This window comes from Aythya fuligula, chromosome Z (assembly GCF_009819795.1).
Source record: "Aythya fuligula isolate bAytFul2 chromosome Z, bAytFul2.pri, whole genome shotgun sequence".
In the NCBI taxonomy this organism is placed as follows: domain Eukaryota; kingdom Metazoa; phylum Chordata; class Aves; order Anseriformes; family Anatidae; genus Aythya; species Aythya fuligula.
In genome coordinates this window covers 38,425,521-38,559,671 of record NC_045593.1, presented here as the reverse complement: position 1 = coordinate 38,559,671, position 134,151 = coordinate 38,425,521, and the positions used below count along the sequence as shown (strand labels likewise).

General features: G+C 38.9%; 2 protein-coding genes across 3 annotated transcripts; both read right to left on the bottom strand.

Annotated features, from left to right (window-relative positions):
- Positions 1 to 33,395: 33,395 nt before the first annotated feature.
- On the bottom strand, positions 33,396 to 117,434 carry TRPM6 (transient receptor potential cation channel subfamily M member 6). Its single transcript, XM_032205646.1, has 39 exons — positions 117,252 to 117,434; positions 102,186 to 102,265; positions 101,183 to 101,221; positions 94,212 to 94,389; positions 93,603 to 93,816; positions 92,610 to 92,734; positions 91,655 to 91,826; positions 90,083 to 90,257; positions 89,342 to 89,465; positions 88,413 to 88,485; positions 88,196 to 88,296; positions 85,041 to 85,175; positions 84,432 to 84,485; positions 82,247 to 82,387; positions 81,506 to 81,616; positions 79,680 to 79,960; positions 78,397 to 78,625; positions 77,641 to 77,796; positions 75,157 to 75,291; positions 74,084 to 74,212; positions 71,636 to 71,887; positions 70,564 to 70,738; positions 68,563 to 68,677; positions 66,833 to 67,032; positions 64,224 to 64,356; positions 60,507 to 61,645; positions 59,663 to 59,775; positions 58,566 to 58,692; positions 57,567 to 57,664; positions 55,174 to 55,229; positions 53,718 to 53,743; positions 51,923 to 51,973; positions 49,657 to 49,722; positions 47,160 to 47,446; positions 46,813 to 46,895; positions 45,792 to 45,997; positions 43,810 to 43,861; positions 35,294 to 35,400; positions 33,396 to 33,517 (listed from the first exon to the last, which is right to left on the bottom strand). The coding sequence occupies exons 1-39, from the start codon at positions 117,432 to 117,434 to the stop codon at positions 33,396 to 33,398; spliced, it is 6,243 nt and encodes a 2,080-aa protein (XP_032061537.1).
- A 10,627-nt stretch (positions 117,435 to 128,061) lies between these two features.
- Positions 128,062 to 132,903, bottom strand: CZH9orf40 (chromosome Z C9orf40 homolog). 2 transcript variants are annotated; one of them, XM_032206619.1, is made up of 2 exons: positions 132,550 to 132,903; positions 128,062 to 129,359 (listed from the first exon to the last, which is right to left on the bottom strand). In XM_032206619.1, the coding sequence occupies exons 1-2, from the start codon at positions 132,901 to 132,903 to the stop codon at positions 129,204 to 129,206; spliced, it is 510 nt and encodes a 169-aa protein (XP_032062510.1). In that variant the 3' UTR covers positions 128,062 to 129,203. The 2 variants fall into 2 exon arrangements, 1 of the variants encoding a protein (XP_032062510.1); XR_004254374.1 differs by having other exon boundaries at positions 129,297 to 129,359; positions 132,556 to 132,595.
- Between the last annotated feature and the right edge of the window lie 1,248 nt (positions 132,904 to 134,151).

Here is a 134,151-nt window from a genome sequence, read left to right as displayed (position 1 = left end):
TATGTTTTTAGATAGTTTAATGCATGTGGAAATTTGTAGCTGTCTTGGAAATTATTGTGCATGTATGAAATACGTATATATATGTATATGTGCTATATACTTATATATATATATATGTATGTATTATATGCATACATGCTGTAGCTTAAAAGTCCCATGCCTACTTTTAAAGGATGCTCAGCCAGGCTGTCATGCATTTCTTGCTCTCCAAGTAATGTATTAGATTTATTTTGGGCAATCACAATTTAATTTGCCAGTCAGAGTTAAATCATCAACTGCCAATGTGTAATGACAGGATCACTCCTGAGACGTGTAATGTAGTGCATGTGTGCAGTCTGTAAATGAAACATCAGGAATGTATCAATGGTGCAAAAGCCTTGTCTGGATGATTTTAGTGGAGAGAAGAAAAGCTTTTTTGGAATTCTCCCTGTCACAGGGATACAGCATATATAAAAGTGAACGCTTTAGGACATGATGTCATTGAAGTGTCTGAAACACTGAATAAAAATCTAGACGGTCCCACCCATACATTTTTCTGATTCCACAAAGGATTTTATTTTATATATACTTCTTTGAAAAGTAATTTCAAGACTTGGCTTGTTTTTTTGCTTACCTCAATGGAAAGACTTAGTGAACTCAGCAAAAACCATAGGAAGCCTAAAATGTAGCTCTGAGGGAGGGAGGAGGAAAGTCAAAGCAAGCAATGGCCATGGTTACAAAGATGAACATAACTATCGCTATTTCTGATGTAGCCTCATCTAGATGAGACTGATGGTTTCCATTCCACATATATGTTACATGCACATGCACTTACGTGTGTATATATATACACATACATAGGGATGATTTTATGCTCTCTTCAGGAGGCAAGCAAAAGATTCAGGCTTTTTGTCTCTCCCTGAATTGATTTTATGTGCATTTATTTGTTTGCAAAACCGAAGGTAAACATAGGAGGGAGTTAAGAAGCATAGACTACTACAGACCTAAAGTTGGGGATTTATTAAATCTAATTGCAGTCATGATTAACATATTTGGAGTCTACCAGGGATAAAAACCATAAACTTTTTGCCTGTGGAAGAACAGGTATTCAATTCCTGTCATGGCTCTGTCTTTAACGTCACTTCTACCTGTTGTGAGCTTTTCCTGAGAAGTCCCTTCAGGGGACACCACCAGAGGGACTAGAACAGAAATAAGAGGATGCAGAAATAAGTGAAAAAGAAATGAAGCAAAGGTAGGGCAAATAAAGAAAAGCAGATGCATTTCTTTATTTCAAATCACATTGAAGGCAAAGCAAGCTGAGGCCTGGTGAGGAGGAGCATGTTGGCAGGCAGGCTGAAAGCCCCACTGTCTGCCAGGTCACTCCCAGAGCAGTGCTCCCGGGACCAATGGGGACACAGCTGTGCCTTATGGTGGGTGCAGAAACTTGGCTTGTGGCAGTGATAAGCTTAAGGCCTCTGGCTTTTCCAGGAGACCACACAGCTCCTGTCTCAGTTCAATGCTCCGTTTTCTGCATCATCTAGTAATTCAATGCCTATTTCAGACAAAATTGATATGGCCAGCCCTACACCAACCAGTTTGCAAGTATACATACACTGTTTTAGCACTCCCAGACCTGATACAAGAGCAGTTATGATCTCACAGCTAATAAATATTTAAGTCCATTCCAACTTATATGTATATAACCTGCACAAGCTAGTTAGTTGTGCTGAGAATAATTTTGTTGTGAACATGACACAATCTTCCAAATTACTAGGTCCTATACGAAATAAATCTCTAAAACACCTTTTTCTTCCACCAAATTCAGAGCATGTTTTCTGATCATTACATTGATATGTCTTCAGTTAACATAGTAAAACATTGCTCTTGATGCTTCTTTACAGCACTTAGTAAACCCTAAGACTGGCATCCTCTTAGAAGGTGATTTATCTGCTTGCAGCAAAGCTGTGAATAGGACTCCAAATTCCACCTCTTTCTAATATCAAAAAAAAAAAAAAAACAAACAAACAAAAAAAAAAAAACTAACCATATTTATGCATGGTCAGCTTGAAGGTACTTGGAAAAAAAAAAAAAAAAGTCAAACTGAATCCCACAAGAGCTCAATTTTAAGTGCAGGGGATTCATGTTTTTCTTCTGTTTTTCAACAAGAACATATCTATCTATCTATCTATCTATCTATCTATCTATCTATCTACTACCTATCTATCTATTCATTTGAAGTCTTTTATAAACTCATTTTCTGTATAAGTAACATATTTAGCTAAGCACCAGCATATGGAATGTGATAAATATTACTGTTCTTATTGTTGATAAATGAAGTTTATTATGTTTAGAAACAATCCACAGTTATGCATTACATCTTGAAAATGTTTTATTCTTTTCAAATAAGCTAATCAGTCTTTAGCTGACATTATGACTTAAGCAGGATGGCAAAATGGACATCACCAGTGAAAATGACATATTATTTAGTAATTATCCATGGGGAATTTCATCCTTAAAGCGCTATTCTTTAATCACTGCAACCTCTTGACCTCTTCAGTAAGATTTGACCAAATCATTAAGGATAACTTACCCTTTTCTAAAGATAAAGAAATGAAGATAAAGAAGTTAAATGACTTACCAGAAACCACAGAGGTAGCAGTGTACAGTCTGGGGTGAGAAATGGATTCTCTCCTTTTGTCATAAAACCATGAAGAATCTGGTATGCAAAAATCCTCATTGTCATTGATAGGCAATAGCCTGTACAAACAATAACAAATATTGCTAAATGAATTATTATCTTAAAACAATAACTATCAATAGCTTGTTCTACTTTTGTTTCTACTTTTACAGAATTTGAGGAAGTAATTCTGTTATTTATTTGAAAAACAGAAAATTATTCTCATACATTATTTATTTGTGCTAATTAGAGCTGATAACATTTATTTAATTTTCTGTGATTTTGGACTGGCCACATAGGTCAAGTAGTACTTCTCCTGCCCTTCGTTGACTGAGTATAGAATAACAAAAAATTACCAGATGCTACAGGCTGGATTTTTGTTGTCATTGTTGATACAAAGTCATTTGTACACAAATTCTCAATATTGGATATTGCATGTTCCAGTTATCCAAGTAAATAACCACATAGACCACTCACAGAATGCATTTCAGACAATATTGAGACAATATTGGTGCAATGGTTTATTTCTTGTTAGCTTTCATTAGTCTGCAATAATATCTGGAGCCCTTTAATCAAATCTCTAGAACTGGAACTTGTCACATCTGCTCCGTGTAGTAATTGGTTATGTTTGTTGATATTTTTAGTGACAAGCTCGTCACACAGGACACAATTTTTAATGATTGATGGATTCTTGGTATTTAACAAACAGATATTTAAAACATATATTGAGTCTTCTAGAATTGCTCTCAGATAATTGAACCACATTGATCTAAATTTTCCTTGGCATCAAGCAGGCAGATATAGACTGTTTGTTATACTACCACAGAGACTTCACTTTGGTGTAAATGTCACTCTAGCCAGCTCTTTGCATAAAGAATTAATTCCAAGAGTCATATTTTCTTCTAATGGAAAGAATGCTTTAGTGATTGCTAGGAAAAATAAATAAATAAAATAAATAAAAAATAAAATAAAATAAAATAAAATAAAATAAAATAAAATAAAATAAAATAAAATAAAATAAAATAAAATAAAATAAAATAAAATAAAATAAAATAAGAAAGGAAAAAGAAATCAACACAAACAAACAAGGTAATAGAAGGCATTCGGTTGAATCAACTAGTTTCCAAAAACAATGTGTATTTTAAGATTGCTTTGTGATAGGCAACATTTAGGAATTGATTTTGCAAGATGTCAAGCTCCCTGAGCTCTAACTAGGTCTGCTAAAAACGGAGGCATCTCAGCATCACACAGAAGGTGCTCAACTCCTCACAAAGTCAGACCTTTGATGTTAAGAGGTCCCCTTTGAGCTTTGTGGAGCACAGTCAGATGTCATCATACTTGCTCTTTAATGCTTTTCCTTCACACTTTCTGCTGTTCATTTTTGCTTCATTTCACAGGGACCAGTTTATTCTCTCAGTAGTGCCTTGAGCACCAATGCTGTCTCAATGTCTGTGCAAGGTTACGGTGCTCCAGTTGAAGCAGCTACTGGATTTGCCTGTGAATATAAGCTTTATTATATGACTGTTCATTTTAATGGTAGCAGCTTGCACAGGTGTACACTTTAACCCTTTGGGTTAATTTTGCTGGTATTTCTCACATACAAACTTCTACACAAAGAGGATGCAAAGCTGTGCAAAGCTCACATGCTGGCCCCTCAGCCTCCCACCACTGGGCTGTAGGAGCTGCTCCAAGGCTGCAGCACTCTGCAAAGCAGTCAGGCAGCACAGCTAGAGAAGTGCAGCTGATTATTACATTCCCCACTGTAAAGCTGTGCTACAAAGCACAGATGAGACACATCCAGGCCCCCTGCATCTTCCTTCCCTCTGACTCTGCATTGATTGTGCCATTTCTAGAAGGACCAAGGTCCAGCCTGGAAGCAGATTATTTTCAGAGCCATTGTCTATTAGACATCATAGGAATACAGCACTGCACAATCGGACCAAACTGAAACATGGCACAATCTTTTTTAAGTACATGTGAAATGGAAACCTGAGATGGCTTTCTTTTCCTGACAATAACAGAGTATACACACCTACCAATCTATCCCAGCACTTTCTGCCTCCATTCTGGAGACTTACTTCTATCTCTGATATCCATTACAAGCAGCATGTTGGAGACCCAGTCCTTTCTTTTTTATGTTTCATGCTTTGTAAATGACAATCACTGCTTGATGCAGATATTGCACTGTATGCCACTCAGGGATGTTTCATTATTAAAACTAGCTATATAAGTATAATGGTGATAATGAGGAAGAGAACACTAGAGGCTTTGAAGGGCACTGGTTGAGCTGCCCAAATGAGCACAACCCAGACAAGGCTTTCAAGCCAGTGAAGTAATATTGTTATAAACTGTTATAAACTGAATTCACTGTCAGAGTTTCCTCAGCTTGGTGCAGGATTCACTTAACCTATTGTTTCACAGTTAGTGGAGCACTAATGACCAGTCAGTTTATGGTGTTAAGTCCTTTTGGAAACAAAAATGCAAGCAAGCTCTCTATGAGTTACTGAATTTAGGCAATTGACAAAAGAAAGTGCTGTTTAAAGGTAATGAGTTTAGGTACCGCTAAAGTGAGCTCATATTCAGAATTGCTGCAGGTGTGTAAGACGAAAGGTTAAGATGTGGAATAAATGATAACATCAACAATGACAGCAACAGTTTTGCTGAGCTACCACATGGAGAAATGCCTATAAAGATTGAATAGTAGAAAATTAAGTGGCTAACAGCTGCCCCTTCCTCTCAGGGATACACAAAGTCACAGCTACCCCCAGGCCTTTGTAGCAATGCTTCTCCATGACATCACCAGTCCTTTTCTCGTCCCAAGGGTAAAAAAAAAAAATAAAATTAAAATTAAAAAATAAATTCAACTTTTAAACTGCATTGGTGAAAAAACTCCTAGTAATTACTAGGAAAATTTCCTAGTAATGAGAGATGATAAATGCATTTCTGCTAATCCCTAGTTTTACTAGCTTTCCACTAAATGTTTTCATAGATCTACCTTTACAAGAACTCATACAAAAAGGTACATTTCAAGGGATTATCTTGCCAGCCATTGATTTAATTTCATTTCTCCAACCAATAGGTTTTCCTCAGCTCACATAATGACCATTGTTGCTATTATTTTAGTGAGTATGTATGAATTTTTACTCTTTCTATCTTCTGAAATCACTACACCTAGAGATGGCTGGGCAACCACATCAGGAGTTGGAAAGAAGAGGCCAATATCCCTATGCATAAAGGCTTTCATAATATTATTCTTTACTGTCCCTGTCCCAAGGCAACTTTAGTTTCAATTTTCAGGTTGCTGGGAGCCATGTCTAAATGGCTAAAATTCTTGCTAGCATGATAACTACCCATTAAAAGAACAATCTTCTGGCCAAAGAACCTTGCCTCTCTTTTCTTCTCCTTTTATTCTTAGTTCATAATGAATGAGGCCTGGAGTGCTGTATGACTCACTTTTGCTCTTTCTCAAAGATGACATTCACCTGCAGTCTGCAAGGAAGGCTGCACCCAGTAGACAGGAAGCAGGTTCCTTCCTCCTCTTCCTCCCAGCCTCCATGTCCTCATTTAGCTGTACCTTCTCTGCCTGTGTTGTCCCCAGAAGTCAGACTTATGGGAATAAACCCTAAATTTACCATCCCAGAAATGGTCTGCAACAGACCACTTAACTAAAAGAGCCAATTGTATATGCAGTCTAAACTGCAGACAAAAACTGTTGTGATGTAAAATTTCTCCAGTGGTAACTCATGGATCAGTAACTCACTTAAAAAGGCAGCCCAAATGTTCAGTGACATAATGGATGTGTCAGTGTCATGTAAACCATCCTTCCATTTTGTGTGTGCTGACAGAATAAAGCAATGCACAAAACGCATGGGGAAAGGAAGGATATTTCCTGGGTGTTACGGCAGGCAGTGAGGGTAATACTGCTCACAGTGAGTTCAGTAACACAATGTACTACATTTGCATAATTCCATCATCCTCATAATTCAAGCACAGTACATGGGGAGAGAAAGAAAACATCATTGGTTATAGCAGCAATAAATAAATTATAAGTGTTTCTTTGTAATTATACATGCAGAAAATGTTTGCTTTGCACGTGATCTTCTGTAGAATAATATAAAGAAGAAATCATCCAATGTAGATATCACAATTTTTTTGCATATTTGTTGGAATTGTTGGGTGGAGCTGCTAATTTGTGATCGAAGATACTGCTGTTGGGAAAAAAATGTATGTGCTTCAAGAAAAGGCTGAGACCCTTGTTTATGGCTATACATTGGCAACAGTAAAGTATGTTCAATATAAAACTCTTCCTGGACAGAATGAAAGAATTGTCTCCTAATTTTCAATATTGTGATCACGTTGGTCCCTTATTATTTGACCAATGAAAAACTGACTGCATGGAAAAACAAGCAGGGCCAGATGGGCAACTGCAAAGAACAGGCTTTACCTTGAAGACTGTTTCAGACAAAACCAGCTTATTTAAAATTAAAAAATAAAAAAATAAAAAAAAAATAAAATAAATAAAATAAAAAAGCACTTATACTTGTCTTGATTAGACACACAGCTTAATAAGTCAAAGTTACTACATTAGGCTGTCAGCTTCTATGGGGATTCAGATTCAGATGCACTACAGTTGTGTTTTTTTAATGTGTCACTTCAATGTCAAAATCAGGCAAAAAAGGTGTTTGGTTGTTAATCAGAAATGTTAATAATATGTTACACTATGAAGTGTGGACTACATATTCTCGTGCAGTAGACAGGGATTTATTCATGGACTTATTCTTAAAATTCACTGAGTATCATAGCAAGTGAACTAGTGGTGGTAGTCTTTGCCTCATGCATGACTGCAATGTGTCCTCTGGTAGGTTACAAGGAGTGAGTGGCTCTGTAATTGTACTTCTGGCCACAAATAAAACACAACAGAATTCTGAGTAAGCACCCAGATAAATCAAACACATGGGGTGTTTTGAGATTTATGCTAATCGCTGTGAGATAATTCCCATGTTAAACTAATTACTCGAGATATAATGAATGGATGGTATAAATATATTAAGAATCAGAATAGCAACAAATCCCTTATTTTACAACTGCACCGTCTGCCTCATCTGATTAACACTAAAGAAAGTTACTTAAAAAATAAACAAACAAAACAAGAGAGAAACCTGAGTATGTATTGTAGAAATGTAGAAGACAAATAAAATATTTTTTCAAATGTAATTACTTTTAATATATGCTTGTGGAAGGTCTAATACTATGTATGCTGTCTCTGTAATTTTTGCTGTATATAACTGGGGACAGTGAATACACTGATTTTTTCTATGTCTCTGTTTAAGCATAAGACTTTGTAATGATTTTTTTTAAAGAGGAAAAACATCAAAGAGCAAATTATGTAATTGCTTCCTATAAGTGTATTGTACTCTTCAGTTTTTATGGAAACTGATTGTAATAGCTAAAGCCTTTTGACCAGCCGTTGATGTTTAGTGTATACTTCTGTTTGTAATGGGGAAAAAAAAAAAAAAAAAAAAAAAAAAAAAGATGGGACTGTCAATCAAACCTGCTCCCTGTGAGTCTGTACAGTATGAATTGTATTAATACCTGCAGACTGCATTTGACTAATATGATTTGAAGAAAGTTTGATTAAGGTTAATAATGTTTCCTTACAGCATATGGCTTTTATGAATTCTTCTGGCATGGATTATATTAGTAGAAACATTTTTTCTTTCCAATGAGCAAAATATTTTTGTATGCTTTTCTTATTCAAATCTGAGGTCAGGTCACTCACTAGCTGTAATCTGAAGCCATAACTGACCTTCACCAAATACTTGTTTTAAAAATCATAATAGAAAATGAAATTATGTCCAATTCATCAGCAGCTATAATAACACAGGCAGGAGCATAAATAACAAAAAATTATTTGGATGCTTTTCCTGCATCCCAATGTGACTTTAATGGCTAGTATTTTCTGATTACCAATTTATAAAAAAAAAAAAAAAAAAAAGAAAGAAAGAAAGAAAAAAAAAAAAAGAAAACATAATTAAAATAGATATTTAGATTTAAATGAAGCTTTCTAATATTTTTGAAATATCCCTGCAAATGCTTCCTTGCTTTTAGGATTATGAGAGAAACTGATTTTTCATGTACTTCCCACTTTCAAATATGTAATTTTTTTATTCTATTTCCCGTTCATTTTGTTAGAGTGAAATGAGATGCTAAGACCCAGATCTCCAAGCCTAAGCTGTTTGGTGCTTGGCTGTAGCTACATTGTTGTAAATCAATTTGATTTGAATTGGAAGGGAGGGGGAGGGTGTGCTACTTGAGAAGTATGCTTACCACTGTTGGTAACGCACAAGAGTTGCATTGTCTGAAAAGACATTTGTTAAAAACAATAACAACAACAACAATAAAATAAAAATAACACTCAAAATGAATCATTCTGAAAAGCTGAATGAAAATTCCTTTCTAAAATCAAATTCCTCATAGAGTCAACAGTGGGTTGTTTTTTTGTTTCATTTTGTTTTGTTTTTTCCTGAAGCTTAATTGTATAATAATTATGATGTATCTTAACTGGCTTGTAGATTGAAAAAGCAAAACCACATATGAGCAATGATATACTGGGTAAAAATCTGGCTTAATTGAAATCAGTGGTAAAACCCCCTTGATTTCTGTGGAACCAGGAGTTCATCCAGCATTTCTACATCTGCAGTTTTCTTCTGATCTTTATCCCTTGTTTAATATAACTGACCTAATTTATGTGTAAGTGAGTAAAACTACAGCCTGATTCATTTAGAAAGTGACCGTTGAGGGTTTTATTTTTTATCACAAATTTCCTAGGACCAGCATCCCTGTCAAATGAAAAGGTTCTATATTACTTTAGAATGTAATAGATTTTGTCTTATTTTATGTCCTGTAAATTATTAGTTCAATACTGTTAGTATTCCATAATAATGCACACATGATTTTTGAATGTTTTCTGTAAATGACAATCAATGTTGAAGTTCCTTTCTTTAATGCTGAAGAAAATTAAAAAAAAAAAAAAAAAGCATAAGAAAAAAAACTGGTTTGTCACTTTTCTCCCCCTTCCTTTGAATCACCTGGATCTGTCAGGAAGAAGTACTGTGTATGCATTTTCAAGACAATAGTAAAAATAAAAACCTAAACATAAAGAGTCTATACTTATTTTCATGATTTCTCTTGACCTATTGAATTAAGTATCACATGTTGCTCTATCAATGCACCAAAAGTGTCTCTGCTTTGCAATTTAAATTATAGCTGCAACTTTTGAATATGCAGATTGTTAGATTTATTCATTTATTTCTCTATTTAATTTAAGGAAAGCCTCACCTAGCAGAAGAGCAAAAGACTTAAAGCTAGAGATGCTTGAATTAAGGTAAACTGCACAATGTAACAGCAGGTTATCTAACTGAAAATAAGGTACTGTATTTAGAAGAAATAACAAATGTATATATATTAATTTTATGTATTTCTAATAGTAATAGCAGAAGATGAAACAGAAAATGCTAGCTGTTAAAGCTAAAGATGATACCTTTCAAATATACTATTATCTCATTTTTAGAAGTCTAAATGTAAAGCAGAAGAAAATTTAGAAGACAATGTCTAAGACCTGATTTTGCACTGTTAAGCATACACTTAAAAGCAGCTACACGTTTAAATGTTCTTTAAATCATGATGCAAGAATGCAAGTTTGGGTTCTGAGATGCAATAAGTGCATCTTAGCATAATTAGATTTTCAAGTCCTAGACATTTAAGACTCATCCAGAGATTTTGTATCCATCTGAAATTATTTCAGATAAATCTAATAATGACTTCACATATAACCATCTATGTTTCAGATATCATGAAGTGTGAACAGTTTTCTAGCCAAATTAAATAATTGGATTATTTTATTTATATGTTCTAAAACACAGAACTCTCTAAGTATGCTGGTATTTTTTTTTATTTGAATAACCACTGTTACAGTGTCACGGGTGTTTATTTTATAATAACCTGTATTTTTTTCAGTTAGAAAATCAGAAATAATGTAGTTTAAATCAGTATTAGCAGATACTGGTGTAGATACTGGTATTTTGTTACTGTTTGGTTGTCTATGATATTTTAGACTATCTTGTCTTTCTAGTGAGCCTAGGAAGAAAAGTTTTAGTAAAATATTTTCTTTTCCTGAGATACAGAAACAAAGGTACTGACTGGCAAATAGTACAGTGAAGGACACTTTGTGAGGAAACAATATTTGTAATTAGAACACTATTTTGAAATGCAGTTATATGAAAGTCTTTCAGGGCATGGCTCACTACTCTGTCATGTCAGTTCAATGTCAGTGCAACTCCATTGTCCAGGCCATGTAACTCCACAAATAGATCTATTCATACATGCATGAACCATTTATTTTATACATTTTGTAAATTTTAGCTTCTGAAACATAGATGATGATACAGATTAATATAAGCTTTCAGGAAAGAAAACAGTGAAGTGCTTTAGATAGTACAACATGAAATAACAATCACTGTCTGTCCCAGAAAGATTATACACTTACAAGTGTTCACTTAATTACATGCTCATGAAAATGTCTGGATCATCAGGTGATAACTTGCCATGTACTTTAAGCACCATCTTCATTACAGGAACTGTCTCATGAAATGTGATAACTCAAAAATAGTCCAACATCTTTACTGGGTAAATCAAAATCTGGTTAAGCTATTTTTCTGCCTCTTTCTCTTCTTCTTATGCCTTCACTCTTCACTTCAATTCCCCACCCTTCCCCAAAGAGAAATCTTAAAAAATAATAAATAATAATAAAAAAAAAAAATCCTTTGAAATCTGGATTGCCAGTGGTTTGGGGAGGACAAAGACTGATTTGTTCTGATATAGGGTCTCTGAACCCAGAAGGCTTTCAATTATATTGAACATGCTGCTCAGGAAGGTTGTGGAGTCTCCTTCCATGGAGATATTCAAGGCCCGTCTGGACACCTACCCGGGCAACATGCTCTAGGGAAACTGCTTTGGCACGGGCTTGGACCCAATGATCTCTTGAGGTCCCTTCCAACCCCTACAATTCTGTGATTCTGTGAACAGGCTAATAATAAATAAATAAATAAATACTTTTCCCTACAGCTATTCATTAAAACTGTTTAGCTATGATTCTCAAAAAGTCAGAGCAAATCTTTAATATGGATGTTCTATCTGTAAGGAATCAATTGAACAGAAGGGTGTGTTGGTCTTGTTTACATTGCTCATGGACCTCCTCCATGGACTTGCTGGACCTCTACATGCTGCTCCTTAAGGTGTCAGGTCTCTCATAGCTCTCCCCAGCACATGGACACTTTGGATAATCTAGAACAACAGCATGAAACTACGTGGTGGTGTTTTAGGTGTTCATAGTGTTCATATAGACAGTTTGGTTGTGTAACATGCATACTTCATACAGAAGCCTAGAATTTTGCATGTATAAAAAAGTAAACAGATTAAGTACCATCTGTGATTTAGAAATAATTGTTGCGATTTCCCTTCAAAATTGCCACAAAAGTAAATGCAGTACTGAGCTTAAGAGATTACTTCCATGAGCAGCAGATTCAGTCCAACCCTAATAAAGCTGGTGTACACACTGCTTCCATTTCAACTAATTAACCAACAGCAATTTTGTGGAAATGCTGAGCTTGTCTGGAATTTCTTCAGATTAAAGAAAACCTTTCTTTATCACAGGGCTTTAGAAACTGTTTCCTCTATCCCCTTCTGTTTTGTTATATTTTGGAATTCAAAAATGTATTCAGTTACTGTGAAAGAGCCATGAAAATTGCAATAGCAGTTGATTGGCTTTGAAACACTCCTCTAAATGACTCAGTAATGGACATAGTCCAGGTTTAGTATATACTTTGCTTCTTTGTGACTGCTGAAGACCAAGCACTGTGAAGTTTTCAGCTGTGAAGTCTTAGTAAATGTATTTTGGAGTTACTCCCTTACCAATAAAAAATTCCTGTCAGGTTAAAAGTCAGATTCCTCATTTACTGGGATTGTAGTTGATCCCTTATGTTTCTCCTGAGGCAATGCAACACACTCAGTATCACTATGATATCAAATGGGAGGTATTGTGTGAAGGTAATGATGTGATGCTTACTCTATCTTCGCCTTCTTTAACTGGCCATGCTGCCCTAATCAACATGCTCACCCTCTCACTACAAAAAAAAATATTTTTTTTTCCAGGTTACAAAATAGTTTTGTGCACAGTGCTTCCTACTAGGTGTCTCTGGAGCCACTCCCAGCAGATGTGCAGGGTAATACAGGATTTCTCACTTTTGTACAGTCTTTGTATTTGCCTGCTACAAATACTGAATAGCTTGCACTGCAGGGCAATTCAAAAAGGGAAGTACATTTCAGGGGCACTCCACTATTTCTGTCCCTTAGAAAGGTTCTTTGCCATTATCCCTTCTCTTCTCTACCCTCCCTGCCTTATAACAGAAGCGAGGTTGAAGGCCATGCTTTTAAGGAGTCCCAGTAGAGTCCAAAGCATTAACTTGTGTGCACCTTTTAAGCTCATACCCTATCCAAAGAAATCAATACCTCTTCCATGTGCTTAAAGCTAGTCATGTGCTTAAGTAACCATCTGAATATAGCTATCCCAGCAGCTTGAGGAAGTGCGGAATATTTTACCAGCCAAAATCTATACAGAACAAAAATGTTATTTTAATGAATTATAATTTTTCTCTTCATGAACTAAATCATAATAATATTATACAGCTAATTGAGAGGCCTACTGAAAAAATTATAACAACAGCAAGTTTAAGCAGCATGTTTTGGGCACACTAGTTGTGATCATTGATTACTGCTATCATTTTAGGCAAGCAGATGACTTGGCATCTGCATATCTGTTTATCTATTTCTTGGCACTTTTGAGGTATATGTACTGTCTTCATCTTTACCATAAGGTTTCCAGATGTTATCACATCAGTCTATATTTTCTTGGCAAAGTCCGCATCTCTTGCTGCCATCTGTGATACTAATGAAATCCACTCTGTTGCTCTCTGAGGTGAGTTATTGTTCCAGTGTCCCAGAGTGACTTGCTATGTGCAAGTCAGTCTGATCTGTAACAAAATTTCAATCTTTAAAAGGAAAATTCTGCAATCCTGTCATATCACTGAAAAAGCACCCTGAGAAGCCGTGGCTGTTTGTAAATCTGGATTTAAAGCTATCACTCTTAACCTTCAATACTGCATGCAAAAAGATATCCAGTTCTACTGAATTCACACCATTTACATTTTCTCCAAAAAGTAGTAAAGCATAGGTATTATGCCTTTTACAAATGACTCAGTGGCCCCTAAACATCACTGAACTAAACCAACAGATTTTAAAATCCTTGCATGGAATTGGAAAGTCAAATTTGTTATTTTCATTTTAGTACAAAAACATTCAGTGAGTGCAATCAAATAAGCTTTGCATTTTCAAAGGTGTCTTCAGCCCCTAGGAAAAGATATTGTCCAGCAAAAGCTGTTTAAGATAATATGTGACAGATGTTAATAAAAACATATAATCAGAAAGAGTGACAAAAGTATTAGGTTTAGTGCTCTTTCAATTAAAAATATATTTTCCTGTAGGCACAGTTTTTCTGTGAGGAATATTGCTATAAAAGGCAACAAAAAAGAAAAGAAAAAAAAATGAAAGAAACATCTTTTCAGTAAATTTAAAAGAAAATGGTGTCTTTATGATATTCTATGGAAAGACTAAGAATTGGAACAAACACCAGAGAAGGCTGATAACAGAAGTTCCACTTAAACTTCCTCAGTCATTTAATGGCTGCACAGAACTCAGTGTGTATTATCAAATGTGACCAAATATGCATCCATCAAGTGCTTGCATCAACAGCACAGGGAATAACACTAATTTTTCTATTTTAAATTTACAGACCACAATTTAGTACCACTTGAACTAATGGCTAGTCTCAAATAGGAGAGTGCAAGGCATTAAAAGCTTATGTCATTATCTATTTATGCTGTTTCCCAAGAGGTTTTCTTTTCAGTGCTGTGTTGAACTTGGACCTCTGCTAGAGCTACTCTAACATTCTTTCCAATGCAAGGCAGTGTTGCAACATAGGGAGTCCTTGACACACTGCCCTCTATTGGAAATATCAAGTATTTGTAAAAGTTGATCCCTGCCTCCAGCAGAGAGGTGCAGGCAGGAGTACTTCACATCTGACTGATCTGTTTTGTTCCATTTGAAATTATATTTTTCCTGTGTTAAGGAGATAAAATACTCTTTCAATCACATGCTTCAAATGCAACCAGCACACTATTGTTAAACAGGTTTTTTTAAATTTAACTATGTACCTAATGGTCAAAAAGATTCCCTTAGAAAATATTTGTAAGAAAAATAGGACCACATGAAACAAGGAAGGTTTTACATATTTCAATGTCAGGAGTGCTCTTTTTATAGATGTTTTAACCCATAGTTACTCTACTGAAACCAGCAGCAGTGGTGGAACTGAAGGCATAAAATCACTGTACAAGCATAAAATGTACTTAAGTAGACATATACATAAACCACATATTTGCAAGTGTAAAGTAAAATAATGACAGACCAGAGATATTTAAAGATGCTACCAAACTCTCAGGATTTCCTACATAAATTCAGTCTGTTTAAGCTAAAAAAACTTCTACAGAAATCAAGATTCCAGGCACCGGCTGCACAAACCCAACTAGTGTACAAAAGAACCCCTTTGTCTTATGAAGGTTGTTAACTGAATTTTGTTTCTTGTCTGCCTTTGGCTAAACAGCTTGCAGATTGGTATGAGGCCAAGCAAACATTCAGAGCAGGTGGGAAAATTTATCTCGCATTATCATTCATCATTACATATTCTGGTCCTTTGTCACCGGTCCTAGTTATTGAGAACTCTAGCTTAAACAGAAATTTCCAGCCCAAAAGTGATAGAATAATAGAATCACAGAATAGCCCAGGTTGTAAGGGACCTTGAAAGATTATCAGGTTCGATATTTCATAGGAAAAGGAAGCCTAGATGGGATTATCTAGCAGCCTGTACTATTGCATCTTAAAAACCTCCACTGATAATGATTCTACCACATCCAGTGATTAACTGTTCTCACTGTACAGAGTTCTTATATCCAGATGCAACCTCCCCTTGTACCTGTTGCCCCTTGCCTTCTCCATGTGGCTCTTCATGAAGAGCACCTCTGTTCACTTTGTAGCCACCTTTTAAATACTGGAATAAGGTCCCCCAATGCTTCTCTTCTCCAAGGTGAAAAGATCCAACTCCTTTAGTCTTTTCTTCACAGGATCACCAACACTTTGATCTTCTTCATGGCTCTCTTTTGGACCTTCTTCAGCCTGCCCATATCTTTCCTGAATAGTGGGGACCAGAACTAGACACAGTACCGTTGGTGCTGCCTGACAAGCACCAAGTAGGGTGAGATGGTCACATCTCTGTCTCTGCTAGTAATGTCACTGCAGATGCAGTCCAGGATCTGATTTTTCTCCCTTGCTTCTCCATTACAATGCAATGCCATTCCAACTCATGTTCAGTTTGCTGTCCAAGAGGACTGCCAGGTCTCTTTCAAGAAGGCTGCTCCTGCCACCACATAGATCATTTTGCCCTTTTTAGGGCAATCATGATGCTAACCAACTGGATATGGCCATAATTAAATGGATTGTATGTTCCTGCAAAATCTTGTGTATGACTGAATTCATTTCTACATGCAGAGTTGTTTGGAGAGCTACTCTGCTGAAATTTGCTGAGGAGAAATAGATAACACAGTGAAAATACCATTTCTAAAAGAAATGTTTGACATAGGGAGGAAGGTCCCTGCAGGACCTCATAGGGTCTCTTTATAACAGGGAGTAGTATTAGAAGAATATGGAAGAGGTGAATCAGAGTGAAGGTGCTGCCAAGCTGTCAAGAGGGAGTAAACGCAGGTGAGTGTTTGAAGAGTTGATCTCCCACTTGTGTTATAAAAAAGTCCTGGAACAAGCATTGCTGATTGATAGGAAACAATAGGCTTTGGGAAGTTGATATTTGTTTATTTCTGAAAAAGAGAGAGGCCTGAGAGGTGAACATTTTCCATTTTTTTTATCCTTCCCAACAAAAGCCAACTAATGATAATGATAAAGGAAATGGCCTTAAAGTAAAAGATAGATTTAGATTAGACATTAGGAGCAAATTCTTCACTGTAAGGGCAGTGACGCACTGGCTCAGGTTGTCCAGAGAAGCTGTGGATGCCCCATCCCAGGACATGTTCAAGGCCAGGCTGGATGGCCTTGGCCAACCTGATCTAGTGGGTGGAATCCCTGACCAAGGTGGGGGGCGTGGAATTAGATGATCTTCCAGCCCAAGCTCTTCTATGATTCTATGATTATTTGATTCTATGATTAAATGATACAGCCCAGTGACACACTCTAACTATGCCACAGTATGATCCCTCTGTAAGACTCCTAAGAAGAGCTAACAGCATTGCTCAGCTTCTGGACTTGCATTCAACTCACAGAGTGAACAGCATTTGTCTCCCTTCCCCTGGTAAGACTCAGCCTTCAAAAATACTCCCCAGAATTGCCCTCCCTCTCACTGGAAAAGATGAACCACATTTTTTGGACCATTTTGTCCCAAAGGGCTTTTCATTGTTCTCTGTAATTGTAACATTATAATTACATCTCTGGTCACAGAATCACAGAATCACAGAATTTCTAGGTTGGAAGAGACCTCAAGATCATCGAGTCCAACCTCTGACCTAATGCTAGCAGTCCCCACTAAACCATATCCCTAAGCTCTACATCTAAACGTCTTTTGAAGACTTCCAGGGATGGTGACTCCACCACTTCCCTGGGCAGCCTGTTCCAATGCCTCACAACCCTTTCAGTAAAGAAGTTCTTCCTAACATCTAACCTAAAACTCCCCTGGCTCAACTTAAGCCCATTCCCCCTCGTCCTGTCACCAGGCACGTGGGAGAATAGACCAACCCCCACCTCGCTACAACCTCCCTTGAGGTACCTATAGAGAGCGATAAGGTCGCCCCTGAGCCTCCTCTTCTCCAGGCTGAACAAGCCCAGCTCCCTCAGCCGCTCCTCGTAGGACTTGTTCTCCAGGCCCCTCACCAGCTTCGTCGCCCTTCTCTGCACCCGCTCAAGCACCTCGATGTCCTTCTTGTAGCGAGGGGCCCAAAACTGAACACAGTACTCGAGGTGCGGCCTCACCAGAGCTGAGTACAGGGGGACGATCACCTCCCTAGCCCTGCTGGTCACACTGTTTCTGATACAAGCCAGGATGCCGTTGGCCTTCTTGGCCACCTGAGCACACTGCTGGCTCATATTCAGCTGACTATCCACCATCACTCCCAGGTCCTTCTCTGCCTGGCAGCTCTCCAACCATTCCTCTCCCAGCCTGTAGCTCTGCTTGGTGTTATTGCACCCCAGGTGCAGGACCCGGCACTTGGCCTTGTTGAACTTCATGCAGTTGACCTCAGCCCATCGGTGCAGCCTATGCAGATCCTCCTGCAGAGCTTTCCTACCCTCAAGCAGATCGACACACGCACCTAACTTGGTGTCATCTGCAAACTTACTGAGGGTGCACTCAATGCCCTCGTCCAGATCATCAATGAAGATATTAAAGAGGACCCGCCCCAGCACCGAGCCCTGGGGGACGCCACTAGTGACTGGCCTCCAACTGGACTTGGCTCCATTCACCACGACTCTTTGGGCCCGGCTATCCAGCCAGTTTCTAACCCAACGAAGCGTGCGCCAGTCCAAGCCAAGAGCAGCCAGTTTCTTGAGGAGAATGCTGTAGGAGACGGTGTCAAAAGCCTTGCTGAAGTCAAGGTAGACCACATCCACAGCCTTTCCCTCATCCACCCAGCGCGTCACTTTGTCATAGAAGGAGATCAGGTTCGTCAAGCAGGATCTGCCTTTCATAAACCCATGCTGACTGGGCCTGATCGCCTGCTTGCCCTGCAAGTGCTGCGTGATGACTCTCAGGAGGATCTGCTCCATGAGCTTCCCTGGCACTGAGGTCAAACTGACAGGCCTGTAGTTTCCCGGGTCTGCCCTCCGGCCCTTCTTGTAGATGGGCATCACATTTGCTAGCCGCCAGTCAACTGGGACCTCCCCCAATAGCCAGGACTGCTGATAAATGATGGACAGTGGCTTGGCCAGCTCCTCTGCCAGTTCTCTCAGTACCCTTGGGTGGATCCCATCCGGCCCCATCGACTTGTGCACATCCAAGTGCCGTAGCAGGTCACCAACCAGTTCTTCATGGATAGTGAGGGCCACATCCTGCTCCCCATCCCCTTCCACCAGCTCAGGGTACTGAGTATCCAGAGAACAACCGGTATTGCCACTAAAGACTGAGGCAAAGAAGGCATTGAGCACCTCCGCCTTTACCTCATCTTTTGTAACTAAGTTTCCCCCCGCATCCAGTAAAGGATGGAGATTCTCCTTAGTCCTCCTTTTTGTGTTGATGTATTTATAAAAACGGTTTTTTGTTATCTTTAACAGCAGTAGCCAGATTGAGCTCCAGATGAGCTTTGGCCTTTCTAATTTTGTCCCTGCACAGCCTCGCTACACCCTTATAGTCCTCCCTAGTGGCCTGCCCACTTTTCCAAAGATTATAAACCCTCTTTTTTCTCCTAAGATCAAGCCACAATTCTCTGTTGAGCCAGGCTAGTCTTCTTCCCCGCCAGCTCATCTTTGGGCACGTGGGGACAGACCGTTCCTGCGCCATTACGATTTCCCTCTTGAAGAGCGCCCAGCCTTCCTGGACCCCTCTGCCCTTCAGAACCGCCTCCCAAGGGACTCCACCAACCAGTGTCCTGAGCAGCAAAAAGTCAGCCCTCCGAAAGTCCAATACAGCGGTTTTACTGGTCCCCTTCCTGGCCTCGCCAAGAATAGTGGACTCCACCATTTCGTGGTCATTCTGCCCAAGACAGCTCCCGACAATCACATCCTCCACCAGTCCCTCTCAGTTTGTGAAGAGGAGGTCTAGCGGGGCACCACCCCTGGTAGGTTCACTAACCAGCTGCATCAGGAAGCTATCTTCCACGCTCTCCAGAAACCTCCTAGACTGCTTTCTCAGGGCTGTGTTGTGCTTCCAGGATATGTCAGGGAAGTTGAAGTCCTCCACGAGTACAAGAGCTGACGATTTCGCAACTTCTGTCAGCTGCCTGTAGAACTCCTCATCCGTCTCCTCATCCTGGTTCGGCGGTCTATAGCAGACCCCGACCAGGACACTAGCCTTGTTGTCCCTGCCGATCCTAACCCAAAGGGACTCAACCTTGTCATTCCCAGCCTCGAGTTCTACAACCTCGAAAGACTCTCTAATATAGAGAGCCACACCACCACCCCTTCTGTGCTGCCTGTCCCTTCTAAAGAGCTTATAGCCAGGCATTGCAGTACTCCAGTCACAAGACTGGTCCCACCACGTCTCCGTGATGGCAACCAAGTCGTAGCCTGCCTGCTGCACGATGGCTTCCAGCTCCTCCTGTTTGTTACCCATGCTGCGAGCATTGGTGTAGATGCACTTCAGCTGGGCCATTGCCTTATCCTCCAGCCTTGCCATTGTTCCCCCCTGCACAGCCCCAACAATCCTAGCTTCAGCCCCATCCCCCTTCCTACCTAGTTTAAAGCCCTCTCAATGAGCCCTGCCAGCTCCTGGCCCAGGATCCTTTTTCCCCTAAAAGATAGGGACCCATCTGTGGCCATCAGGCCAGGTGCTGAGTAAAGTGCCCCATGATCGAAAAACCCAAGATTTCTGCGTTGGCACCAGCCCCGGAGCCACGTGTTTAACAGGTGGGCTTTCCGTGTCCTTGCTTTCTGGTGAAGAAAGCTACAGGGATCTAGAGTTTTACTGATCCCCAGCATCCACTTCACTCCCTTCCTAGGTGTGGAGACAGTGGGAAAGGTGGCAGTGAATGCATGCTGGTCCCTACACCATATGGTTAACAGGTTAATGCATTAACCAAAGCCCCTTTCATCTCTTTCACACTGAGATTAACTAATAAACATCAGTCACAGATTTAATGTGCAAAATGAGGAGAAATTCTCCTAGAGCATATAGACTCTATATGGGCCCCAGTGAGCACACAGATCCCTGCCCAATAACCTGGACTTTTTTGGACAGGAGTGTCTGTTTCATGTGGGTCAGAATAGATGAGTACAACAGCCCGATAGCTTCCTCTGACCACAACATCAGTGACGGAAGTTGATGACTCTGTCAAAAGCCTTCTGACTGAGAAGGGACAAGTTATCATAAAGACTGTTAAACTGCTGTTCAGTATTGTCATCATCTCCTCGCCTAGGTTCTTGTCAAGTCAAGACAGTCAGAAGTAAATAACATGAGAAGGCACAGTAAAATAACTAGGAAATAAAGAAGGCAAGATGTCATATGAAAAGCCAAGGACTCTGTAGTTTGTCCTACCAGATGTAGGCTGGCAATTTTCACTGACCAGATCTTATCACTCTACCTTCCACTGCCAGGAAAAGAAAACTTTCTTCTCACAGAGCCTTCATCAGGGAGGAACAATGGCCTCCATGTTTAATAAAGCCCAAAATCAAACCAACCCACCACTTCTCTGCCTGCAGGCAGGGGGTACAAACTTTTTAGGCTGTTGTTATTGAGTCTTTGGTAGACATTAAAGAATCTCTCTGGGAAAAAATAAATAAATAAATAAATAAAATAAAATAAAATAAAATAAAATAAAATAAAATAAAATAAAATAAAATAAAATAAAATAAAAGAGAGAGAGAGAGAGAAAATAAGGGAAAAAAATAGCTAAGGGCAACCTTGCTTGGTAATGAGTTTACAATTAAAACACAGATAAATACATCTGGACACTTCCCACCTCAAAAACCTTAAAAGAATATAAGCTGCATTCAAAATGGTGTTAATCATGCTCAATCTATTTCCCCTCTCACTGCAAATCAGTGCAGTTTTCAGCTAACAAGAATGGGTGCCCTACTTGAACCGACAAACCCTATTCCCCCTAGTAGGAGAGGCACTTAGCATGGTATTACCATCATTACATCCCAAGGTTAAAGGCAATGAAACTCCAGGAGTGGCAAAGTCAAATCAGTTCAATTGTCTGATTGTTCATACTCATGAAGTAGTGAGGCTGGCAGGGGTCCAGCATAAAACTTAAGGCTTTCCAGAGGAGTTCCTTTAAGGTAATTCATTGCCCTCTACAGTAGCTTAAATCAGAAGGGCTAGAATGGTCACAGTAAATGTGGCTCCTGACACTTCTTAAGAGCAATATTAGCAGATAGCCAGCTGCTAGGCCAGATGTCAAAGGTGCATTAAGTGTACTTGGTTTTGATCTAATCCATTCCTGAGAAGTAGAATGGATTTGGCTTTGAGCAATGTAATAAAAAAGATTGTGATTAATGAAGCAGTACAACTTAGTAACATAAATTGACTCCCGCTTCCTTCTCTACTGCATTTTCACTGTCCACAAAGCAGTTCTTTTGCTTACCAGCAGGGACATGTAAAATGTTAATCATCAATCTGTGGGCCGTTAAAGAAGTTGCTTTTCCTTTCTCAACTTGAAAACCAAAGGGGAAAGATAATAGGTTTGGTTAACAGAGCTGTTCAAATAATGGAGAATTTTAAAGAAAAGCCTTCATAGATTCGGCATGGGAGCTCGGTGCCTTCATCTATCCCTCTTATAAACCTGAGTTCAACACCTAGATAGGGACTAGAATTAGGATTGAGATGGAAGGAAAGAATTTTTTCTCTTTGCTGGGATGTTCCATTTCAGCATGGCCTAGAACAATGAGAATGCCTTATCATTTGAGCAGAGGTGGCATGCTGCCAGCAATATCAAGTTAATGTCTGCATTTTTGGACTTTTTACTAGGTAATCAAGCAGAGTGCATGCAATTGCAAATTCAAGACAGAAAGCTAAATAGAGCACAACATCTAATAAATAGGAGATGTTTATAGGAAGGAGTGAGCATATAGTGCTCGCTCTACTCATTAAACTGTTTTAGAGAGCATCATGCACAGAAAACATTTTTGCATAAGTTTGGGCTTGGAAAATTGGATGGAATGACAATATTTATAACAGACTTTATGTAGATCTATAAGCCATTTTGCAATCTGTCGGTGTAGTCTAGTTCTGCTGTTCCAAGAAGAGGAGAGGAGATAATTATTCCAAATACCAAGAATTACTGGGAGGCAGCTGCTAAGTGATGACAGTCAAAGGACCCTGGAGATGCTAGCAAAATCATGAAGCCTGTCAAAAGCTCAGTCCACATGGGACCTCAAGCTGGATTCAAGCTACAGGTCTGTCTTCACAGGGCATCTAAACTTACCTTAACTACAGTATCTGAAACGTCAGCTTCATGTATGCTCTAAGATGTAGGTCCAAAAAATAGAAAAGGGACTTTTCAATGTACTAGCTGCCCTTTATAAGCAATCTATTTATTTTGTTTATTATTCATTTGGCATCACATTTCAGAGCTTATTATAACCAAAGCAATAAAAACCTGCAGCCCCACCTTGAAAGCTGCTGCAATAAATCAATCTGAAAATGCAACCACTGCTGTAATTGTATCACTACTTCAGAAGACTTACTGCAGCATGGTACTGTGTGCAAATAGCAGGCACATGGAACAACAAAAGTTTGGGTTCAGGTGGGTGTAAAAAACTGCAAGGCTATGCTTTCTTGCACTGTTAGAGTAGGAAAAATAAAATATAATAATTAAGTAATAAATAGTAACAGATAAAATAGCCTTTTCTCTCTTCCTACCATTCACTTTGCTTTCCTGTTTTTTATTACTTTATTTCCATGTATTTTTGTCTTTTCCTGAACTGGATAGTAAACATCAGCTGTGGAGCAAAGACTTTAACTTTTGCAGTGGTTTTTATGCTGGAGGGACGCAGGAAGCAGGTTGCTGGGTTTTGGTTTTTTGTTTCTTTGTTTTGTTTTGTTAAGATACGTGCTTGCTGAAAGAAATGGTAATTCTACAAGACCTGTCAATTTTAATTGGAAAGCTGGCACCAGCACTGTCTGTAATTTCTTCCATGTTGTGGACCCTGCATGTTGCAATTAGATGTCATTGCTGTATCCTTGATTCCAGTTTTCTGTGGAGAAGCAGGGAGTATCTCTTTGGAAGCCAATGTTTTCTTTTCCACAATTGCACTACACACCTAATTCTAAGCCTTGGAGCCACAGACTTGCTGACATGTTCAAGCAGGTAGGTGGGCTGATCTGTGAGGAAAGGATTTGCGACCAAAAGTGAATATTGCAAAACACAGGTTCAGATTTTGCAGTGTATAATCTGATTTCCTAAATCTCCAAAACCCTATGGACAGGATTTTATTGGTTTTGTCTGTTTGTTTGTTTTGGTATGTACCATTGAGACTGGCAGCTACTACCACTACTACTGCTACAACAACTAATAATAATAATAGTTATCAGAGTAACTATTTATGTAACCAGTGTGCTGGATAGATGTAGTGTCAAGGAGCAACTGGATATGAGCATTGAAAAAAGGTAATGAAGGCTTCCCACAGGTCAAGCTCATTCTCATGTAAGCAGCAGCATTGGGAAGCCAAATGCAACTTCTCTGCAAATTATGTGCCTGACCCTAAAAAAACAGAATGAAAGGTCTTAGCACCCCAATAAAAACAAAGCAAATGAAAATATTAACTATTATCAGATAATTGGAGAAGTTTCTGTTTGGGAGGGGGGGGGAGGGGGAGAGAGAAAAAAGAGAAAAAAAGAGTGCTTTTTTTTTTTTCTCTGTACTTTCTTAATAAGCAGTTTGTTGTCTACCCTTAAAGAGCAGCAATATCAATAGAAGACACTTAATATATTCTCTTTGTGCTATTATAAATGCCTGATTGTATGAATTATGTCCCAAAGCATTGAAATGCAATCTGTGGTGAAGAGAGCTTATTTATTCAGTTATTTATGTTTATTATCAGTAATTTTCAGCAGGAAACAAAGAATGCTATGTATTACTCCTGCTTTAAGTGCATGAAGAGACCAACTTAGTCCTTAAGACTCATAACAATTTTAGAGAAGGAAAGAAACAATGATGTGTGACAAACAAGCATGTGTGAGATTCATGAAAAGATTGTTGTACAGGTGTTTCACTGTGTATTGTTACAGCATCAGCTTAAAGCAGGTTTCCCAGGCAGTGCAGTTTACCTTCGTGCCCTGAAAATTTGTGTATGCTGTTTCTTTGAGGTTTAAGGGATCTGACAAGGAGAAGGTTGTAGGCAAACCTACTTGTGGCAAGGGCTATGTTAAAGATATACAGTCCCATGTAGCACATGCAGAACATGCTTGCTGTTTGCCAAACTAATGCATGTATGTGTCCTTTATTATTTTGGTTAAAATGTGTATATTGAATAGAGAGAGAACTTGTGGTAAGTTTTTCATGGTATATTAAATGATTCTCTGTTCTACAGGAGCCAGTGGGTCATTTTGTCACTGTCTCTGAGAGAGAGTTAAAGTCACTGGAAAACAGTGCCACCAGTGAAACATTTAAATATATATACATGTATATATATCACATTGTTCCCCAGAAGGAATTTCAGCCCACGGACATAAATGTAGTAGCTTAGGCTAATGTGAGGGAAGAAAAGAACAAATTTTCATTTACATTTCAACAAATATAGTGTTTGAGCATCAAACACAGGAGCAGTTTGCTCGTGATTGTTGTTTGGGTACATGTTCTTCACAAAGGGGCAAAAATTCTCTCCCGCTGTTCCTCTTTGTGGTCTGCTCAAGCATCGTGACTGAGGCCAAGATAAGATCCAGGACTGGATCCCATAGCAGAGAAGTATTGAGATAGGTAAGAGAATGAAAACTGGTGGGTAGAATTTGAAGAATGAGGCCATAGTTAGCAAGGCATGTAAAAAGAAGAGTGCAATATGGGAAAGATCACTAAAAGGAGGCCTTCAGCTAAACTGTGCTCCAAAAGACCAAGACAAGAATGCATGATAGGAGTGCAGAAGGTGAGGAATGGTAGTGTGTAAAATGAAAACTGTGGGTAAGGGTAATGGTCTGAGGCTGAAGTGAAGGAGACTGACGTTTAATTTTTGTAATTACTAAGGGGGACTATGGGATTAGAGGCTAGAAGAGGCTTGAAAAAATATATCCCTTTAACTAAGAAGTAATGCAAAAGCAAACATTTTATAATAAAGGTGCAAAGGCATAAGAAAACTGAGGTTTTCTGTTGCCCGCCTAATGGCAAACAATGGTAGTAAATAAAAGTCTTCATTGGCTGTCTGTTAATTAAAATTGTGTATCCCTGATGTGTTGGTTTCCAGTTCTTCCTCCCAGCAGTCAAACACAGTTGATGGACAAAAATGTGTAACTTAAAACTCTTCTTGTGTTAGTGCCTTCAGTGCTTCCATGGATCTGGAACAACATTTTTATATTTAAAGGACACAACAAGTACAACAGTTTAATATTTATTCACATAAATAATTGTGGTATATTAATTAAACAGAAGCAAGAATGTAGGTAGGTAAAGTAGTTATCTGAAATCTGCTGGCACATAGAGGGTAAACAGCCAGCTGTCTGACTTCTCTCTTGGGAATCCCAGGGTTTCCAATTAGTGCACAGATTCGTGTAGCGGAAAAAGACAGCAAATCCATTCTGTGCTGGTACTTAGCCTATCCAATTTGTTTCATAATGATCTATTATGTATTTAAAGGATAATAATATAGATGTGTCTACAGAAATTTAATTTAAACATCAGAGCTCTATGTAGCTTTCCAGAAAGTCTATTAATTTTAGATCAATATTCATTCCATGTTAGGATTTCACCAAATGAAGAAAGGAGGCCTGGCATACTTCCAGTCAAACTCCATCACCTTAGCTCTTCCAATCAAGAAAATATCAGCCTTCTGCCACAACTCTTACCACAACATGCCTTCCACATACTGCTACACGCAGTAATACATACATAGTAGGCCCTTCTGCACATGCACATTTACAATGAGAGTATATTTGATCCATGCTTTATGATTGTAATATTTTGGTAGGGATAAAGTACCTCTAAGAGTCAATGTTTGGAAGGAAGCAGATGGGGAGTACAGCAGAAGAAGATATTTTCTAACTTGGGAATGGCGTACTTTTCCAATTTTGACCTTAAGGCTTTTCCAGTGTCTACACATTTGTAGTTTATCAGAGTATGCTTGAATCATCGAGGCAACTAACACAGAATCATCTGCAATTCTGTGATTCTGTAACATGGTTGGTGTCCGTAAGTTAAAAGCAAAGGAAACATTAAGTATCCAAAGAGGCATTAGCCAAGTACATAGTACATAAGAGAGTGTGAGTTTCAAATGGGACTTGAATTAGAAACCATTCTGTCTAGGAGAGCAGAACACACAGTGTAACAGAGCTGACATAGTATTTGGCATATTGTGGAATGGAGGACAAAACAGCATTTCCATTCCTGATACAAAGCAAGGTAATGAATATTAGTTAGCATGGAACTAAAGCTGACATTCATTTAAATATGGAATATTTAATCATTTTCTATGTTGCAATTTACTGTTAATGTCTTTTTAGTTGGTATCATGCATCATAATCATAACTGGAAGGTCAGTTGCTGTTGACAAAAGATGACCACTAGCACCCATGCAGGCTGGATCACAGCAACTACGCACCTGTTGTGTAATTAAAGGACTATGAAGCAGACAGACTTGGTGATCCTGTGAGAAGTATTTGTGTTGCATTCAACTCTGAGGAATCTGCCTGATCGAAAACTATTCAGTGCTCTAAGCAGAAACCACAGAATTTCAGAGCAAATGCTTCAACCCACCTAGAATTCAAATATTAAGCTAATTCCATGTCTGGCTTGATAGAAAACTTGATATGATATTGATATAGTGTGGATTGTGAAGGGTGTGTTAGACACACCTAAAAAAATCTGATGGTCTTACATTGTAGGATGGACAGAGTAAGATATATTGTTTTAATATTAGAGTCTTCACTGGGAAGAATCGACATGATCATAGTTTATTTGGACTATGGATCCAAACAGGTCTTAGAGACAGAAGAAGAGATTCAAAGAAATGGTTAGGTAGACAGATTTTTTACTTGGGCACTGAAAGCCCCACTGAAGTCAATGGCAAAGTTGTGGGTTTCCTTTATGTCATATTTTTACTAAGGACTGTGTAAAAGTGATATCCTTTTAATGGGCAATGTGGAATTATGAATGACATTTCAGAAGTGCTCAGTTCAGAAGACTGAAATGTTGAGTTTGAGGTCGCATTAGGACACCAAAATAGGACAGGGACTCTGCATGCCAGCAGACAGCCCATCACAGGACAGGAACCACAGCAGCCATCTTCAGCTTCTTATCCATGTTCACAGGCAGTCATGTGCAGACTGTATGTCCTAGTCCATAGAAATTTTTTGGCACTCAAACTCTCTTGAGGTACCTGCCAGCCTCTGTTTGTTATTTGGATGTCATCAATGTTAAACATATTTGCCTAATTTAAAAGATAAAATTCAGATAGGAGAGAGATGGCACTGGTTGAGATCATATTCTGCCACCACCTCTTGTAATGGTGTCAAATGAGGTTAACTATGGATGCAGATTGCAGATGGGGCACTGTACTGTTTTACTGCTTACAGCACAATAAGGTCATGTACTTCTCTAATTCAAAAAGTCATCTGAAGTCAATTACTTCCTCAATTAATTATTCAGAAACAATGTGAAATTAAATACCACTCTATGTCCTACATTTGGATTCAGGGATCAGGAGTGCAAAGGTCAATTACTGAACAATTTGCTACTCAGGAAACAATGATAAAAAATAATATTTAAATTGAGTTTAGTGGAAATAAACCAGCACTACAATCTTTACAGTGGCCACATAACATCCCCCAGCTCCATATTTGTTCTCACTAAATCTTCTTTGGTTATTTATGGCCAAAGCTGTGTATTTGGATGTCAATGCCTGCCCTAGTTTACAGCTCAAAGGTCAATGAAGATCAATTGCTTCTTCAATTCACTGTACAACATCCTCCAGATGTTATTGCTACCTAAGAAATATGTGTATTTACAGTTACATTACAGTTGTCCTGTAACAGGGACAACTGTTCACTTATCTTATATTATTCTTATTCACTTATCTAATATTATCTTATATTAATTATATATTATATAATATCTTATATTATTCACTTATCATTATGATATATCCATAGCCCTACAGTTAAACCCACCTGCCCCAAACTTTACAATGGGGTAAACGTAATTTAACTGTAGTTCCATACTGCTGGCCAGATGCATCATACTTATCTACGTACTACATGTGCTGCTCAGGGATTACCTGAGATCAAGTATTGAGCACAATTTGGTACTGGAGGCAGAAGAAGATAAGAAAATGAAATGTTTCATGCTTAAAGTTATTCTCAGATCAAATACTGCCTCAGTCTTCTGCTGAGGAGATTGTTGGAGATGAAATGCATGGAAATAGAAAAAGCTTGTCATTTTCACATCAATTTGTCACTTGAGATGGACTGCAGCCTGGGGTTTATGCCAAGAATGATCTATATCTTTCTGTTCTCCTCCTGAATACACTACAAAGACCTCAAGCAATACATTTGTCAATCAGAGGGTCTGTGCATTTAAGAGCTGCCATATTTTGTTGATCATCTGAAATCAACTGCTGTCCTCATCTGGATGTGCTGTGGTCTTGTGCAGAAAATAAATGAATAAATAAATAAATAAATAAATAAATAAATAAATAAATAATATTTCCATTTGCTACTTTGCAACTTATGTTATTTGAAGGCAGACATAGTTCCATTTTGCCTGGGGTCCACAGATCACAGACTCAACTACATGGCCTTGGCTCACAGTACTGAGAGAATAGGTAAGTTTCATCAAGAGTTTGTCAGCAGACATTTGAAATCGACTTGAGATCCAATTAGAAGGCCCCATGGTGAACTGAACTGTACACAAGATTCAGGTAGCTACCTGGGGTCATTCGAGGTCACCGTGAGAGTGAATTATCTTGAACAGAGTCACTGGAGATCACCACAGCCATTGCTGCCCACTCAGGGGGGGCATTTGAGGTCAATTTGAGGGCTAATCAATCACCATTACATCATTTGAGGTCAACTTAAGTGCCAATTAACCTATCCAGAGGAGCAGTATGACATCATTATCAGATCTATGTATATTTAAGGCATTGTTTGAGGTCAACTAAGTTGTTGCTGTGACCCAGGATCACCTGAGGTCAACATGACATTCGGTTACATGCACAGTGGTCATTTAAGATCAACACTGTTCTCACCTAGGGGAGAGAACAATCATTTAAGGTCAGCTTGAGATCCAATTAAGCTGCCATGCTTCATCTGGGGTTAACCAGAGAGCCCAAGAGTTTATGAGGCCAGGGAAGAATTTTTTTGGTGCCCAAGTGTAGTTTAAGGTAAAGCTGATATCCAATTAATTGCTTGGGTTGTCACTTCAGGTGCTCGTTTGGTGCTCAGGGATCATCAGAGGGCATCCATAGTCCTTGTTTCCTGTCTGGGGTCAACATCATATTCAAATTTTATTGCAGAGCCATCTCAGGTTTTGGCAAGAGGTCAGTTCAGGTAAAATATGAGCTCTAATTACTAGTGGAGGTCACTTGAGGTTAAAATAGCATTTTTTTGATCCTCAAGGCTCATCTGAGGTCAACATGCTAGCATTAGCTAAAAAAGGTCAACTGAGAACAACATGAGATCCACTGAAGGTCAGCTTTACACCCAATAAATTGCCCAGGGTCAACTTTGCCTATGGTATTTATTTCACGAGCTATTTGAAATCAAATTCAGAGCCAATTAACCTGCAAAGGAGTCATGTGAAATCAACTCTAATTCCAGCTACTTTCCCCAAGTGATCATTTGAGGGCAGCCTGGCCTTGTTAGTTGCCCAGGAGTCATCAAAAGTTAATCCAGTCCTCCAAGTCATTTGAGTCCAATTTTAAATCTAGTTAGCAGCATAGGGTGAGCTTGTAGCTAGCTCAAGGTCTCATTTGCTGTTACGGTGTCTTTGAAGACTGCCCTGCTCACCTGGGTCAGTTGCTGTGCAATGGGGTCCTATAGGTTTAGTTCATTAGCCCCCCTCATTCTAGCTCATTCCTTAACTGGATGCATAGCAGGTGTCTGAGACCAGCCTTAGGCCTCTTCCTTCTTCATTATTTTGTGGCCATGTTCTAACTCTTCAATCAGCTAAGTGTTCCTCACAGGTCAACCCCAGCTCTTCTATGCTTCTCATAAAATTTCCTTTAAGATCATATTAAAATGTGAATTTATAACTTTTGTTTTAACTTTTTTTTTTTTTTTTTTTAGAAATTTACCACCTTTCCTATTTGAGCAAAGTAAAGCTTTTCTTTGAACACACCAGAAGTATTTAAAAAAAAAAAATAATCTAAACATGCTTTTTAGCAAAAACAAATATTGAAACTAACAATCAGGAAACCCTACAGTTTGACATGCAGGATTTCCTCTTCCACAGTCTTTGTCAAGCAAAGCAGAGAAAGAACTCTGTCCTGAAAATCTTTCATTCTACATATACCATTTTTTAGTATGGAGCATGTTGCTCCATACACTTTTCTTTCAAATAGGGAGATGTTTTTTAATACAAAAAAATAAAAAGCAAAAATAATCACTGTTTGTATGTGTATGTAGGATACTTTCAGGAACTAATGGCATCTTATCTGAACTTCGTATAGGTGATTACAACAATGTCTTAATTGAAATCATAATCAATACAAAAACTGGGAATGTATAACTGGGAACATACAATTTCTTCAGAAGGCCAATCATATCCTGGGCTGCACCAAAAGAGGTATAGCTAGCAGGTTGAAGGAGGTGATTCTCCCTCTCTACTTTGCTCTTGTGAAGCCCCACCTGGAGTGCTACGTCCAGCTCTGGGGGACCCCAGCATAGGAAAAACATGGACCTTCTAGATAGGTCCAGAGGAGGGCCATGAAGATGATCAGAGGGCTGGAGCACCTCTACTGTGAAGAAAATCTGAGAGAGGTGGGGTAATTTAGCCTAAAGGCTCTGGGAAAACTTTAGAGCAGCCTTCCAGTACTTAAAGGGGGTCTACAGGAAAGATGGTGTGGGACACTTTATCAGGGTGTGGTAAAAGGAAAAGGGATAATGGCTGTAAACTAAGATGGCAAGAGAGTAAATCTTGATATAAGGAAGAAATTCTTCACTCTGAGGGTGGTGAGGCACTGGCACAGCTTACCCGGAGAAGCCGTGGATGCCCCATCCCTGAAGTGTTCAAGGCCATGTTGGGTGGGGCTTTGGGCGACCTGGTCCAGTAGGTGGCATCCCTGTCCATAGAAGGGGATTAGAACTGGATGATCTTTAAGGTCCCTTCCAACCCAAACTATTCTGTGATTCTATGATTCTTATTCCTATGTGTACACAGACATTTTCTAAATATTCCAAATGAATGGTAGATGTAACATGTAGATCTGTTAAGCATTAAATTTTACTATCCAAAGTGATGGAAATGCATGTTGTTTTTTTTTCTTATTCAAGTATAAAGTTTTCCGATGATTTACATTTCAGCATTAAGTATTTCTACTCAATACAAAATTGTGAAGATTCTTTAATGGTAGAAGTGATCTGTAAAACAACATAAGTTATATCAGATATTTGTGCTCTGCAGTTCATTTCAATCCTTATTGTACAAAAATCATATTGCACATAATTGATTTTCATGCTTATCAGATTCTCCTGAAATCAGACAAAATCAATAGAAAAACAGATGAATATGCTGCAAAAGCGTACATGTTACTGCACCATTGGTAACATTGGTAGAAAATAGTCCCACGTATGGCCTGACATTGTCAACATGAAGTTAAATACCAAATGGAACATGTTACTCTTTGTGACCTTTCAAACCTTCTTCAATTGACCACCTTTGACTTAAAAAAAACCCTGAAGCTAACATATTATAAAGAAACACAAATCCTGTTAAAATTTATATCACATTCAAGGTTATTCTTTATGTTTGAACTGAAGATTGTGGATGTATCAGCTTCATCATCTTAAAATGAGTAAGGTTAATGATGCTTATGGGCCCAATAATCTAACACTTAACTGTCTCTCTTGTTCTTGTTATGTGATAAGGACTCAGGATGAAGTTCCCACACAATTCTGCAGTACATCTGCCATACCAATGGCTATTGTTTAAATCAGTAATTTATTACTTGCGTATTCTTATTTTGTCTCCACATCAAAGTCAACAAAAAAGAAAAAATAGTACTTCTACATTGTCTTGGAAGGTATCTTATACATTGGTCAAAAGCAAAAGTAAGGCAGAGCATGGTCTGCATCTGAAAATAAGTGATTTACACGTGTATATATTCAGCTATTTACTAAAGAACAAAAAGACAAATCATATCAAATCATTTCCCTCTGTAAATAATTTTGTCACAGTCATTTGCCTTTAGCCAGCATAGTTTGGAACTACTATCCACATTTCCAAAAAAAAAAAGGCACTGATAGGACAGTTGATCCACCAAAGGGGTGACCTACTGATGGAAATTTACTGAGCAGTACAAACAGACCAGCACAAGGCACAAGAGAAAGGGAGTAAATAATGAGATTTTTTTTTTTTTATGCCTTGCCTGTAGCATCTGTCAAGTGCAGACAGATGTTGCATTCAGACATCTATGTTTTGTTCTTTTGGATTGGCCCATGCCAGTGATAGGGAACAGGTTTTTAAGCATGCATACGTGGGCTCCGCTCACAGCTGCTGCTTCACAACCGTGTGTCATACTCCAGCGGCTCATCTGCATCGTCATTTTCTCTGGCACTTGCCTCTACTTCTCCTTCAAAGGCTGGACGGAGCCTTTCCATTGTGCAGTCGTTTCTTCTCAAATCTATGGCAAGAAGACGACAAGCTTGAGAAGTGGGCTCATGAACCTAATGAGGTTCAACAAGCCCAAATGCAAGGTGCTGCCCCTGGGTCAGGGCAGTCCCAGACAAGAGTACAGACTGGGAGAAAAATTAATTAAAAGTAGTCCTGCAGAAAAGCACTTGGGGGTTCTGGTGCATGAAAAGCTCAATGTGAGCTAGCAGTGCACACTTGCAGCCCTGAAGATCAACTACACTCTGGGCTGCAACAACAGAGAGGTGACCAGCAGGTGGAGGGATGTGATTGTCCCCCTGTGTTCTGCCCTTGTGAGGATCCACTGGAACACTGCATCCAGGTCTGGGGCCCCCAGCACAAGGACATGGACCTGTTAGAGCAGGTCCAGAGGAGGGCCATGAAATTGGACCAGAGGGCTGGAGCATCTCTCCTGCGAAGAAAGGCTAAGAGAGCTTAAAGACATTGAAGGTACGCTGTAAGGCATGCTGAAAGGCAGCAATGTTCAGCCTGAAGAAGAGAAGGTTCCAGGGAGACCTCAATGTAGCTTTTCAGTACCGACAGGAACTTATAAAAAGATGGAGAGCAACTTTTTACATGGGCAGGTAGTGACACAACAGACGTAATGGTTGTATACTAAAACAGGGGAAATTTATATTAGATGTGAGGGGGAAATTCTTCACTGTAAAGGTGGTGAGGCACTGGAACAGGTTGCCCAGAGAGGTTGTGGATGCCCCACCCCTGGAGGTGTTCAAGGCCAGGTTAGATGAGGCCTTGGGCAACCTGATCTAGTGGGTGGCATCCCCACCCATGGCAATGGGTTTAGAACTGGATGATTTTTAAGGTTCCTTCCAACCCAAGCCATTTTATGATTCTATGAAAAAAAATAAATGATTCTGCCAAGTAAATATTTAAAAAGCACATAAAACCTTGGCAGTGTCCAACCCTGCAACTGGTGGCCAGCAGTCTGTTAGCAGCTTTCAGGAGACAGAAAATCTGTTGCAGGGCAAATCAGAGTCAGTGGAAAGAGAGCCCTGAAGGGGCCAAAAATGGTGGGAGCTGATATGAATGAACCGTCCCACACTGTCAGTTCAGCTGATCTTCTCCTTTGTTATCTCTGGCTGCCACAAACACAAATACACAAATAATCCAAAGCAATAACACTGCAGTTCCTGTTTCTGAATCAAACAAATTCTTCCTCCAACCAGGCACTGAAAAGAAGGAACCTTCCTCTGAAAAAAAAAAAAATGTGGGTGGAAAGTCATCCAAAATTGCAATGTATTTTGGCTTTGAGCCGTTTAAATCTGCACCACAATAAACAGAACCCATTCTATAAAACCTGATGCGAATAATCAGTGATCCAGCTAAGCAGGAGGTAAGAGCTGCAGTGTACAGGCCCTATCCAAGGGCCAGGAAAGCTCCAGCAATTTTTTCCCTGGCTAACGCATAGATAATTTTTAGATCATTCTCTGTTCTCATTCTAAAAATTATTGCTGATGCTATCTGTAGTGATCACCCTGGAAAAATGGGTGATGCTATCACCCAAAATGCTATCAGTTTTGCACAGCAAAGGAAATAATTCATTGGGTAGAAGCTTTGAATACTTACATGTTGCTGGGCAAAATAACAATGTAAAAGATCAATATTCTCTTATTTGCCTTTGTTTAAGTGTGCCAGCTATCGTTTCATCTCTGTAGAATTTCTGTTCTTGTTATAGCACACCTAGGCCTTTACTACCTTATACTTAGAAAGTTAGATATAGGTTAAAAATAATCTTCATTTTGAATACCAGGAAGTTTCAGCCTCCTGCAGCAGGAGTTACAACGATGCTTTGTGATGAAGTTTCTTATAGCATCTTCTCCTAGGTTTGCTGGTCCAAATACCATCTTTCCAGATCTAAAAGTAATAATATCAAATAATCAACAAACTCAAAATAAAGCAATTTTAGGGGAGAGAGAGGATGATAATTTCCATTTATTGAGTCATATAAGAATCATATTGAATCAGATAAGTTAGCTCTTTGTATAAAAGACCATAAAAACTAGTGTGCATCTCCAGTTTCTTAGCTCTGAGACAAGAAAACGACTAGTTCTGGTAAGAGATTAACCTATATATACCCCATATCTGCTCTTCCTTTCTGCACCATCTCAGAGATGCAGTGTTGCTGTGGCCTTCTCTAAAGGGAGATGGGACATACCCTGCAGTTACTACTAAAATGCTCAATGAAAATTTGAGCACAATGACATTAAGACGGTGTATGCCAGAGCCTGAATGACTCTGTTGCAGCCACCATTCAGTCTCATCAAGCAAATGGTTTGGTCTGTGTTTTGCTAAGGGGCATCTGGGACCAAACCTGAGTTAGCAAAGACTTACTTTTACCTTATTTAAGAACAGAAAACCAAAAGCAAGTGGAGCCTGAGTCACATCAATATGCAACACAGAAAAAGAACATAGTTCTGCTGTCAGGCAAGGCTTTAAAATTTATTGGCTTCTTTCTATGCTCATTTCCATGTGTCTGCACTCTGGCCAATTCAGCAACATTACTAAGGGATCCATTTGTGGAAGTGTATTGCATATTCTGAATGAAGATGACACGATTACAAATAGAAGCAAGCTATATCCACACATGTATTAGAAGTACCACATAATCATAACAGATCCTTAATATGGTCTGAAAGATCAGTGTTCATTAATTTTAATATTGCTTCACTATTATTCTCAAGAATTTAGTTGACATTACGGACATCACGGAACACAGCACACAAGAAACACTTCCAAAGAAATTTTATGAATGCTAGTATTTTATTTTAATGATATGCAGAGCAGAAACAACACATTTTAGAATCTGAAATCAATTACAGCTCTAAGAAGCTATAGAAAAAGATTTTAACTCTCTCAAATCTATCTGTAATCCACACTAAGAAAATCTATTCTCTCTAAGGAAAGAAGTTATAAAATATGACACTCTCCTCTTTCCTACACGAGAAGAGCAATGAATAACCAAAACTACTAGTATCTGTCTAATTTCTGGCAGGCAGTGAAGATAATCTGTTTCTGGATCATTTGAAGGAATAGTCTATCCAGCTTTTACTGCAAATTAGTACAACAAAACATGTAAGAATTGGAACATTATTTAAGTGCCATCTATACATTTTAGATGACATGATGCTACATAGCCATTTCTGGTTTTTGGTATAATCTCGCAAAATGCTACTGTAAATTGAATATGTTCAAGTATTTGCTTGGGCAAGGTATAGAAAATTGAGAAGACTTCACTAATTCCAAGTCTACAGAACCACAATGATACTTCTCCTGATCTAACTTTTTCCATGCAAAATGTAGCCAATACAATACAAACTAATTTTCTCATGTTGTTATGGGATATATAAACAGGGATACTGTTTAGAGGAAAGAATAATATTTCCTCTCTACCCAGAACTGTTAATGATACAAGACTAAATGACTAATAGCATTTCAATTTGGAAAACTGTTTCAAGAAATATATTGGCAAATTAGGAATATAACAAGAATGGCCAGCAGTCTATAAGTCTTCTTATAGATGGGGATAGCCTAAGAACAAAATAAAAGAATTGAAGAAGATAGTGCCTACATTTGAACTTGCTGATTTTTTTTTTTTTTTTTTTGTCTATGTCAATGGTAGACAGGATCAGAAAGAAGTGTTTCAAGCAAAGAAGCAGGAAAAAATCTTTTAAACTGTAAGGATGGTAAATAATTGAAAACAAACATACTGGCAAGTTGCCTGTACAAGACCTGTAAGGCCTGACACAGGAATGACTTGGTGCAAACGAACCAACTGAACTCTTCTGGTCCTTTCTAACTGTACAAATGTTTTATAAACAAAGTCACTCTACTTCACTCAGAGTTGACCTTATTGCAGTTTTTCAATACTTAAAGGGGTGGCTTATAAAAGATGGCATATAAAAAAGATGGAGAGCAACATTTTGTTTGGGCAGACAGGACAAGGGGTATGGTTTTAAACAGAAAGAGGGAAGATTTAGATTAGAGGTTAGAAGGAAATTCTTCACTCTGAGGGTGGTGAGGCACTGGCACAGACTGCCTGGAGAAGCTGTGGTTGCCCCATCCCTGGAGGTGTTCAAGGCCAGGCTGGATGGGGCTTTGGGCAACCTGGCCTAGTGGAATGTGTCCCTGTCTATGGCGGGGGGGTGGAACCAGGTGATCATTAAGGTCCCTTCCAACCAAAGCCATTCTATGGTTCCTGTTTATTCATGATCTGATTTTGTCTCCAAGGAGAGAAAAATACTGAGTCCAGTTTTCCTATCTGAAACAGGTGCATAAGTATGAGCTAATGGACTTAAAACAAACAAAAACTCTTCCTGCTTTTGTGAAGAACCTTACTTCACAGTTATGCTCCATAAATGCCTACCAGTTCGTACCAGATCAGTCCTGTCTGACAGTTAGGTAACATAGAGACTGTTGTTACAAACAGTGCTAGTCATGGTCAATTTGTAGACAGAGCTACAAATGCTCAGATAAGACGATAAGACATCTATAGACCTTTACTGATGGAAGGTACTGGGGGCTTCACACGAAGCGGCACCTTTCCAGGGAAACATCCATTCCATTTAATCCATATGTTTTTGCAGACTTAAATTCCTATCTACCAGTTTCAACTGTACAGGTGTCTATAGCAGAGATCCAGTCCAGGCAGGTATTTTATCTATTGACAGCAATTCAACTGTAAATTGTTTGGCTGAAATTGCAAAGCTTGGTAAAGATTCAATAGATTTGTTCTTCAAAGTGCATGCCAATGAGTAACTTCAGAGAACATGGTCTCCACTCATACTACAACCTCTAGCCCATCACTACCTGCTTTAGAGTTTTCAAAAGAGAGAGTAAGAGATTGAGCACCTCTGACTCCTCCATTTAATTTGTTTGTAATGAGATTTTTCACCACTAGTGCCCTTTTCCTCACCTCTCAGTAGGCGTAATGCATCTGTTCTTTACAATTTGAAATTCAGCCAGCTATTTTCCTCATCTCTGAATCTGTTCTACAGACATTCTGCACCCAGTGTCTGTGAAAGCTTTACCAGTATAGACTTTGTTACGGGCTTAGCAAGAAGCACACTCTGAAGAGAGCATCTAGAGTACTACTTAGGAGGCAATTCTTCACAACGTTTCAGTGCTACAGGAGTCTGCAGGGACTGCACTATGTCACGACCCTGCTGCTGTGACTTGACTACTTCTGTCTTAAAGGAAATCTTTTTGTGAACATTAAACCTGCACCATTTAATCACCTCATACATCCTATGCAGTGTATGTGGCCAGATCTCTGATGTTCATATCCATGAAGTTACACCAATTTACATGAGCTCAGGATCTGCCTGCTCAGTATCAGACGTACTTTCCAAACTAATCTGCTGGTTTTTATCACAGTACTATACATACATTGAAGATACAACACACTGTCACAGAGCTAGAGGTCATGTTTTGCCATTGAAAAGTCCATTTCAAGACAGCATGAAGGATGCATGAAAGACTCATTGCAAGATAATGACATGAGCCACTAGATCAATGGAATTAAAGAAACAAAACATAAATAATGTAATTATAAGTCATGTTAAAATTTGTATCAGTCCCATCCGTCAGTGAGATGCTATCTATTTTCTCTCAGGCTTCTAACAGAACGTGAGCTCAAAGCAATTTTAGAGGTAGTACACAGGTTTTGATTAAGTATCTTATATACAAATGAAAACTTCAATCAGATCTTGGTACTACCAGAAATGTTCCCCCTGTGAGTAAATGAACATTAAACAAAGACAGTGTTTTTACATCATTATTGTTATTATTTTAGAAAGTGTTTCTTAGAATTGGGTATCTGCTAGCTGCTTATAGAATACATCCATGGTTTCACTGCCTTATTCCTTTACATCCCTGAATCAAAACAATATTGTTTCACAACTTGCTGTACTGAAGATTTCCCAGAGCATAAAAAAATCAAGCTGGTTTTGATTAATTAATCAACACTTGCTCTTTAACTGGGACTTGACTGTTTTGCAGATGACAGAAACAAAACAAAAAAAAAGTTCTGAAAATAAAATCTTAGTAACCATGAGAAAATAATTTAATGACAAAAAAGATGGATACTAGCAGATGGATACTAACAAGCACATGCTTCAACATAATGCAGGTAAATATTATTCCTGTTTTAAAGAGGATATGCTAAGTTGACATATGCAGTACTGTGGACTAATGACTGGTCACAGTTTTCACTAATAACTATCAGTCTGTTGAGATTCAACATTTCACAGAATCATAGAATCATTAAGTTTGGAAAAGACCTTCAAGACCATCTGGCCCAACCAGCCCCCTAACACCAGTGTCACCCACTAAACTAACTACATTCCTACGCACCACATCCAACCTTTCCTTAAACACCCCCAGGGACAGTGACTCCACCACCTCCATGGGGAATCCCTTCCAATGCCTGACTGCACATTCTGAGAAGAAATGTCTCCTCACTTCCAACCTGAACCTCCCCTAGTGCAACTTGAGGTCATTCCCTCTAGTCCTATCATTAGTTACCTGTGAGAAGAGGCTGATCCCCAGCTCCCCACACCTTCCTTTCAGGTAGCAGTAGAGAGCAATAAGGTCTCCCCCGAGCCTCCTCTTCCACAGACTAAACACCCCCAGTTCCCTCAGCCACTCCTCACAGGACTTGTGTTCCAGACCTTAACCAGTTTTGTAGCCCTTTTCTGGACACACTCCAGGGCCTCAATGTCCTTCTTGTAGTGAGGGGTCCAAAGCTGAACACAGCACTCAAGGTGCAGCCTCACCAGAACAGAGTACAAGAGGGCAATCACCTTCCTGGTCCTGCTGGCTGCACTGTTCCTGATACAGGCCAGGATGCTGTTGGCCTTCTTGACCACCTGGGCACACTGCTGGCTCATGTTGAGGTGAACATCAACCAGCACCCCAGATCCTTTTCCTCTGCACAGCTTTCCAGCCGCTCTGCCTCAAGCCTGTAGTGTTGCATGGGGTTGTTGTGACCAAAGTGCAGGACCCAGTACTTAGCCATGTTGAACCTCATCCCATTGTCTTCTGCCCATCGACCCAGCCTGTCCAGGTCCCTCTGCAGGGCCTTCCTACCCTCCAGCAGATTGACACTTCCCCCCAGCTTGGTGTCATCTGCAAACTTACTGAGGGTGCACTCAATTCCCTTGTCCAAATTGTCATTAAAGATATTAAAGAGGATGGGCCCCAACACCAACCCCCAGGGAACACCACTGGTGACCAGTTGCCAGCCACATTTCACTCCGTTCACCATCACTCTCTGGGCCCAGCTGTCCAGCTAGTTTTTAACCCAGCAAAGAGTGTACCTGTCCAAGCCATGGGCTGCCAGCTTCTCCAAGAGTATACTGTGGGAGACCATGTCAAAGGCCTTGCTGAAGTCCAGGTAAACCACATCAACAGCCTTTCCCACATCCACCAGGTGGTTTACCTTGTCACAGGAGATGAGGTTGGTCAGGCAGAACTTGCTTTTCATGAACCCATGTTGACTGGGCCTGATCCCCTGGTTGTCCATCATACATTGTGTGATTACATTCAAGATGACCTGTTCCATCACCTTTCCTGGCTCTGAGGTCAGGCTGACAGGCCTGTAATTCCCTGAGTCCTCCTTATAACCCTTCTTACAGATGGGCATCACTTTAACAAGTCTCCAGTCATCTCAAACCTCCCTGGACGACCATGACTGCTGATAGATGATGGAAAGTGGCCAAGCAATCACATCCACTAACTCTCTCAGCACCCTCATTTTCATTGGTATAAAAAAAGTCTACTTGAATAACAGCAAACCATATCTTTATATACCTGTAACAACATTTTAAAAACATTTTTTCAAATTTTTGTAGTCAACAACTACATCATCAACCAATCAACCTCTCTGTTTCTCTATCCTAAACTATCCTTGTATTTCTGTCATGATCCCATGACCTTCTCACTGCAAAGAAATCTTTGTCAGTGACATTAAGAATGGGACTGAGTGCACCCTCAGCAAGTCTGCAGATGATAGCAAGCCATGTGGTAGCGTTGACATGCTGGAGTTGACATGCCCCCCAGCAAGACTTCGACAGTCTTGAAAGGTAAGCCCTTGTGAACTTCATAAAGTTCAACAAAGTCAACTACAAGGTCCTTCACCTGGGTCAGAGCAATCCCAACCACAAACACAGGCTAGGAGAGACTCTTTGTCAGAGAGTGTAGTGATAGGACAAGGGTTAATGGTTGTAAATTTAAAAAGGGCAGGTTTAGATTAGACATTAGGAAGAAATTCTTTACTAGAAGAGAGGGGTGAGACGTTGGCACAGGTTGCCCAGGGAAGCTGTGGATCACCCCTCCCTGGAATTGCTCAAGGCCATGTTGAATGGGGCTTTGGGCAACCCAATCTAGTGGGAGAAGTTGAAGGCAGGGGGGTTGGAACTAGATGACCATTAAAGTCCGTTCCAACTCAGACTATTCTATGATACTATGAAGACTTTGTCACTGTGAGGTGTTCAGCTTTTTTTTTCATGTTACTTCCAAAGTAAATATTATACAGACAATACACCTGCCCCCATAATTAAGCATTCATACCTTAATACTAATTTATCATTAATTTCTTTAATGGAATATTAATAATGGTTATAGAACTAAGTACCTGTTTCCAAAACTAACTTGTTCTGAGTTCTAGACTAGTCATCTGATACCCTTATAGTTAATTTCCCTTTGTATTAAATCAAACTAATCAAACTTCCTTCCAAACATGAGAAACCCCCTCAGTCGGTTGACATGAGCCGAATGAGAGTGAGTCAAAGCTGAACACAAGACAGTCTGGAGAGATGTCAGTGTCTAGGAAGTCCACCCAAAAAAGAGGACTTTGCAGGGTACCACCCACTGACACTACTACCTCTCCTCTGCTCTACCATAGCACCTATGACCAAGGAGCAAGGTCATAGGATGGGAGAGTAGTTATTGCACAGCATGACAGACAGGGTGCAGAGTCTTGTACCCAGAAGACAGTTGTGTTTGTTGTATTGTCCACAGTGAGGATTGGTGGGAATATTTTACTTATTACATAGGACACTATGAAGTCTGCCTAGATATTACTGTGAGCAGTAGATATCTCCCTAGATATTCCTGTGTGCAACAGATATTACTGTGTGCAGTTTTGGGTGCCACAGAATAAGAAATATAAAACTGTTAGAGAAAGTCCAAAGAGGGGCAACAAAGATGGTAAGGGGTCTGGAGGAGAAGACATAGGAAAAGTGCCTGAATTCGCTTGGTTTGTTTAGCCTGAAGAAGAAAAGGCTGAGGGTAGATCTCATTGCAGTCTGCAGCTTCCTCATGAGGGGGAATAGAAGGTCAGGTGCTGATCTCTCTGGTGACAAGTGATAGGACCCAAGAGAACAGCGTGGAGCTGTGACAGAGGTGGTTCAGGCTGAATATCAGGAAAAGGTTCTTCACCAAGAGGGTGGTTGGACACTGGAGCAGTTTCCCCAGGGAAGCAGTCACAGCACTGAGTTCTCTCTCAGACACAGGGTCTGATTTTTTTGGGTGGTCCTTTGGGGACCCAGGAGTTGGACTCGATGATCCTTGTGTGTTCCTTCCAACTCAAGATATTTGATGATTCTATGATTCTATGATATCAGCCTAGCTTCTGCAACTTGATTCATGAAGGCAGAATCACAGAATTTCTAGGTTGGAAGAGACCTCAAGATCATCGAAACATTCTGCACATGATTTAAGATCTCTGCAACATAGCTCTTGGTTTGTAACATGCACTATGCTTAAATGCACTACTATGATCTCTTGGAAAGATCAAAGATCCAAAGTCCATCTCCTTGAGCCACATGGCCCTATATACTCATACAGTGCCTCACTAGACAGTGGAAACCAGACTACAACATTTAAATTACTGATAAACACCTTCAGTACAATTTTGCTAAGAAAATTATCCACTTCTTAAGCTCCTACTCCTGTTCTCTTTATGTAATCCTGAAAAACTGCTGTGTTCTGAGGACAGCAATATAGATTCTCCCCACCTTTCACATACTGCTCAGCATATATGGAGCTGGTACACATACAGCCCCTGAAGTTCACAGCCATCTAAAACACAGTAGTCGGTGCAGCCTTCCCATTGCCATCACAATCCCATTTAACACAAACACCATACAATAAATAATTAAACCTCTCACACAGAACATAAAAAAAAAAAAAAAAAAACCTAAATACACAGACTATCAGCAGAATGTTTGAATTGAATAATAATTTCGTTAGAGAGAAATGTACCTTTTGTCTTCAGGTTTAATCACAGATGGATCCGTAAGGTTTTCCCCAACACCTACAAGAAAATCAATAGAGTGTGTTACAAGGGAAGATAGTTGTGATTTCATAACCTGGGACTTAAGAATAATGTAATTACCCATTTTCATTTTAGATCGTGAATTGTCACAATTAAAACAGTCATGAGCTAAAAAAAATGTTGTGACTCTAAAAACCTGTTACATATTGGCTACATACAGAGTTCTTATTACAGTCCCGTTTTGTGGTTTATTCATACATAGACAGAAGGCTTATGCAAATACTAGTAACAACTAAACATTCTGCTGAAACTGAAAGAATTAAACAAAGTGTAACCTGCAGTAAGACTTTAATTTGGAATAACGGTACCAACCCAAGGTGCATCTTACTGATAACAACAGATCTACTTCCAGATATATACTCCCTTCAAGGTAGCAAACACAACACAAGCCACAACTCATTATTCAATTAAGTGATGTGCAAATCTGGGTCCGTTATCTCTGCTTCTTTGGGGTGTTCACCAAAGTAGATTAAATAAATGATTACAGTAACTGACTGACTGCTCATATTTATGTTGCAGTTTTCCTAAAACTGAAAAATAATAGCATTTTACCAAAAAGCTCTTTCTTTATATCTGAAGAAATTGTTGTACTCTTAAACTAAAGAAGAGATTCTATAAACATATGCAATTATTTAATTTGAATAATTAAGTATTTTGAACACCAGTAAAACTTATGGGTAGCATTTTGTAATTGAAATACCCCAAATTGCAATATTCTTCAAAAGAATTCATTTCAGCTGACATAAATAAGATAAAATTTAGTGTCTACATGTGTAGTATGGCTCCAGTATTAAACTTGTGATAGAAATTTATCAGAAAACCAAAGACAGCAGCCCTCGCACTCTCACTAAACACCAGATAAGAGAACTACAGAATAAACATGAGACCAACACTAGAGCAGACTTCAGTCCATTTCCCCACTTTAGATGGAAACTGAAGCTCCAGTCTCGGTGTGATTTACATAGATGTTTAAATTCTTCACATTTGAGCCAATGCAGTTGGTCTGGAACTGTCAAGAGTTGTATAATAAACCCAAGCAAACTTAAAGACAAATTCTAGTAAGCTATGGTTGGAGACACACTTACTCTTTCTATTTTTTTTTTTCATGTGCTGCTAAAGCCAAGTGAAGGCAAGGATGGAATTATAGGTTTATTTTGCATACTAAGCATGTCTTTTTGTAATTCACAGCTTCTGAATGCTGTAAAATGTAAATATGTTAAGTCTCTGTCCACGCATACACATTTCCCTTGACAGAAATGACAAACAATGGTGTTTATACCATTTGATGGGTGCCGTTCATCTTCTGAACATTGTCAACTGTTTTATCTCTTTAAAATATGCCATGTTCCTATTTATACATGTACAGTAAAGTGATCACATGCTCTTTGAAGGAGCTACCAGAGTTTGCGAATAGCACTGAGGCTTGCAGCTTATGTAAACTGCTTACAGATTTAAAAAAAAAATAATAATAAAAAAATAAAGATAGCCATTCAAAGTCTTTGGACAGATATACACACATATTAACTATGCATATATACATGGGTACACTTGAATCGCTGTATTATTTACATATTTTAATAAAAAGAAAAGTACCTAATCTGTGGAGTGTTTTTCTGGAGCTGGCTGAAATGTTCCTGTGCACTTTAACTCCCTGCTGCTTGCCCATTCAGCCTAAATGTACTTGAAGCCAAATTATTTTCCCACAATACCTACATTAATCTATCACGTTTCTGTCAATGCTCATTTATCAGGACCTCACAACAGATATCCAGGGGTTGCTTGAGCTTTGCCAGTATATAGAAAAGAGACGGGCTAAAGAGAATTTAGCCCATTTTGCAGTATTAAATTCTCTTTTTAAAAAATTGTTTTTCAGTGGGCTTAGGACTAGTGATCCCATGCTAGCTGTCACCTTGCAAATCCAGGACAAGGAGCTCCCCACGAGTATATACGTAGGTCCAGTGAGAGAAGGCCAGCAACAGCTCTTCAAGCAAGCTGCTGGGAGTAATTTCATCTCCATTGTTGTTGTTGTATTTCCGAAACTCGCCAGTCATGTACTTCTCAATGGTCAGCCACTGGTTTGCTGAATGGCAGTAGATGAGGAAAACTTCCAGGAATCTGTGGATATAAATGCTGTCTATAAGGGTAATGAACATCCTCACAGTCAGTATACAGCATGATGGTAATGCTGTAATGCATGTTGGTAAATATACCAAAAAGGAGGGCATGTCTTCACTGGCTGTATCATTTTCATCGGCAAGCGATACCAAATGGTAGACAGCACAAACACTTCCTCAGTTTGGTAACTATCAAAGCAATGCACTTCAGCAGACGGTACAGTTTATGGGCAAACAACATAATCTGTGTCCTGGCTTTGGCTGGGTTAGAGTTAATTTTCCTCCTGGTAGCTGGTACAGTGCTGTGTTTTGGATTTAGGATGAAAGTAATGCTGAACACACAGCACTGAGTTAGCTGTTGCAGAGAAGGGCTTACATGGAGCCAAGGCTTTTTCAGTGGCCACCCAACTGCTACCAAAGAAAATGCATAACAGCTCAGTGTCACTTGCTTTTTCCCCAGCAGTGACATTAAACTGGGTATCTCTTCTTTACTATCCTGCTGTCAAATCTATACCCACCAAGACAATAGAAAATATACACAAAAAATATAAATAACAGAAATATAAATATTTTTTAAGTCTCGTTAAAATTTCTTTCACTAACACCCTCTTGTTTAAGCCACTACCATTGCTGTTGTCTTCCACCCTGATTTATCTTTACATATCTATATACCTATGTATTTTAATTAAACTATCACTCAACTGTTTTAAGCAACTGCTATTTCAACTCACTATGGAAAAAGAGTCTACATTAGACCCAGGACATAGCTGAGAAGAGAAACCTTTGCAACCGAAACCTTCAAGACAGTGAAGTTACCTTGGAGTATAGGGAATGGTATGAGGCTTCACTTGATTGAAGGTATAAATTAACTTTTGGGCAGCCCTTTGCTGTTGGATCTCCTGAAGAAAAGCATGTAATAAGCATCAGTTTCATTTGGTATCATGAAGAAAGGTAGCATGAATTTGACAAAAGAAACAAACAAAAACCAGCCAATTGTATACTGTTTACAAATGGGATATATATCTTCCTCAAAACCATTTTCCTTTCCAGAAGGTAACATCAAACCACACATCACCCATGCTGAAGACATTCACACATAAGCAGTATAACATTTAAGGCATGTCAAACTACACTAGTCAGAGTCCCTTCAGGTCTGTACTCACCCTCAGGCAGAGATGTAACACTGTGCCATCATGAAAGATCTTTTGCCAAGCCTGAACCACCTCTGGCAGAAAAGACTTCACAATAAATACTTGTCCCAATTTTAATACATCATTCTCAGACCAAGTACAAACGACCTTCATGGCCCTCCGTAGACCACCATCCATCTCCTCCCGTGACAAGACTTGGATCATTGCAGCCATACCACGCTGGGACCAGGAAGACATGCTTTTATCAAGGTTCATAGGTGAACTCTCTTCTAGTCGATAGACAGTCACTTCCTCTCCAGCTTAAACAAAAGGAAGTTTTGTCAGTAAAAGTCACACATTGCAGAAACAGGAGAGAACTGCATTTTGATTCAGTATCTTAAAATAACACAACACTTTACATAACTCTGTAAGCCACACTATTCATTTCTGTGAAAGTTTTCCCTGCCTAAACTTATATACACAGATCCTCTTTGAAAACACGAGTGGCCCAAAGAGCTGTATTAAGCCTCTAGACAGATGTGAATTTAAGACCTTATGCAATTTAAGACCTTTTACACAAACAAAGCTCAGTAACATTCTGGTCTATATAATACAATCTCTTTTGCCACAATTTTAAAGTAGTTAAAATGGTTTAAAAAATAGATTTAAAAATATATATTTAAAAAGGTTTATCATTTTATCTCCAGTGAATTAACTTAACTATCGTGAACATGTCTCTTTCTGTTTATGCACTTGTGTGGAAGGGGAATTTTTAGTAAGATTTGTTTTAAGTTAATCAAGACCCAGGCACCACTCACAGTATTTTTCTTGTAACTGTGCTTAACAAAACAAACAAATAGACAAGGCAAGCAGACACACACAGCTTGTGATAGTTATTGACTACAAAATTAAAGGGCTACAGATTGCCGCTTTTTGAGGCAGACAGCCAAGTTGTTCAGAAGTAATGAACTGGCCATGATAAGCCAGGAAAATTAGACTGAAAAGGGCATGATCTTTCCTTGGAGAAAGGAATCCTAGAAAAACAAGCGAAAGCAAATTAACAAGACATTTACATCTTTGGCATTGTAAATTAAGATTTATCTTTTTTCCTATAAATTCCAATGTTATTTGTACTGCAAAAGATTTCAGTTTTGCTCCTGCTAATAACATTTTTCTGAAAGCAGAATAAATCTGGTGAGTTTTAACTCAGTCATGCTGTTACCCTATATAGTTGTAACAGCATTCCTCTCTAGCAGTGCAAGCAAGGGACATTTCTGTCAGTTGTAAACTAACAGATTTTTTTTTTTTTTTTAAGCTTGGCTTTTCTTCTTGCAACTCACATTACTTGCAATGTGAATTCAACAGAAATAGGTCTTTATTAGCAAGTGGGATGAGGCATCTGCAAATAGCAAACAATAGCATAAGGGAGGGCAAACTGAATTCAAAGGTAAATTAATGTATTTTGTTCCTGCCCCTGAGCCTACCTTCACCAGTTACCACAGAATTGGTATGAATGATACACTTTGCAAACATTTTAATTTAAAATAAAGCAATGGAAAAGTCAATGTTTTACATAAAAGTAAGACACTTGAAAATAGGTATTATAACTAGGCACATTTCTTAATCTTATATTAATTCTTCATTTTATTATCTTTTGACAATTTAATACCTAGAAAGGTATCTCCTGGGAGCTTGAAAGATTAGAATGTTCAATATGCTCATAGCTATATTAATTATCTGCAGCAATCTGGTCCCAAGAAACCCTATGATGCAGCAAGTATCAGCAATTAGTTGCTGTGAGACAAAATATTCTACCCATTGAAGAAAATGCACCTAGATCTCAAATGTCTAGAGACATAGCTTCTGCTGCTGTAAACCAATACAGCACACTAATTTCAAAACTCTTCCAAATGATCTTATATGTTACTCTCTACCACTCTTCTGTTATACCACAGTTCTTTTTTACTTGGAACACTACAAATCTTTTGCCCTTTCAACATAGTCATGGTTTTGTTCCTGACAAGATATCCTACACATATATCTGAGAAAGAGAGAATGCATATATAAATCTTAGAGGAATCTTATTGCTCTCTTCAACTACTTAATGAGAGGTTACAGAGAAGATAGAGTTAGATTCCTCTGTGAGGTTCACAGTAATCACATGGATGCTAAGAGATACAAGCTACAGCAAGGGAAACTCCAATGAACATTAGGAAACAAACAGAGTTTACAGTGAAACAGTCAAACACTGAAACAGGTTTTCCAGAGAGGCTGTAGAAACTCTGCTTACAGATATATTCAAAACACAACTGGACAGGTCCTGAGCAGCCTGGTATGAATTGGACCAGATAACCATGAGAATTTCCTAAAATACTGCACGAATATAATTCATTTCTTTAGAAAAGAAGAATTACTTAAATTAATTCAAGGAAATGTCTCAAATGCAGTCTTTAAAAAATAATGCATGGAATATTTAAAAAGAAAAAAAAAAAAGAAAAAAAAAAAACATAAGCAGGAGGTCAGTACTCACCAAAGAGCTGGACTGGTGTAAATGGTATGGTCTGAGCAAGTCTCATTAAGTTGTTTCTTTCAACGGCTGCAAACAAGACAGATTTCACTGCAATACTGGGTAAACAAGCCAATTGACTTTCAAAAATATCTGACAGTGTTTTACTGTAGTGTACAAAGCCAAGCAAGCTACAGTGTGGTTCTCCGTCAGATCTTCTAATTGCTGTTTGAGTTCTACCTAGCCAGCAACTCTCCTTTAAATGACCATGGTATCTCACAAGCATCAGCTACCACTCTTCCCTGTCCATTAGTTCCCATCTTCCAAGAAAACAGACTGTGGAACAAGCACTTTGCACCCTAGCTAGAAGGACTGCTTCTGGTCTTCATCCTCCTTTTCACCAAGCGCTGCTTCTGCTTTTTCTTCCTGCTGGCTCCAGTGCAGTGACATTTGAACTGTGCCATTGGCCTCAGCTGCCCTCACTGTCTGTCTCTGTCAGGCTCTGAAGTGCATCAGGTTTTAGCAAGACTTTGCAGGGAAATCCAGGCTTGCCCTACGCAGACTATAGCTTCTTCATCTGGGCTCCATGCCAAACAACCTAATTAACGTTATTATACCTTCTTAACAGGGAGCTTATTTCTCAGTCAAACACCTTCAAAACTCAGAGTGCCAACTAAATATTTATGGATTTGTCTTCACAATGACTCAGTTATTGGGAAGTGGGAGAGAGGTGAGGAGTAAACCTCAAAGAGATTAAGAGTAGAACAAGGAGGAAACCCATGTACTACCTTAGCTGTGTTTCTCTGAACAGCAACCAAAAAGTTTGTAAGTCTGGCTGACTTCCAGAGCTTATATGCAAGCTTCCAGAGCTCATCCTTTTTTTATACAAATCTCCAAGCAGAAATTAAAGATTAATTAGCCCAGAAGGAGAGAGCAAAGGGGAACCCTGAAATGCCAACCCTTGAATTAGGGTGCTCAACTGAGACACCTCTGTCTCAGCCTCTGTTTACATATTCCAAATCTGATAGGCATTGATTAATATACCTGAACAGTTTTTGAAGCATAGACTGAAAATCAAAGTCCTGCCTTGATGCATCACTAAAGTGACATAGTCACTAAATTACTGGAAGGAAAAGAATATGAACGGGGAGCTGCCATGACCTGTGCTGTCCATCAGACCCTGTCACTGCTTACTGCAGAGCCTTGGGAAGCAATTTGAAAGCACCTTGCACCAGCTGCTAAATTTGAGGCAAAACTCAAGCTCTTTTGGGTGTGCAGGGAGGCAGAACTGTAGTTGTCTGCAAAACATGACAGCAAAAAATAAAGTATAAGCAGTATATGGCACAGATTTTTAGTATTGAAGTGTGGGTTCTGTTGACTACTTTCTATTCTGATCTTTCTGATATAGGAACACCTATACACCTATACTGGAAACATCTAGAGATCTTTGTCAGCTTTTAATGTAAATGAGATTGTCACCTGCACTAAAAAGTCCTCCCAGTCTCAAACAGCACACCTGACAAGAAACAAATTAATCATTGCAACAATGCCACCATCAGATAAATTACTCCTGTACACTGATTACAAACTAAGAGGTGTTATTCCCACTGAAAACGACATTGCTTTTTGAACTTCATGAGGCTGCTAATGCTTCTGGTTTACCCTATGCTTCCTTTGAAAGGAGCCGAAGCCATGCAGGCAATAGAGACATCTACTGGTACGCTGCGCACAGCTCTCCTCTGGGGAAAAAAAAAAAAAAATGAAACCCAAGCCTTGTGGGAAAATCTCTACATATTCAGTTCAGGAAAAGACAGGATTGTGGGTAATTAGCATCCAAATGATTTATTCCCTGCCAAATTTCCATGAGTTCATAGGTATATAAACACAGATTAAGTGGTACAGAACCAATTAACTGAAGAAAACAACTCCAGAAAGTACAAAGGAGCATGTGGGAGGTGTGAGGGGAAATGACAGCTATAAACAAATGAGAGCCTCTACTACCCCCCCTGGGAATCAGAGCTCTGTTCATTGTTTCCTCTGATATTTTGAAAGCAATTATCTATATTCTGCTCTGTATTTACCACAAATACCTGGAATGGAGCAATTAGCAAGAAAATAATTCATAATTTCCTCACTGCAGTATTAGGCCTGACTTAATACACCACCTTCTTAGCAGTGGGCAGTTGTGCAACTCTTCAAAGTGAAAATCACAGAGAATGAGAAGGGAAGAACTAATGTTCTTTTAAATGTGTTAAACTACTCAGCTATCATATTGGTGCCTCCTGCTTACCTGAGTAATGATGGTGCAGATCTTGAGATGTTTTCGAGCAGGCAAAGATATCTGAAATAATGTTTAAAGGATCATTACGTTAATTAGCATAGCAGAGACAAATGCATGGTTTTTGAATTCCTTCCATCCCAGACTTTGCCATGAAACAAATTAATCAGAATTACTGTCTGAGCATTCTGAAGAGGAGAATTACTAATAGGCTTTAACTGTGTTATAATGTACAGAATATCAACAGATTTCAGTCAGTGCAATACAGCCAGACGACTTATTTATTCAGGGAAATGGTGGGAAAACAGTGATATTAACCTCAAGGACATGTAGCTTCTCTGAGCCAATTACACCCCTGGGATATTAAAAGCATTTTACTATCCATCATGCTTCACAGTCTCCCAAAGGCATGATTTTACCGAGTCCATCCTCAGTCATTAAGCATTCCATTAAGTGTACTATTACAACAAAGTTATAATAATACTGATTCATTAACCCATGACATCTAAAATGCTGTTAAATTATAAACAGACAAACAATTTCTGCGGTTACATACATAACAGGCACAACTGGATCAGATTTGGTCCAAAAATCTTTGCTTTATAAAAATTATTTTTAATAAAACTAAGATTAATATGCATGTTTCCATTAATCAGATTAAATTACTTTATTATATTGGAAAGAAATCCTTTGAAATGCCAAGTTGGAAAAAAAAAAAAAAAAAAAAAAAAAAAAAAAAACTATAATATTTTTAATTCTGAAAAATGAGATAATTGTAACCATTCTATTCATCAAACCATTTGAAAATTACACTCTTCTTGTTGGTCTAGTTTATTTGCTAGGTTCCCTTCCCCAGTAGAAGAGATCTTAAATGAAAAACACAAACAGATGCTGGGGGAATGATCAGCATTTCCAGCCAGTGCCCTTGGTGATTAGAGGTCCCTTTTGCTCTCTTTCCTGAAGGACCCAAGTTTTGTCACATTTTGTGCCTTGTCAGATGAGAAGCATGAGAAGTCAACTGGGGGCCAACTTACTCCTTTTGAGGATTGGAAAATCAGGTTTTAATGAAAGCAAGGGTGCACTCTAGAAAGCAGCCCAAGGACACCCCACACCTGCAGCAGTGCCACAGTTTGTGCACAGCCTGACCCAGAGAGACCACACATGTAGGGGAGACAAGTCTAAGAGTGATGTGCTCTGCATCACAGCTAGCCTCAAACAAAAGATAAACGTTCCACTGTTCAACCTGTTGTAGCTAAATCTGTCTGAAGGCAGGCTAAAAGGCAATAAATACAAGTGAAGTGAACTAGCTGCTATGGAACAGAGTCACTCCTCATTATGAACTTGAATTTATTCATTGGCCATTTCATAATAAGTTCAGTGCTTCTCCAGCTTCACCAACTTGGAACTACAAGTTGGAGGAACTACACCAAACTGGAATTCAAAAAATCAAACATACATTAGAAATTGTATACCATAATCTACCCTCAGGCATAGACACAGCTTTAACTCAGGAAGTTTATTTCTCCTGAAAAGGACATAATTGCAGGACAGACTTGAGTAAAAATAGATTTTTTCTTTTCAAGATTTTACAGCTACCATGAGGAAAACATGTCCTCACCAAAAAATAAATAAACAAATTTTACATTTCAAAATAAGATTTTATAACCAATGTATGAAACAAATGTAACATTTATTATAACTATCCAACTATAGAAATTAATCTTCTTTTGGATTATATATTTCTGAATTGTCAAAGTGGAATTTGCAGAGAGGAATTACAAGGTGTGGCAAGCAACCAAAAACTTACTGTCAGGTCCTTCTGAAGCTCTTACCCTGTTTAAAAGCAAACATTTGATATTTTACTCCAAAATTCCTGTACATAACTACATATAGTATATCATATATCAAAGAGGTATAATCTATATGAGGGCAAAACTCGCTAAGTTTTGATAAGCAATCATAAAACAAAACAACCCTCAGTGTAATTTTGTTCACTGAAACAATTAGCAAATAAACTTCAGTTACTGAAGAATAGCCACATTTTTCTGCGGGTTTCTTTCTCTGCTGTATGTTGAACTCCTTTTGCAGTTCTGCACTGCTGTTCATTTCATTTACAATGCAGTAACAATATCAGCTAAAGACCTTCAATCACATACACAACTGCCCGTTTTTCAAACTATGTGAATCAATGCTGAAATGTATTCAGAGCTACACGTGCCATTGCCATTGCTTGCATAAAAGGTGACTTTTTAAACAGTTGGTCTTTTGGATTAACAAGGCTGCAAACATTAACGTTAACATTGAAGGTGCTTTTGTTTGACAAGAGAGCAGATATGATTCACCTAACACACCACTGAAGACAACAGACTCACTCAACAGACTCAGACTTACAGAATCAAGCTATTCAAAAGCCTGTAAATCCTGCTAGTAAGTATGTAGTTTGGCTACTGGATTTAAAAAAAAAAAAAAAAACAGGATGGGTAAAAAACACAGTATCTTCCTCCCTCCTCCCATAGTGAAATCACAAAATCACATGGGATGTGACAGTTTTCTAGTACATTGTATTTATTACTTCAACAGCATTACTCAGTAAGGGAAACATACAAGAAATTTATGAAAATAAGAATGAAGAGGAACAGAAAGACAGTGTTGGATTAAATAAATTACCCCCAATATTAAGCTAATGGTCAATCAAGCCGTAAAAAAATAAAAATTAAAAAGTAACGTTGAAAACACACTTGAAAACAGTATAATTTCAATACGTATAATCAAAGCTTAATAACTACTGAAAACTGATTATAAAAACTAAGTAAATATTTTGTAAATATGTAAACTCAGTACAAAAGAGATTAATCACAGAATGAGATAATGTTTCACGAGCCACTAGGATTTTAATTACTAATAATGGAAACATGCAATTTGCACAGCAAAATCATATGCAACTCATGCTTACTAGATTGTATAAAGACACGATGGTAATCTTAGTGATTGAATTAGAAAATTTCATATTGTTAGAATAAAAAGGAGCGTCTATTCCACCTAAAATTATACGTTTCCTTTGAATGGATCTACTTTACCTCCATCAATATGCCTTCATTTAAAGAAACCAGACTGCATTGTCTTAGCTCCTCTTTTGACCTCAATTTCTCATTGTAAGTATATTACAGAACTGAAGTGGAAAGTTGCAGAAAGTATAGCAAAAAGCACAGAAGTCACTTTCTAAAATCATGTGATGAATATCTTAATATGCTAATGATACGTACGAGGAGTTTCTTAGATTATTTCTCTGTGTGCTTCCAGACATGTTATTACTCAAATCCTATAGAGAAGAGAGATACTTTTACTGGTAAAAATCTGTATATTGCTGTCACATACTCACTGAACAATTAAAAAATGTAAAATCTTGAAAACATTTGATACTCTTATTGTTAACATGAATAATACCACTGACAGGATAATCACAGCATTGCCATACCTACAGTAAAATGCAATATCAATTTGCTCATACTGCAGTTTTTCATGTTGTCTGTATATAACTGAATAAAATAGTCATGTTCAGAGCTATATCTCAGTAGTTACAAAGCATGTTAAAGGTCTTCTAATACTGAAAATATTATGGGAACCCCCTTTGTATTAGTAAATTACAATTTAGCAATAAACTTTACAGTTGTTGGAAATAAAATGCACCCTAAATCTCTGTAATAGAAGAAGGCAACATATTAAGTAGTTCTCCAGGGATACTTAGATCAAATATTTTCCAGGTCTTGTAGTTAGAGAAGTAGTCAAATGATCTTCCAGCCCTATTACGATAAATTGGGTCAGCCTGCCATTTGCAAGATCCTCCTAAAATGCTAGTCAGAGATGGGATTATTCTTCTGAAAAGAGAAGTCAGACAGATTTCAATCCTCAAAGGAAGCAGAGCTCATATCAAAATTTGAAGAAGACAAAGACTAAAGATAAACTAACTAAAATTCAGCTTTGAATATTTTCTGAGACTTAATTCTCTCTTTTTTTTTTTTTAATTTCAGAATTCACTCATGTTTTCACAATGTACATTGCTTTGCAGATGAAAAAATATCTTTAACAAAACAGAGACCTTCTCAGATACATCCCTGCTTTGCTCCCTGATACCAATTTACCCTCCTGGGTAAATCTGAGAAATATCATAATTCATTAATTTAAAATAAATGTTAACCCACAATAAGCAGTTACATGCAGCAATATCATAATATCTGAACAATATATGTATTGTTGAGATGTCATAACCCAGACATAACCTTATAATCCAGACAGTTCTTAAAAGAAGGCATAGACATTCAGTGGGCATTGGAAACTATATTTTAGAAGATTAAATAATTTGAAGTTAGTGTTCTTGAGGTGACCAGTTCCTGCCTAATTCTGATCCCACAGTGGAATATTTCTGCAGGCTTTAAAAATCCTACCCTTGAGTTTTAACAAGAAACCTTAATATAAATTTTGAAGCATCAGATTACTTCGTCATTTCACGCAGTTTTCCTGACTGTACCTTTATTTTGCTTTTCTGACTCTTTCACATTTTAAAGATCTATTGATGTAATCTCCAAATTCAGGTTTTACAGAATTCACAATCAGCAAAGTTATTTCTATTTTTATCTCTGACCTCTTTCACACACACAAAAAAAAAATGTTTCAATTTTTTTTTAATTAGGATTTGAGCTGTCTTCACAAGTATTTGGGATTCAAATTCTATGCCACTCAGAATATCAGATCTGAAACTATATGTTTTATTTTCTTTCCTTTTTTAAAAAAGCAACTCACATTACTACAGTGAAAAATAAGCTAGGCTGTTAAACATCATTGTTTCAAAAATCAAGTGCCATAAGTAAAACAGGCAAGAGTGGGTGCAGTTGAAATGGAAGAGGAAAGGATTATTTCACAGTTCCTTTTCTCAATTTATTCCTTGTTAATTTTCTGACATGCCTCGAGAAACTCCTACACAATGTAGTGAAAGATATGTTTCCTTCTATTAGCCACACCATTTAAAAACATATAATTTTCTATACAGCAACTTCCTGCCCACAGTCTTCAGGACATATAAATTGGTCTAGCTCCATCAAATTCAAAGGGCATATGTTGATTTACATAGGCAGTGGGCCTTTATGTTATTAAGTTGCAAATTAATTCAGATGAATCATAAGATAAGGTGTTTATAAATCAGAGGTTAAGAAATCCAAGCTTTGAAATTATTATCAACACTTTGCAAGAAATAACTATCTCTGTGTGATGGATTAAGAACTATGAAGTTAACTTTCCAAAAATCTTTTCACTGTGCTGACCAGTTCTGACCACAAGTTCAAGACAAAGCTCTGTGCTCACTTGCTGCATAGTGAAACATCAACACATACTTTGTTTCTAGCCACTTTCTGCATACTCAGAACTACTCTGTGATTCAATAATTTAATAACCTACTTCAATAATCTTCATAGAGTGTTAGCAGCTTTCAATTATTCATTTACTCACACACATGCACAGTGGCAGCATACAAGAAAGTTCTCGTGTCTCAAGAGGTATTTCAGGACAAAGAACCTAGAGTTGCAAGTCCATGGAGGTCAGCAGATCTATCCTAGTCTCAAAACAGACAAATCTATGGACTAGGTTGTGTAATCTTAGGTCTTACCTCTTCAGAATGCCTCAGGTAATCACAGAATGGTATGGTATGCCTATGGATGTCTTGATTTTTCATTTTCTGGTGCATGTAACTGAGACATTCCAGACCTAGCCAAAAGAGCAGGTATCAGCTATTTCCAGAGTGTATAATGAACAGCTCTACTGCTAAACACACCTATGCAGTGCTACATGTATAAAATAAACACCTATATGACATAATGCCCTAGCAAATATGTAATGGGCTATAAAAGCAAGAGTAGAATTTCACAGGGTTAAAACTGACTGTTTCCATTTTCTGTCAGCAGAATTCAGAGTGCAGCCCTTCTCAGACCATGCTGTGCTGAGTCACAGCACTCCCTCGTGCTTCTCCCAGCAGCTTGCAGGATGAAGCTAGTGAGTTGCCTATAGCAAAGCTGAAAGATCCATGCAAGGATTTCTCAGAATGAAAGAGATGGAGAATTTATAAAAGAACAGGAAGAATGCCATTCCCTTTTAATTCCATCAGAGACGATGCAGAATTCATTTTTTCACTTTGGAAGATGTGTTTCTGAGCAATGAGTAATGAATAATGCATCCAGAAGATCTGCCAACAGATACAGTATCACAGCACTGCCTGTGAGTGTATGTGCCCTGAAAAATTCACAAGAGAGTTTATTTTTGCAATAAGCCAGAATGCCACTTTAAAAGACACCTCAGGAGAGGAGAAAAGGATATCATCTTCCCCACTTCCCACTTATTCCTGAGGATTAGTACTCTACTATTTTCCATGCAAGACAGGCAGCACTTCCAGAAAAACGCAACTGACCTTCCATCCAACCTATGACCCTTTTTGCTCTGACATAAAGTAGCAAGTAACCAAGCCATGCATGCTTGCTATCTGTTTCTAATTCTGTAAAAATTATGCCAGGAGGTGAAAATGGAAGATGACATTTTGAGTTTGTGAATTTTTATTTACTGCTTCTTTTTTTAAAAGCTGTCCTGAATTCACTGTCTGCAAAGTATCACATACTTAGCTGACTGAAATTAGACACAGTAAGCCAGTTCTTGCTCTGTTTCTCTTCCTCATCCCAGATATTGATCTCTGCAGGCTCTGAGCTCACTTGGGTGTTCTGGGGACAATCATCCACTCTAATCACCTGGCAAGACACAGACAAAACGACACTCGATTTATAGGATGACTAGCACCTCTGCAGTTCCTCTGACAGCTACACTATGACATGGCCTTTCAGTACACTACTGAAATGCCGATGACTGAACTGGCTCCTAAATGAGAAACGGATTTTCCCATATTTGTTAAAAGCTGCAGAAGTCACATTGCTTTTGTCTAGTCAATACTACTGAAGAAAGATCTAGTGCCATAGGTTTTTAAAACAAACTTCAGAGTCCCTCAGAATACCTTAAGAGACAATCAGGTCTCAAAGCTCAAGTCTCAGGTCTGTTGCTGACCTAAGCATCTTATGTAAACAAATCAGTCTTCACCTTTCATCTCATTAAATAGGAATAATTCTTTCCATTAGACAAAGATGCTGGAAATCTCTTCAGACGTGAATTTTTATGTATGTACGTATAGATACAGTTAGGAAAGTTGCACTATTTCTATGACACAGTCAACATGCTATCTACAATGTGATTACTGGTTGATGGATTCAGAGAAAAGACTGCAGGGCTCCTGTAGGTGAGTGAGAACCTTATAAAGCCTGGCTTTCTTCTTTACAGTAGCACACAGTCTGGATGTAGCTCACCGCTTCTTCAGTATATCCTACAGCATACAAAGCCTCCATGATTGATTCTCTCAGCTGAAGTGCAAGGACTGATTCCTTTCTATGTAAAATCAATAATTGTCTTGGTCTGCTATCTAACAAAGTCCATAGGCTTCATCATGTGCAAAACTGAAATGGCACACATTCAAACAAAAGGGAGATTAAATCAAAGCCAGACCAAAAAAAAAAAAAAAAAAAAAAAAAAAAGCTTCTGAATTTATGTGTGCAGCCTTTTAAATGCAAACATATTCAGCTAAACTTCAATTTTGCACTACACTGCAGAACTGTTCTTAGTGAATGAAAAAGACTGCTATGAGATACGTGATTCCCTTCCATCTACACATACCGGCACCTGAAGGGGTTTTTGAATCTTCTTTTCTCTCCCAGACTTTCTGTCTCTGTTTTGTTGTTTTGCTTTTGTTGCCTCACTGTAGTGTAACTCACTAGATGGTAAAGACTCTGTGGGAAAGAATCAAAAAACACCATTAAGCTACAGAGCTTTTGTTTACTAAGAGAAGATCTGATAAGACAGAGTTGGCAGATCTCCAGAGCAAGCTGAGAAAGACTTGTAACACCCAAAGCTAATACTCACACAGTCCATGCAGTTCAGTGCAAAGATGTTCACCATCATAAGATATAAAACAACAAATGTTATCTATCATCTCATACTATTTATACTTAGAACTGGAATCTGCCATATTTTAGCTGCTGGTAAGCAAATTTGGTGGTGGACAGGAAGGTTTGTAAGACTTCTATAAAAATGTCATTCATTATCCATTCAACCATCTGACAATGTATCTCTTAGGTATTCTGCAAATTCATTTAGTTCTTGTAATTCTTGGATTGCTTCCCCAGGATAAGAAACTCCCCAAGATCCAGTATCATTCCTCTGTCACAGCAGCATTGTAGCCATAACTGTAGGGGGCCATTTAGATGGGGAGAATCAGGGTTGGACTGCTACTGTGGCTGACACACTGGTGTCGTACAGCTTGTACCGGGCACACTTACAAATTCCTCAGAGCAATCATTCCCAGCACAAAAAAAAAGGTGAAAGAGTAGCTCTGGACTCTTTCCTTACTACCCTCAGCTGCAGCTAATACCTCCTGAATGACAAAAAAAACATCTTTTAATAATGTCTTGTGTTTCCCAATAAAAGATACTGTAGAGGTACAGCATATTTTTATTACCACCTCTGGCTTTGCAGGTTTTCCCACTTTTCTCTTTTTGAGAGGAAGGTAAGCTGTTGCTCCTGCAGACACCCCAGTTCCTCCAGAGGGGGCTGATCCAAAAGGAGGTATTGTGTTTCAGTTTGTTCTCAGAGATGATGCTGTGCTGTGAGCTGCTGGAGTTGTAAGAGAAGGACTTTGATTCTTTTATCTGGACGTGCCTGGGAGGGCTATCCTTGCAATTGCCATCACAGTTATAGGTGGATTGTATGCACAGGGCCTTCTTCTGTTTCTTTCTTGAGCTGAAAACCCCTTTTTCATCACCTTCAGAGAATCCCCAGTTCACATAACCACCTCCAGTTTCTTCCCTGTCATCACAGCAGGGTATTACATTCTCTCCATCATCCAGTGATGGCTGGAGACCGAGAGGATGATCAGCCTCTACAGCATTAGTCTTTTTTGATGGCAAGTGAATAACAAAGTCCGTCTGGCTCCACTGATAACCTTCTGGCTCTTTATCAATGAGGCTGACACTTTGCATGTTTTGCTGCACTGCAATGCTCCTTTGCAGTTCATCATTGAATACATTTTCCCTGTACTTGGTAGGAGTGCTCGAAAAGGACAAGTTTAAAGTGACATCCTCTGAAAAGGGCCCTCCTTGGTGATCAGGAGGTACCAGCAAAAATTGCCCATATCTAGGGGTTGACTTAGTCTCAGATGAAATGCCTGAAGTGAGAGTGTCACTTTCTATTTCAATCTTCCGAGAGCTGTCTTCTACCACCTTGTTACTTTCAGTCCTCAGTTTGTGGTCTTTGCATTCTGATGACCACTGACTCCTTACCAAGCTCCGTAACAGAGAGGGTGGCATGCTGTAGTAGTGGTACTTCTTGTCATACAAACACTCCAGACTGCTCAGGGTCTTGGAATAGAGCACGTTGCTCCAGCTGTGGGGCAGCTTCCTATAGGATCTACATTTTGTGTCAGCCAGTAAGGCTTCTTCCACCTGCAAGGTGTCTACAGCTGAAAGCACTTTCAGGATGTCCACTGTCAAGGCAGACAAGTCTTGCAAATGTCCTAGCTGACTGTCGAGGGAGATTAAAGACTCCTTGATATAAAATACCTTCTCGTGCACTTCTTTTAGCTGCAGAAACATCTCCTCCACTCTAGACAGAATAAGAAAAGATAATTAAAATATCAAAACACGGATCTTTGGCTCTCTGTGCCAGATGATTAACACATTTTAAAAAGCCAGTATTTAAAACAATCCTTTATATTTTTTTCATGTGAATTCCATTCTCATGAACATGTATATTTGATAAAACCCGTCCAGACTTAAAACACGTCATTCGGTATACTGGGCCAAATGGCACTTTGCTCAAAGAGAATCTATCTTAAAAAACATATTTCTACTAATCTGCATTCCATGCCATAGAACTACTAAGCCACGGCCAAGAAGACACAGCTTTGGAAATGCTACATTGTGCATTGCTATGTAAATGCTGTAAAAAGAAGAAAAAAGAAAGAAAAAAAAAAAAAAAAAAAAAAAGAAAGAAAGAAACAAAAAGTAAAAATCTGTAAAGTATACTTCCTGTCATCCATTCATCTTTCATTCTTACACTTCTTGTGCAAACATGAGAAGGATAAGGCTTCACCCTACAGATACTATTCCATTTCTCAAATGCTGCTTGAAAACGGTCTTCCCAACAAGCCATATGGCCCATTGGAACAGATTTTTTATGTTTGATGCCACCAAAACCCTCATCTTCAGCCACCAAAAAATAAAATAAAATAAAATAAAATAAAATAAAATAAAATAAAATAAAATAAAATAAAATAAAATAAAATAAAATAAAATAAAATAAAATAAAATAATCAGCTTCCAAAAAGCAAAGTTTTTTTTTGTTGTTATTGTTTGTTTGTTTGTTTTTGGCTTTGTTTTTATGATCTTCAAATCCCCAGTGAACAGCACAAGAACTTCTTGGACTGGAACAATATCTTTTTAACCAATTCATTATCTTCGTGTTTGCTAAAGATACTCTCTCTGGTGCTCTATCATTAAGACAATGATGAACCAGCTGCAGGCAATATGCAAAAGAAGCTCTCTTCCTTTGTTACCGAATAACATAAAGATGCAGCATTTAACCAACACATTTAACCAACAGCTGAATAAAATCAAATACCATTGTTCCAAAATGTTTTATTCACCTAAAGGAATTTATTGTGTTAATGTTATGCAATGCTAGGAAGTACGTTTTAACTTGGCACTTTGGAAAAAAAAAAATCCCTTTCTAGGTCTATAGCTATCCAGTAAATAAAATCTTCTTGCTGTAATTGATTCTACAGCTTTTGAACAAAAGTATTTATTATATTTCTTCTACAAGGGACATTCATTTTGCTTGTATGTTTTGTCTCAGTATGTAGAAAATAAGACCATGAAAATATAACCATCAAGGGCCTATCTGTATCTAGGCAAAACAAATTTTAGATCAGATCTGTATTGGCATTCAGTAAGACTTTTTACAGTGCTCAGTTTGTTTAATTCTTCCCTTTAAAAGTAATGGCAGCTTTGCCATTGATTTCAATAGAAAGCTAAATTAGGCCAATACTGGAAGCTTTGAAATCCTGTTAATAGTTACATATTGATATTTTGCAAGCCAAGATGGTACAGATAATGCTACACTGGTTATACAGTTATTTTCTTACACAGTTGAGCCTCAGAATAAAACTACGTACTGTATGCCATATTCTGGCACGTCCTCTTGGTGATACCTTCTCTGCAAAAGTGAAAATGTAGAACACCATACTGCACACAGCAAGCAGTTGCCAGTGCGCAGCATTGGTTGGGCCTCCGGGAGAGCAGAGCTTGAACAAAGCTTGAGAGATCCAGCCTGCAGTCACCCAGATGAGTGCAGCAGGAGGGCAGGAGGTGCTTCAGCCACGCAGCAGCAGTTCTCCTGCGGCCTGTGGAGAAGCCCCTGGTGGAGCAGGCTGTCCCCCTGCAGCCCATGGGTCCCACATGGAGCAGATCTCCACGCTGCAGCCCCCCCATGGGTGGAGGAGCCCCCGGTTGGAGCAGGTGGATGTGGCCTGGAGGAGGCTGTGGCCCATGGAGAGCCCCCACAGGAGCAGGCCCCGGGCCGGAGCTGCAGCCCGTGGAGAGGAGCCCACGCAGGAGCAGGGAGTCTGGGAGGAGCTGTCGCCCACCCATGGGGGACCCGTACTGGAGCAGTTTGCTCCTGGGGGATGGACCCTGTGGTATGGAGCCGTGTGGGAGCAGTGCTTGAAGAGCTGCTACCTATGGGCTGCCCCCGCAGGCTCAGTTCGGGTGGGAGGGACCCCACGTGGCGCAGGGGCAGAGAGGGACTGTACTAAACGCCCTATGTTGTGTCTGTTTTGCCTGTGATGAGAACTGTTGAGTGACCTCCCTGTCCTCATCTCAACCCTTGAGCCCTTTTTCACCATGTTTTCTCTCCCTGTTCATTTGAAGAGCAGAAGTAAGAAAGCTGTGTGGCAGAGCTTAAGTAGCTATCAGTGTGAAACCACTAACCCCATTAACCACACTGCACGTGTCCAAGGATGCAATTCTGCCAGCAAGGCTTCCCAGACAGGCCTGATATTCAGTTCAAACAGGTATGTTACTTGTCCATCAAATTAGCATGGTCTACATATGCTACCGCCTCTCAGATTCACAATGGCCATAACTTGTCAAAAAGCATTAAAAGTTTTTGCAGCATAACACACCTTTCTGTTGTCAGGCGGATCCTTTCACTGTCACTGGAACTCAAGCTTTCATTCTTCTCATGAAAATATTTTTCCACACACTGTTCCTCAAAGTCATGTAGTTTCTTCAACTCCTCATCACTTAAGTACAGCTCTGAACAAAGAAGTAGATGTAGGTATTAAGTGTGATGACAAATACAATTGAGTATGTGTCTATGAAAATAGGAAAATGTCAGAACAGGTTTTCTTCTCCTCCCTTGACAAGAATGAAACAGACCTAACTCCATGAAATTTGGACTCATGTATAAAGACCAAACATGCCAAATCGTCTTTGCCCTGCTTGTGAGCTCATTTCAAAGATTTCACTCTGCCTTGGCATTTTCATTCATTTTCCACAGGGTGGCACTGGATCTTCATTGCTAAAAGCAGTTGTTTAATCACACAAAAATTTAAGAAACTTGTCAAGCAATGCATAGGCATATTGAAAGGGAACACAAAGGTATTAAAATGGGAAAATAATAATAATAATAATAATAATAATAACAACAACAACAACAACAACAACAACAACAACCTCACTGAGAAAAGTGCAGGCAAAGTATGAGCCCTCTTCTATCCAAAGACTTTTGGATGTGCTAAGCAGTCTTACAGTTTCCTGGTATCTAACATACCTTGCAAGAAACCCTCCGTGTCAGTCACTTATACTATGCACGCATATAAAAAGAGCAGTGGTACTTCAAAGGCACGCTGATATATCCAGCCATGAAGGAGGAGCTACAGCAGTAAAGCTGCTCAGCATTGATTAGTTGAGCACACTTTTGAACTCTGTAACCACTTGTGAGCATGGCAGATATCTTCAGGGATTCATGTTCAGCAGAGAAAATCCTAAATGAACCATAACCCAAGAAGGGTCTGCTCAGTTCAGTTATTAGGTATCAAGAATGTACACTGCTTCAAAAAGGATAAGGCTGTGTAATACTATACAGTCATGTTCCCCATTTTAGATGAGATTACAGCCCCCAGCCTCTCCACAAGCCCATTCCCCTGCATTGCCCCACCATCCATCAAGACCCACTGATGAGTATTTGTTCCCCATCCTGACACCCTATAGTCCCCTCCTCTCATTGGCTATGGCTGTTCCTGACAGAGAGCTGGAGGCAGTGTGACACGGAGCTGGCATTGCCATGAGGAGGTGTTAGGAATGACCTCGGGACAGAGGAGTCCAGGTCAGGAAGGGTGAAGAAGGTAGGATTAAAGGACAGTGGTGTACCAGTGCACAAAGGAACTAGGGTGCAGTAAGGAAGTAGAAACTCCCATGCTCTCTCCCTGTATCTTCCAACACCAGATCTCCTGTGTCCTCAGGCTCTGCAACTACTTCCTCAGCTTCCACAGGCATCTGTTCCCCGATACAGGAGGCAGCAACAGCACTATGAAGTACTGTACAAGGGCTTGTTCTGGGCATTCATATTGGTATTCGCTGCTATCAAGTAATGTTGACGCACTGACTAACAACCAATCTGAAGCCTAACATTAAGTGCTTATTTTGTGCATAACCAAAGACCTAGCAAGTGGGAGTTTTTTTGTTCTACCAGAGATTCATATAGTCTAGGAGGATTTTCCCCTCACAGCCCTTTATATCTGCAAACAGGTTGTGTTACTTGATGCAGAAATGGGTTCTCAAATGTCAGGTTTCACTTCCCCAGACGATGCTGCAGAAGTCAGGAAGGGACTCTGCACTCATGTACTGCATTATATAACAAGCCAGGGACATAAGAGTCCTTTGCTGAAGCATCTTTAATGGGCTGCTAACACCTCATCTCAAAATACCCTGAACTAGCTTACTTAATACATGTGACTCTCATTACAAACGAAACTGAAAGCAGGAGACTGATCTCCATTCAGTGCCTTTTTACTTAAACTGCCATTTATCTTATGAGCCACAGATCCCAACTACCCAAGCTCCAGGGAAAAAAAATATGAAAACTTAATGGTATATGGAGGATACAGGGGGAAGAAGTCATTGAATTGTATCAGAAGAATAAACACAGACTCATCAAAAGTATTTGTCACTCTGGGCTATTAAAAAGGAATTTATGGTCTTTTCAGGATAAATGTACAAAAATGTATGCCTTCAGTGTTGTTTATTTTCTGTCAAAATAAGGTTTTTCTATCATACAGAAAAAGTTAATATCACTTTATTTCAGCTACAAGTTGTAATATATCTATATCACTCCAGCAGGATATGTTTGCAACACCGTCTTGCAAGTCATAGGCTAGCTACGTTGAAAATAGCTATGACTGAGTATGATGTAAGTTAAAACTTGGAGCCAGAGCCTGCCTAAGTTCTTTACTATTACTATCTATATTACGTTTTGATTGATGCACAATATGTAGCAAAGCAAAAGCTAAATAAAAAGCAAAGCATTCCCCTAGTCACTTTTTTTTTTTTTTTTTTTTTTTTTTCTACAAGACTTCTCAGACAGGCACATCAAATTCTGGTTTGCCAGAAAACAGCCTCCAGGCCAGAAAATCTCTTTCTTTTTGGAGAAACTGAGCTACAAAGTGATGGGAGGCTGACAAAACATTCCTTATAATCTATTCCTGTTTGTCCCCAGTTTAGCTCTGCTTACTCAGTCCAACGTCGCCTTCCTCTTGATCAGACTCATTTGTGGGCCGGTGGTGGAAGATGCGATTTATCAGAAGTCCAATATGGCTCAGGAGAATAAAAGGTGGAGGCAGCCATGGCTTATCATGATAGGTCATAATGTAGCGGTACCGGTTGTACTTCCAGAGCTTGTTTGATATGGATTTCAAATCATAGTAAACATTACTGAGAAGAGAGATAAATGGGAAAGGAAGGTAGAACACTCCTGTGAGGAATCTTCTCAATACAGCAAAAGATGCTTGTCTACAGATCTAATTTGACACTGAAGAAAAGTCTCATCCCTCCAGTGAAGTAAATCAGCTTAGCAACTTTCATTTAACAAAGCAGCAGCATGTGCCTGCAGCTAGTGCACAGAGAATGAGATCTTCAAAGCTGCCTAACAGATTGGGATATCCAATTCCCATTCACTTTAATGGGAACTGGGCAAAAAATATCCCTAAAGTGGCTTTGAAATCTCAACCAGATTATTTAAACTTTAATACATAGCCTATCTGGGAATTCAACATTGTCTGCCTCTTTGGACTGGATTAAATGTGTGAATCAGGCTAAGGGAAGAGTGTTAACAATGCTTCTGCTGCCTTTCAGTGCTTTCCCCCTACAACAAAATACATGCTGCAAAAGGCAGCTACATGAGCAATTCTTCTGTGGGGTACTTTTTGGAGCACTGATATTACTAAATGTGATGCTGGTGTTGCACAGAGTATTTCCTGCACTGTCATAGACCCAAATACAGGAAAGCAACTTTGTGGTTTCTGGCACTTTAATTTCAGTTGCATTGTCATACTCTTCACCCAACATATAATCAAAAAAAAACATCAGCTTTGCTTCTGGGAGTATAATTAAAAATATTGCTTATACCCTTTTTTGGTCCCACTTCTGGAACAATCAAATCACTAAGCAGAAGGTTTAACATATCATCAATGCTGAAGGTTTAAATCTAGAAATAATTCAAATTACAATTTCACAGCTGTGCATTAAAAAAAAAAAAATTAATGCCTTGCCACAATTTCAGGAAAGGGATTTCTAATTGGAAGTGGGAATAGAATGAGTTTTGATCATTCAGTTTTCTTGAATATTAATCACTACATTTCTTGATTTGAAAATTTTTTAACCTACAGCTGGCATTTTCTTCCCCAGAAATACTAGAACTCTAAGAAAAAAAAAATTAACTATTTGGGTTACACTGTTCTTTATTAATATTTACACAGAACTTGATTTACTTCAAGGGCTTCCCTCAACCCAAAAGGTTAAAATTACTATAACGACATTGATGAAAGCTTCCTACTCTAGCAGCAGACATTAAAAAGCAGATAGTTCAATACACTACAGTTAGATTTCAGTTCCAGAACATATCAAATTGCACCAAACAATAGGAATTCTTAAACAATTACATAAAGATTATGCTCCTACAATGGCATTACCCTCATTCCCTTAAATTCTCCACTTATCTGCTGACTTAAAACTTGTGCCGCCCTGGGATGAGTATTGTATAGGCTGTCAGCACAACAAATACAATTTTTAGGAACAAAGTACAAATTATGTCAGAGCTGAATTAATGTTCTTTGTTTGCCAAGTGGAGCTGTCTACTGCCACAGAGCCAGGTTCTGTTCAAACTGCAAAACAGTCAACACAGAAGTGTTGGCAGAACATTTATCAGTTGTCTTTGCTTTTGCAGCAATATGGCATGATACCTACTTAAAGAAAGCAATAAGTAAGTTGACCATGATGATGTATTGCACAAAGAGGTAGACAGCTTGGAGGAACGGTGTAAGGAAGGACCCAGGAGGACAGTCTTGATTGGTTTCACAAACTAAAAGGGAAAGACATACAGAGCACCGTTAGCAAGGGAATAGAACAGAGGGCATGTGCAATGGGTTGCCCAGGGAGGTGGTGGAGTCACCTTCCCTGGGGGTGTTTAAGGAAAGTTTGGACATGGTGCTTAGGGACGTGGTTTAGTGGGTGATATTGGTGGTAGGATCTTGGAGGAGATCCAAGATCTTGGAGGTCTTTTCCAACCTTAATGATTCTATGATTCTATATGCTTCTCATCTGCCTGAGCAAGAAAGAGAATAGTCCCAGTTTCTTCCACAGAGATATGTTGTTAAAAGTCTGCCTCTGTGTAAGGAAGATAACTCTTCATAACCCTACTGCCTCATTGTTACCATTTCAATTCAGAAGCTCTAGACACCATTTTATACATATCTTATGACAGTCATTATGACTTTTTGTTAAGTGGAAAATAACACGACTGCAATGTATTTGGGTGTGGTGGCTTTACTCAGGTGGGCAGCCGAGCTCCACCACAACCACTCTCTCACTCCCCCTCTCCTCAAAGAGGAAGGGGGAGAAAATACAACACAGAGAACTCGAGGTTTGAGATTTGCGGGCTGCTGCAGGGAAAAGGCGACTCCAGCTCAGACAGACCCAACATATTGGGGGATGGCACACACTCAAGTAAACTGCAATACAAATCCTAGAGGAAGTGGCAAAGCTTTCTCTGACCCCATTGTGAAACAAATATAGCTACAAGGCTGCTTTATCAGAACTGAAGTATTAATCCTTTATAGCTTCAATAAGATCATATTAATTAACATGCAAATGTACATATGGATAGTTTTGATAGTTCACAGAAACTAAGGGATCCCTTTGTATATTTTTAAACTGCCATAACAACCACTTTTTAATGTTTGTGTTTTCTTAATCAAATATTGCACCTTTGAGGAAATTTTAAAATACGTTGGTAACACAGCAGTCACAAATTCAAGAGATATTCCATGGCATAAAGACTCATTAGAGAAACCTGTCTTATCTGAGAAGTTTCAAATTTCTAAAGGTTTAGCATTACTAGGTGATTAAATGAATTAAACTGTGAAACTTAATGCCATACTTTTATTAAAAATATTTTGACTTATGTAGCCAAGATATGTATCTGTCATGTGACTGTTTCATCAATAATAATGGATGAGGCATCCTTAATTATTTAAGTGAATCAGGTCTAAACTGAACTATGTGTCTTAAGTATCTATATCTATTTGCAAAACTTCTTTTCTATTTTTGAGACTATCTTATTTGCACCCATTGCTTAATAGTATAAATATGACTTCCATCTATATAATGAAATAACCCCTGGAGTTCCTGGTTCTTCTCTGTCACTGTGACAAAGCCAAAGCCATAAGCAAGAAATAACATTTTTCCTATGGTTTTAATCTATTATTTTTATGTTCAGCTGGTTTGTTTGTTTAAGAAGGATGTCATGTAATTCTTACTGTGGTGAAAAATCATTTTTCTCTTTCCTTTTTGCTTTTCTCTTTATTCCGTCTTCCTAATAACCTTTGCAGTCTTTTCTCCAAGAGATCAGCAGCTTAGGACTGTCTCAATTGCAAATTCATTTCACTGACAGAGTCTGACCAAGAATTACCTTGTTATTAGTCCCTATGTTCTAAGCTTTGTAGTATACTTCATTTCAGAAGTTAAATTTGAAAGTTTTAAAGTTTAATCTTCATTTTATACAAAGAAACTAATATTCTCACTTTTATTTGTGCAGTATTGCAAATTAAGACTATATATACACTGGAATAGAAATTGTTTGAGTAAGGGCAAACTTAGTGTGTGGTCAAAATTCTAACAGTCAGAAGTGAACTTTTTTAAGCACATATTAAACGTAAGCTGTTGAGCTGTACTGTGAAAATCACCTACCATCTATTTCTCCAGCATAGACCTCACCAAACATCATCCAGTAGGGTTGAAACACAATATCTCGGGCCAGAGTCCAAGAAGGAGGCTCTTCTGGTGAAAGTATTGCCTTTCGTGACACTCCAAAACTCAACAGGACAATGGCCATCATGACCACAATATAGAACATGTTTGCTGTCTGGACATGGAATAATTAACTGTGTTAATTATATACAAAGGAGACTTACATTTTAGGGTAGAAAATCAGTCATAGCTTTTGCAAATAGCAATACAAAAACAGGCTAACAATCTAATATGCTGGAGGAAAGTAAAACATTTTCTAGAGATTAAAATCAATTCTGGACCAAAAAGGCCAGAAGACTTGCCTCTCAAGTCTCACTAAACATCTTAACCAATATTTGAAAAATGCAGAGACCTTGTGGTGGTGATTTTCATTAGTGGCATCTTCGTCTAAACTGAGAGTACAGAATAGCAGTTCAAATGAATTTTTCCTTCTAACACTGAATCAGAATTACTATGCAAGACAGAATATAAAAGTATTAATAAGATAGTTCCAATAACTGAGGGAAATTACAGTGGGAATCTGCATATGTCCCTCAAGACTAGGCAGCAGTTCAGCAGCAGTTTTGATACCAAAAGAGAAAAAAATTAACTTTGATCTCAGAGAAATTTTGCCTGCTAAAAATGGGATATAATTATTTGAATCAAAATGTAATATAATAATGAGACGGTTTCCAAGAGCTAGGGGAATTATCTATAGTAGTGAGCCTGTCTGCAAGACACGGTGATTTTTCTTCCTACTATTATCAAGCTGGATCAGAAACTCTACTCAAATACAACCCTTCTCTAAGGAACTAAGTGAAAATGGCTTTTGTGAATAAACTTAAATAATGAATAAATTAGAACTGAAATCTGGTCATCGTCAACTCACAAACAGAAAAAATCAAGGTATTTTCAGGTAACATATTCACTATTGGGTAACATCTACTTTGACCACAATTCTTTTATGTCACTTCTGACAAGCTCCTCAGTAGCTCATGACTACAAGAAAATTGCTCCACAGTGTAATGCTTACCATTTTCCCAATCATTGTCAGATATGGGCCAGCATGCTGATTCACAGCAAAGAGATCAAGGAGACGAGCATACCAAAATATTATATCCAAGCAATAAAGTAGCCGCCCTGCAGTTTGAACTGGGGGTTCAGACCAGCGCAAGCCAAAACCAATCATAAACAGGATGATGGCTATAGAATCAGTAAAATTCCAGTATTCATTAATCCACACCTTCACTTTTTGGCTGAATTTTCCAGGTTCTGAGATAAATACCTGAATAGAATGTGGAAAAAAAATCAAACAAAACAAAACCAAAACCAAAAATATACACAGAATCTCCATTAAAATCACAGATACATTCTTTGACCTTTTCTGTCTGAACAGTTTTGTGATATTTGAAAATGTTTGTTTCTTATTTACTTTTTTACATACTACAAACTGCAATTCATTCTTTATAGAGGTTTGGACTTAATCTATAATGTTTTATTTCTCAACCATGCCACACCAAACAGAATTGCTCTTCCTAAAGAAAAACAAATCCCAAGCCTGAACCTATTCACTGAAGAGTGTGTTCTTCAGCAGAAAAGAACAGGCAGTACAGAACAGCTATTACTATAAATTAATTAATATTTTCTAGAGGACTGATCATGACTTGCAGTAGCCCTTTCAAAAGCCCTGAAGTCATGGAAAGCATCAACCTAACCTTGCTGATGGGGAAACAACTAATGCCTGTTATTGCAGGCTGAAAATATAAAGTAAGATCCTTGTATTGCACCAAGGGCATGCTAAAAAAGGAGTGCTGGCAACTAGGAAGGTAAAGAATGAAACGTTCACTCCTTGAACTGTGAGGTGCCCCAAAGGGATTTTAAGCTTCACTGAGCAAATGTGTGAAGTGGAATCTTTGGGAGGCTGTAAATAAAACCACTGCATGTTGCGTGAGTGAGGCTAATTATGCAGTGCTATGTAAGAACACACTGATAAGAATCAAGCAGAGGAGAGATTTTTAAATGTTATGCCCTGATCCTGCAAGAATTTACGCATATGAACACATTCGTGTAAACAAGTGATCCTACTCAATTCAGCTTAACTAACTCATATAAGGAACTAGTTGTAGGATCAGCGCCTAAAGCTTTAAACATTACTTGATACGATCTAGAGAAATGGATATTTGCAATTATATATAACAAGATATATATATATATATATCTTACTTATATACATATATATATATATATCTTTTATATATATATATATCTTGTATATATATATCTTGTGTATATATATATATAACAAGAACCTCAGTTAATTAGCTGGACATGTAACACATATTGTCCTACAAAATCTTTGACAGCTGCCCAGAACTAGTACATGAACAAAGAAGATCAAGAAAAAATGAATTTCAAAGTCTCCAAAGAATGTTAATGCTAGAAACAAGAACTGATATCTTCACTGTCCCACCACCAATACAGCGCAACAGCAGAATATCAATCTCCAACATCCTTGATATTTCATATCCTTTTTTCTTTTCCCAATTAGATAATCCTTTATTATTTAACCTCATGCAGCTACAGAACTTCTATGTTCATCCCAAACTTCAATATTTCTGCTGCACCTTAAAATCCCTCACCTCTCTCATAATGATGTTGTAGTCTTCTGAGTGATCTGTTGTAACAGAATCCTTCACTCAGAACTGTGAATACTTTGTTTTATTCTTCTAAAAGTACAGCATTCCAAAGACCATATAAAGGACACCTCACACCGCTGTTGATTACTGCTGCACCAATTTCATGTTGAAGATATGTCTGATCAGATCAAATAATTTGTGAAATATATAGCTGCATTTGTCCCAAGCTTCAGGTCTGAAGTGCAAGGTATGTTCAGAAACTCAGAAATAATTGACTGCAATTAATTGCAATTAATTTTCATTAGAGTATCATTTTTTTCATGCCCAAGCAATCCAGCATTAAAATTTGCTGGCTTTTTTTTTTTTTTTTTTTTCAGTTTGTTTCTAGTTGGTCAGTTAGACTTGATGGAAAATCTTAGATTGTTCTACATAAAATACCTGATAACAATGCCCACACTCAAAGTAGTACCTAAAGACACATGCTATATTCATTATAGGAAATCTAATGGTCTGGTCCAAGAAAGTAAGAAATGGGTGCCTACAATAGGGTTCCAAAACCCAATTCAGCACAATCACTTTCAAACAAACTGTACGTTACCACTGGCTTACATAGAAATGGAGATTTAGGGACAAACTTCAAGATGTATTTTTAAAGTGCAAGTACTGGTCTTTATATTAAAAAATAAAAATAAAAAAAAATCACAGAAATAAATACCCTATGTAATTCTTTCCTCTACTAAATTCTCACCAAAGGAAAATTCACAGTTTGGCATTCTCTAGTTTATTTTATTTTCTGATTAATAATACATCCTTTATAGATGAGAAGTGTGAATGGAAAAGCTTACCTCCCTAACTTTTTCAATGGCAGTGCTGAAAATATAAATAATAACAAGCCACTCTTGAACACTCGGTCTTGGTTCCATCTTCACCAACACAGTATAAGTGAAGAGCATGAGAAATGCCATGTATGCCATCTAAAAAATACACAGTATATAATACAGATGCATTAAAAACTCCAACAAATTTCTGCAAACATATTATCAAATAATTACCCCGAATATAAGAAAATATACTTCGAATATAAATATATATTCTAACTACTGGGCCACTTTAAGATTTTTAAGCCCAGCTCTCCAAAGTATTTAATGCAACTAAGCTTAAGCATCATCTGAAAACTGTGTTTTGGTGCTCAAAAGATTGAAGGAGAAAATGAACTATTGTTGTGCATGTTCACCAAGGCCCCAGAGCCATAACAGGAGCCAGACTATTACCTATCTTTCTTTCTAATTATCTATCTAAATGTTAACTATCTGTACACTGTTACATGAATGTAAAGGTACACTTGTGTGAATCACATTTGATTTATCAGTGCCTTCCAAAACACACATAAACACAAACAAACAAAAAAATCAGATGGATAACATATTTAAAAGGCAACAAAACTTCCCATAAACATACCTAAGATGGAGGATTTACAACATACCAATTGGTTGACTACAACCTGTTAAAAGAGTAACAGTTGACAAAAAGTGGCCTGACCCAACAGGCAGCCTGATCTCAAATACCCTAAGTTCTAGTAACATAGAGGTTAGTTATTCAAATTGATTTAATAAATGCAGGGAGAATAAATGCAAATTGATTTAATAAATGCTCTGTAGGAAATAATCTTTTAAAAGAGAGGGAGGGGATCATTGTTGTTGTTTTTTTGTTTGTTTTGTTGTTGTTGTTTTTGTTTGTTTGTTTGTTTTTATGCAGCTGCATGATTTTAGCTGAAAACTTTTCATTAAAATGTCTTCCCATTCTCCACCACTACCAAGTGACTGTAAATCCACGTTGGACAGAGAAAAATTTGCATCAAGTGGTATTCGAAGAATCAGAGGAGAATTCTGGAAATCCAAGTTTTTTTGTGATGACCAACCGTGTGAAACCAGAACTTGACAATTGGTGCATTGTAGAACTCATAGATTTTTCTAGTGCGAGGCAGGTTTCTTTGTCCACCATCTACTCGGCATTCATCAGACTTCTGAGTCACCTTCTCCACATCACAATCCTTCTTAAAAAGGAAATAGCATTTTAAAAGTCAGAAACCATGCTCTATGTTTGCAAAGATTGTGCCATGTTAGAAGGCACAGATGTTTAGGCTTTACTCAAAATATACTATTACTGTAGCTTGATTTTATCTGGCTACAACCATCTCATTATCATTCCCACTTTTCAATTATAAATACCATTTAGAGTTTGGTCTTATGATTACAGGCAATGGCCTGGGTATCAGCAGAATTGAATCCACTCCTGTTTCTGACATACATTTCTCTAAGGCTTTAAGCAAGTCACTTACCTCCCTGTATCTCACCTCCTCTATCTGTAAAGCACAGAAAAATAACAACTCCCAATATGACTTAAGTGTGTAAGCTATAAATCTATTCATATCTGTGGGGCATTCTGAAATAAGTGAATGAGTACCACATCTCAGCTCATTGCACACAGTCTGAATACAGATGCACAGAAAACATCAGGACACTGATGTTTCAAATACAGAATCCAGTTGCTACTTTTGGTGTACTGTATGCCTGATTAGAACATGAGGATGAAATAAGTATTCTCTTACAAAATCAGCCTACAAAAAATACTGGTAACTTCTTTATTATCCTCAATAAATTAAAAACAAAGAAAAAAGCAAACTTGATTCTGCATTCAGTTTGACACTTGTACAAGAACCCTTCTGAAGAAACAAATATCTGAGTTGCTGCTGAAACCTAGGAAAAGGTGCAGAACCCCAGCAGTGGGCAACTGAAAAACAAACAAACAGAAGGAGCTGAAAGAAGCTTTAAGACTTGAAGAGGGAGAGGCCTGGGGAAACTATAGGCAGTTGGGCAGGCCTGAAGGAACCAACCTATCTCATTCATTCTTGTTTTAACATTGGCCAATTGCCATGGCTAATATCAATGCTAAAACTTGTTGATACTGGACACCTGCAGCATAGCAGTTTTGGTGACATGGAGATTTATTCCTACTACACAACATTTCCTTATCAGGGAAAACTGATTTTTTTCCATCATCTTTGACTCAGAAAAGTACTGAAACAGAGAAACACACACAGAATCATCCTGACATATTAACAGCAGATCTGTTGAGGTGAAGTAGACAATTTGTCCCATAAAAGAGTGCAATTTCCAGCTGCAGCAGGTGACTAGAATTTATGACCATGTGTGAAAAATGTTCTGTGTGGCACTTGAAGATTTTTGAAATTTTCTGTACTTTCTTCCCCATTTCATATCAGAGGATTTAAGAAAAGTAGGTCAGCTTTCTGTTTTAAACATCACTCTGTATTAGATAAAATTAGAAGTTAAGGCTATTGCTAGCTCAGAAAGGAAGCAACCCTGTCTGAGGCAGGGCAGAAAAGCACATTACTGTGTTGCTTTCTACCAGACTGCAGGGGGGTCCCTACAGCGAGTAATTACAATTTGCCTTTCCTACATATCATAGCTGTTACCTAATCCCACAGAAAGCATTTTTGAACAGTCAGTTCAGGCACTGCAGGGTGTATGAGCTTCAAGCATTTTCCTGCATCAGGTAGAAAACAGGCGTGGCAATGACAGGTCTGCCATTCTGCAAAAGCCCTTGACAATAATCCACTCTCCTTTATTTTTGCACAAATTGAAAGTTAATGGATAAGGTCCCAAACAATCCATAAAACATATCTGCTGGAGGCAGAGCAAGTAAGATTGCCTGACACATCTCACTTGACAATCATATTTGCACTGGTCAACACCTCACCAACATTTAGCAGTTAGGATCAAAATTCTCTGTGTCTGATGTCTGCCTCCAACTGAAAACTTCTAGAAAATTTCAGTTCAAGGAATGCGTTGTGAAGAATGAAGAAAAGAAAGGACACACAACTCTGCTTAGCAGAAGTGTGGAGGAATTCAGATCTTAATAGGGAAAGATTTCACCTATGCTAGAGATTCTCTACAGTCAGATCTAAGAAGGACTTTCATGCAACGACAGGTCCCCGCAGAGTGCTTCAGGACTCAGTTCAAATGATTAAAACAAAAACAGAGTGCTTCTCTTGTGCTTTAAATGACATCTCTTCTAGCCTCGAGAGAGTCAGAAGAAGAGAGAACCTGTTTTTGAACAAGGACAGCAGAAAATTTGTGCCCTAAAATAATAGCATAACTGACAGTTAATTATAACCTCTTTGTATTCCTGTGAGACTGGGAAGGATATTCTCACTATGACCAATACAGGACAGATGAAGTGACTTGCCCAAGATCCCTCTTGTCTCCATCCCAGCAAGGGATCAAAACCCTACTTGATAATCTGGTTCCAATGTTTCCAGCTGATCAATCCCTCCTCATTCAACAGACCCTGACACATAAATGACAGCTCATCAGAGACTAACCAGAGACAAGACATCTTTAGTGCTGGGTGGGCTCTGATCCCCATGGTACCATGTGAACTGGTGGAAATCTTGAGACTGAGGCACATGAGACATTTCTGCCTTGGTTTTAAACTCCAGCATCAAGATAGTGGGAGGCAGGAGAATACTTACAATGACCTGAAAGAGAAACGCAAGACTCAGGAAATTAATTCAGCAGTGATAGCATAGACCTGAGGCCAAAGTCAGCCATGCATGATGCTGGCACAAACCCATAGCTATTCCTCTGGCCTAGGAGGGAGCCACTGGGGTGGGAATCTCCATGGCACACTCTTATAGCTTCTGAAGTGTGCTGCTCTTGATTGTTTTGTGGCTTTGGAGAGAGTTAGTGGTATCTGGAGATATTGTAGATACCGTTCCCCATGTCTGGAGAGCATTCCTGCCATCAGCAGCTCTGTTGAAAAACCAGCAATGTGGGGCAGCAAGAACAGGTGGGGAGGGACTGGAGGGTGCTGAGGAAATGGGAACAAAGACAGCTCAGGAGCTGTGTTCTTCTAATGCCATCCCCCAGATTCTTTTGCAAAGAAGTAAAACCAACGCCAAGTACTGTCCTCCCTCCCCTGCCTTTCTTTTCTCTCCCAGATGAGTATGCTCCAATCTACATGTATGCTCAAGCACATCTGTCTGAACCTGCATTAGACTAGTTCATAAACACAAATACATGTATAAAACATATAAACAACATCAAATTGCCCCAAAAGCTAAAGTGACTGATGCTACCTTAAACCAGGAGTTCTTCCGCATCTTCAGGCGTCCCATCCACATATCGGTCAGTAGCATCTGTGTGCAAGTATGAGATACAAAAGGCCGCATGCCCACAGACACTGCTAGTTTTAAGCAAGTTGAGTTGCTCCAATTTTTCAGTTCATAGGTCAGCAACTTCATGGCCATCTGTTCATTTTGTTTGAATGCTTTTTCCAGTACATCTAAGGCAAGCTGCCCAAATTCCCTTGAGCAGAAAAGAATTAACGGGGACCAGTCAAAACTCAGAATCACTACTGGTTGGATTGAAAGCTCCATTGGCCAAAGTTCAGCCAAAATACACAGTAAGTATGCCTTTTCCCATTTACCCATTGCTTTATCAATATATTCAGAGAAAAACAGTTTGGTGAGTAAATGTGACTATTTAGTCCTAATCACAAGGTTTAATGTCATCCTCATTTCTATCTTTTTATTTATTTGTTTTGTTCTTAATCTCATTCATTCATCAAAATGGACCCTATGAATTTCGATGTACTTGCATCAGTGACTCATCATCACCGTGGGGAAGCATTGCAGGCATCTGCAAAAGCCTCTTCTTTTATACTGGCTCTTATACACCTCTGCTGGGGAGACTTTGCTAGGAAGATACACCTTCCTTTAAATTAAATTTTGGAACTACATGCAGAACAGGCAAGCACATTTTACTGTAATCTGAATCTGAGTAATTATGGTACAAAACCATAATGACAATGTCATTAAGAAGAAAAACTGCCAGAAAAATACTACAATGAAATAACAAACTTGATGAAAATTCTTGGTCTACTTCATTTTTGATTCACTCAGATATTTTCAGCAAATACTTTTTGTAAGGTCTTACGCAGAGCAGGACTTAAGGACTGATTTTACTTTGTTCATTACAAGATATCATGGGTTTTAAAGGTTTAACACAGCTGTGTTGTATTAAATGGACTTTTAACAAGTTAAGCTGGTAAGGTAAGCTATTAGGGAAATTTCAACATTCCAGTTGACCACACAGTAGACCGTGAGATATGCCCTACTAACCTATATTTTATTTTTCAGATATGCAAATAGATAGCATGTTAATAGTTTTACCTTAACTCTTGACCAGACTGTGCACTAATACAGAGCTCCATTATACGTTATAAATAGTGAGCATCAGAAGACATTTCATACTCCACAGTCTGCAGCACCACTAATCTTACATATTCGATTATAAAAAAAGTCTAACCATTCTAAGCATTGCTAATCTTTATTAACTGAAGTGAAGGGAGAACTCATACTTTGAGTACTTCTTAAGTTCTTCTGAAGTGTCATCCACCATGTTGCTCTGTTTAGCTTCATGTGCCATTGCCTTGTAGAGTTTACAAGCCACAACTGCTTTGACCATGGCTTCCTCTCCATGCTGCCAGAAGAACATTGCCATCTTCTGCCTTTTCATTAATACCGCCCAAACCAGAAGGTCATTATAGGGGTACGTAAAGCCAGGTGACTCATAGTTCTCTGCAAAGTTTCCGTCCTCTTTTGACTTCTTCTTAGACTTATGGAAACCAGTGGATCTTTCCTATAAATTTGTTTTAAAAAAAAACAAAATCTTTCTGAATGGTTGAAGTTCACATTCACGTGAACAAAATTGCACAGTTCTGAATTTCAAGTAGCAAACTGTTTAATTGGTGTATACATCAAAGTCATAAACCACAGCTAGGGTACATTCAGTTTATCAGTGCTAAGATGCTGATAACATTAGTGGAGCAAAAACAGTCCTTGCTCTGTATCCTCACTGTTTATAGCCTCCTCTTCCATAACATTGGGTAGTCAACAACCCCTGCAATACCAAGACACTACTTTCACTCCTTTCTTGTACTTCAATCATGACCAGAGTAAAAGCAAACAGCAGACTGAAACACACAATAAAGGACCTATGATAGTTAATGATGATTTTTAGTTTACAACACCTGTAGTATGAACTTTCTACACATTCCTATATTTACTAATGGCAATGAAAATGTCTTACTAGGTTTAAGGGAAGTGCATCACAGATTGTGTCAGTGCTGAAATGCATTCATTTTGTCTCAGACTAAATTTAATAAAGCCAATTAAACTCATTCAACCCTACATTTAGTCTGTCAGATATATGTATATGGTGATCTTTGCTCTTTTATTGTTCTTTCTTGAACAGAAAACATTGTCTTTGTTTTACAGATATCAGAACTGTATCTCTTCTTATTGTAGCTACTTTAATAAGCAATCATGAGAAGACATCAGGAAAGTCAGAAAATTCTTACTGCTGCTTCCAAATCAGAAGAGTTTTCATCTGTGCTTGATATTCACAGATTTAGTGATACAGCATTTCAGTGAATGAAAGCCCTTATCAACAAGTGTGAATGGAAGTCAAAAAGTATCATGGGAGGAGTCCTTTACTGCATGAATAGTGGGCAGTAAAACCTTATCATAAAAATGCCTGTCTAAAATAAATCTTTCAGTAAGCTAATTAGCAGCCTACTGTGTTGTGGTTTAACCCAGCCAGCAGCTAAACACCACACAGCCTCCCCACTCCCTCTCTGGGATGGGAGAGACAAACCGGAAAGTGAAGCCTGTGTGTTGAGATAAAGACAGTTTATTAAGACAGAAAAATAATAATAACAATAAATAATAATAATAATAGTAATTACAAGTAATAATAATGAATACTATATATGTATAATAATATATAAGTGATGCACAATGCAAATTATGCTCACCACCCACTGACCAATGCCCAGCCTAACCCCGAGCAGCCGGCCCTCCCACCCCGGCTAGCCACCCCTATCTGTTGTTCAGCATGACCCCAAATGGTATGGAATACCCCTTTGGCTAGTTTGGGTCAGCTGTTCTGGGTCTGTCCCCTCCCAGCCTGCCCGCTGGCAGGACAGAGTGAGAAGCTGAAATGTCCTTAGCTTGGTGTAAGCACTGCTCTGCAGCAACTAAAACATCAGCATGTTATCAGCACTCTTCTCATCCTAAGCCAAAACACAGCACCTTACAAGCTACTAGGATGAAAATTAACTCTGTTCTAACTGAAACCAGGACATGTGTCCTAAGTACTGTTCAGAACTAGCAATTACATTACCTTGCATTTGTAAGGCTGTGCTGTTCGGAAGAACTGAGAATGTAAAGTATTTTCAGCAGATGCCATTCTGCTACCCATTTGATTATTCTGATGAAGGGAATGAGACAGGTTCTGAGAAAAGCTGGAGAGCACTCTCTAAATGCAAAGGCACACCATAAAACAGAAAAAGAGAAATGCAAATTAGGGACAAAGTTTGCCTGTATTTATCTCTGACTTCAGTGGCACCTGTGCAGTCATTCAGAGACTAGTGAGTCATCCATCATTGCAAACTACAGCTGAAGCTTATATCAACAAGGAGAAAAAAATGGCCTGTTTCACATTTAATTTAAAATATATATATATATATTTTTGAATCTCTAAAACATAAAATACTGATTTCGCCAATACTACAATTTAAACAACAAAGCTTGCACAACAATGGGATCATCCAACCTGGAATTTTTTCCAAGTGCCAGTCCTTACAAAATGTGCCATAAGTTCTTAAAAAGACAAAAGTTCTCTGAACTTTTTGCTGACCGTTTTGTCCAAAGGATGGTGTTTCTAGCATTTGGTCTAGACATTAGACATATCTGTCTGTTTTAATTGCAACTTTTCCACAGCTAGCAAATTCATAAAACACATAAGCATGGAATACACTTAAATGATGGCCTTCAAACAAATACAGTGACATCCTGAGCTATTTTAAGGTGTAATACTTTAGATTTTCTTTGTGACAAGTGGTAGACATTTCACAGAATTTACCTTGTGTTTTCTGTACAGATCATTGTACAGAATTCGGAAATGTTTCCTTGTGTAGCTGCTCCGATAAGCTCCACCAAGAAGGTACTCTACAACCAGCCCAATATCAATCAGGGATATCTTATAATCCGAAGGAAGTGTACTCTGGAACGCCAAATGTCACAAACATTTTGTGATGTTATTACGTGCAACCTGCTATCACTGATACTATGAAGGAACTCTGGAAGAAGGTGCAACTGACAGCTACTGCATCAGTCAAGAAGTGTAAACAGTCTTTAGGCATATGATATCGCTCTAGTAGGGAGAAAAGAGGTATACTGACATTTTCAGCCTAAGAAGTGTGACATCTGCTGTCCACTGCATACACATCACATAGGGAAATACATTGCAATGTTCACAAGATGAGCTACATTCAACACTGAAGGTAATTAATTGTACTTCAGTACAATTCAGTACTTCAGTACAATTTTTATCAGCCAGAGAGGCTGGTAAAAATCTTCCTTTTCAGATAACAGAGCAAACTGGTAGAGTACAATTTGCTCATTAAACCAGTTCATTAATTAAAAATTAAGGTATAGATGAAGCATACATTTAATGTTGTAGAATAATTCCAGGAGGCTTGTAGTCTCTTGTAGAGGCTCAAGACTGTCATGGTAACTAGGACAGTAGCTGCACTTGTAGTAGTTGTACCTTCCAAGTATGTCACTACTTGTGTTCAAAGCACAACTGCTTCCCTGGGTACATCCAGTGTACTTCCAAGACACAAGATTTGTGACAAATTAGTTGAAGAAAGATTATCTTCCATGCATATTTTAGATATTATCAATAAAAACTTAAAGTGCAACTCTTGGAAATGAAAAATGTGCCTGCCTGAACATAAACAGGACGAGAGGTATTAACAGGATCAGAGGAGTCTATGCCTTTCAGACTGTAAAAAGCCATTTTATTCATTAGGCTGAGTTTTTTTCATTGGACTTTCATGGTAACCCTTAGTGTAGCTAGCAAAAGCCACCCAGTCTTTTCAACCTAACAAGAGGCACCAACATGTTGAGCATTCTTGGGCAAAAGCGTGTCTCACAGCTTGACACCTCCAAAATTAAGAAATAGGCCAGTAATTATAGTCCTAAGTACCCACATTTGTAGATACTTCTCTGCACAAGTAACATATACTGAATGCTAGCAGGGGCAGACTGCAATGTATCTCCATTCAAACAAAGCAGCAGCAAAGCTGGTCACACTAATGGAGAAAACTCCATTCGCAGACTGGAAGAACAGAATGTATTTTCAACACTGCAATCCTCCAGGTCCATCATATAAATTAAACCCAAAATATGTCTCTCAGTGTGGGAAAACACAGAAAATCGTTTGCCACGAAGATCTGAACACCCTGTGCCCTCCTATTGCATAGCATCAATGGCATTGACATGGAGGTCACCCACAAAAAGAAAATCTCAGAAATCCCAATACTTGAGACCAGAGAAATAGTCAGATTTATTTATTTATTTATTTAGTATTCATAACCTGGAATGAATTGGCCAATTAATCTAGTTTTGGATCTAGGCATCTCTTGCAGTGGAGACTAGATGCAGAAAGGACACTTATCCGTTTCTGGTTAAGCAAAGCTGTCAGGGATAATGAAAATATGAAATAAATTAAATGTAGCTATATAACAAGGCTGTCACTAAACTAAGTCAGCCAGAGCTCCATGCAATAGTCATCCACTGCCACCTTCTGTTCTTCTAGACACTGCAGCACAGTAAAGTAATATTTCTTGTCACGTAATCTTTCTGTTACTGCTTAGCACAGAAAACCTCTTTCTTTCACTTTAGGGGAAAAAAAGAAAAATATTACCTCACTAAGCATAATCACTGTACTAATTCACTAAGTCTTTTGTACAATCCCTTCATAATACCACTTTAGTAACTTGAGAAAGAGACAGTCTGATCTATACGAACCTCTGGCTTTGAAATTAAGGTACAGGACCTTTGGGAACATTCAGTGGTAGTAGGTTAGTTAATTGCTTGGGGGGATTCGTGGGATGAAGATAAAACCATTTAGTAGATACAGGAGTATGATAATGAAAACATCATTTCTATTCCTTCATATTCCCCAGTATAGTCTAATAGCAGTCTGCCACTGGACACTAAAGTTTTAAATTACTATTTTTACTCCACAGCTTCTCCATTACCTGTTTCACATCTCGAACTAGGTGATGCAAAAGTAGATTTGATGGTCCTTGTTTCTGTAATGTGAAAAGAAAAAGTAAATCAACACATCTCTAAATTTGAAAAATAATATTGAGGAAATAAGTTTAGAGATCCTCAGAATAAGCCATTGTGATTCACACTGTCCCCACAAACCTCTTCAAAAACATTTCAATTCCAATCTGTAGCACCTCTATTAACTTAAATCTTAATATGTTGTACATCAGTAGGAATCACTTTGGTTAAACAGCATATCATTTACAACAAAGTAAGTATACATCAGATACTGGATTAAAAGCAGAGCATAATTCTCATGAACTTCAGATGAGCAGTCTGGTTCAAGTCAATGAATTGAAAAATAAAAAGCTGGGACATCAATCCAATAATCCTTCATTGCAATCAAAACTGATCAAAACCCATTCATTTTCGATTTTTCTCAAAAGCCCTTTATTTAAAAAAAAAAAAAAATAACAAAAAAATAAAAGTGGCCCAGCCTAATCTCTTAAGGAAAACAGGAAAACAGTAAACTTTCTATAAATGTTTATCCAAAGCTATTAGTGTGCCTTTTGTACACTGGGATTTCAAATACTAACCGTATTGTAGAGTTCTTCCAAACGAGATATGGTAAGAAAATGGTGCATGTTTACTCCATGTTCTATTAACAGCTTCACAAAATCCACGCGGTCCATCACTAAAGCATCCTGCATTGCTTGTTCCAAAGCACCAACCTTCAGAAGGACAGAAATAGATGGAAAGGTTAGAAAGTTATCTTCTTATGGAACTAAATAAAAGATTCCTGGGCAGTTAAAGATCTGTTTATCACACTGATTTGTCTTTATGTATATTCGAAGTATACAGTAAAAAAGAAAATTATACTGGAAGAAGCACCTACCTAAAAAATCTAGTAGCAAGGGGGAGTAAAACTGTGTCTCCATAAACCCAACATCTGTAAAGACCTTTACAAGTCTATCTTTACAACCAGACTTGGATAATAATATACTCTACAGCATGGTACTCTCCTACTCTTCAATTCACTTCAGAAGCTAATGTATGATAATGCTGGGGGCAGGAGGAAAGCCTCTCTTTTTTGACATATGACAAAAGCCATTTCAAGGTACTATATTTCAAGATCTCTCTATAGAACTCTAAGTTCTTTAAAGCAGACTTCTCTTCACATATGTGAGAGAATCTGTGTTAGGATAAACTCTCTCCAACACACTGCAAAGCAGAGCTCTACCTACAGCAGTGTCCAAACTGTGAAAACACTCTAGTCATAGTACTTATGCAGAATTTAAGAGGACTTCTACATGCAAAATAACAAAGGAGCTGGACATAGAGTCACAGAACCCCAAGTCCTTCAGCCTGTCTTCATAGGAGAGGTGCTCCTGCACTCTGATCACCCTTGTGGCCCTCCTCTGGACTTGCTCTAATCATAGAACCATAGAACATCCCAGAGTTGGAAGGGACCCATAAGGATCATCGAGTCTAACTCCTGGCACCACACAGGTCTACCCAAAAATTCAGACCATGTGACTAAGTGCACAGTCCAAATGCTTTTTAAATTCCGACAGGCTTGGTGCTGTGACTGCTTCCCTGGGGAGCCTGTTCCAGCACACGATAACCCTCTGTGTTCTCCAGCAACAGATCTAGGAGGTCACCTTTCCTAGTTGGCACCCTAAGCAACTGCAAGAAGTTAGAAATTATCATCAAGGTGCTTTAGGAAACTCCTGGATCTGCTCCTGTTGGCCATGTGGTAATCCAAGTTGACATCTGGCAAGTTGAAGTGCCCCATAAGGACAAGGACAGTTACGTCCATGTCCTTCTTGTGCTGGGGCCCCAGGTGGGGTCTCATGAGAGCAGAGTAGAAGGGGAGAATTCCCTCCATGCTGGCCATGCTTTTGACGCTGCCCAGAATACAGTTGGGCTGCAAGTGTACATTGCCAGCTCATGTTGAGTTTCTCATCAACCAACACCCGTAGGTTCTTCTCCTCAGGGCTGCTTTCAATCCAGCCTGTATCTGTGCTTAGAGTCGTCCAAAAACAAACTGCACTGTTCCAGTGCACAATCACGCTCTCAGTGAAGAATTTTTTCATAATACCCAAATATCCATGTGTAAACAGTTGACACTTACAACTGCATTGGATAGGTACTCCTCTTTAATCAAGAAAGAATTTAGGTCAAAATAGAAGTTTAAAACAGTGGTTTTGGTGGTTTTTTTTTCTTTTTTTTTCTTGTTGTTTTGTTTTGTTGTTGTTGTTGTTTGGTTTGTTTGTTTGTTTTAATTTACAATGTATGAAGAAAGTGTTGTTATTTTAAGATTGTTTCCTACTTAATTGGCAGAAGATTTTCCAGAACATGTTTTTTTCCAATTTCTGCTTGGAGAAGCATCTAGAGATGTAAGCATTGTTTATTACAAACTCTTTTCATCTTACTCAAAGGGGAGAAAATTATTTCATTATTTGACAATGACTTTTCATTCAAAATGGTGCTGAACAATTGTGCAGATATGAAGAGGTACACAGATCTTTTTCAAGCACATCTGAAGTAGAGGAGCAGGAGCAGGGGGACTGCCAGTAAATACATAAAGGCCAAAGGATGATTAAGGTGTAAAGGAAACATGAGAAAAGAGAAGTCTATTACGGAAATGGCAAATTAATTCATTGCCTCACCGCTCACTACAGAATATGTTAGGAAAGTTCCTACATTAAAGCTGTTCTTTATGGCAGACAAATCTGAGGAACTATGTCAAACTGAACTGTCGGTAGAAAAGATTTTAGAAGTCATCAGTAAAGTGGTAGAAACTGTCAGTACCAGGTAGTATTCACTATAAGATCTCCCAAGAAACAGATGCATAGCTGAAATCAGCCCTCTTAACAGCAGAATGGGAGATATATTAAAAAAATAAAAATAAAAAAAAAAAAAGAAAAGACAAAGAAAAGTTTTACTTTGATAAATATGCACTCTTACAACAAATGGGAAGTCCCAGACCTCTCAGCCTTTCCTCATAGGACAGGTGCTCCAGTCCCTTAATCACCTTTGTGGCCCTACATTGGACTCCCTCCTCCCTCCAGTATGTCCAGATAGCTGTTGTACTGGCAGGGAGAATAGAAATGGACAGTCTTCCAGGTGCAGCTTCACCAGCGCTGGCAATACTTTGCCTAATGCAGCCAATGGTATTGTTAACCTTTGTAGTGGCATATTGCTGACTCATGATTAACGTGGCATATACTAGGTCATTTTCTGCAAAGCTGAGCCACAATGGCATGCTAACCACAAGTAATTTTATTTCTACTTGACAACACCATAAAGGAATCGGTATTTGTATTGGGATATCCGTATTCTCTTGAGCTAGGAAAAAAGAGATAACACTCCTTTGTAGTTTATTCCTTCAAAGAAAAGAATGTTCTGGGTTACCGTGAAACGTCTGTGATCATCAGTGATTGCCAACATAGGCTTGAGGGATACATATTCAGAAGGACCACTAAAACTGTTTGAAAAAGCTAGCAGTGAAAACTATGGAAATTTTAGATAGCATGTCTTCTCTGGGTAAACAAGCACAACTGATGCCCTCAACTGTCTCTACAGTTGAGCACTTTGCAGTTCTAAGAAAAATGCTTCTTCAAAATTAGAGATGAAGACTGACTCCAAGCACCAAACTACTCCTCATTTAAAGCCTGACAAATGGAAATCATGGAAAAATCAGTTTTCAAAATAAAGTGTAAAGTTACTGTGAAAAAATAAAATGTACCTTCCAGTGTTGTCCATAAACCAATATATGTTTCTTGGCAATATCTAGCTGGTTCCAGGCCAATGCCAAATCCAGCTGATCTGAAGCAGACATATTTGTACCTAGGAAACAAGCAAAGGACCGAGTAGTCTTCACACATTGATGTTACTCCTTTGCTTTAAAAGGATAAACCAGTGGGACTGAACATTAGATGAAAGCAGATTGCATTTTCAGGTACCTTTCAGGAGTGCAGTCAGAATTGCCAAATCAATGTCCTGCTGCTCTTCAGACTCCACATCAAGTATGGTTATCTGTTAGAATTGCAGAATTACACTATTTCAGGTGAGGTAACGAAGTCTATGGTTATTTCTTCTTGGTTGTAGTAGATTAAATCATAAACTTTTCAACACGAACACTGGCAAAGGCCTGGGCATGATTTTCCTTTGTTTCAGAAAGACAATGTACCATTTTGCTTTGTAATACAATACCATACAAGGCAAATTAGCATCAACCTACTGCATAATAACATGTCTGTTTCCTTTTGATTAGTTTTAAAGCTGCAAAATGTTAAAAGGCAACATGATGAATAACTATGTAGCTTTCAACTAGAAAACAGACACTCCGATTAAGCAAAACAAGTAATAATAAAAACATATTGGATAGCTTCCATTTTAGTAATCATTGCTACAACTGTCATTATTCCCAGAACAAATATTTGGCAACTCCAAATAAGCTCCTGAGCCAATAAACATGACAGCACAGTTTACCCTGATATTGGGAGAGAAATTCTAGCACAGTTCTGGTACAAGTAGAAGAATGGCTAGAACCATTTCCAAATTACCAAGAAGACAGCAGTAGAGCATTAAAAAAAAAATAATAATAATAATTAATTGATCTTTCCTGTGAAAACAAAGATATCCAGCCTCTACTAAAATCAGAAAGGCTGTCATTTCATAACCAGCCATCAAGACTTCCAAAGTTAACTAAGCAGTCTCTGTGTAGCTACTTAGTATATAAATTAGTACAGACACTTTTTTATTATATTTACTTTAGGGATAACACCATTACTTTTACAACTGCTGTGTCCATGCCAACCCACCACAGGAAGGGAAAAAAGTGTAACAGCAAATTAAGATATAAAAAAGTCAGAGTGCTAATCACACTCACAGACTCTCTGTGCTCCATGCATTCCATCAAAATGTGAAATAGGTGACTGGACTGTTTCTGTCCCAAACTAAATATATTCTGAATCATTACCAAAACCTCCTCCTTCACTTGAGGGCGCAGCTCCCTGAAAAACAGATATACATGCTAAAATATGTATTTTTTGGGCTACTTCTTCCCGGCCCAAATGACATCTAAGCAAGAGATAGAGACTGCAGAGACACTCGGAGATCTCTTTTACATCTGCTTCTCTGTTGACATCTTCCTCCCTTTGCTCAACAAAACAAAACAAAGGCATTCAATAACTTAAATTATTATTCACACAGACATTTGTTCTGACCATACATATATACTACCGGAAATTGAATAAATGGAACAGTTTTTTATTTTTAATGGATTATCCATGAATATAAAGCAAACAGACACTAAAAGTTTAGAAACTATTTTTTCTTTCTGAATTAATTTAGGGATAAAATTAAATTCCTCATTAGTCTTGATATCTCTCTGTTGCCCTCATCTTTTTTCCCCTCATTTCTGTCTGCTAACCCTTCTGTTCATATTCTTCTTTTCTTCTCAAATGACAGGTTTTCTATTTTATTTTTTTAAAGATAAAATATTGAGGACAAAGTGAAAAAAGTGCCCACTACAATACATTGGGGAAAAATACTACCTCTTCCTCCCTTCTCCCCCTCCCCACAGGTGTTTTATGGCCCCTCCCAATACAACAGACCATGCACTACTCACCCTGTATCACCTGTGTGTTTGTGGGTAAAAGCCAGGATATCTGCAGCTCTGCCAGTGCCATCATAGACCACCACCGGGACAGGTGGACTGGTCCTCACGTACTCCCACACCATTAGAATCACATTGGGACCTCCTTCCACCACCAACCCAACTATGGGTACACCTTGGCCCATTCCTGTTTCAAAACACATGTAACCAGTTACAAACAGGTCTGTCACACACAGACACACACACACACAAAAATTAAATTAAATTAAATTAAAAACTCAGGACATCTGATCAATACTCAAGAAGGAGTCTCACGGTAACTATGCAATTCAGCGGAGAGGAAAACATACCTCCACTGTCTCTAATTTAAGACTGATTTTCAGAGAACTTCTGTGACAGATCAAAATGACCATGAAAACTTCTCAATAAAGTTCTAGCATCAGAAAGAAGGAATATCATTTTGAATATCCTGCCCTTTATATTAACTCTCACACATACAAGGACACTGACAGCATTTTAAATGCGATCCATATCCATTTTCTTACCTGCATATATAAAAAAAAGTAACGAGGCACCTTCTAAGGACTTTCTCAAGTTTTACACTAGCAGGCTATTTTTCTTACTAATCAGAAATATTTCCAATAAGATGCAATAATAATAAAAAGTAGAAATAGTCTGACTTAAAGTCCTAATAAAAAATATCAGAGGCTGAGTAAGAAGCTCTAAATATGAACAGATTAAAAACAGAGTTAGTTTCTAAATATTATACTGTAAGCAAATTAAGAAAACAAGGAATCAATATCATAACTCTAATAAAGTTTTTTAACATACGTAAAGATTTAAATCATTAGGTAATAATGTACTTTCCACAAGTGACTTATAGAAACTAGTACATAAAAAGAAACACTTGTTTATGTAATAAATATTTCCTTCATTATTTTTATACTATAATTCAGTTACTGTGTAAGCAACCAATGGAAGTTGCACAAAGTGACAAACAGAAACACTGGATAAAAGTATTCCTTTTGCAACCAGTCTTTGCTTCTGTACGTGGGGAGGACACAGGTTGGTAATATAAACAAGTGATAAGGATAAAAGTAATAAAAAAGGGAGAAGAATACAAATTCAACTGAATGTGAGTTTTTCTGCCTGGCAAAATGCTGCAAAACTGTCTAGTGCTTATATAAAGACCATGCAAAACTGTGTGAACTGAGCAAATGCTCAATCAATACTGAATAATCTGAATCATTTAGATGTCCCTACAACTAAGAAACCAAAATGTGAGTTAGTCCAGATGCAAAATGCTTTATGAGAATGCTGTCCTTTTTATTTTTCTGATATTCAAAATTCAAGACAGTTGCACTGTCAATCTCAGTGAAATCTACAGAAAATGAATCAGAATCATTTTGGTTGCAAAAGACCCTTAAGATAATTAAGTCTAACCATCAACTTAACACTACCAATTCCACCATTAAACCACATCCCTAATTGCCACATTCACAAGAAGAGGACAGGAAATGTCAAGTACTTTCATGATTTTTTAAATAGGGTTTCTGTAATAAAGCTGACCATGGTAGTACTTACTTGCATGTATTTTTTGAAGTGACAAATACTTCTCCAAATTCCTCCTGAGCATCATTTCATTCCCATATTTGCCTACTGTCCCATCATCTGCCATTAGAAAATGAGAATGCATGCTGTTGAGGGTACTTAGCTTGCTGAGTGGATTACCAAGGGTCTGGTATAGGCAAACTACCTATGAAAACCAAAATAAAAAGATCTTCACAGATACCAGCACAATATCACCAGATACGTCATCTCATTTGTATGTATTTCTTCATCACATTGCAATCTTCTGAAAGTCTCTACCATGCTTTTCGTTGCTTTAGTCAAGAATGGGCTTTCATTTTATATGATCTTAACAGCAACAAAACCACAATTTATAACACAGAAAACATTTCTGATTAGGCAGGCTTGCAGTCCTTAGTCAGGGTCACTGCCTGCCTTTCTTTGCAACAGTTGAAACACAATGGCATATTTTTCCTGGGTGTATTTCTGTTAAATGGTAGCTTACATGTTTTTATCAGGAATTAATGTGCCTTACATATCATATGTTTTTCAACAGCTAAGTAGATTGTGCCCCCACATTGGCACTTACATAAAATTCTAATTTACGAACAAAAATCACACATAATAGTAGCCTTTTTGTGTATACCATTAACCTGATTGCCTATCCTAAATCAAATGAATATAGAAATACATCATTAGCATCATCGGAGTTACCTAATTAATTACAAAATTTCAAAAAAGGAATGACAATGTCCTATAAGAAATGTTTTTAAATTATTCATTTACGTAAGAAAAACAAAATACATTGTCTCAACATGCCACAGAATTCCCCTCCTGCACAAAATCTAAGCCTCTGTTACTACGAAAAAATACCAAATCAGGGAAATAAAGCAAACAGAAAATAAGGCATGCACAAAAGCTAAAACTTTGCCAGAACATGAAGGGTTTTATTAAAATGCGTTAAACTCACATCTTTGCCAATGAGATCCCTCTGGTTCTCAATGATACCCCATGGGGGAATCCCAACAGCACAAATCTTTCTCAGGTATCGTGAGGTACGACCTTTCAGTGCATCCCCCACATGCCTGGACACTCCTAAAAAATAATTATCATTTTTCTTTTACATTATAGACTCTCTACGGGACAGAAATGAAAGAGTTTTCCATCATGTAATTTATTCTGTGGTTATGTTTTGATCAGAAATAAACATTCTCCCTGCTTCTATACCTGATGTGCCTTGCAGTAATTGTAAAGCTCAGATGTAATGTGCCAATGCTTCATACTCAATACAAATTTTTAGTTAATAATTCTAACATATGTGCTACTGGGGCTTTCTACCTAAACTGAAACTTCATTATTTACATAACTGCAGAGGCTGGTTCTCCTGTAAGGTCACTTGATTGAATAAAAACTAAAGAAGTAAAATTGTTTCAGTTCTGTGGCTTACTGACCACCTCAGTTTTTGAGAGTAGAAAAATACACAGAGATTTTTAGATAATAATACACTAGTTGTAATGATTAACATAACTCAAGAAAAATCTTATTTATAAAACAGAAGTTAAATTTAGATTTGAAAACAGTTTCAAAAACACTGCTTCTAGACCTCAGGAGCTAAATATTTCAATAAAGCAGATAAAATTGACTGAAAATAAGCACTGCTTATCTACTGTCAGTTGGCACTATATTTCTTACTACATGCAGAATACTCTTTGCTCATTAATAGAACAATAAAAAATAAATAGAACGATAAAAATAAATATAAAAAAATATTCAGAATGCTTGTCAACAGCATAGGCACTGTTACTCTTTGAATTATGCATTGTTCCTAAACCAGAAATGCTTTGTTTTTGTGGTAAAATATCACAAATATCAAACAATTTCATTATATTTTCCCCAAAAATATATGCTTATATACAGACAGAGAACACTAAAGGGAAACTAAAACAAATAAGAATTACAATACCGCTGTTGATGCCTTCTGTAATTATCCATGCTCCTGTAGTCTCAGCAGCCTTCACCAGTCCTTTGCTGAAAACCTGCTTGATCTTCGAGGGAAGCTGGAAATTTTGAATGCCTCCATGAATGGAGATAACTAGCTTTGGCAACTCCATTTGCCATTCTTTAACCATCAAGTGTAACAGCTGATCCAAATTGCTATCATAAGAGAGTCTAATATACTGGAAGAAATAGTCAAAAAAAATGGGTAAAATAAACACCCTTAAAATACTCCTAGAGAAGAAAATGCAACATCTTATGAAGTTCCCACCTCTGACATCTTAAACACCTTGTGCAGGATCACAGCTTTCATAACACAGTTAAAGTGATAACACAAAAATACAGCAGTGAGCAGTACAGACAAAAAGACAAGCTATTCTTAGTTACAGTGAAGTTCAACATAAAAATATTATGCACACACTCTAACTTGAATTACGTTTAGGTTCCCCTGCTCTTTTAAGAAAAACCATCCAATATTCACCCAGTGTCACTCTTCACTTTTCTTACACTAGAATTATAAGAAAAAATCAGACATATATACCCTCAACATTCATTAATAATGGAATTACATGCAAACCTTGGCATGGTAAGTGTGATCTCCATCTTGAAATTTGATTGTTCCAAATGCATCTGTTGGACTCATCTTTGTATGTTTTTGCACAGACCATTCTTCATCTCTCTGCAGGGCAGACTGATAGACAGGCCAACTACAGTTTAATCCTGGGTGATCTCCAATCAGACGTCCACAGCAGCATCTCACATTAGAGAGGTCAGATAAAGAGATTAGATATAACAAAACAAATTTATACTATACACACTTGTGCACAGCTCTAGGATCATCACTAAAATAGCCTACATAGTTTTCCTGTAAAGAAGAGTATCTCTCTGACACCAAATAAAATAAAAAGGAGCTCAGCTAAAAAATCTCAGAAATGACAAAATGACATTGAATTAAATATACATGCTTTACTAGATACATGACTTGTTCTCTGTCTTGAGAACACTGCTAACAGTTTGACAGTTTACCCATAAATTAATTTTGACCTAGTATTTACTGGTCTTGTGAAATTTCAGAGGAATATCTTAGGACACCAAGATTTGCTATGATTATTACCAGAGGTTATTCTAGGTACTGAAGAAAGATCTAGTAGTTACAGCCATTAACTGAGAGGAGAGGAGCAACCCTCAATCTAGAGAGACCATTGTACTAACCCTTGGACATCAGCAAAGTAAATATACAAAATAAATTAAGTGCAACATTATGAGAAATTTAGCAGAAGCTCAGTTAGCATTTAAGGTTTGCAACAGGATGAATAACCTAGACTCCAAATTCAATCAGTATTACTGTCATACAGGCTCCAACAGGCTCCAGCCTGTTCTACAAAGGTAAATTTGATGTATTCACAGTGACATCTGACACTCCAGTTTTCCTTTAGACATTTCAAATGTTAACATGCTCTGCGAAATGGAGATAAATTCTTCCCCTTTAGTCTGTAAAATAACAAATAACCTCCAAAAGCCCAAATTCAGTCAAAACACTGCCTTCAGACTCTGATGCATTCCTTGTGCATCTAGGTGCAAGCTAGATGTAAACTTGATCTGCAAAACCCTGAAAAGCTCAGAAAGAGACACTATTTTTTGTGTAGATAAGTGTAAACTAACTTGTGAAAGATAAATACATTAAAAAAAAAAAAAGCCCTAAGCAAATTAAGGAAGTCAACTAAGCAAACTGGAGAAGGAAGCCTCCTACAGTTATGGGTTTATTAAAATAAAATAAAATAAAATAAAATAAAATAAAATAAAATAAAATAAAATAAAATAAAATAAAATAAAATAAAATAAAATAAAATAAAATAAAATAAAATAAAATAAAATAAAATAAAATAAAATAAAATAAAATAAAACAAAACAAAACAAAACAAAACAAAACAAAACAAAACAGGAAATAGCAGAGCAGGCACAGGAGCTGATGAAACTAGCTACTGATCTAGAAACCTTATTCTGATGACCCCAAAATCTAAACCTGCTGTAATTCAGACTCCTCAGAGGCAGTCCAGGTCAAGGATCATGAATTAGACAAAAAGTATCCAAGCTGGAACTTGGAGAATAAGCCAGTCACACCAAAACATTTACAGATACACAATGAAATGACTATTTCAGGAAACTGCATGGGTTCAACACAGGTGGAAGATCGTTGCAGACCTTGCAAGTGCTGTCAAATAGCACGTGGACTTAGACTTCATTGAGAGTTGCTACATAGGCCTACCTGCTCTAAAAGTGTTTCAGAGAAATGTAGCTGCAGAGCCAGATAACACAAGCAAAACAGCCTTGGATAACATCTGCCTGCAAAGGACATGAGGGTAATGACTATACATGTTTATGGCTCTGCCCATGTGCCACAGAGGAAGGACCACAAAAAAGAAATAGCTTTGATTGGTCTTCAGAAGGCATATTTCCTTACAGGTAAGGTATTAGCCTCCTTGCTCCATTTTTTTTCCTCATTCTTTTGATCTTCTGGGGACTCCAGGGTATGAGACAGTAAGATGTCCAAACCCCGCCCCCCCCCCCCCCCCCCCCCCAAAAAAAAAAAACAGAGAAATCTCCAGATGAAAAATGAGTAAGAGTATCCTTATTCATTTTGGTCCTGAAAATATCTTGTTGTCACCATTCTGCTCCTGGAGTGGTCTCACCATAACAAACCCATTTATGCAGGAGTCATTCTGGAAGACAGTTAGCCAATAGTAGCCCCACCTAAATACTACATTAACTTTAATTACTTACTATACCACATTACACAGTCCAACTCAGCACAGGTCAGTGCTTGGAAGAGCAGCACTGAAAAGCAATCAGGTTCATTATCACTGCATTAAATTTTCTAAAATCTGAATTAATTTCAGTCTACAGAGTAAGAACTACATGATCAAATACGAGCACAGAATGACTATCTCACATTACTGCTCCATGCAGGGTCACATTAACAGTACTTTCCACAGCAGCAAGAGCCAGAGCAACCTTCCTTTTTAAAGCAGAGATCCTATAGAAAGCAACCAACTATCTGGCATGACAAATCAGTGCAGTAACCTTGAAACTGAGAGGCCCAATGAGCATTGAACAGTTTTAGTAATTAACAGCATTAGCACTGCATACTTAATGCTTAGATGCAAATATGCCCACAGGTGAGCTGCACTCAGAACAGTTCAGCTACATTCAGCAGACAATGAAGGAACTGCACGTGGACCAAACACGTGCAGGTTAGGGTACATACACCTGCTTTTACTTCAGCGATAACCGTAATAAGAGGTATGAACTCAAAGGGTCCTGTATTTCCAAGCAGCTCATGCTCTGCCACATGCTGGCATGCTCAGGATCTTCAGCCAACTAGCAGGGACAGACCAGGTGCTAAGGCCTTCCTGATGTGAGTGTTCAAAAGGCAAGACAAGAGGCTCTCTGAAAGGGTGAGGAAACCAAAGCACAACATCATACACATCTGTTTTGCTTTGCTTTTCTGTAAACTTTTGTGCTGTGTGTATAGCTACAGGGCTCAAGGAGGAGAAGAGCTCACAACCAGGGTTAGTCCTTGAGCCAGGGATTGCTTAGGAGCTCTGGAGCCACATACCCTGGGACCCATTGGGCTGCACCAGAGGGTGCTAATGGAGCTGGCAAATGCCCTTCTATGGCTACTCTCCATCAGCTCTGAAAGGCTCATGGAGATCAGCTGGAGAGATGCAAATGCCACACCTGTCTTCAAAACTGCAGTTCCAACCTGAGGAACTGCAGGCCGGCTGGCCTCCCTTCAGTCCTGGGTGAGATCGTGGAGCAATACCTCCTGGAGCCCATGTCTGGGCACATGAGCGAGAAGGCAGTGATCAGGAGCAGTCAGTAAGAGCTCACCAAGGATAAATCATGCCTGTCCCACCTGACTGCCCTCTGTGGGTTAAACCCTGGGGATGAGAGGAGAGACGGGGATGCCGTTTACACCACTCCAGCTGGGCACCAGGCACAGCTCCCCAGTACCTTGTGTCTGGGCTGGGATGCTGCAGTCTGTGGGGAGGATGCCCAAAAACAGGCAGGAGGGAGGGGAGGCACCAAGGCGGTGGTGCTGGAGGCCTTGCCCTGCATGGTGAGGCTGCGAAGTGGGGCCGGTTCAGCCAGGAAAAGGGGCAGCTGGAGGGGACGGAGGAGATATGGCCAGGCTCTGCCCAGCGGTGCCTGGCAGGAAGGCGGATGGCAGAGCATGGGATGAGGCTCGAGGCGCTCAGGATGGAGATGAGGAGAAGCCTTTTCCCCACCAGGATAGTCCAGCTGTGGAGCAAGTGCCCAAGCAGGTCGGGCCTCTGTGACCTGCGTATTCACATTCCAGATGGGTAAAGGCCTGAGCAGCCCAGCCTGAGCCCAAACTGAGCCTGCTCTGGGCTGGGGACCTCCTCAAGGCCCTACCAGCCTGCATTTTCCTATGATAGTATGAATATGTCGCAAGCATAGTTTCAAAGTGCCAGCAACAACTCTACTGTCTTTGTCCAAAAGGCTCACCAAGCTACTAGCAAAGAAGGGAGCAATGTTAGTAACACAAAAGCATACCCCTGGAAAATCACACTTAAAACAAAAAGGAGAAACCTGGAGGGTTATTACTGAAGTAACTGTAGTAACTACACTACAAAGTCCAGTGTCTTTGAAGGCAGCGCTTCAGAGACAGTGCCCAAAAATTCACAGAATCACAGAATGGTTTGGGATGGAAGGGAACTTAAAGATTATCCAGTTCCAATCCCCCCTACCATCAGCAGGGATGCCACCCACTAGACCAGGCTGTCCAAAGCCCCATCCAATCTGGCCTTGAACACTTCCAGGGGTGGGGCAACCACAACTTCTCTAGGAAACCTGTTGAATGCCTAACCAACCTCATTATGAAAAATTTCTACCTTATATCTAATCTAGTATCTACCCTCTTTCAGTTTAAAACCATTATCCCTTGTCCTATCATTACACTCCCTGATAAGGAGATTTCCCATCTTTCCTGTGGGCCCTCTTTACATACTAGAAGGCCTCTGTAAGGTCTCCCCAGAGCCTTCTCTTCTATAGATCAGACTACCCCAGCTCTCTCAGCCTCTCTTCAATAGTAGAGGTGCTCCAGCTCTCTGATCATCCCTGTGGCACTCCTCTGGACCTACTCCATCAGGACCCTGACTTTCTGTGGGTCCCAGAGCTGAGCACAGTATTCCAGGTGAAGCTTCATGAGAGGGGAGTAGAGGGGTAGAATCACCTCCTTGGACCTGCTGGCCATGTTTCTTTTGATGCAGCCTTAAATGCGCCTAAATGGTCAAATATAGAGACAATTTGTGACAGCACCTCAGATATGTAAGGATTCAGAATTATGGCACTATGCTTCTGAATATTCACATAGTGAGACTGGTCTAGGTGCTTTCTGGCATGTATTTGTTAGCACTGCACTGAAGAGGCATTTCAACACACCAGGAAAGAATGGACAAACAAGTGTGCTAGTGAGTTTATCAAATGTCATTAAAAACTACTTCATGGAGTTATTCTACTTAGTATTAGCAAATAGTTGTATAACTCAATCATAAACCTCAAACCTTGGAAGGTCTTTGCAAATAAGAAATCATTAAGAGATTTCAATTGCCTGTGATATTAGGTCAAATTGTAATAGGTATCAAGTACACTGACGTCAATTTTGGACTGAGTGGAAAATCACAGATCTCAAGAGGCCTAAACCTGATTTCACTGCTGACCTAATAAATACAATATAAACAGTTATAACACTAAGGTGAAAATGACTTACTCTTGTTAAGATAAATTCTTCTCAAGTAAAGCTTGGAGTGCATCATAAGATACACAAGTAGAAAAGAAGAGTTAAAATTTGGGGAAATGTACTTGCGTGACTGAATGGCTGACTGAAATGAACATCGGACACCCACACACATTCTGCATGTATAGGGAGAAGATCCACAGGAAAATGCTCAACAGATAGTAAAAGAAACAACTACAAGATGAAAAGTAAAAATCCAAAGGTATGCGATCTCTTTACAGAGAAAAGTGAAAGAAAAAAAAATAAACCCATCCCCTGGGGTGCATATTTCCATTTTCTCTTCCTCCTTCTCCTGCCATAATATTAGCATTCATGCAACTAAATAATGGTTCATTAGGTGGCTGATTTGGTGGAAAGCTTTTTTTTTTTTTTCCTCTAGATTAATTTCCATATTAATGAGCTTCCAAGACCAACTAACAATATGGTCACACTAAGAGCAAGGTGAGAGAGGTTGCACAGAACTACAGAACTGCTGTGGTCCTGATTTAGAGTGGTTTAAACCATGAAATTATAAATACTGCTTTACTTAGCCCACCTGGCCCCAAAGGAATAGCCATCTTAGAAGTGCAAGTCAACTTTAGCTTTCTTTCTACTTCTAGAACATTTGCAAAAAAATCTTTGGATCTTCTTTCTTCTGTTCTAAAGCAAAATATGCATACAGCTATTCTTTATAGACAGGTACCAGATAGAGGGAGTTGACCCTTTCTGAACTAGCACTGCACAGAATGTTTGCTTTACTTACAAATCCATTTGCAATCATGATTTAGAGCAGTATTTTATTTGCTTTTTGGGAAATGTGATTCTTGTTTCATACAAGACTTAGAAGCAAAACAAAATAGAATAGAATAGAATAGAACAGAACAGAACAGAACAGAACAGAACAGTTGGAAAGGACCTTCAGAGATCATGTTGTCCAACTGCAAAATGTGAAACATTTCATCAAAAAGCAATGTCAAGCTCATGCAGATGACAGAATCATTTTGCATCAGCTTACTAGTCCTTAGTTATTGGAAACATTGTTTTCTGGTGCTTCAGCTTTCAAAGGCCTTTAATGCAAAATAAATAACAAGAAAAAATTAAATGTTAATTAAAAAAACTTCTGGTTTATAACCATAAACAATACTAAAAACAGTTTGGGAATACTAGCTGAACTAAAAATATTGGATTGAAAACAACTAGTTAATATAAGGTACAAATATTAGCTGTCTGAAAAATCAACACACCAGCTAAAACCACCAAAATAATGTGATTTTTGTTACTTCCTGAAAGCAGGGGCTCAGAATGCCCAGTGCAGAGCAGATGAAATCCTATCATCAGGGATATTTCTTCTCCCTTTATGTTGTTTCTGCTCTTTCCCTCATTCTTACTGTTTTCCATTGCTTTCCTCTCTCTCTCCTTTGTATCATCCAGGATATAGCTGGAATTGTTTCCCATGTTAACATCACATTTCTGTCTTTCATTCATCAGGAAAAGATTAAGACAAACTCACACACTTAAGTTATTTGGATATTTTTATTTTTTTTTTTTACTGGGAGTAAGTTAAAGTTTACCCTACAATTATTTTATATAGGTTTGAGGTAAAATGTCTCCACCAGGTTCCCAGAAATTCTTTTCTGACATCGTAAGAGGAAGGATATTTTTGCTGTCACTGTTTCATAGACTAGGAATATCTATTGCTGGTTTTAGGTCATTAGAAAAATCATAGATACATATTTATGCATTCTTACCTGATTAAATTCTGGCACACCTGGCATCCTGATGGACATCTGTGATAAAGATGGTTAATTGATACATGAATGTATAAAAGAAAACATCTGTAATTATATTCATAAAATATCAACTCACATGTAATAAAATTCTTATTAGCAGAATTAAAGGTTGTGTTCTTCTGCATTCACCCTTGGAAGAACTACTGGGTAACTTCACTGATTTGTTTGAGATTTTACATCTCAGAATATACATTATATCTGCATTTCATAGATGAGTCTTCCTTCTCATCTACTCTACACAATCCATGTGTTCAGAACAATACTATCTAAATTACAAGTTTACACCCTCAAAATGTGTTTTCACTGAGTATACTTAGGCAACACCATCCACTAGATACAGAGTTTAGAATGCCAAATCATGAAATCATGTTTTTCTTCTCAGTTCCTAAAGAATAGGTTGAGGATTTCATCTTTTCTTTACTCTTTTCATGACCTATGCCAGCCTGAGCAGAAACCTGTAACTCAGAACTTTGATAAACAGCAGACATTATTTTGAGGAAGGGAAAAAACAGTAGAACAGGATTAAGAATTCCTGTGCAACAGTAGTGCAATATTAGAAGCATGACACTTTTTTCTCTTTCAGTTGGATGCCATACCACAGTTCTGGTTACTGGACTGAAAGCCAGATGCCTAGAAAGGAAAGGAAGGTCACTTCTAATTCAAACAGTATTGTAGAAACACAGAATAGTTTGGGATGGAGGGGACTTTAAAGATCACCTAGTTCCAACCCCATGGGCAGGGACTACACCAGGTTGCTCAAACCCCATGCAACACTCCCACAGATGAAGCAAAGAGCATCATTTAAAATGGACTGCTGAGATGTACTTAAAAATGGAGCAATCGCCACTGCAGCATTGCAAAACTGCAAAGAACTGCATCTAAACTTCACAAAACACCCATAAAAGCATATGCTAATTCTTTCTAAATGTTAACAGAAAGAAAATGAAATTAATTGTGTTACCTGTGAGCATCTTTTAAATTGGGAATGAAGTTTGCACATTCTCTTTTACTGAAGACTTCTTCAATCCAAGATTTGGGGGACTGAAAAGACATTGCAAATATAATTGTATTCCTTAGCTTCAGAACATATTGCCAAAAAATGCTTTACAAAGTCTACACTGCTATACACAATTCTGAATGATTCCTGTCACAGTGTCAGGTGGTAGCAAATTCTATGAGATTAACCTTCAGCTCTCAATAGTCCTAGTCCTTCACTCCCAAGTTTTACTAAGCTCCATGGAAAGATGAACTATAAAATTTATTCCCACCCCTCAGTAATAAACATGAGAATGATTTAGAATATCACACACATGTAACAGAGAAAGTGGCAAGGATAAATTAGGACTGTTTAAAGGACTGCACATTACTTCTGACTTGCAAGAAAACTATTAAGTGACAATTTTACTAAACCTGAAAATGTGCAAAAATGCAGCATTTTCTTTTTGCCTGAAAGTGATTGTTGACTCCTTCTTATTATTATCAGAGTTCAGAACTGATGCATCCTGGTTACATGTTTACTGAACAAGGCCTATAGTGAAATACAAAAGACAAGGACCAAAGACTGAACCTACTGCTTACAGTGGTATTAGGTGGGGTTTCTCCATAGGGACATTGCCTCAGTGAAGGCTGTTGCAGTTGAATGAATTGAACAGTCACTGTGGTATACAGATTTTTTTTCAAAGAATCTCACTGGGAGTGAAATGATCTTTCAAGGTCCCTTCCAATCCCTAATATTTTGTGATTCTGGAAACCTCTTTCTATTCTGGCCTATCAGAATCAAAATCCCTGAAAACAATGACTGATTTCTGGATGTCGAACTTCAAAATCTCCAGGACTGAAATAATACTAAAACAAAAATACTAAATAAATAAAAATAAAATAAAATAAAAATACAATAAAAAAATAAAAATAGAAAAAAAAATAAAAATAAATAAAGTAAATACTAAAACAAAATGAAGGTTTGTTTGTTTGTTTGTTTGTTGTTTGTTTTGTTTTGTTTTTGCAGCTAAATGGAACTGCCACCATAATAAAACATGCAACGGACAGATATTTTATCATTAAAAGTAAATACAATTATATTGATCATTATTGCCTTGTTTCTCATGTTCGTATTACTCTTTGTCTATGTGTTGTCTATCTTCTACTTACATGGTAAGCCCTCCAGGACAGGTCTGGTAACAGAATAAGGTCCTGTTTTATGATTAGGCTTACAAGGCAAACAGCAATCAAATTATAAATGTTGACTCCTTATTCACTTTTGATGCTTACAATTGATTATTCCTATGCAATATGTCTACCTTGCAAAAATATTTATGGTAAGTGCTTGTCTCCATACTTAAAAAGGGAGATACTCTCTTTTGTAAGAATTATTTGCTGACCTCCAACCATAAAAATGCTCCTAGCACTGCTCTTAATCAGCTGAATTACAGCCATTCTCATGAATTGAATTCTTTTCTAATTCATTGTATGAAGGAGACATTTTACAAACAATTCTTACAAAAGAGAGTATCTCTCTTTTATCTCCTGAATGGAACTATGATACCTAATAAAACTGGTCTGTTTGGGTATTTTTACTTTAGCTTCACATCCCTAAATGTCCCTGCATAATCTCACAGCTAATCACTTTGTTATAGAATACCAAGAGCTACCTGGGTGAAATATCAGCTTGTCGGCAGGTTCAGATCCAGCTCCCATCAGGACTAATGGGAGTCCTTTCTTTGATTTTAATGTAGTCTGAATCAGGACCCCGCTGATAAAGATGAAAGAGTTTATTAAAAAGCAGTTTGCTGGTATTGATGTGCATGTGTATTCTTCTGGGAGTAACTAATTGAATTGTGTCTGGTTGAGCTTAGAATGAAGAAGTAACAGCGTGGAAGATCCTCAGGGCTGGACAGAGCATGGGCATGCAGGAAAATTAATTATCCTAGAAAGAGGCCTACTGAAGACAAGGCACAAAAATTAAATCTGAGGAAAAACTGAGAAGCAGCGAAGCAAATTTCATTGTTTGAGGGCAGATACACACTGCTCTAAAAACCTTTCAACAGTAGTCTTGTTAGTAATTAGAATTGTTTCACGCTTCCCAAGCCACTTTATTCTAGTTGTTTGAGCTATCAAGCAAAACAGTGAAATGTTTCTAATGTTACAATACTCTGGGACTCTGATTTTTCTGAGGTCTATTACTATTTCAAGTAATGCTTTTCAATCAAAAGTAGGGAACAAAAAATCTTTCTGTTCTATGGGACACTTTGGGTAAGAATGAACTTGACTAAAGTTTTCATTAATGTGAGTGGGTGTAATGGACAAGCCTCACAGCACTTGCTGGGGCAATGTGCTCAGCCTTGTGAGAGAACAAAAACAATCACACTGCTTGCTGTCACTTTGATTAGTAATGACACGGGTAGTTGAAATACTTTTGAACAAGCTGCTGGCATCACACAACTTCATCACACAACCTCCCTCCAGCTATTTTATCTCCAGTATGACATATTTTGAAGATCAAGTGTTATCTGGGTATCTTTCCAGGTGTGAAGGACAGCACTGGAGAATACAGACCAGTGTAAAAGGAGGGCATTGCACTAACATATGCACCAACAGCAAAACATGCTGCTAAATGAGTAAGGCACTGGCGCTCAGGTAATCGGCACATGAAAACATTTGAAAAAGTGTGTCTTAAGTTTTTATCTCCAAAATTCACTGTTACAATGATACAAGTTACAACATAAATCAGTAATTTTAAAGTGGGTAGAGGTCATCTGGTATACTACAACTTTTTAGTGTGGTTATTTCAAAACAAAATATAATTTATAGTCTGCAAGGATGGCAATACACTATGTTAAACTGAAATTACAGTATCTAATAGAGGAGATGTATAGGCTTCTTTACCATTAGCTTTCTGAACATCTAAGCCATCTCCTAAAGTAACACACATTTCTTTAAACATTTATTTTTTTTAGATTGTGTCTTGCTTAGAGGATTAAGACAAAAGTAACAATGCTTAAAATTCTGGATGCTTGGTGCAATGTTTTACAATTTGATCAAACCACCTGTTTTCATAGGTAACTGAGGCAGTAAGGGCAGGGACCAACACATCCCGCAGCTGATCAGGCTACTTGAATCCCAGTGGGTCAGGCTTAAGGTCTAGCAAAGCTAATGGAAAAACGCTATTGATTCCAGTGAGCTTTAGATCACTTGCCATGGATCTAATCTTGCTCTTATAGAGATCATTGACAAAATTCTCATTTACTTCAAATGAACAAGGTCACAGTGAATTTAATTTGACCTTTGAATCCTAATACACCAAAGCTGTATCTCACTCAAGTAGCTCAGAAATCCTTCTAGCATAACACTCATCTCAGATAACTCCACTTCAGGATTCTCAGCCTGAAAGAGCTTCTCAGTAAATAGGGCTGGAAACAACGTTTCAAACAAAAGTTGATAGAATAGTGGTAAATTTCACCCCACTCCGCAAAGAAATAGATTATTATTCCATACTGGTATTTCAACATTAATTTTTCTTTGTTTACACAAAGAGTTTGAAAAAGTGTTGACTATGCTGTGCTATCTCACCTCCTTGCTTCCTGTACTTTTTGTATTTAAAAAAAGCAATACTTGGACTGAATATCATATTTGCATATAATCCTGATGAAGCCTGCCTAAACATCTGTAACTTTAACATTCGTTTTCATATGTAATGATAAATAAGTAAATATAGCAAAAAACAGTTTGCAAACTCTTCATCATTTTTGTCTTTAATGAACTTCCTGAACAGATGGTTTTATTTAAAAGTACATGTATAACAAATTAAAATTGCAATCAATCATAGGAAAAAATAAAATAGAAATTTGTCTGTAAAAGTCTCTTTCATCTTGTGAAGCATAAGTTTCAAAACTGAAACACTATGATATACAAAACATTCATTGTTACTTTTATATAAAATGAAGGTGAAATCTTCCATCCTATGTATAATTTATACCATAACAATAACATCCATTTCTTAATCTAAGGCTTTAATAAGGTTTCTAAACTAATACTATAATTGGGAAAAGGGTTTTAAAACTTCATGTTCTTCACAGTCATTCATGACATCAGCATTGGGCAAGTAAGAAAGGAAATAGGAGACTTCTCAACTGCTGTTTGTCAGATTTTGGTTCCTAGCTTTCTGAAAGACCTCTGTATATATATATATGTGAATATATACAGACCTCTGTCTACATAAATAAATTTAAAAAAAAAAGGTATACTTCTTTCGTAAAACTGTGACAAACATTTCCAAATTGTCATCATTTAATTAAACAACAAATCAAATTTTTTTTTTCTTCACTACAATGATATATATATGCACATCAGCAAGTATCAACATGTATCCTTTCTACCACCAAATCCTAAAGGAGACAAAAATACACCTGTATGTTATTTCTGACTGACAAATATATTTTCTGATATACTGAAAACCAAAAGACAAGCTTATACTGCAATTTTCCTTCCAGAAAGTCCCAAGGCCTTTATGTGGGAGTTCTGCCTTCTCATTTCTTGCCAGTCAGAGGATTAGGATTGCTGCTTAGTATTCCCTGCCTCAGAAGAGGCTTTGCAGATTTCTAGCCTGATTTAGTCAATGGGTAGGAAGAGTTTGGCACTGAAATTTAAGGCACATGAGTAGTTTTTAGAAAACTGCTTTTAATCACTTCTCCAATATATTTAATGTCTGAGATTCTTACATAATGCGGTATTAAAGGGATGCAGTCAGGTCAAATTTGGTTAAACAGAAGGAACATTTAAGAAATTAAGGTTTCCAGTAGTAAAGAAATAGATCAAGAGTGTAAAATTCAGAGAAACACCCGCACCACTTTCAACCCCTTCTTGACAGGGAGCGAGAGCAGACAAAGCCTAAAAGCCCAGACTACTGAAAAGGCAAGCAGCCCTCCAAAGCCCAGCAGCACCACCTGCAAGGTGCCACCAGAGCCAGGGCTGCAGCGTGGTGGGCTCAGCAACTCCTCATGTACGCAGGTTCACGCATGGCACCAACAGTCCCTGGCCCGACAGCATCACTGAGCAGGGGTGCAGGCAGCCCTGCTCTCTTCTCTCAGATGAATACTGCAGTTCCTCTTCCTGCTGTCTTCTGCCCACGTCCACCTGGACACCTCCTAAAGGGCTTGCCAGAATCAGAGCTTTTAGATGCACTGCACCAATTAAAAACCAATAAGCAGTGGCTAATGTGCATTTGTCCTGCTCTGGATTTAGCTTTTCCAACCAAGATCAGCAAGAAACATTCAGCCCCTTCAAGACCAGACAATAAGCACTGTTTTCTGGTTGAGTACCAAACTCAGGGAAACCAGGTTACACTGCAAAAACTAAACAACAAATATTTTAGTACCATTAGTTGTACTAACTTCCCCTTTGGGTGAAAGGCACAGATATACACATTTTCTGCATAAACAGCATGCTGTTCCCGACAGTGTCAAATTCCCTACAAAAGGAAATTAAAAGACACTTGTCTTTGTGTCAGAATAATTTCATCCATTATTGAAATAAATTCTTCCACAAACAGCTACAACTGTCTTTACTGTAGATGTAGACAGGGGAAGATAATGATAAATTAAATAATGACTAGACATTTTAAATAATAGGCTAGTTCATTTAGGCAAAAATCCATTTCTGTTGGAGACTAGACAAAACAATCAAGTCACTTCCTAAACTGCAGCAAATTAATGCTGACAACAGAGAAAGCAATGATCTCTGATTCATATCTTAGCCAAAACACTACTTCAAGAGCTGAAAAGTACCACCAAACACCATATACCTCTGCTCTGCACAGAATCCACTAAACACAAAAATTTTTCTAACTCTTAGAATCACAGAGTCATTAAGGTTGGAAACGACCTCCAAGATCATCTGGCCCAAGCATCCCCCTACACTATAACCCACAAAACCATAAGCGCCATGTCCAACCTTTCCTTAACACCCCCAGGGATGGTGACTCCACCAGCTCCCTGGGCAACCCATTCCAATGTCTGACTGCTCTTTCTGAGAAGGAAATGTCTCCTCATTTCCAACCTGAACCTCCCCTGGCACAACTTGAGGCCATTCCCTCTTGTCCCTCATGTCTCAAGGATTTGCGTATCCCTAAAGATCCTAACTGTTAGAGCCAGTATTTTTGCGAAGTTTAGCAGATCGGGCAGAATTTCAGCAAAATGGGATATAGCTACCCACCACATAATTCTGTTTCCAATTTAGAAATGTTTTGTAACCCTTAAAATGGAGAGTTGAAAGCAAACACTTATTTAATTGCAACAGATAAACCTGGGACTAATAGTTTTGCCCCAGGACTCCAGTATACCTACACAATACCTGTAAAGAACTTTTACTACTCATGTCAAAATTAGAAAAACCCAAAAGACCTAAAATTGATTTTCAGTGCCTGCGAAGAAGGAAGATACCATTCTCAGGTGGAAGTTGTGAGAAATCAGCATAAGGCAGCATGTGACCAACACTTATTCAAACACAAAGTGAGAGAGGGAAAGAAGAATTTCCCCTTAGCATAGCCACTACAAGAATCTAGCCTCAGTGTTCAGCAGGGTATCCTAAAATATCTTAAACTCTTTTAAAAATTAACTAGACATGGAGCAAGTCACTTGCAAGTACACTAGGTACCTGAAATGTAGCCAGAGTTCTTGTAAGCCAACACTCGAGCCTATTTCACAAGAGCTCAGCCTGTCAGCAAATTTATCTTTTTAACCCTTTGCTCTGGGATCTTTTCCTGGGCTATAAAAGCTAAGGTGGACTTTCAGGTATCATCATTGTATGCCTCAACAATTTCTACATTAAATATAGGACTTCAGCAATATTTCTGCACCCCATGGTGATTACTAAATTGCTGCCAGTGTGAAAGAGAGTTCCAACTTCAACATGCTGCCTTGCATAAGCTTTTCAGGGAAGGAACTTTCTTCTTCAATTTTCATTGCATGCATGCTTATGGTATGAAGTAATATAGCAACTGATCATAACAAAGAACGCCACTTTGGATTCACATAAGGCAGAAGTGTATTGTAAAATGACAGGGTTATGTGCAATAAAACACAACTGCAGTGTGAGGTTTCCAACAAACTCCCAGGTATTCTAAGGTTTCACTGTGTTCAGGCTACACTGCAGACCGGCATGTAACACAGAAGTGCTGTGGTTCTCCATACCTCTACCACTGCAGTGCACTAGCCCATCTGTTACTAACTGGTATTTTTCACTTTTCACATTTTTCTTACCCACTCTGTTGACTGAGTGTTCAGGACTGTAAATCTGTGGAATACTGCATTATAAGTAATTTAATTTGCAAGAAAACTTTCATCACTGCACTTCAAAAAGATTCACAGAAGTCCTGTGCAAAAAAATAAAATAACTCAAATGCTTTCACTGCTCAATAGTTCACCTTGCCCAGTTATAGAGGACAGCTACCAGTTAATCCCAAACCACTTGTGTAAGAAGAATCTAGATTCCATAACACAGATTTTTTTTTTTCACTTTTTAAGAATAAAGTATCATTTCAGGCCACAGCAGAATCTCTGTGATTATTTCCTAGTAATTCATTCAACTATATTTTCTGTTAGCATATTCTCAAATCTCTGTAAATATCCACACACGCAAAAAAAAGAGGAGTCACCAGTGCTAGCAGGGTAAATCACAAAGACCCAAGTTTAGAGAGGGACAACAGAACTTGTTAAAAATCTTCAGTTATAGTGAAGAGAAATTTTACATGATTCTCCTTAGCACAAATGGAGCCTGTCAGCTTCTTAGAAACAAGTAAATTCAGTCCGAAATGCATACTATGGCATGTACTTTTACATTTAATCAACTGCACATAAAAGCAAAGAATGCATGGCTAAGTGCTTTTCTGGATCTGGGCCTTACACTGAAGGCTCATAAAAATGTTTCCAAATTTTCATCCCAAACTTAGCCAACAAAAGAAAACCCCTTTGATTGTAATTGGCTTTCCAACACATTGTTTCTAATCTCAGAGTGGACCACACAGGACAACCAGAAGGACATTCTGATTGCAAATAGCGGTGGGGTCATGACAACAGAACACAGGAAATACTGAACAGAAAATGATCTCCTTGTTGCTGTCAAAGTCCCAGCTTGATTCCAGGAACACGGAACTATCAAGGTGATGGAAAGCTGAGCTCACAGAATGAAATTAGCCTGTGCCTAATTAATTACCTCTTACTATTTAAGTTTATTAATGAATCAGTTAAGCCTTTCTGCTGTCACAGAAGATGTAATGTTCCCTGCTGGGTGCAGAGGCTCTGGGGGATGCACAGTTTGCAGCTGGAGGCTCCAAGTAGACTCTCCTGTCCCATCCCACCCCACAGCCCACTGGCACCAGACTACAGGAAGGCCACAGAGGCAGGCACTCCCCGTAATGTTTCTGCCAACAGCCCAGACACTTGCAAACAAGCTAAACACAGGAATTCTCAAATTACAATTAATCTTCCTCAGTGCTATCCTTGAAGCAGGCTCCAAACGCGTTGCTAAAAATCTTGTACTGGCATTACATATCTGCAAATTACTTATAAACAGGTTCGTGGGCATGTTCCCCAAATGGGAATGACAAAAGCCTCTGTGACATGAAACTTAATTTGGCCCTCTGCCTAAAATAGGCCAATCTAAAACCCACTTCTCTGGAAGCATGGTAATTTTTGAGAAAGTTTGGATCCAGCTATGCTTCATAACTCTGACCCATACAGACAACAAAAATATCTGTGTTTGAAGCTGGTGGCAGCTACCTTGCCAAACACTGACACCTGTCTCACACTGCTAACATTAGAACACAGAATACTGTACATTGCCCTCTTACAAAGCCAGTTCAATGAGCAGCCTAAAACATGGATTATTTAGCAAACTAGTCATATACTAAGATATATAAAAATATCTTCTAATTATTTTAATGGATGGAAAACGTTCTGAAATTGCAGAGTGAATTATGAAAGTTAAAAAACTTTGACAGACTGGAGAAGGAACCAGTAACAGAGTATTTGCAAATTTAAATGTAAGAATGATCTTACTTTACCAGGTCTCTTTCAGAGACAAAAGTTGCAAGGTTCCCAACATGAACAGCTCTGCCTGTCTCACTGGCAACATTTCTGAAGCCAGTAGTATTGGTATGACATTTTGGGACCACCAGAAGGCAGTACTTTTTCTTTGTTAACACTTGATGTTTGCAAAAGCAATTGGCTGTATTTGAAACTGGGTCTCACCTGCTGGGATCACCCAGGTCAGCCACCCACTGTGCTTACCTGTGCATGCCTCCTTCAAAGATCCAAAATTATACAGCACAAAGCTCTTTGCAGTTAAAACCATCTACAGCTTTGCTTGCAGTAGATTATATCTCTTGTGGCTCACGTTACTGTTATTTGTTGAATTATAAAATCTATTCTACATACTTAAAACACTGAACACAGCTTTAGAGTAAATATGAGTCATTGATCTCTTGCCAAAGATTTCCTCTTGATAGCCATCAAACTTAACTTGTGTTTTGTGAATATTTTTAGTTTTTCCAGGAAAGATCACAGCATGTTCTATGTTCAAGTAAAAATGCTCCTTTGTTCTAAAAACACTCATGTTTATCCAGAAATTTAGTCTCTGTGCTTTAAAGTCATATTGAAAATAATTTTATGCCTTCCTTTTAACAGAAGACTACCCCTGTCTCATTCCTCTTGTCTTTTGGATCATTAGTACAGGTTCTCCTTCACCAAGAAAAGGCAAAGAAGAAAAGGAAATTAGATCTGACACCTGCTGATAAATTTCTGAGCTTGCTTTCATTTATTTGTATTTTCACAGCTGAAGAGCTAACATTAGCTAGGGGAGTGACTCTCTGAAGACAGGATATATCTAAACTACCTGAAGTTACCTTTGAAAGGAAAGCAAATAAAGTTTGCAGCATTCAGCTGAGAGAAGCATGAGAAACCCTGAGAAGTGGCAGTTTGATAGCAATCTGTGTTAAACTGCAGTACTAGAAAGTTTACGGGATGTGAATGACCTAGACAAGTGTCCCCTGGAGCCTCTTGGCCGTTTGCTGTCACTCCTGACAGCCTTGTTCCTTTAGCTCCACTGCTTGTCTCACAGCCTAATAAAATCTTTATGGGGTGGATTTGCACACAGCAGACCTCACATGTGCTGTGAGACAGGCAGGATTTTCACAGGACCGAAATCCCATTTTCCAAAGTGATAGGGAAGGCAGTTCTGATGAGCTCTGCGGAGGCTGAAGTCCCACATCTGCATCTCCAAGGTAGACATCGCTTGCTGCTCTCCTCAGCACTGCCCACTCTAGCACCTCTCATAAAAATAATAAAAAATAAAAAGTTTTCTTTGTGGTGTCTTGCTTTTAAATATGAATCACTCCATTGTAAATATGAATAACTCCATGGAGGAAGCTAGCGGTGGCCTAGGAGTAGCTGCACATGACAGGCTATGGGGACAGGAATGTCTTCCTGCCCCTTTGCAACAAAGGCCACTTGAGCACACCCTCAGGCCCTTCACCAGGTCTGTCAAAACCTACCCTTCGGCCTCCTGTGCCAAGATACACTCTGCGACACCCACATTATCAGCTGTTCCTCACACTGCAGGCTGCATGAGCAGCCAAAGGGCTTTTGCTTACCTGGGCCTGGAGGGCAAGGAGCAGCTGCGGCTGCCACTTACAGCCCAGCAATGGCCCAAGCCGTCACCAAAGCTCCTTGTCCCCACCGCACCAGGCTGGGTTCCCCTGTGTCCCAGATGGTCTCTGCTCCCTCCCACCCTGCTCACCAAGCTGTGGGGCTCCCTCTGTGTGGGGTCGGCTCCGTGAGCTGTGCCAGCAGGAGGGGTGGCGGCGGGGACAGCACCGGCACACAGACGGCGCGCGGTATGTCTCATAAGCACCAGGGACCTACTGGTCTAAGTTCCTCTGCCCCTCTTTGGGTGTCAAGCCATGCCAGTAAAGTGTAAACAGATATAGTTGTTTATAGCAGCAGGGCTGGGATCAAAACAGCGACTGTCCTGCTCTGGCTGGGCTGGTAGGAGATTTACACCCACAGCCCAACCTGAGCAGCCTGCACTCATCCAAGCGGTGCTAAAGTCACAGCAGGTGAGAAACCTTTACAGCAACAACTGAGTCTCCCATCACCTTTGCACTAGTAAACTCTAGCACTACACGGCAGCTAGGAAACGATGTTTTTAATGGAAATGTGTTGTTTTTGGCGCTGTGGAGCTGGCAACACAGCACAGCCACAGCCGTTCACACATTTCCAGACCATTGCACCTGGGACCATCAAGGGCAAGGTGATGAGTGCCAGCTGAGTGTGCATTCAGCAACAATGCAGAAGTGTGCTAAACTCCACCCTCATCACTGAGACTTGCTAATTAGGAAAAAAAGGAAGCACCCATTCTGGTAGCAACCCAAGGCCATTTGATTTGGAAACAGTGGTGTCAAGATGTTACGACAGCAGTGCATTTAAAAAAAAAAAAACACTTTTTTTTTTTTTTTTTTAATGAATTGCATCTATCTGTGTGCCTATCTTCTGTCTCCAGTCAAGAACAGCAAGTAATCCCAGAAACTATTTTTGGTTGCCTCCTTCTGTGCCCGCATGACAGACAGAGGGAATTGGACAACCCAGAAAACCATGTACCAGAATCAGCACTATGGGAGAGGAGCAAAGACAATGACATCAATACGGAAATGATGAGGACAAAGGCTTAATCCTGCCTTTCGTGAGGCCCAAATACTTCACTTAGAGCTATGACCCTTTCAAGGGGTCTCTTTTCTTTCAGGACTAGCTCTCAATATGGTATGACCTGCTCTCAATAACTGAGTTAAAATGGTAGAGATAAGAATATACAAAAAAAGAGCTCGTAATTCACAGCATACAGGGCAGATCACAGGGTTTATCTAGTCTGCATGTTACACAGAAATATCTTTAAGTGTTACAAGAATCACGGAAGCTTCACACAACAGTTGATAAAGCAGGTCCTCCTGAAAAACAGCAGAGAAAATGAAGTCTTTATCAACGCCCCTTCAGCTTTCCATTGTGCTGTGAACTGCCTGAAGTCTCAAACTCATTAAGGCAATTCTCCAAAAATTGGATTACCCAGCTAGAACCTACCACCTCCCTGGAGAGCAACCAAAAGCCTATGGGGGTCACTTGGGGGGGACCTACTTTTTCAACAGACAAGGTGCTGAGTGAAAAATGAATTTATGGTTAACCAAGCCATGAAAGGCAGGATGAGAGGACTCATTTAGGACAAAATGTTGGGTTCTGCTCTGAGCACTCCATTCCTGGTTTTTCACGTGACACTCCAAAAGACCCTGTCAGTAAGACTAGCCCTTCATGATATTAGCTTAAGCGTAAGTCAGGCACACAACTGCTCTGTCAAGAACAAGAACAAGACAGATTTTAGGTGCCAGTATCCATATTTAAACTTAGCTAAAAGAGCTTAGCTTATCTAGGTCCTGCTATAGTTTCAGTCTTTTCTTCTTCACATCATATACTCATCTGACACAATTCACCTCCAGAAGAGGTGGATTAATAAGTTTCTTGGAAACAGTTGTCTGACATAAAATACTCGTGATTTATATTTAACTATTTATACTAATGTAAGAAAATAGAAGTAACACGTGTATTAAGAAGATTTATCATGAATTTGCCTCTTTTTGTGTTGTCACAGAGCTGACTAAACACAACCAAAAAAAAACACCTTTCTCCTTCTCTTCAAGTTGGTCTCAATTCAAGTTTCAAAACTGTGCAGCCATAAACATAAACAGTGAGGCTCCTATTGCAAATTTATTTGGGAACATGTGGAGCTGAGAATACCAATGGAGTTGAAGTACTTCATAACTGATTATCCTTATACTTATCCCAGTACTTCTATTTCATAACTGATTATCCCTGGACTCAAGTGTAGAAATAACCGTGTGTCAGTTTCTTCATGCATCCCCCCCAAAATATGTATAAAATAAAAGAGTAGATTATCTCTCATTATTTAGCTTACTCTTTCCACTGCCTGTCAGGTGCTCCTGGTTCCTCATTTCTAGAATTAGAAAGATGCTGGAACAGTATTGCACATAGTACCTTTTCTCCCTCTGCTTAAGATTTTCTTCCTGGGAAGTTTTCATTCCACTAAGGCAGATGTAACCAGGCTAGATCCACACTGATAGATGCTGCAGATGGAGTAGAGCAGTACTTTGCAGTCTTCACCATCCTTTTTGCAACACCATCCATGTTCAGAGTGATGTTAATAGTGGTGAAGGGATCAGCCTTCTCTTCCTACAGCTGCAACCTTCCCCTAACAAGCTACCCTGCACCAAAACCCAGCTTCAAAAACAATACCATAAATCAAGGATGATTTTGGTCCCATGACCTTGAAAATTTGTTTTCTGTTATTCCAGGCACCTGCCACAGTGGTTACACATGTGCAAACAAGAATTCCTTGGGATGACAGAGGAGTGACGTGTTGCAGCTGCCCAGTTCATCAGGTTCTCCACAAAGTGGCCACCCAAAGCTTGACTGGCTCCACTGGGACCTATGCTCCACATACCTCTGAAAACAGGAAATTAGGTGCATAAATCACTTACATGTTTTTGAAAATGTTAGCTGTGACCCACCTATGGACACTGCACAATTATGTGCATGCACGAACAGACAGACGCTTATGGAGACCTTTTTTTCCCCATGAGCTACAGAAATTTTAAACTCATCTACCTTCTGCTTTTCTAAAACTACTTTGTGACGTTTTAGATTCCACTTCAGTGTACACAAATGGAAAGGGTAGAAGAAGATAACAATTAACTTCCTCAACATCTCCTTGTCCCTACAACATTAAAAAAAAAAAAAAAAAGTGAAGGTGAAGGTGGAGTCAGAGAGATATGTCTTCCTCCAGCGTGTTTCTGCATGATTCTTGTTTTCTTTCTGATACAGGTTACTTCTAGACAGCATATTCCAGCACGTTCACTACAGGGCAAATTCTGTGCCTCTGACCTTTCAACAGCTGAGAAAGTTTCATCCTTTGTCCCTTATCAAGCCAAAAGATGATTAAGGAAACTTAAGTTCAAACATACTCCAACTTATTTGCTGCTTATCATGTTTTTTAATAACACTATATAAGCATGTCATTACGTTACATAAGGTTGTTATACTATAAACTTACTGAGGAAAAGCCTGTAAACTGACTTCAAAACTTCAGCGCATATTCTTTCATAAACAAAAAAAAGGATGCTTCCTTAAGCCCATTTTAGTCTCATACAAATATGAGCATATTCCTGTAGGTAACACTGGAATTCCCCTGGGTTTGGCTACCTGTGGAGTCCAATGTGCAGTCCATCTCTGAAAATGGCCACTCTTTTTAGGTATCAAAAAAGGAGTTTGTGATTTACCTTCAGGAGTTTACAACTTAAAACCCAACTTCACCTGTTTCTTGGTGTGCTGGCAGATACTGCATATTTTGAAAATTATATTTGTAAATTGGGATATTTGCAAAGAAAAGTCTACTGTAGACATACTTCTTGTATCATCAGGTATATTAGAAAAGGATGCTCAAGATACCTGGGGGAAGGGAAGGGAAGGGAAGGGAAGGGAAGGGAAGGGAAGGGAAGGGAAGGGAAGGGAAGGGAAGGGAAGGGAAGGGAAGGGAAGGGAAGGGAAGGGAAGGGAAGGGAAGGGAAGGGAAGGGAAGGGAAGGGAAGGGAAGGGAAGGGAAGGGAAGGGAAGGGAAGGGAAGGGAAGGGAAGGGAAGGGAAGGGAAGGGAAGGGAAGGGAAGGGAAGGGAAGGGAAGGGAAGGGAAGGGAAGGGAAGGGAAGGGAAGGGAAGGGAAGGGAAGGGAAGGGAAGGGAAGGGAAGGGAAGGGAAGGGAAGGGAAGGGAAGGGAAGGGAAGGGAAGGGAAGGGAAGGGAAGGGAAGGGAAGATGCTCTCGGTCGGCGCAGGCACCGCGGCGCCCCGCCGGCTGCCAGCCCCACCGCCGGCTCGGCAGGGGGCAGCGCTGCCTCTCCGCCCGCCCACCCTCCCCAGCCTCACCTCAGGCTGCGCGGGGGCCGCGGGTTCGCGGCTGCCCTCGGCCGACCCGCGGCGGCGCGGGGGGCGCGGAGCCTCCCGTGCGCGGAGGTCCTCGGCGCAGCACTCGTGGGCCGCGTGCCGCCAGCTGCCCCCCCGCCAGACGGGGCCCAGCTGCGAGAAGAGCAGGTCCCGCCACGTCGCCATGCCCGTGCGGCGCCGCCGATCCTTGTCCCGCGGCGGCCGAGCGGGCGGGCGGCGCCTCGGCGGGGCGCGGCGGCTCCCGGGGCGCCGGCCTTCACCCCCGGCGTCCCTCCCGCGCCTCACGGGCACCGGCACCGGCACCGCGGGGCAATGCCGCTCCCCACCCGGCGGGCGCTGAACCGAGTGTCCCAAGCGCGGCGTACACACGGCAACGAAAACCCGAAGCATCAACCTCAGCACCCCATCAGGAGTTATCACTGTCCCCTGCAGGGCTTTAAACCTCCCAAGAACATGGGCATTGGGCCAACACAAGCACCTGCAGCAGTTCGGATCACAGAATGGTTCGGGTTGGAAGGGACCGACCTTACAGACCATCTACTTCCAACCCCCCTGCCATGTGCAGGGACACCTCCCACCAGACCAGGTTGCCCAAAGCCCCATCCAGCCTGGCCTTGAACACCTCCAGGGATGGGGCAGCCACAGCTGCTCTGGGCAGCCTGTGCCAGGGCCTCACCACCCTCAGAGCAAAAAAGTCCTTCCAAATGTTCAATCTAAATCTCCCCTCTTTTATATTAAAACAATTACCCCTTGTGCTGTCACTACCGACCCTGATAAAAATAAAATAAAATAAAATAAAATAAAATAAAATAAAATAAAATAAAATAAAATAAAATAAAATAAAATAAAATAAAATAAAATAAAATAAAATAAAATAAAATAAAATAAAAAATAATCTTATTTATAAGCCTACTTTACGTGTTGAATGGCCTCAGTAAGGTCTCCGCTTCATAGGCTGAACAACCCCAACTCCCTCAGCCTGACTTCACAGGAGACCTCCTCTGGACGGGCTCTTAAACATTCGTTTCTTTCTTGTGCTGGGGACCCCAGAGCTGAACACAGGCTCCAGGTGGGGTCTCACAAGAGCAGAGTATTAGGGGAGAATCCCCTCCCTCTCACTGCTGGCCATGCTTCTTTTCATGGATCCCAGGATACAATGGGCCTTCTGGGCTGCAAATGCACACTGCTGGCTCAGGTCTGATTTGTCATTCACCAGAAGCTCCAAGTGCTTCTCTGCAGGGCTCTCCATCTGTTCATCATCCAGTCTGCAGTGACATTGGGGATTGCCCCGACCCATGTGCAGGAGTCTTGTGCTTGTATCACGTTGCACCTAGTGTGGGCTAGCACAGGGCAGAGACGCTTCTTCCTTTATTCCGAGTTTCAGTTTTATCTATTCTGTATCTCCTCCAACTTGTCTCTCAAGTGTGACTTTTCTCTCAACTCTATTTTCTTTTTGTTCCTAAATTATCATCTCCCCATAGCCAATCCAAAGTTCTTTGGCTTCCCTACCCTGCCCTCCCATCCCCTTCTTGCTTAATATTTCTTTTATTTTGTTGCTTTCAGATATGCTGTTCTGTTAACTGCAAGTTCCAACTGTGAGCTGCCAGCCTGCCTCTGGATGTTGTCTGTATTTCCCCTCCACTTTCTCTTCCATTTTCCAGTCTCTCAACTTCTAATTTCACTGTCCAGCCAATTCTCATCTTCCTCCTTGGTGCCCAGCTCTCCCTCCCCCTGTACAAGAGCGCTCTGCCTTCAGACCAGGCCATCTCCTTCCCCCTCCAGTCAGGAGCCCAGGAACAGACCCACCCAGAGCACAGAGCAGCAGCAGGTCACAGAGTGCCTGGTCTGAACAGCTCCCAAAATCACAGCAGAAAAGCCTGCTCAGCCTGGAGCATGCCTCAGGGCCTTCTGGACCTCAGCTGTTAAACTTAGCAGTGAGTTAACATAAACAGTTTTTCCAAAGACAGGGAGGATAAAACTCTTTCCAGCCCCCTGCAAAACATAATGTTGTGCTTCTGACATTGCCTCTATTTTGTCTTTAGACTTCTTATGTTGCACTTCTTACAGAGTAGCCCTTAAAAAAGCATTACAGCTTCAAAGAACAGAACATATTCCTAGAAATTTTAGCAGGTGATAAACAGCATGTTCATTCTTCTTTTTTTTTTTTTTTTTTTTTAGCTTCACCTTTTAATATATTAAAATATTTTCAATTCACATCCATATTCTATTTTCACCAAAGTTCATAAATTAAATAAAAACCATTCTTGTTATAGGACATATCAGGCAAACGTATCAGTTGCTGTCACCATGCCCAGTCTTTGTATGAATCTGAACCTTATAAGAAAACTGAAATATTTGTATACCAGCACATGCAGATGCCCCGGACTTTGACTGGAACACAGCAAGGTGAACATATTCCTCTGACTTCAAGCATTTTCTTAATTCCAAACGTATGCCTTTCATTCTAAGTTGTGCAAATTCAGACACGAGAAATTCTGTCTTCCCTAGAATCAAGATTCAGCATTTGTAATCTAATATAAAGACCTAAAGATCCATTCTACAAAGCCTTGCAAACCAATTCTCACACTTCATTCCCTAGTACTTCACAGATATGAAAACATTCATAGTGTGTTTTATAACAGACTTTTTAAGAGGTCAAAGTCTACAGAACTACCATGGACTCTTTATCGTTATCTCTAGAAAGCAGAATTGCTGGTGTGTTTTCTCCTGCAGTCCTCCCATAGACTATCAGTTCTATTTCTAGAGACTTACCTTAACATCAGAGAGATCTTGCTTTTCCATCCTTTATGCTTCTTTTTTCATAACATCTGTATTCCCAGTGTATAGGCAGTTACTTCAGCAGCAGTGAAGCCAGCTCAGTTCTGGATGACCAACAGCTGACACCTCCTACTTTTCATGTCCTAAGCAATTGAAATGCACACATGTCAAAGCATGCCTGCAATAATTCAGGCAGTACCTTCCATTTTGTTCAAAGTCCAAGAATCCATCCACCTATAAAGCTTGTCCAGGTCCCTTTGGATGACATCCTTTCCCTTTTTTGTAGGTGACACCACTCAGCTTGGTGTCACGTGCAAAGCTGCTGAGGGTGCACGCAATCCTACTGTCTATGTCATCAATAAGAATATTAAACAGTACTGGTCCCAGTATGGACCCCCAAGGAACATCACTTGTTACTGATCTCCATCTAGAGAAACTGATCTGACAACAAAAGCTTTTCCAGGAAGGGGAACATGGTTTCCCTCAGTAAGAATAAACTGGTTTTCATTCAGCTTAAGGATGACACAACTCAAGCAGGTATATAAGTATCAACCAGCTATTAGTTCACATAATACATGTTCTTCAACAGGAGGGAAGAAAGATGACAGTCTTGAGTACTGAAACATAAATAGCCAGTATGTTATGTAGCGTTGGACGTTATGGTGTTTCCTCAGTCAGATCATTCAGTTGTTGCAACAAGTGTTTACTGATATCTAAACACAGCTCAGACTCTTTCACAATAGTTCAGGCATCACTGTATTTGAATTTTGAATGAAGAGTTATTCAGTCAATAGGATTGTCTGCAGAATTTATGAGAAAAAAAAAAAAAAGTTCTTATTGGAGTCTGTAAGTAGGCAGGAATGTAGTGTGGTGGGTTTTGTCAGTTTGATAGTCACACTCATAAATTATCCAACCATCAGTTCTCCCAAAGCAAATTCTGCAAATACCTTTGAAGTCAGTACAGATGCAAGGAAGAACAAAATGTGATGGTGTGGTTTAGTTTCTTGTTATAGTTTCTGTGCTTCTAGTGATAGCCTCACAGAAATCAGTGTACTGCTCCTTAAGGCATGATGACACTGTTTGGAAATGAGAAATAACATTTCAGATGGTCTCTGTTATTCAGTTTTCTGAACAGGGGTAGGAAAATGAGTGAAGAAGGCCTAAGAGGTCTCCATGTAGGAGTATGTTCTGCAGCTTTCATATGTAGTAGTCTCCACCTCTTGAAAATAATCCCTTTGCATTGATCCCTCAACAGTGTTCGCTCAAGCATGAGGAAGATGCAATGTCCCAACCATAACCACGTCAGTTTATGTTCTTAGTTCAGCATTAGATGATTCATATGGTGATTTTGTTTAGCTAAACAGTAACCCCTTAAAATTTTTCTGTTTCTGAGGAGCCTTTCTTGAGCCTTAACGCAATGTCTGATTCTAAAAATAATGTTTTGTAGAGCAGTCACAGGGCACACTGCTTCTCTTCAATTTGCTTAATCATTCCTTGTATCCCTCAGCTTAGTTAACAGATTTTTCAAACTTTTCATCTTTCAGATTTCTAATATATGGGAATTCTGACTTGTCAGCTCCCTGGCCTGTGCCAAATATCAGGTGTAAGGATACTTCTGTAAGACTTTCTTTCTTTCAAACCCTCATCTTAAAACAACTTTCAAAATCTCCTTTCACAGTAAATCTACCTCACATAGCCTTTAAGGAAAATAGTTGACAGGTTTGACAGGATGGAGGTTTGTGTTGGTGTTGGCACTCAAATATGTACCAAAGCAAATACTTCAAACTTTGGAGGAAAGGGGAAAAACAAAACAAAACAAAAAAAACTTCCTGCTTCAGACTAGGAAAATTAAAAAAAAAAGAAAAGAAAAGAAAAGAAAAGAAAAGAACCTTGTCTACATGACCTCTTCATGACCTCTTTATTTTAAAAGGGTTAAACAGCACAGAATGGATAGGGAACACCCAATAATCACTTCATAAAGAAAGAACTCTGTCCTTTACTGACCCATGGCTGGAGGCAAGAGGAAAAACTAGAGATACCCAACACGCATGCTGTCAAAGTGGAATAGTCTGTACAGAAGTTAAAGCCGCACCAGTGCAACAGTGAGGCTGACTTGCAAAGAATAGTATTGTCCCAGGCAAGTCTTTCAAGAGCTGATCACACTTCCATAGTGCATGTGACACTGTGCCTTCATGGTACAATTGACAACTGCACCACAGGCAAATCCAAAACACTTGGCTGTTGGGTTTCACAGGCACTCTATTTCTTTTCAGAGGCAATGTCCTAGCAATTAAATTTATTGGGCAACAGGTCCCCACACCAAAGCCAGATTGCAGGGCCATGGCGTGAGAGGCTAGCAACCACACGCAGCCATCCTTTGAGCTGGATCCAGTCTGCAGGTCATCGCTTACAGCCCTCTCCACTGAAAGCAGCATGAAGCAAAACAGTCAGCAAAAGCCCCATGTAAAAATATTGAGACGTTTGTATCAGGTAGGCAGGGCTCATATATAATTATTATCACTTCCAAACTGTATCACAGAAATACAGCATATCATTGGTGTTCATACTGACTAACTTGTCTGTTGCTGGTTTCTTAACAGTTTCACTTTCAGGTACCTACATTTCTAGGACAGCAGAGTAAATTTAAGCTAACTTGTATTCAGCGAATTAGTAAGTCTATTTTGGATTTCTTCTATTTTGGATTTCTTCTATTTGCCAGCCTTCTGTTTCTAAAACAATTTGCATTTACATTATTTTTATACCAAAGTGTTGGCTAATTGTTATATTCTGCTTCTGAATAGTAGCTTTAAAAGCCATAGAAATCAGTATTTGCATCTGAAACCACCCTCTTAAGTGCTTACCTCATATGAAAATACCTTATGCATTTTCATATTTATTGTAAACATATATAAATATCCATCTATTTGGAAAAGCAGATCAGCCTAGGAGAGGAAATGACTTTGGCTGCATCAACAAAATGGTGTGACTTTTTTTTTTTTTTTTAATAACATATTATGTGATCAGATAAGCCCTCATTTGCTTAAGACACAATAAAAATACTGTTGTTTCCTTGATTACTTACGATAAAAAAATAACACTGGCTTTCATAAATGCTAAGTTACTGCTCACTCCTGTGAGCTGCCCTGAATTGCACCTTTTAAACTTTAAAGGTTTAAAGTGTTTCTAATTTTCCTTACTAAAAAGGAAAATCTGATAATGCACTTCAAGTTAATGATAGACAATAAAAATCACCAGGCAATGCGGTCTAAGAAATTTGAGTGAGACTGTTTTGATTGTTGAACTGAAAGGACCGGTCTTTAAAAACTAGCAATTCTTGCCTCAAAATGATTCAAGACTAAACAACCAAAGATAAAACAGAAATCTGAAAAAGATTTGAGAGCAGAGTAGGTAGCGCTGATAAATCCAGGATATTCATAGCTAAGCTGCACAACAGAAAATGGGAGAAGAGAAAGCATTTAAATGTGGGTATGAGACTCTGTCTCACAGCTCAGAGAAGTGGTGGAGAGCCTTTTCTGCTATTTGCTTGCACAAAAACAAGTAGGCACACTCAGTACCTATTTGTTTTATGCAAAGGGACACTGCTGACAAAGTTTTCTTTAAAGTTTTCTTTGGCCATATGTACATTGTATGTATGGACTATAGGAAAAATAATGCACAGAAGCCTGCTGTGTCATAGAAACTATGACATTTTTATATTTACACTCCAGAATTGATATTACTACTAACATCAAAGGTGTAAACAATTTTGCTTGTTAGCCATTCCTTTCCCTCTCATATCTATGGTTCAGAACTACACTTCAGTATTATTTCAAGGCTTTTATTCAACAGTGAGAAGCTGTAATTTATTTCTTCCTCTGTCTTTTGCATCTCTGTAGTTGCACATTATACACTGGGATATATAGATGCTTGTCTAAAGTGTGCTTTTCTGTGTTCAGACACAGAAGCTTTCCCTAATTCCTAAAAGGTAAAAGCAGAAAAACAGTAACTATTAGGGGAACACATGTGCAATATTTCATGATCATCTGATCAAGAAACATTGCAGTTTACTGCTGATAATCAAAACACAGGATTTTGGTAGCTTAATGCCAAAGGATCTCTTACGTTTTTATGGAGTTCAAAGCAAAACTAGTTGGTTTAAAATGCCAGAAAGTAAAAGAAAATTTAAACATGTATTTCATATTCTACAAATTGAATCACTTAAATATCTTTTTTTTTTTTTTTTTTTTTTTTTTTTTTTTTTTTTTTTGCATCACGCTTCAAAGAGAGCATGTTTGATACTTAAGAGTAGATTTTGTTGAATAATTTATTGTGTTCCTATTTAATTAGAACACTGCACACTACACAAATGAATGAAGTAGATTACAAAATTCATCTGTGCAAAAGAACAGTGAGTAAAGTTGCTCATTTCCATTCATATCTATCTGCATGAAAACTTTCCTCTTGCACTTCATTGTACAATGTTCAATAGTACAATACTATTTTTATTTACTTCTGTTTCTCAGTCTAATATTTTGTAAGGCACTTGTTTCATCAGATTCCAATCTGAACATAAATCCCTCACATTCATATAAGAAAGATGAAAAAATGCATTGTTTAGCCAATCCATAAACTTTTATCTCATAAACTTACTACTATAAAATAAGACAAAACAAAATCTGGAACATTACCAGCTATCACAACTATTCTTAAAAAGGAAAATAGAGTAACAAAGAAAAAATTACTTTTCCTCCTTTCACAACTTTTCCCCTGAGAATGGTAACATACCAGTAACAAGGAAGCAATTTCATCCTTCAGTAGTGACAAAAGCATGATCCATATGGCTTTCAGAGAAGAAAGAACCATGCTTTTTAAGTCCTTAGAAGTGACTAAAAAGTCATGACTGGTTCAGTGGTAGGGTGCTGTATTTCTGACCAAGAGTATTTAAAACATACTTACTAATGAGCATGCTTGCAAATGAAATGGCACTAATTCAAATGCATTGTTTTCTGCATCAAATTTAAAATCTCTAAAATATGAAAAGTTTTAAATACAGGTTTTAAATAAACAACCTTTTAATATGACTACTGGAAAAAACCTTTGGTATTTCCTCATGCATTTCTAACATATTGTTACCTACATGCCAACATTTAAACACTGCCCCATGACTTAGTTTCTTATGAATTAGCACACTTACCTTTCTCTTCCCCATGTCTAACAAATGCGTTTCAAGCAGCCTTCAGCTCCAGAGTGAGGTTTCCATCCAACATGCAATCAGATAAATCTTGCTTTCCAGTTGTAACTAATGGAAACAGTGCTAAGAAGTAGTGACAACAAATTCCCATGTGTTTAAATTAGCAGTTATTGGTGGGGTGGGATAGAAGGAAGGTAGAAATGAGAAATGAACCAAAAACTCTTGGCAAAGCGTTTCTACTCTAATTATGCTGAAGACCTTGTGTTGCCTTATAGTCAGGAACTTGTGCGTTGATGTGCCTTTATTTATACATCACGGTAAGCAAATGATTAGCATTCATGATGTCACTGCTCGAATGTTCAGTAGCAGTTCAGAATAAAAGCATACCCAAAACATTGTCCAGACCACTGTAGTTTACTGTGTATGTGTATTGCCACCTAGAGTCAAGGTTATAACTGTAGGCATGGAAATAATTAAACCAGCCCAAGCATAGTAGCTATTTTGAAATGCTTCTTTGAATAAGTTTCGCTATACCGATTAGTTTGTGCAGCCTAACATCTCTTACTGCAGTTATCATCAGATACTCTCACAAAAATACATGTGATTTCCCCACAGTGCATCTGCCATAAACAGAATTAGCCAACAAATACCAGACAAACTGTCTTTCTTGCCACTTGGAAACACACATATACACTCTTACTTTCTACACTAAGATCTTCCAACTATCTATATATGTGCACATACTCTATAACTTCTGGTAAATTCAAGCAAATAACTGCCAAAACAATGAGAAAACCGGTAAGCTTACTGTTGATCACTATATTCAAATTATTTTAAGTATTTCTGTGCTGAGGATAGAGCCAGTGCAGAAATTATTGTATGCCATTGCTTTCCTGGCCAGCTGCCTGCAATTATTTTCTGCCCTCCTAATTCGTCGTCACCTGTCTTCCATTCCCTGTTTTCCTCCTCCTTTCCTTCTACCAGTGTCTTCTTACCAGACACAGTCAGTAACGCAGCCTGTTTCACCTCATTCGGACTAACTTTCAGCCATCTCCTGGAGGTTTGTCAATCTTAGGAACCACAGAACCTCAGCGCACACAAACCAGCGTAGGCCTTCACGTAACCCAAGTCAAAGCTTTCAAAACAAGCCTTGAGTTTAGAATGAGACACAAAACATACATAGGTAGACATGCCGGTAACGTGACCTTCCTGAAGTGAAAAGTATTCCAGAGGAGGTGTAAGCAGCAATGTAGCTGGTTCTCATTAGCATTCCCATACCCTGATTGTGCTGCTCCACATGCAACCCTTATCAACTTATCAAAGACCTCTACATGATCTCTGAGTTTTCACTGCACATTTTATTTCTCTTTCGACAGTTGCTCTTTTCTGTTTAGAGATGAAAATTTTAGAGAAAAGCAAACTCCCAGTTACCTTGAGAGAACATAGACAATTTTCTTCTGAATGTTTATGAACTCATCATGTGATTTTCAGTTGCTAGGTATTATGCTACTCCTGAATTGTCTTAAAATTTCTTTGTGCTTGTTAATTACAAAAACACTTTCCTTTCAATGGATATGAAAGTACAAGCAAATTAACATTGTAAGTTTACTTAGAGCACTTGAATAACAGCTCTCTAGATAAATTTAGCCAGAAGTTAAGGCCAGTATTTTGGTATCCTGTAGTGACATATGGTATCTGAAGACACCAGACATCGAGCAAAATTTCTTGATTATGCCTTTTGACAGCTCTAATGCAAAGCTTATGTAATCTAACATCATTCCCTCTTACTCTGCCCAGTCTTTTATATAACCCACACTCTCAGACTCATTCAAAAGCTTTTCCAAGGCTTTTAAATTTGCCACTGCTAGCAAACAGATGAATGGAAAAAATGAATCAGCTCTGAAAGTACCTGTAACATTCCACCCCATAACCCAGAGCCCAGGACTGGAACAAGCTGAGAGAAAAGTGCTTGCCTACGGCATAATTGCAAAGTAAATATATAGCCTACAACATAGTGCAAGCCTAATTTTTAAACGACTTATTTCGTTACAGTAGCGCTGGAATGTATTAACATTTATAAAATCTCTTCCACCTCAAAGATACTGGGCAAAGGAGAGATGGATTTTAACACTAAAACTAAATGACTGTAGTATATCTGCATAAATACAAGACCACAATTCAAAATACCAGATCCCAAGAAACAATGAATGTTATAAAATATTAGAAGTGCTGCAAATATATGGAGGCAGTATATTAGCTAGGGTAAAAAAAAAAAAAAAAAAAAAAAACAGCAGATGAATAAACCTGTTTCCTCACTAATTTCCTTGGTTACAGTAAGCATGTAATAGTGGTTGCATTCTTGCCAGAAGCTGATTGTTTATAAAGACATTTTTAAAATGTCTCTTAAGAGCAAGCTGAGGTATTTGGACTTTATTATAAATATAGTGATAAAATACATGCACAACTTAAATGTTGTTTTAAATAATGCTAATAATTTAAGTAATGGCTAATCTGATAGCCATCAGAAGCATTTCTGAACAAGTACTATGACATGTTTGAGTTAGTAAGCCTCGTCCTTTATTCTGTGGACTCAAGAGACTCTAAGAATCCAAACCAATAAGCAACAAAAAAGTAGGTACTTTATAGTTCAAATACCGGAAAAAAAAAAAAAAAAAAAAAAAAAAAAAGTTTTGAAATGTTTACTAAGCAGGCTGTCTAATTGACTATTTTAAATATAGAGTCCTAACAGAACAAAACTACAGCAGGAACAACCTTAAAAAAAAATCCAAAACTTCAAGCAGTAACAGACCCAAAGTTTTCAAATACACACAGGTTAAAACTTTATTGACATTTTAACAAATACATTATTAAAAATAAAATTAAAAAACAGAAGTTTCCTTATTCAAAGGTGACTCCGGTAAAAATATGGCGTCAGCTATACCTACAGAAAAACCACATTTGCAAAGTCTGACACTCTGCCAATACAACTTTAATTTTCAATTTATTATTGAAGACAGGTATTTCTAATTGTTTTTTAACCTGTAAATAAATTAAAAGAAATGATAAGCAGTAACTTCATATTTCACAGCTAATTTGTCGAACTCCTGTAAAAAATGTTTTTTGCAGATCCATAGTCTCTGGAAAAAATAAACCTCAGTCAGTTAGGTCTGACAAAGTGTATGTGGTAATTTTATATTGCATTAACTTTTCAGGACATCTCTGCATGCAGCTGCCATTTCAACATTACCAAACAGAATAATGTCACAAAGCATAGGGAAAACATTAACTTAAGAATGGACCAAAAACTTGGAAGCTAGCTGCCACTGCTTTGAATGATCACAAGAAGAATGTGGAACAACATTCAGAACACTGACAGTTTACCAAAGAAGAGATCCCCTTTCCTTTCTCATCCCCAACACACTCATTTTTGGTTTGCATAGAAAAGGGAATGTTTTGTCTGGTTTTGGTGGACTTTTATTTTTTGGCTTAACTATTACGTTGAAAAAAACCTACACTAAAAACCACAAAAGTTTGTGTGCTTTATGATAAATTCACATGGTAAGTATTTCACATTTGGATACCATAGTTACACTTTTTGTTCAGGATGAGCAAAATGATTTTCCATTTCCCTTCCACATGTAACTTACCCAACTTTTTCTTACAATCACAACCAGAATTTCTAATGTTCTGTAGTTGTCCTTTAGTTGGCTGCCATGATTTCAGGCATTCTTATTAGAAAACCATAGCCTCCTCCACAAAGGATAAGTAAACTCAGGTCTCCAGCCAGCTTATCGGTGAGTACCTAACAGTGATTATTCCACCAACTTAGACAACCCAGACTTGCCTCTGCAGACTAACATAACACTGTTTCTTCAAAAAGACAGAAGCACTTTGATTTTTCTCCCACGCAGAAAATACTGAATCCAGACAAAAACAAGCTTTGTGCACAACTATGAAACAACTGATCAGGTCTCCATTTCAGTCTCCATGGTATCCGTCCTTGAAGCAGTTTTATCTGCAGGTGTAGTCTCTCCATCTAGGTTCTGAATATCAGACAGATCAATGGCAGGCAACGGTGTTCTCCAATACAAGAATGAGTTATACTGACAGAATTCTTCTTGCTTTGGAAAGAGACAAATAAACAAAAAGGCAACAAAACATTAATGTGTATCACAGTATTAGAAAACAAACAAACAAAACTTAAAAAGAAAAAAAAAACATTAGCTATTTTTAAGGGAAGTACTGTAGAAAAATCTCATAATTAACTTTTGTCCTTTCAGATATTCTGGGTAAGAACTAGTGTATCACTTATTGGAATCACCTCTGCAACTCCACCCATTTGTTCAACTGGAAATCTTAGCTTAGAATGACACCGAAAAACCTATGCAATTATTGTACTTCACACAGAGAAATTGCTTGCTGTTTTTTCTTCTTACAACGGGATAGAAATTTCATTCACATTTAGAAGCTGGTATTCTGTATCTACATTTTATACTCAAGTATATGCTGAAAAAAAAAAAAAAAAAAAGAAAAAGAAAATAAAAAGAAAAAAAGGAAAAGAAAACAAACAAACAAACAAACAAGATCTCTTTAGGGGCCAGGGAGGAGAAATTTTAGGAACTGTTAAGTCACACAAGAAAAACCTGTGAGGAATGTATTACTATACTACTCAGAAGGTATAAGGCTCCAAAACCACTTTTTTTTTTTTTTCTCTTAAATCTCTGTTGGGAAGTGCAGTTTGCTTATAATAGTATGGCACTAATTAACCAAGGAATAAATTTTATAGACTGTGTGTCCAATTTGTGCATGTGTCTATAGAAGTGATATACGTAAGAACTGTAAAGAGGGGTTTTCAAGCTGTTCTTTAGGTCTTGAGCATGTACCTTCTCCTGGTGTATAGAAACAATGAATGCTGCCACAGACCTAAAACGATGCAGTTCTATATAACAGTGCTTTGCATTTTTCCTAGCATGCAATTGGAATTATTAAACATTATACTTTAATGTCTCAGCACAAACAGTTACCAAAAAAAAGCAGTTTTAATGACTACACTGTCATAACTGTTTTGTTATGGCTGTTGAACAAGTTCAAGCTTTGTCTGCTGATTCTGTAACTGAATAAGAAAAAAACGTAATGTTAAAAATTCCCAGTAAGCATTGGCCCTAACCCTTCTCAGCTACTAGAATATATTTTTTTCCTTAATAATAAATAAATAATACATAAACTCATCATACTTTCTATCAAAAAAAAAAAAAAAATTTCTATTCACTGCAACACAAACCTATCGTGAACTATAGCTTGTTGTACTAGGTAGCCTGTTTGCACAATCAACACCTGCATTATTAAAGGCCTATAATATTAAAACAGGTTTGAAACGTGAAGACAGATCATAGCAACAGGATGATTGTATTGCCTGTAGAGTTCTCCTGATTTGCTAACGAAGTGCAGATTGTATTCACAGAAGATTAAAGAACTGAAGTTCCAATTAATTTGAACTGAGAGCAAAACCAATAAACGTGCCATGGTGACAAGATACGAAAACTGGAGTAAAAACAAACTAAAAGTAGCTGCACACATATATATTATTGTAAATTTATTTTTTTATACAAATATGTTAACATAATTTATATATTAACAACAAACAATAATCAAAATCTTCCTTGAAAACAACTGCCAGCAGCATTGTTTCAGAACCCACTGTCTACCTGTAGGAGTTCTCCCCATTTTGAATCTGAATTCTCCACTTTACATGTAAGTAGTTAATAAGGCGTTACCTCTCACATCATGAGAGCCAAGTACTTAAAGCTGGAATACCTCTGGGCTATCTGTTTTGTATGCGCTGCCTAATGACAGAATTTTTGTTTGAAAGACATAACGTAAAACCTCATAACCACAACGATACGCAGTCTCTCATTTTGGACTCAGACCACCTATGGGATTAATCTCATGAGTACTCAAGACTCCAGAGCATCAGTGTTTTATTTTATGTCTTTTTTCCAGCAAGATTCAGTGTGAAAGTGGACAACACTAAGGAGTGCAGGAGACAGAAGCAAACATTCAACCTTAATATATAAAATGCAAAAGAAAGCATTAAATACTTCCGTTCCCTTAAATATCTTTTAAAACATGTTTTGCGAAAAAAAATATCTAGTTAGGTAGGTAGATAACAAGCTCAGAGATGCAAATGCTTAGCTTTAATGGATTTAGTTGTTTATTTTTTAAGGAGTTAATTTATATATATTTATATATGCAAGTATGTGTTCAAATGTAACTCATATAATATTTCTTCTCTGGCCAAATTAAGTATGATCATCTTTAACCTTAACAAAAGCAGTGTAAAAGTAACAGTACCCTGATCATGGTTATTACTGCAACAAATTATACAGGCCAGAAAACAGCAAAGAATAATACCAACCTATGGCTGTGTTTTCAGAAAAGTGCAAAAATCATCGTAATAAGTATTTATCTGTGTGAAAGCTTCAGAATATACAGGTTGGACATGCAGAAGATTAAAGAAACACTGCTTGCCTGCCATTAACCATGAGAGCGTGTGAGAGAGACCTTTCTGAACAATACTTTATTTAGGGAAGCAAACTCTTAAAAACACAGCCCTATAAAAAATATAAAGAAGCCTGACAAAATTACTTCAGATAGCGTTATCTTTCTTCTTACTGAGTGGAAACTCACGTAGCCTTCCTTACTGCCTTCCTATCACACGTACAGCTTATGTAACTATACCTAATAACCCAAAACAAGGTTAAAACTTTGTTCAATTTGCTTGCTTCAGAAGAGGCTTGCCATCTTCTTTTCCAAAAGGATGAGCCTGGATTTAAAAGGAACAGCCTAAAAAGGGACGTTTAATTTTCATGGCCTTTTTCAGCAGTTCCTTCGTGCCTCGGTTCTACTAATAAAAATCAAAAACGCCTAACCCCCGCGGCCGGGTTAGAGGGCGTGCTGCCCCGCACGCACCGGGCGCTCCGTAACCCCGCCGGTGACGCCGATCCGTGTTTATCTCCCCGTGCCACGCCGCTCACGGGGCGGCTGCCGGCAGCCGGGGCCGGGGCCGGGGCCGGGGCCGGGGCCGGGGCCGGGGCCGGGGCCGGGGCCGGGGCCGGGGCCGGGGCCGCTGAAGGCCGAGCCGCGGGGGCTCCCCGGGCACCGGGGGGTGTGCCGGAAGGCGGGGCGCAGCGCCCCGGCCGGCCCCACAGCAGCGCCAGGCGCCCGCCCCTTCGCCCCGCAGAACGGGGCGGGGGGGAACGGACAGGGCAGGGAAGCACCGGGCGCTCACACCGCCGCCAGAGGCCGCCGCGCCGTTACCTCGTCGCCCGCCGCCTCCTTGCCCCGGCCGCCGCCTCCCTCCGCCGGCCGCCCGTCCTGCGCCGCCGCCGCCGCCCCCCGCCGCCGCCGCCTCCCCGTAGCCGTGGCCGTGGCCGTGGCGGCGGCCGCGTCCCCGCCCTGCTCGTTGCGGGGCCCGCCGCCCCGCAGCCCGTGCCGCTTGCCCGGCGGCGCCTCGGCTTCCTCCAGCTTCCGCTTGCCGGGGCCGGCGGCGGCGGGGGCCGCCTCAGCCCGGGGCCGCCTCTCGGCCGCGCGGGGCGGCGGCGGCTCGCGCAGGACGCGCTTGCAGGGCACGTGACACACCAACGGCTCCGCGCCGCGCTTGGCCATCGGCGGCACCGGCGCCGCCGCCTCCGCGGCACGCGCGTCCACCGCCGCCCCCACCGCCGCCGCCGCGCGGGCAGAGCGCATGCGCCCGCCCCTCGCTGCCCGCCGGCGGCGCCGCGGGGAGGAGCGCGCCGTGACGCCCAAGGGCGGGCGGCGCTCGCCAGGCCCCGCCCCCGCGGCTTCGCGCGGTGCTTCCGCCCGGCTGCTGCGCCCCGCCCCCCCCCCCCGGGGAGGCGGCGACCCCAGCGCGTGGGGCTTCAAAGCGCAACGTGCCGCGTGGCCGTTGGGCGCCTGACAGGCGCCAGGCTCCCCCTTCTGCCCTCCCCAGCCTCACACGAATAAAAGCACACCCGACCGTCTGACAAACTTAGTCCCCACAAAGAACCGACACGCTGAAGGTTATGCAGCATTTTATTTTACACTCACTATCACATACAGTTTAATAGTGACCTAAATTGTCTCGGCTTCTGCTGACAGACAGCTTAAGCGTTTTTGTTTTTGTTTTTCCCCTGCGTACACGACTGAGGAACTGAGTTTGATCACACTGAATAACACACAATTATCCCCATCAATAAAAACACAAATGGTGAATTTTAAGAACTCATAAATAGGACCGCAGGTAAAAACACTAACTCATACAACTTATTCACAACATTATTCGGCTTCCAACTGTTAATGCAGCTGTTATACATAGAAGGAAAACAATGGGAGAAAATTGGCATTTTCCAAACAAGAAATAGAAGCACATCACTATATACATGATAAAAGCAAATAAAAGCATTTCCTAAAACAGTCAAAAAATGGCACTTGTGACAATGTGCTGTTGCAAAAAACAAAACCAACAGAACAAAGGATATCAACATTCAACCAGAATGCAAGAGTTCAATTGCTTAGTAGTAAAAAACATCACACTTCAAATGTAACTAAAGACTGGTTAAGAGGCAGAAATTCAGCAATATTACAGGTGTAGCTACTCAACAACTGCATAATCAACATTCATCTAACTTTGTCTGATTTCAAAGAACTTATTCAAGGAAAACAAAATAAAATACTAATCACATTTTATCTAAGGGAAAAAAAAAAAAGTCAAAATGAAGGTAAAGCATCACCAGAAATTGAAGTCCATTCGTTAAAAAGAATGAATAGTACAATAAGAAAATGAAAGTAACTGAAGACTTTTTCTTTCTTTCTTCCTTTTAAAGGTGCTCAAGGGTTTTTCTTTTAATCTACTTGTAATAGGTGTGTTTCAGC

Coding starts and splice junctions, on each gene's coding strand:
- CZH9orf40 (XM_032206619.1), bottom strand. CDS start 132,903: ATGGCCAAGCGCGGCGCGGAGCCGTTGGTGTGTCACGTGCCCTGCAAG. Junction 129,360..132,549: donor CGGCGGGCGACGAGGTAACG/GCGCGGCGGCCT, acceptor CTCTTTCCAAAG/CAAGAAGAATTCTGTCAGTA.
- TRPM6 (XM_032205646.1), bottom strand. CDS start 117,434: ATGGCGACGTGGCGGGACCTGCTCTTCTCGCAGCTGGGCCCCGTCTGG. Junction 94,390..101,182: donor GTGTGCCAGAATTTAATCAG/GTAAGAATGCAT, acceptor CTCTAATGTGAG/ATGCTGCTGTGGACGTCTGA. Junction 74,213..75,156: donor TCAAGTTCTGGTTTCACACG/GTTGGTCATCAC, acceptor TGTATTTTTTAG/ATGGCATACATGGCATTTCT.